Source organism: Electrona antarctica (assembly GCF_951216825.1).
Source record: "Electrona antarctica genome assembly, chromosome: 7".
Classification (NCBI taxonomy): Eukaryota; Metazoa; Chordata; class Actinopteri; order Myctophiformes; family Myctophidae; genus Electrona; species Electrona antarctica.
In genome coordinates, this window is record NC_136812.1 from 679,246 (window position 1) to 823,424 (window position 144,179).

General features: G+C 45.0%; 4 protein-coding genes across 4 annotated transcripts in view; 1 reads left to right on the top strand and 3 right to left on the bottom strand.

Moving 5' to 3' along the window:
- Nucleotides 1-5,735: 5,735 nt before the first annotated feature.
- Nucleotides 5,736-63,659, bottom strand: zbtb37 (zinc finger and BTB domain containing 37). The gene is made up of 12 exons (XM_079507033.1): nt 63,280-63,659; nt 57,717-57,870; nt 55,632-55,762; nt 54,898-54,995; nt 54,062-54,207; nt 49,902-49,994; nt 49,703-49,838; nt 48,972-49,131; nt 37,647-37,740; nt 14,423-14,613; nt 12,165-12,276; nt 5,736-6,956 (listed from the first exon to the last, which is right to left on the bottom strand). Exons 2-12 carry the CDS (start codon nt 57,855-57,857, stop codon nt 6,630-6,632), a joined length of 1,629 nt encoding a protein of 542 aa, XP_079363159.1. The 5' UTR covers nt 57,858-57,870; nt 63,280-63,659; the 3' UTR covers nt 5,736-6,629.
- Nucleotides 63,660-75,761: 12,102 nt separating this feature from the next.
- Nucleotides 75,762-112,005, bottom strand: serpinc1 (serpin peptidase inhibitor, clade C (antithrombin), member 1). Its single transcript, XM_079505306.1, has 10 exons — nt 111,872-112,005; nt 106,244-106,282; nt 102,529-102,685; nt 102,008-102,217; nt 100,441-100,656; nt 89,656-89,793; nt 89,111-89,359; nt 82,108-82,285; nt 79,811-79,875; nt 75,762-77,316 (listed from the first exon to the last, which is right to left on the bottom strand). Exons 3-10 carry the CDS (start codon nt 102,682-102,684, stop codon nt 77,146-77,148), a joined length of 1,383 nt encoding a protein of 460 aa, XP_079361432.1. The 5' UTR covers nt 102,685; nt 106,244-106,282; nt 111,872-112,005; the 3' UTR covers nt 75,762-77,145.
- A 5,745-nt stretch (nt 112,006-117,750) lies between these two features.
- Nucleotides 117,751-120,658, top strand: LOC306927321 (uncharacterized protein; the record flags this gene model as incomplete). The annotated part of the gene is made up of 3 exons (XM_079507034.1): nt 117,751-118,849; nt 119,241-120,317; nt 120,576-120,658. 3 exons carry the CDS (start codon nt 117,751-117,753, stop codon nt 120,656-120,658), a joined length of 2,259 nt encoding a protein of 752 aa, XP_079363160.1.
- An 18,707-nt stretch (nt 120,659-139,365) lies between these two features.
- The window catches only part of LOC306927322 (neurturin-like), a gene marked incomplete at both ends in the record, with an annotated part of 14,174 nt that continues 9,360 nt past the window's right edge, over nt 139,366-144,179 (bottom strand). The window contains 2 exons of the mRNA XM_079507035.1: nt 139,366-139,540; nt 141,767-142,004. Coding sequence (XP_079363161.1) covers nt 139,366-139,540; nt 141,767-142,004 — 413 coding nt within the window. The remainder of the gene's footprint in view (nt 139,541-141,766; nt 142,005-144,179) is intronic.

Here is a 144,179-nt window from a genome sequence, read left to right on the forward strand (position 1 = left end):
AGGTCCGTTATGTATTCTGACTGCCACGGACCGACATCATACTGACACCGGTACCGGACCGATGCCACGGACCGACATCATACTGACACCGGTACCGGACCGATGCCACGGACCGACATCATACTGACACCGGTACCGGACCGATGCCACGGACCGACATCATACTGACACCGGTACCGGACCGATGCCACGGACCGACATCATACTGACACCGGTACCGGACCGATGCCACGGACCGACATCATACTGACACCGGTACCGGACCGATGCCACGGACCGACATCATACTGACACCGGTACCGGAGCGATGCCACGGACCGACATCATACTGACACCGGTACCGGACCGATGCCACGGACCGACATCATACTGACACCGGTACCGGACCGATGCCACGGACCGACATCATACTGACACCGGTACCGGACCGATGCCACGGACCGACATCATACTGACACCGGTACCGGACCGATGCCACGGACCGACATCATACTGACACCGGTACCGGACCGATGCCACGGACCGACATCATACTGACACCGGTACCGGACCGATGCCACGGACCGACATCATACTGACACCGGTACCGGACCGATGCCACGGACCGACATCATACTGACACCGATACCGGACCGATGCCACGGACCGACATCATACTGACACCGATACCGGACCGATGCCACGGACCGACATCATACTGACACCGATACCGGACCGATGCCACGGACCGACATCATACTGACACCGGTACCGGACCGATGCCACGGACCGACATCATACTGACACCGATACCGGACCGATGCCACGGACCGACATCATACTGACACCGGTACCGGACCGATGCCACGGACCGACATCATACTGACACCGATACCGGACCGATGCCACGGACCGACATCATACTGACACCGGTACCGGACCGATGCCACGGACCGACATCATACTGACACCGATACCGGACCGATGCCACGGACCGACATCATACCGACACCGGTACCGGACCGATGCCACGGACCGACATCATACTGACACCGGTACCGGACCGATGCCACGGACCGACATCATACTGACACCGGTACCGGACCGATGCCACGGACCGACATCATACTGACACCGATACCGGACCGATGCCACGGACCGACATCATACTGACACCGGTACTGGACCGATGCCACGGACCGACATCATACTGACACCGGTACCGGACCGATGCCACGGACCGACACCGGTACCGGACTGACTTTATAGGCATTTTTTGTTGTCGTTGGATAAGATTTTGACCACAATTCCATGCTGTGTTGATGATTAGGAGAGATAACATGATGTTGGTACCATTAGGAGAGATAACAGGCAAACGTTGATCAACATAACAATTCTTCTACATTCTCTAATTGTTTAGACTTCTGGTACATTAAGTAATGCAGATGTTTAACAGTAGAATGAAACCACACGATCTCAAGAGAAAGGAAAGCTGGGGGAAAGCTTCCGATGGAAATAGCAGGGGAAAAAAATAAAACGAAAAAGACACAAGCACAGATAGAGCCCTGAGGAACTCCTCGTTCGGGGCTTAAAGGGTTAAGGAGCCGCTGAGGTGGGCGTGGCACGCTTAACGAGCAGACAGACGGAAGCTGGCTGCTGATTGGCTGTCTGATTGTTCACAGATTGTCTCGAGGCAAAGATAACAATAAGATAGATTTATATTATATATTAATAATAATAATAAGGATACTGCATTGTTTGGTTTGTGAGGTTGTTGTCGGAGTATGTGTGGTTCTTTCTTTCTTTCTTTCAGTAAAACATTCTCAGTTCAGACGCGTCGCGTTGTTCTGAAGCTCGCTCGGCATTGTCGCCGTTTAGCGCCATTTTACGCCTTTAACCCATCTGCTGCCCCGTTTCCATCTAGACCGCCGGATAATCAGCAAAGACCTCCGAACATCACACGCTTTATCCAAACCACGGAGAGCTCCCAGGGAGAGAGGGAGAGGGGTAGAGGGGGGGAGGGAGAGCTCCCAGGGAGAGGGGTAGAGGGGGGAGGGAGAGCTCCCAGGGAGAGAGGGAGAGGGGTAGAGGGGGGGAGGGAGAGCTCCCAGGGAGAGGGGTAGAGGGGGGAGGGAGAGCTCCCAGGGAGAGAGGGAGAGGGGGGGAGGGAGAGCTCCCAGGGAGAGGGGTAGAGGGGGGAGGGAGAGCTCCCAGGGAGAGGGGTAGAGGGGGGGAGGGAGAGCTCCCAGGGAGAGAGGGAGAGGGGGGGAGGGAGAGCTCCCAGGGAGAAGGGAGAGGGGGGAGGGAGAGCTCCGTAGATTAGGAGTTATTCAGCTTTTAGTCAGCCTGTATAACGGGAGGTGGACGTGGGCGATGTTGCGCAATCCGGTCTAGGATCGCTAAAGAAGGAAAGGCCAACCCCCCCCCCCAAAAAAAATAATAGAAATCAAATAGAAATAAAGCTTATCAGACGGAACATTATGCCAGAAACAGTTGCCGGTTGTATTCCAAGTGGTGGAACCTTCCGTCAGAAGCAGTACATTTGTTAAGAGGAGTCTGTATGGTGTGAAACACGACGCGGACCGCGTAGACTCGAGGTTGAAGAACACGAGACGAACGGCGTCAGAAGTGGACTCCACTCGAGCGACGTCCGTCTGGCGGTTCGGCCACATTCGAGACGGAGAGAAGGTAAATACGAGCCGCCTACTCGACACCGCGGGAGTCGGACGTCCAAAACATAACGACACGTCGGGAGTGAGAATGCAGACGTTGTTTTAGTTACCTGTAGAACATTAAGAGTTTTCATCAGTTTTAAGAGTTTAAACATTTGTTGTCATCAGTTTATCAGTTTTAAAAACCTGTGTTTTTTTCCATCAGTCCTTTTCGTGTGGTTTTGAAGGTAGGTGTGGTTTTTTAAATCACTGTTTGTTTGTTTGCATTGATTGTGTAGCTTTGATGTGAGGAGGAACTCCCTAGGAGCCCCCTAAGGGCCCTAAGGAGCCCCCTAAGGGTCCTAGGAGCCCCCTAAGGGCCCTAAGGAGCCCCCTAAGGGCCCTAAGGAGACCCCTAAGGAACCCCCTAAGGGCCCTAAGGAGTCCCCTAAGGGCCCTAAGGAGCCCCCTAAGGAGACCCCTAGGAGCCCCCTAAGAGCCCTAAGGAGCCCCCTAAGGGTCCTAGGAGCCCCCTAAGGAGACCCCTAGGAGCCCCCTAAGAGCCCTAAGGAGACCCATAAGGGCCCTAAGGAGTCCCCTAAGGGCCCTAAGGAGACCCCTAAGGGTCCTAGGAGCCCCCTAAGGGCCCTAAGGAGCCCCCTAAGGGCCCTAAGGAGACCCCTAAGGAACCCCCTAAGGGCCCTAAGGAGTCCCCTAAGGGCCCTAAGGAACCCCCTAAGGGCCCTAAGGAGTCCCCTAAGGGCCCTAAGGAGACCCCTAGGAGCCCCCTAAGAGCCCTAAGGAGCCCCCTAAGGGTCCTAGGAGCCCCCTAAGGAGACCCCTAGGAGCCCCCTAAGAGTCCTAGGAGCCCCCTAAGGAGACCCCTAGGAGCCCCCTAAGAGCCCTAAGGAGCCCCCTAAGGGTCCTAGGAGCCCCCTAAGGGCCCTAAGGAGACCCCTAGGAGCCCCCTAAGAGCCCTAAGGAGCCCCCTAAGGGCCCTAAGGAGCCCCCTAAGGGTCCAAGGAGCCCCCTAAGGGCCCTAAGGAGACCCCTAAGGGCCCTAAGGAGCCCCCTAAGGGTCCTAGGAGCCCCCTAAGGGCCCTAAGGAGACCCCTAAGGGCCCTAAGGAGACCCCTAAGGGCCCTAAGGAGACCCCTAAGGAGCCCCCTAAGAGCCCTAAGGAGCCCCCTAAGAGCCCTAAGGAGACCCCTAAGGGCCCTAAGGAGACCCCTAAGGAGCCCCCTAAGAGCCCTAAGGAGCCCCCTAAGAGCCCTAAGGAGCCCCCTAAGGAGACCCCTAGGAGCCCCCTAAGAGCCCTAAGGAGCCCCCTAAGGGCCCTAAGGAGACCCCTAAGGGCCCCTAGGAGCCCCCTAAGGAGACCCCTAAGGGCCCTAAGGAGACCCCTAAGGGCCCTAAGGAGCCCCCTAAGAGCCCTAAGGAGCCCCCTAAGGAGACCCCTAGGAGCCCCCTAAGGGCCCTAAGGAGACCCCTAAGGGCCCTAAGGAGTCCCCTAAGGGCCCTAAGGAGACCAAAGGTCCTAAAAGGTACTATAAGGTCCTATAAGGTCCCATAAGGTCCTATAGGGTCAAGGTCCTATAAGGTCCTATAAGGTCCTATAAGGTCCTATAAGGTCAAGGTCCTATAAGGTCCTATAAGGTCCTATAAGGTCAAGGTCATATAAGGTCCTATAAGGTCCTATAAGGTCCTATAGGGTCCTATAAGGTCCTATAAGGTCAAGGTCCTATAAGGTCCTATAAGGTCCTATAAGGTCAAGGTCCTATAAGGTCCTATAAGGTCCTATAAGGTCCTATAGGGTCAAGGTCCTATAGGGTCCTATAAGGTCCTATAAGGTCCTATAAGGTCAAGGTCCTATAAGGTCCTATAGGGTCCTATAAGGTCCTATAAGGTCAAGGTCCTATAAGGTCCTATAAGGTCCTATAGGGTCCTATAAGGTCCTATAAGGTCCTATAAGGTCCTATAAGGTCCTATAAGGTCAAGGTCCTATAAGGTCCTATAAGGTCCTATAAGGTCCTATAGGGTCAAGGTCCTATAAGGTCCTATAAGGTCCTATAGGGTCAAGGTCCTATAAGGTCCTATAAGGTCAAGGTCCAATAAGGTCCTATAAGGTCCTATAAGGTCCTATAGGGTCCTATAAGGTCCTATAAGGTCCTATAAGGTCCTATAGGGTCAAGGTCCTATAAGGTCCTATAAGGTCCTATAGGGTCCTATAATGTCCTATAAGGTCCTATAGGGTCCTATAAGGTCCTATAAGGTCCTATAAGGTCAAGGTCCAATAAGGTCCTATAGGGTCCTATAAGGTCCTATAGGGTCCTATAAGGTCCTATAAGGTCAAGGTCCTATAAGGTCCTATAGGGTCCTATAAGGTCCTATAAGGTCCTATAAGGTCAAGGTCCTATAGGGTCCTATAAGGTCCTATAGGGTCCTATAAGGTCCTATAAGGTCCCATAAGGTCCTATAAGGTCCTATAAGGTCAAGGTCCTATAGGGTCCTATAAGGTCCTATAAGGTCCTATAAGGTCCTATAAGGTCCTATAAGGTCCTATAACAGGGTTCCCCAATTAATTTTCCTCAAGGGCCATATTTTGACTAGGGTACCAGGCTGTGGGCCGAGTCCGCACGCGTGAGGTCGAGGTCTTGCCCTGAAAATGAATTTTCAGGGCAGGACCCCATTTGAAAAGGATGCCCAGTTTGACATGCATAGGCTACTGACCCCCATTTAATGCCATTTATATCTGGGACCCCCCCCCCCAAAAAAAAAAAAATGTTTATTTTTTATAATTTTTTTGAAATTCTTCCGCGGGCCGCCAGGGGGCGCTCCGCGGGCCGCAAATGGCCCGCGGGCCGCCTATTGGGGAACCCTGTCCTATAAGGTCCTATAAGGTCAAGGTCCTATAAGGTCCTATAAGGTCAAGGCCCTATAGGGTCAAGGTCATATAAGGTCCTATAAGGTCCTATAAGGTCCTATAAGGTCAAGGCCCTAAAGGGTCAAGGTCCCGTAGGGCCGACTTCAGTCAGGCCTCTATAGAAGTCAACTCACTCGCGGCTAGTGCTGAAGTCACGCGTACATGTCGGTGAAGGTCCTTGACGTGAATCACGTCGTGGGGAACGGACGGAGGTATCTTGTGTGTTTCTTTGTGTTTCTGATGTGAACCTGTGGTTTATTTGTGTAGTCGAGGTTTGTAATATAGTTTGTATTTGTGTAGCAGAGGTTTGTAATATAGTTTGTATTTGTGTAGCAGAGGTTTGTAGTACAGTTTGTATAGTTAGTATTTGGAAGTCGGCTTGTTGTGTCTCTTCCAAACTCCCGCCTGTTTTCTCGGCTTCGCGGCCGACAAAAAATGAAACTGGGATGAATGAATGTCGAGGAAATACCGCTGGAGTGCCCAAGTCGGGACATTCAGTGGCACCGAAGAGCCGACTCTAGGACGGTTAAATGGACCAATCGGTGTGGTCCGTTAGAAGGAGACCTCCCTCTGCTCTCCTCCAGGACTTACACAGTGTTGATTTTGTCGACTAATACTATAACGAAGACTAAAATACTAAGGAAGTAGTGACTAGTGGACGAGAGGTCCAGAATGAGTCACGGATTTACGAAGAAAATAGCAGATCTACAATCTCACAACGCGTCGTAGCGTAAAGTATCTAAAATCAGCCGTTTACGACGGCATCAAGGCAACGAGGCCCGACTAAATCAACTGCAGATTTAGTCGACTAAATCTCATGATATTTAGTGGACTTAAAACTACACCAAAACGTGATTAAAACTAAAGGAAAGCTACTCAGGAGGAGAGATTATGACTAAAACTAAATGAAAGCTACAAAGGAGGAGAGATTAAAACTAGAGATTATGACTAAAACTAGAGATTATGACTAAAACTAGAGATTATGACTAAAAAACTAAAATCGAAATTTGTGCAAAATCAACACTGGAAGGAGGTCAGCCGCGGGAGGGGGGGGGGGTCACGGGGAGGTCGCGGGGTCAGTCGGGTCCGGTCGTGGAGATGCCCGAGGCTTGGGGCGTGTCCCCTCCACCTCCTCCTCCCCCTCCTCTAGGCTCCGCCTCTTCCTCCTCCCGGCTGGGGGGTGACCCCGCCTCCTCCTGGCTCTGATTGGCTCCCCCTCCCCCCCCTGCCCCTCCCCCTCCCCCCCCAGCGGAGGAGGACAAGGAGGAGGTGGTGGTGGTGGTCTCCGGGGAGGCTGCGCTGGTGGCGCTGTGAGGAGTCTGCTGCCGCTCACAGCGCTCCTGCTGGTGGGGAGGCGCGCTGCAGCCCGGGTGGTTCTTCCTGAAGTGCTGGTTGAGGATGGCCTGCGGACAGAGGGGGGAGGGGCCAAACAGTTCTGTTAAGTCTTTGGTCAATAGGTTGAGGGGGAGGGAACAAACAGTTCTGTTAAGTCATTGGTCAATAGGTTGAGGGGGAGGGGCCAAACAGTTATGTTAGGTCATTGGTCAATAGGTTGAGGGGGATGGGCCAAAACGTTCTGTTAAGTAATTGGTCTATAGAGGGTATGCGCGTGACATCATCATCAAACCAGGAAGTTATGCAGGAACACCTACTGAGTGGCAAAAAACTACATTCTGGCCTTGACAGCCCATACATCCACACAGAATGTGTCCACTCGATGTGCCATTCACTTTAAGCATGCGCATACTCTCTATAGGTTGAGGGGAGGGGCCAAACAGTTATGTTAAGTCATTGGTCAATAGGTTGAGGGGGAGGGACCAAGCATTTCTGTTACATCATTGGTCAATAGGTTGAGGGGGAGGGGCCAAGCATTCTGTTACATCATTGGTCAATAGGTTGAGGGGGAGGGGCCAATAATTTCTGTTACATCATTGGTCAATAGGTTGAGGGGGAGGGGCCAATCATTTCTGTTACATTATTGGTCAATAGGTTGAGGGGGAGGGGCCAATCATTTGTTACATCATTGGTCAATATGTTGAGGGGGAGGGGCCAAACCGTTCTGTTAAGTCATTGGTCAATAGGTTGAGGGGGAGGGGCCAAACAGTTTGGTTAAGTCATTGGTCAATAGGTTGAGGGGGAGGGGTCAAGCATTTCTGTTACATCATTGGTCAATAGGTTGAGGGGGAGGGGCCAAGCATTTATGTTAACACAGCGAACGCTAATCGCGTATCCGTACGTTATTAATTAATCAAACGTCCGGTGCTAACCACGTATCCATACGTTTTATCACTTTTTTATAGCATACTTTCATTCATCTTTTTACCCACCCGGACAATGAAGAACCATCCCCCTGTCATTGCTGCTTAGTCCCGCTCACGTGATCAGAAAAAAAGAACAAAAAAACAAAAACCCCTCCCCTCCTGAAAACAGGAGGGCGGGCCGCTTTACGTGTAGAAGCCAGTGTAAAATGGACGCGCCCATGCCGATCTAGTCGGTGTGTGAAAATAATCAAATTTCACCTAACCTCGCCTCACCAGGCTTTCCCCCACCTCGGACATTTCACCCAACACTATAATACTCGATTCCCCCCTCCCCTCCTGTTTCTCCAGGAGGAGGATCTTGCGAGATGGGGGCTCTGTCTCTCGGAAAAAAACATGATGAACGGAACGCTGCCTAAACACATATGCACCGGATCGGCATTGCATAACGTCTGCAACACACATGGACAGATGCATGTTTCCTTCTTCATACTGTAGCGACCAAACGATCCCGAGCCTACAATACTACGAACTAACCACAGTATCGAGGGGCCGCCACGACAACAGACAGTGTTCCGTTGGTGGATCACGTATCGCCATGCAGAGCCGTCATAATCGGAGATCGCTCGGACGTGTGATTGTAACGCTTTTTTATTCATTATAATTGTAGTGATAAGACCGCAATGAACGCGTCGGGGAGGTAATCGACCCAGGTGTAATGTATAACGAACTTTTCCGCGTCCTAAACCGTGGTGTTGTGATCTGTGGAAGTAATTTTTTCCTTGTCGTCGACATCACAGCCGGGTGAAGCTTTTTTTTTTCTCCATCGCCCCCATGCTGCATGCCCAGGCATGTTCCCCTATACTAGCTTGAAAAAGAAAATCAGCTGATGATGACAACGCGTCTCACCGTTATACTATAGTTCTGAACCGAACGGTGGAATGGGACTTTTTATAGCCGTACGGATCAAGACTTTTGCTGCCCAATGTGCCCATGACCCCCCCCCCCCCCCCCCCCCCCAATGTTACTGCGATCAAGACAATGAAAGCAGTGAGATAGATCAGGCGAGGCGAGGCAATCATCATCATCCTCATCTAAAGAAAGCAGAGTTATGAAGGTTTATAGTCAGACATTGACAGGCAGATATAACAATAAACACAATAAATATGCTATACATCCTATACACCGAATGAAAGCCCTGAATGTGTACTTTTACGAGGAAAAGAGTAAACATTGATCCCATGTACAGTTTGTCAAAAATTGGTTACTGGATGCACATTGCGCCCACCAGATATAACTGCAGAGAAGACATGGACCCGAACTCAAGATTCACAAAATAAGGCCTATTGCGACATATAAATACTATATACCGTATGAAACAGAAGACTCTCTGCTTTCATAACTTCTACTGTAGTAATAATAAAAATCACACCCATGTGAAGTGAGTGGTGCAACTCTGTCCCATATTCTGTTCTCTGCTTATTCAATACAGCTCGCTATATACGGACTGAGGCAGAAAGTCATGTAAACCTTTTATTTACAGTTTGGTCTGTAAACTTCTACTGCAATAATAAAAATCACACCCCTGTGAAGTGAGCGGTGCAACTGTTCTCTACAGTTGTGCAGTGCAACTGTAGAGAACAGTCCGTATATAGCGAGTTGTAGTGAATAAGTACAGAACAGTTGCACCGCTCACTTCACAGGGGTGTGATTTTTATTATTACAGTAGAGGTTTACAGACCAAACTGTAAATAAAAGGTTTACATGACTTTCTGCCTCAGTCCGTATATAGCGAGCTGTATTGAATAAGCAGAGAACAGAATATGGGACAGAGTTGCACCACTCACTTCACATGGGTGTGATTTTTATTATTACTACAGTAGAAGTTTTTTTCTTATGAAAGCAGAGAGTCTTCTGTTTCATACGGTATATAGTATTTATATGTCGCTATAGGCCTTATTTTGTGAATATTGAGGAGCTCACGTCCATGTCTTCTCTGAAGTTATCTGGTGGGCACAAGCTGCATTCAATAACCAATTACTGTCCAACTGTAGATGGGATCAATGTGTACTGTTTTCCTCGTAAAAGTACACATTCAGGGCTTTCATTCGGTGTATAGGATGTATAGGATATTTATTGGGTTCAATTTTATATCTGCCTGTCAATGTCTCTGACTTTAAACCATCCATAACTCTGCTCGCTGTTCAAGATAACCACTTCCAGGCAAATGCAGGTGTTGCAAAAAGGTCAATATCTCCAGAATGGAACATGGTAAAATCAAAATGTATTTTTAAAATTGAAGTGGACAAGTTCAGCTTTCTTTTGACGCATGCGTGTGATTCTCGCTATAAGAGAACATTTTGCTGTGGGCCCCCGAACAAGGCCTTTGTGCAATGTTAAACAGTAGCAACATCAAAATAGGCCTGGGGAGATTCTGTAGCAATCAAAGTGTTAAGTCATTGGTCAATAGGTCGAGGGGGAGGGGCCAAACAGTTCTGTTACATCATTGGTCAATAGGTTGAGGGGGAGGGGCCAATCATTTATGTTAAGTCATTGGTCAATAGGTTGAGGGGGAGGGGCCAAACAGTTCTGTTAAGTCATTGGTCAATAGGTTGAGGGGGAGGGGCCAAGTAGTTCTGTTAAATCATTGGTCAACAGGTTGAGGGGGAGGGGCCAAACAGTTCTGTTAAGTCATTGGTCAACAGGTTGAGGGGGAGGGGCCAATAAGTTCTGTTAAATCATTGGTCAACAGGTTGAGGGGGAGGGGCCAATGAGTTCTGTTACATCATTGGTCAATAGGTTTAGGGGGAGGGGCCAAACAGTTCTGTTTCTATGTCAGTGGTGCTTCAGGTCAAGGACCCCAAGAATGATCTGTAATAATGGGGGTCCGCCGACCCCCATCTGGAGGTCCATATATGGAGCTGGCCTGTTCTGACATCATTCTGATGTCTGCATAGACTCCATATTTGGGCATAGACTCTATATTTGGGCATAGACTCCATATTTGGGCATAGACTCCATATTTGGGCATGCCTAACAAAGAACTCCATATATGGACATAAAAGGGACACAGACATATCAGATAATAGCTGGGTGGAAAATTCATTTCCAACTTGCATCGTTCCAAGTAGACCAGTGCCCCACGGGCACCACTGTAGGGGCCCCCCACTGTAGAGGCCCCACCACTGTAGAGGCCCCCCACCACTGTAGAGGCCCCACCAGTGTAGAGGCCCCACCACTGTAGAGGCCCCACCACTGTAGGGGCCCCCCACTGTAGAGGCCCCACCACTGTAGGGGCCCACCACTGTAGAGGCCCCCCACCACTGTAGAGGCTCCACCAGTGTAGAGGCCCCACCACTGTAGAGGCCCCACCACTGTAGAGGCCCCACCACTGTAGGGGCCCCACCACTGTAGAGGCCCCCCCACCACTGTAGCGGCCCCACCACTGTAGAGGCTCCACCACTGTAGAGGCCCCACCACTGTAGAGGCCCCACCACTGTAGAGGCCCCACCACTGTAGAGGCCCCCCCACTGTAGAGGCCCCACCACAGTAGAGGCCCCACCACTGTAGAGGCCCCCCCACTGTAGAGGCCCCACCACTGTAGAGGCCCCACCACAGTAGAGGCCCCACCACTGTAAGGGCCCCACCACAGTAGAGGCCCCACCACTGTAGAGGCCCCACCACAGTAGAGGCCCCACCACTGTAGAGGCCCCACCACTGTAGAGGCCCCACCACTGTAGAGGCCCCACCACTGTAGAGGCCCCACCACTGTAGAGGCCCCACCACTGTAGAGGCCCCACCACTGTAGGGGCCCCACCACTGTAGAGGCCCCACCACTGTAGGGGCCCCACCACTGTAGAGGCCCCACCACTGTAGAGGCCCCACCACTGTAGAGGCCCCACCACTGTAGAGGCCCCACCACAGTAGAGGCCCCACCACTGTAGAGGCCCCACCACTGTAGAGGCCCCACCACTGTAGAGGCCCCCCACCACTGTAGAGGCCCCACCACTGTAGAGGCCCCACCACTGTAGAGGCCCCACCACTGTAGAGGCCCCACCACTGTAGAGGCCCCACCACTGCACGGGCCCCCCACTGTAGAGGCCCCACCACTGTAGGGGCCCCACCACAGTAGAGGCCCCACCACTGTAGAGGCCCCACCACTGTAGGGGCCACACCACTGTAGAGGCCCCACCACTGTAGAGGCCCCACCACTGTAGAGGCCCCCCAGTGTAGAGGCCCCACCACTGTAGAGGCCCCACCACTGTAGAGGCCCCACCACTGTAGAGGCCCCACCACTGTAGGGGCCCCACCACTGTAGAGGCCCCACCACTGTAGAGGCTCCACTGTAGTTACCTGGAAGGGGAAGCTCTTCCCACACATGTGGCAGTGGAAGGGCTTGTTCCCGGTGTGTTTGCGGATGTGGTATTCCAGCTGGTCTTTGCGGGTGTATTTCTTGCCACAGATCCTGCAGACAGAGATGGAACGATAAGAGAAAAACAAGATAATGATATTTATCACAATGGTTTTTTTGGGGGAAAAACTAAATGATTTCTATTCACTGTATGACTGTTGGACTAAAATAACACATTCTCATTTCTATTCACTGTAGGACTGTTGGACTAAAATAACACATTCTCATTTCTATTCACTGTAGGACTGTTGGACTAAAATAACACATTTTCATTTCTATTCACTGTAGGACTGTTGGACTAAAATAACACATTTTCATTTATATTCACTGTAGGACTGTTGGACTAAAATAACACATTTTCATTTCTATTTGACTAAAATAACACATTTTCATTTCTATTCACTGTATGACTATTGGACTAAAATAACACATTTTCATTTCTATTTGACTAAAATAACACGTTTTCATTTCTATTCACTGTAGGACTGTTGGACTAAAATAACACATTTTCATTTCTATTTGACTAAAATAACACATTTTCATTTCTATTCACTGTAGGACTGTTGGACTAAAATAACACATTTTCATTTCTATTTGACTAAAATAACACATTTTCATTTCTATTCACTGTAGGACTGTCCAGGACTGACAGACGAAGGGCGTGATGCCCATGTGTAGCCTCATGTGTCTGTTAGGCGGTAGGGGTTAGGGTACAGGGGTTAGGGTACAGGGGTTAGGCTGTTAGGGTTAGGCTGTAGGGGTTAGGGTACAGGGGTTAGGCTGTAGGGGTTAGGGTTACCTGCAGACGAAGGGCGTGATGCCCATGTGTAGCCCGATGTGTCTGTTAGGCTGTAGGGGTTAGGGTACAGGGGTTAGGCTGTAGGGGTTAGGGTTAGGGTACAGGGGTTAGGGTACAGGGGTTAGGGTTACCTGCAGACGAAGGGTGTGATGCCCATGTGTAGCCCGATGTGTCTGTTAGGCTGTAGGGGTTAGGGTACAGGGGTTAGGCTGTATGGGTTAGGGGTTAGGGTACAGGGGTTAGGCTGTAGGGGTTAGGGTACAGGGGTTAGGCTGTAGGGGTTAGGGTTAGGGTACAGGGGTTAGGGTTACCTGCAGACGAAGGGTGTGATGCCCATGTGTAGCCCGATGTGTCTGTTAGGCTGTAGGGGTTAGGGTACAGGGGTTAGGGTTACCTGCAGACGAAGGGTGTGATGCCCATGTGTAGCCTCATGTGTCTGTTAGGCTGTAGGGGTTAGGGTACAGGGGTTAGGCTGTATGGGTTAGGGGTTAGGGTACAGGGGTTAGGCTGTAGGGGTTAGGGTACAGGGGTTAGGCTGTAGGGGTTAGGGTTAGGGTACAGGGGTTAGGGTTACCTGCAGACGAAGGGTAAAAAATGGTAAAATGGTGCATTTATATAGCGCCTTTATCCAAGGCGCTTTACAGAGATTGTGCATTACATTCACCCATCCACACACACATTCATACACCGATGGCAGCGGAAACCATGCAAGGCACCAACTAGCACATCGGGAGCAATTAGGGGTTCAGTGTCTTGCTCAAGGACACTTCGACAGTAACTCTGGGGGAGCCCGGGTTCGAACTGGCAACCTTGCGGTTACCATCCAGGCACTCTACCCCTGAGCCACCGCCGCCCGGTGTGATGCCCATGTGTAGCCTCATGTGTCTGTTAGGCTGTAGGGGTTAGGGTACAGGGGTTAGAGTTACCTGCAGACGAAGGGCGTGATGCCCATGTGTAGCCTCATGTGTCTGTTAGGCTGTAGGGGTTAGGGTACAGGGGTTAGGGTACAGGGGTTAGGGTTAGGGTACAGGGGTTAGGGTTAGGGTACAGGGGTTAGGGTTACCTGCAGACGAAGGGCGTGATGCCCATGTGTAGCCTCATGTGTCTGTTAGGCTGTAGGGGTTAGGGTACAGGGGTTAGGGTACAGGGGTTAGGGTTAGGGTACAGGGGTTAGGGTTACCTGCAGACGAAGGGCGTGATGCCCATGTGTAGCCTCATGTGTCTGTTAGGCTGTAGGGGTTAGGGAACAGGGGTTAGGGTACAGGGGTTAGGGTACAGGGGTTAGGGTTACCTGCAGACGAAGGGCGTGATGCCCATGTGTAGCCTCATGTGTCTGTTAGGCTGTAGGGGTTAGGGTACAGGGGTTAGGGGTTAGGGTACAGGGGTTAGGGTTAGGGTTACCTGCAGACGAAGGGCGTGATGCCCATGTGTAGCCTCATGTGTCGGTCCAGGCTGCCCTTCTGGTTGAAGGACTTGCAGCAGTAGATGCAGGTCAGACGAGGGTTGTACCTGAACCACCGACTGTCCCCTCCCACCTGCTCCCTCAGGTACTCCTCGTACCCGCCAACTTCCAGAGGCATAGGCTCCTCCCCCTGGCCGAAAAAAAAGGAAGCAAGACGGAAAGACGTCCGTTTAGTTTAAACACACAGACTGCCACCGACAAGATATGTTGTCATTTTCGTATCGTTTTGTAGCACAACCTCAGTGTCGAGAACGTTCCAGAACATACTGGTCAGCGTTAGTCATACATGTGATCGTTTCTGACCGAGGATAAGTCATTGAAATGTTCTTATTTTGTTTTTTTCATGTCATATGAAAGCAGGGAATCATAGCTTCAAATTGACATATTGGTTGTTCAGTTTGACCCACCAGTTTTGGAGAGATATGGCTTAACATTTTATTTATTTTTTAATTTAGGCTCTTAATCCAGAGCGATTTATGTTTATGTTTATTTATTTGATATGGACATAACAATTGCATTGCTCATTGCACAGTTGTACAAATTGTAGATGCATCATTTACAGTGTGTTAGCACATGTGCTAATTTTCACCACTTGTCCACAGGAGACAATTCTAAAAAATACAATGACACTATAGTTTAAAAAACACCAAATCAAATACAACAAAATATACATTCTAATAATATTTACAGCAAAATTACAGTAACCATTACATAATTTCAAATACACAAGTAAACATAATCACTCTAGTAACTCATGTAAGCTATACATGTGAACACAGTTGATTTGATTTCAACCATAGTTTGAGTCCTCTGTAGAACACGTTACCGTCCGTCTCTAGTTTTTACAGTAAGCAAGGACAAAAAAACATGGTAATACTGTTACATCAAAAAAAGTAGTCATCATGAATCCTACGTCAGCTTAAGTGGAAAATCTATCAAAGGAAACTATATGTATACATATGTATACACTATAGAGTACTTTTTCTACATAAAATGCTATTTAAGTTACACAAGTTGAGCCTTTGCATACGCCTGTAAGGTCGTCGAGGCTAGGGCAAGTGCTACGGGCTAAAATGGAGTCTGAAGAGGTGGGTTTTCAGACTACGGCGGAAGATTAGGAGTGAGTCTGTAGTTCTGACTGCAATGGGAAGTTCATTCCATAGTTTAGATTGGGATTGAGTCTGTAGTTCTGACTGTAATGGGAAGTTCATTCCATAGTTTAGATTTGGAGTGAGTCTGTAGTTCTGACTGCATTGGGAAGTTAATTCCATAGTTTAGATTGGGAGTGAGTCTGTAGTTCTGACTGAAATGGGAAGTTCATTCCATAGTTTAGATTGGGAGTGAGTCTGCACTTCTGACTGCAATGAGAAGTTCATTCCATAGTTTAGATTGGGAGTGAGTCTGTAGTTCTGACTGCAATGGGAAGTTAATTCCATAGTTTAGATTGGGAGTGAGTCTGTCGTTCTGACTGCAATGGGAAGTTCATTCCATAGTTTAGATTTGGAGTGAGTCTGTAGTTCTGACTGCAATGGGAAGTTCATTCCATAGTTTAGATTGGGAGTGAGTCTGTAGTTCTGACTGCAATGGGAAGTTCATTCCATAGTTTAGATTGGGAGTGAGTCTGTAGTTCTGACTGCAATGGGAAGTTCATTCCATAGTTTAGATTGTGAGTGAGTCTGTAGTTCTGACTGCAATGGGAAGTTCATTCCATAGTTTAGATTGGGAGTGAGTCTGTAGTTCTGACTGCAATGGGAAGTTCATTCCATAGTTTAGATTGGGAGTGTCTGTAGTTCTGACTGAAATGGGAAGTTCATTCCATAGTTTAGATTGGGAGTGAGTCTGTAGTTCTGACTGCAATGGGAAGTTCATTCCATAGTTTAGATTGGGAGTGAGTCTGTAGTTCTGACTGCAATGGGAAGTTCATTCCATAGTTTAGATTGGGAGTGAGTCTGTAGTTCTGACTGCAATGGGAAGTTCATTCCATAGTTTAGATTGGGAGTGAGTCTGTAGTTCTGACTGTAATGGGAAGTTCATTCCATAGTTTAGATTGGGAGTGAGTCTGTAGTTCTGACTGCAATGAGAAGTTCATTCCATAGTTTAGATTGGGAGTGAGTCTGTAGTTCTGACTGCAATAGGAAGTTCATTCCATAGTTTAGATTGGGAGTGAGTCTGTAGTTCTGACTGCAATGGGAAGTTAATTTCATAGTTTAGATTGGGAGTGAGTCTGCACTTCTGACTGCAATGGGAAGTTCATTCCATAGTTTAGATTGGGAGTGAGTCTGTAGTTCTGACTGCAATGGGAAGTTCATTCCATAGTTTAGATTGGGAGGGAGTCTGTAGTTCTGACTGTAATGGGAAGTTCATTCCATAGTTTAGATTGGGAGTGAGTCTGTAGTTCTGACTGTAATGGGAAGTTCATTCCATAGTTTAGATTGGGAGTGAGTCTGTAGTTCTGACTGCAATGGGAAGTTCATTCCATAGTTTAGATTGGGAGTGAGGCTGTAATTCTGACTGCAATGGGAAGTTCATTCCATAGTTTAGATTGGGAGTGAGTCTGTAGTTCTGACTGCAATGGGAAGTTCATTCCATAGTTTAGATTGGGAGTGAGTCTGTAGTTCTGACTGTAATGGGAAGTTCATTCCATAGTTTAGATTGGGAGTGAGGCTGTAGTTCTGACTGCAATGGGAAGTTCATTCCATAGTTTAGATTGGGAGTGAGGCTGTAGTTCTGACTGCAATGGGAAGTTCATTCCATAGTTTAGATTGGGAGAGAGGCAGTAGTTCTGACTGCAATGGGAAGTTCATTCCATAGTTTAGATTTGGAGTGAGTCTGTAGTTCTGACTGCATTGGGAAGTTAATTCCATAGTTTAGATTGGGAGTGAGTCTGTAGTTCTGACTGAAATGGGAAGTTCATTCCATAGTTTAGATTGGGAGTGAGTCTGCACTTCTGACTGCAATGAGAAGTTCATTCCATAGTTTAGATTGGGAGTGAGTCTGTAGTTCTGACTGCAATGGGAAGTTCATTCCATAGTTTAGATTGGGAGTGAGTCTGTCGTTCTGACTGCAATGGGAAGTTCATTCCATAGTTTAGATTTTGAGTGAGTCTGTAGTTCTGACTGCAATGGGAAGTTCATTCCATAGTTTAGATTGGGAGTGAGTCTGTAGTTCTGACTGCAATGGGAAGTTCATTCCATAGTTTAGATTGGGATTGAGTCTGTAGTTCTGACTGTAATGGGAAGTTCATTCCATAGTTTAGATTGGGAGTGAGTCTGTAGTTCTGACTGCAATGAGAAGTTCATTCCATAGTTTAGATTGGGAGTGAGTCTGTAGTTCTGACTGCAATGGGAAGTTCATTCCATAGTTTAGATTGGGAGTGAGTCTGTAGTTCTGACTGCAATGGGAAGTTAATTTCATAGTTTAGATTGGGAGTGAGTCTGCACTTCTGACTGCAATGGGAAGTTCATTCCATAGTTTAGATTGGGAGTGAGTCTGTAGTTCTGACTGCAATGGGAAGTTCATTCCATAGTTTAGATTGGGAGTGAGTCTGTAGTTCTGACTGTAATGGGAAGTTCATTCCATAGTTTAGATTGGGAGTGAGGCTGTAGTTCTGACTGCAATGGGAAGTTCATTCCATAGTTTAGATTGGGAGTGAGTCTGTAGTTCTGACTGCAATGGGAAGTTCATTCCATAGTTTAGATTGGGAGTGAGGCTGTAGTTCTGACTGCAATGGGAAGTTCATTCCATAGTTTAGATTGGGAGTGAGTCTGTAGTTCCGACTGCAATGGGAAGTTCATTCCATAGTTTAGATTGGGAGTGAGTCTGTAGTTCTGACTGTAATGGGAAGTTCATTCCATAGTTTAGATTGGGAGTGAGGCTGTAGTTATGACTGCAATGGGAAGTTCATTCCATAGTTTAGATTGGGAGTGAGGCTGTAGTTATGACTGCAATGGGAAGTTCATTCCATAGTTTAGATTGGGAGTGAGGCTGTAGTTCTGACTGCAATGGGAAGTTCATTCCATAGTTTAGATTTGGAGTGAGTCTGTAGTTCTGACTGCATTGGGAAGTTCATTCCATAGTTTAGATTTGGAGTGAGTCTGTAGTTCTGACTGCAATGGGAAGTTCATTCCATAGTTTAGATTGGGAGTGAGTCTGTAGTTCTGACTGCAATGGGAAGTTCATTCCATAGTTTAGATTGGGAGTGAGTCTGTAGTTCTGACTGCAATGGGAAGTTCATTCCATAGTTTAGATTGGGAGTGAGTCTGTAGTTCTGACTGCAATGGGAAGTTCATTCCATAGTTTAGATTGTGAGTGAGTCTGTAGTTCTGACTGCAATGGGAAGTTCATTCCATAGTTTATATTGGGAGTGAGTCTGTAGTTCTGACTGCAATGGGAAGTTCATTCCATAGTTTAGATTGGGAGTGTCTGTAGTTCTGACTGAAATGGGAAGTTCATTCCATAGTTTAGATTGGGAGTGAGTCTGTAGTTCTGACTGCAATGGGAAGTTCATTCCATAGTTTAGATTGGGAGTGAGTCTGTAGTTCTGACTGCAATGGGAAGTTCATTCCATAGTTTAGATTGGGAGTGAGTCTGTAGTTCTGACTGTAATGGGAAGTTCATTCCATAGTTTAGATTGGGAGTGAGTCTGTAGTTCTGACTGCAATGAGAAGTTCATTCCATAGTTTAGATTGGGAGTGAGTCTGTAGTTCTGACTGCAATAGGAAGTTCATTCCATAGTTTAGATTGGGAGTGAGTCTGTAGTTCTGACTGCAATGGGAAGTTAATTTCATAGTTTAGATTGGGAGTGAGTCTGCACTTCTGACTGCAATGGGAAGTTCATTCCATAGTTTAGATTGGGAGTGAGTCTGTAGTTCTGACTGCAATGGGAAGTTCATTCCATAGTTTAGATTGGGAGTGAGTCTGTAGTTCTGACTGTAATGGGAAATTCATTCCATAGTTTAGATTGGGAGTGAGTCTGTAGTTCTGACTGTAATGGGAAGTTCATTCCATAGTTTAGATTGGGAGTGAGTCTGTAGTTCTGACTGCAATGGGAAGTTCATTCCATAGTTTAGATTGGGAGTGAGTCTGTAGTTCTGACTGCAATGGGAAGTTAATTCCATAGTTTAGATTGGGAGTGAGTCTGCACTTCTGACTGCAATGGGAAGTTCATTCCATAGTTTAGATTGGGAGTGAGTCTGCAGTTCTGACTGCAATGGGAAGTTCATTCCATAGTTTAGATTGGGAGTGAGTCTGTAGTTCTGACTGCAATGGGAAGTTCATTCCATAGTTTAGATTTGGAGTGAGTCTGTAGTTCTGACTGCAATGGGAAGTTCATTCCATAGTTTAGATTGGGAGTGAGTCTGTAGTTCTGACTGCAATGGGAAGTTCATTCCATAGTTTAGATTGGGAGTGAGTCTGTAGTTCTGACTGCAATGGGAAGTTCATTCCATAGTTTAGATTGGGAGTGAGTCTGTAGTTCTGACTGCAATGGGAAGTTCATTCCATAGTTTAGATTGGGAGTGAGGCTGTAGTTCTGACTGCAATGGGAAGTTCATTCCATAGTTTAGATTGGGAGTGAGTCTGTAGTTCTGACTGCAATGGGAAGTTCATTCCATAGTTTAGATTGGGAGTGAGTCTGTAGTTCTGACTGTAATGGGAAGTTCATTCCATAGTTTAGATTGGGAGTGAGGCTGTAGTTCTGACTGCAATGGGAAGTTCATTCCATAGTTTAGATTGGGAGTGAGTCTGTAGTTCTGACTGTAATGGGAAGTTCATTCCATAGTTTAGATTGGGAGTGAGGCTGTAGTTCTGACTGCAATGGGAAGTTCATTACATAGTTTAGATTGGGAGTGAGTCTGTAGTTCTGACTGCAATGGGAAGTTCATTCCATAGTTTAGATTGGGAGTGAGGCTGTAGTTCTGACTGCAATGGGAAGTTCATTCCATAGTTTAGATTGGGAGTGAGTCTGTAGTTCCGACTGCAATGGGAAGTTCATTCCATAGTTTAGATTGGGAGTGAGTCTGTAGTTCCGACTGTAATGGGAAGTTCATTCCATAGTTTAGATTGGGAGTGAGGCTGTAGTTCCGACTGCAATGGGAAGTTCATTCCATAGTTTAGATTGGGAGTGAGGCTGTAGTTATGACTGCAATGGGAAGTTCATTCCATAGTTTAGATTGGGAGTGAGGCTGTAGTTCTGACTGCAATGGGAAGTTCATTCCATAGTTTAGATTTGGAGTGAGTCTGTAGTTCTGACTGCATTGGGAAGTTAATTCCATAGTTTAGATTGGGAGTGAGTCTGTAGTTCTGACTGAAATGGGAAGTTCATTCCATAGTTTAGATTGGGAGTGAGTCTGCACTTCTGACTGCAATGAGAAGTTCATTCCATAGTTTAGATTGGGAGTGAGTCTGTAGTTCTGACTGCAATGGGAAGTTAATTCCATAGTTTAGATTGTGAGTGAGTCTGTAGTTCTGACTGCAATGGGAAGTTCATTCCATAGTTTATATTGGGAGTGAGTCTGTAGTTCTGACTGCAATGGGAAGTTCATTCCATAGTTTAGATTGGGAGTGAGTCTGTAGTTCTGACTGCAATGGGAAGTTCATTCCATAGTTTAGATTGGGAGTGAGTCTGTAGTTCTGACTGCAATGGGAAGTTCATTCCATAGTTTAGATTGGGAGTGAGTCTGTAGTTCTGACTGTAATGGGAAGTTCATTCCATAGTTTAGATTGGGAGTGAGTCTGTAGTTCTGACTGCAATGAGAAGTTCATTCCATAGTTTAGATTGGGAGTGAGTCTGTAGTTCTGACTGCAATAGGAAGTTCATTCCATAGTTTAGATTGGGAGTGAGTCTGTAGTTCTGACTGCAATGGGAAGTTAATTTCATAGTTTAGATTGGGAGTGAGTCTGCACTTCTGACTGCAATGGGAAGTTCATTCCATAGTTTAGATTGGGAGTGAGTCTGTAGTTCTGACTGCAATGGGAAGTTCATTCCATAGTTTAGATTGGGAGTGAGTCTGTAGTTCTGACTGTAATGGGAAGTTCATTCCATAGTTTAGATTGGGAGTGAGTCTGTAGTTCTGACTGTAATGGGAAGTTCATTCCATAGTTTAGATTGGGAGTGAGTATGTAGTTCTGACTGCAATGGGAAGTTCATTCCATAGTTTAGATTGGGAGTGAGTCTGTAGTTCTGACTGCAATGGGAAGTTCATTCCATAGTTTAGATTGGGAGTGAGTCTGCACTTCTGACTGCAATGGGAAGTTCATTCCATAGTTTAGATTGGGAGTGAGTCTGCAGTTCTGACTGCAATGGGAAGTTCATTCCATAGTTTAGATTGGGAGTGAGTCTGTAGTTCTGACTGCAATGGGAAGTTTATTCCATAGTTTAGATTTGGAGTGAGTCTGTAGTTCTGACTGCAATGGGAAGTTCATTCCATAGTTTAGATTGGGAGTGAGTCTGTAGTTCTGACTGCAATGGGAAGTTCATTCCATAGTTTAGATTGGGAGTGAGTCTGTAGTTCTGACTGCAATGGGAAGTTCATTCCATAGTTTAGATTGGGAGTGAGTCTGTAGTTCTGACTGCAATGGGAAGTTTATTCCATAGTTTAGATTTGGAGTGAGTCTGTAGTTCTGACTGCAATGGGAAGTTCATTCCATAGTTTAGATTGGGAGTGAGTCTGTAGTTCTGACTGCAATGGGAAGTTCATTCCATAGTTTAGATTGGGAGTGAGTCTGTAGTTCTGACTGCAATGGGAAGTTCATTCCATAGTTTAGATTGGGAGTGAGTCTGTAGTTCTGACTGCAATGGGAAGTTCATTCCATAGTTTAGATTGGGAGTGAGGCTGTAGTTCTGACTGCAATGGGAAGTTCATTCCATAGTTTAGATTGGGAGTGAGTCTGTAGTTCTGACTGCAATGGGAAGTTCATTCCATAGTTTAGATTGGGAGTGAGTCTGTAGTTCTGACTGTAATGGGAAGTTCATTCCATAGTTTAGATTGGGAGTGAGGCTGTAGTTCTGACTGCAATGGGAAGTTCATTCCATAGTTTAGATTGGGAGTGAGGCTGTAGTTCTGACTGCAATGGGAAGTTCATTCCATAGTTTAGATTGGGAGTGAGGCTGTAGTTCTGACTGCAATGGGAAGTTCATTCCATAGTTTAGATTTGGAGTGAGTCTGTAGTTCTGACTGCATTGGGAAGTTAATTCCATAGTTTAGATTGGGAGTGAGTCTGTAGTTCTGACTGAAATGGGAAGTTCATTCCATAGTTTAGATTGGGAGTGAGTCTGCACTTCTGACTGCAATGGGAAGTTCATTCCATAGTTTAGATTGGGAGTGAGTCTGTAGTTCTGACTGCAATGGGAAGTTCATTCCATAGTTTAGATTGGGAGTGAGTCTGTCGTTCTGACTGCAATGGGAAGTTCATTCCATAGTTTAGATTTTGAGTGAGTCTGTAGTTCTGACTGCAATGGGAAGTTCATTCCATAGTTTAGATTGGGAGTGAGTCTGTAGTTCTGACTGCAATGGGAAGTTCATTCCATAGTTTAGATAGGGAGTGAGTCTGTAGTTCTGACTGCAATGGGAAGTTCATTCCATAGTTTAGATTGTGAGTGAGTCTGTAGTTCTGACTGCAATGGGAAGTTCATTCCATAGTTTATATTGGGAGTGAGTCTGTAGTTCTGACTGCAATGGGAAGTTCATTCCATAGTTTATATTGGGAGTGAGTCTGTAGTTCTGACTGAAATGGGAAGTTCATTCCATAGTTTAGATTGGGAGTGAGTCTGTAGTTCTGACTGCAATGGGAAGTTCATTCCATAGTTTAGATTGTGAGTGAGTCTGTAGTTCTGACTGCAATGGGAAGTTCATTCCATAGTTTATATTGGGAGTGAGTCTGTAGTTCTGACTGCAATGGGAAGTTCATTCCATAGTTTAGATTGGGAGTGAGTCTGTAGTTCTGACTGAAATGGGAAGTTCATTCCATAGTTTAGATTGGGAGTGAGTCTGTAGTTCTGACTGCAATGGGAAGTTCATTCCATAGTTTAGATTGGGAGTGAGTCTGTAGTTCTGACTGCAATGGGAAGTTCATTCCATAGTTTAGATTGGGAGTGAGTCTGTAGTTCTGACTGCAATGGGAAGTTCATTCCATAGTTTAGATTGGGAGTGAGTCTGTAGTTCTGACTGTAATGGGAAGTTCATTCCATAGTTTAGATTGGGAGTGAGTCTGTAGTTCTGACTGAAATGGGAAGTTCATTCCATAGTTTAGATTGGGAGTGAGTCTGTAGTTCTGACTGCAATGGGAAGTTCATTCCATAGTTTAGATTGGGAGTGAGTCTGTAGTTCTGACTGCAATGGGAAGTTCATTCCATAGTTTAGATTGGGAGTGAGTCTGTAGTTCTGACTGCAATGGGAAGTTCATTCCATAGTTTAGATTGGGAGTGAGTCTGTAGTTCTGACTGCAATGGGAAGTTCATTCCATAGTTTAGATTGGGAGTGAGTCTGTAGTTCTGACTGCAATGGGAAGTTCATTCCATAGTTTAGATTGGGAGTGAGTCTGTAGTTCTGACTGCAATGGGAAGTTCATTCCATAGTTTAGATTGGGAGTGAGTCTGTAGTTCTGACTGTAATGGGAAGTTCATTCCATAGTTTAGATTGGGAGTGAGTCTGTAGTTCTGACTGCAATGAGAAGTTCATTCCATAGTTTAGATTGGGAGTGAGTCTGTAGTTCTGACTGCAATAGGAAGTTCATTCCATAGTTTAGATTGGGAGTGAGTCTGTGTAGTTCTGACTGCAATGGGAAGTTCATTTCATAGTTTAGATTGGGAGTGAGTCTGCACTTCTGACTGCAATGGGAAGTTCATTCCATAGTTTAGATTGGGAGTGAGTCTGTAGTTCTGACTGCAATGGGAAGTTCATTCCATAGTTTAGATTGGGAGTGAGTCTGTAGTTCTGACTGTAATGGGAAGTTCATTCCATAGTTTAGATTGGGAGTGAGTCTGTAGTTCTGACTGTAATGGGAAGTTCATTCCATAGTTTAGATTGGGAGTGAGTCTGTAGTTCTGACTGCAATGGGAAGTTCATTCCATAGTTTAGATTGGGAGTGAGTCTGTAGTTCTGACTGCAATGGGAAGTTCATTCCATAGTTTAGATTGGGAGTGAGTCTGCACTTCTGACTGCAATGGGAAGTTCATTCCATAGTTTAGATTGGGAGTGAGTCTGCAGTTCTGACTGCAATGGGAAGTTCATTCCATAGTTTAGATTGGGAGTGAGTCTGTAGTTCTGACTGCAATGGGAAGTTCATTCCATAGTTTAGATTGGGAGTGAGTCTGTAGTTCTGACTGCAATGGGAAGTTCATTCCATAGTTTAGATTGGGAGTGAGTCTGTAGTTCTGACTGCAATGGGAAGTTCATTCCATAGTTTAGATTGGGAGTGAGTCTGTAGTTCTGACTGAAATGGGAAGTTCATTCCATAGTTTAGATTGGGAGTGAGTCTGTAGTTCTGACTGCAATGGGAAGTTCATTCCATAGTTTAGATTGGGAGTGAGTCTGTAGTTCTGACTGCAATGGGAAGTTCATTCCATAGTTTAGATTGGGAGTGAGTCTGTAGTTCTGACTGCAATGGGAAGTTCATTCCATAGTTTAGATTGGGAGTGAGTCTGTAGTTCTGACTGCAATGGGAAGTTCATTCCATAGTTTAGATTGGGAGTGAGTCTGTAGTTCTGACTGCAATGGGAAGTTCATTCCATAGTTTAGATTGGGAGTGAGTCTGTAGTTCTGACTGCAATGGGAAGTTCATTCCATAGTTTAGATTGGGAGTGAGTCTGTAGTTCTGACTGCAATGGGTAGTTCATTCCATAGTTTAGATTGGGAGTGAGTCTGTAGTTCTGACTGCAATGGGAAGTTCATTCCATAGTTTAGATTGGGAGTGAGTCTGTAGTTCTGACTGCAATGAGAAGTTCATTCCATAGTTTAGATTGGGAGTGAGTCTGTAGTTCTGACTGCAATGGGAAGTTAATTTCATAGTTTAGATTGGGAGTGAGTCTGCACTTCTGACTGCAATGGGAAGTTCATTCCATAGTTTAGATTGGGAGTGAGTCTGTAGTTCTGACTGCAATGGGAAGTTCATTCCATAGTTTAGATTGGGAGTGAGTCTGTAGTTCTGACTGTAATGGGAAGTTCATTCCATAGTTTAGATTGGGAGTGAGGCTGTAGTTCTGACTGCAATGGGAAGTTCATTCCATAGTTTAGATTGGGAGTGAAGCTGTAGTTCTGACTGCAATGGGAAGTTCATTCCATAGTTTAGATTGGGAGTGAGTCTGCACTTCTGACTGCAATGGGAAGTTCATTCCATAGTTTAGATTGGGAGTGAGTCTGTAGTTCTGACTGAAATGGGAAGTTCATTCCATAGTTTAGATTGGGAGTGAGTCTGTAGTTCTGACTGCAATGGGAAGCTCATTCCATAGTTTAGATTTGGAGTGAGTCTGTAGTTCTGACTGCAATGGGAAGTTCATTCCATAGTTTAGATTGGGAGTGAGTCTGTAGTTCTGACTGCAATGGGAAGTTCATTCCATAGTTTAGATTGGGAGTGAGTCTGTAGTTCTGACTGCAATGGGAAGTTCATTCCATAGTTTAAATTGGGAGTGAGTCTGTAGTTCTGACTGCAATGGGAAGTTCATTCCATAGTTTAGATTGGGAGTGAGTCTGTAGTTCTGACTGAAATGGGAAGTTCATTCCATAGTTTAGATTGGGAGTGAGTCTGTAGTTCTGACTGCAATGGGAAGTTCATTCCATAGTTTAGATTGGGAGTGAGTCTGTAGTTCTGACTGCAATGGGAAGTTCATTCCATAGTTTAGATTGGGAGTGAGTCTGTAGTTCTGACTGCAATGGGAAGTTCATTCCATAGTTTAGATTGGGAGTGAGTCTGTAGTTCTGACTGCAATGGGAAGTTCATTCCATAGTTTAGATTGGGAGTGAGTCTGTAGTTCTGACTGAAATGGGAAGTTCATTCCATAGTTTAGATTGGGAGTGAGTCTGTAGTTCTGACTGCAATGGGAAGTTCATTCCATAGTTTAGATTTGGAGTGAGTCTGTAGTTCTGACTGCAATGGGAAGTTCATTCCATAGTTTAGATTGGGAGTGAGTCTGTAGTTCTGACTGCAATGGGAAGTTCATTCCATAGTTTAGATTGGGAGTGAGTCTGTAGTTCTGACTGCAATTGGAAGTTCATTCCATAGTTTAGATTGGGAGTGAGTCTGTAGTTCTGACTGCAATGGGAAGTTCATTCCATAGTTTATATTGGGAGTGAGTCTGTAGTTCTGACTGCAATGGGAAGTTCATTCCATAGTTTATATTGGGAGTGAGTCTGTAGTTCTGACTGCAATGGGAAGTTCATTCCATAGTTTAGATTGGGAGTGAGTCTGTAGTTCTGACTGAAATGGGAAGTTCATTCCATAGTTTAGATTGGGAGTGAGTCTGTAGTTCTGACTGCAATGGGAAGTTCATTCCATAGTTTAGATTGGGAGTGAGTCTGTAGTTCTGACTGCAATGGGAAGTTCATTCCATAGTTTAGATTGGGAGTGAGTCTGTAGTTCTGACTGCAATGGGAAGTTCATTCCATAGTTTAGATTGGGAGTGAGTCTGTAGTTCTGACTGCAATGGGAAGTTCATTCCATAGTTTAGATTGGGAGTGAGTCTGTAGTTCTGACTGCAATGGGAAGTTCATTCCATAGTTTAGATTGGGAGTGAGTCTGTAGTTCTGACTGCAATTGGAAGTTCATTCCATAGTTTAGATTGGGAGTGAGTCTGTAGTTCTGACTGCAATGGGAAGTTCATTCCATAGTTTATATTGGGAGTGAGTCTGTAGTTCTGACTGCAATGGGAAGTTCATTCCATAGTTTATATTGGGAGTGAGTCTGTAGTTCTGACTGCAATGGGAAGTTCATTCCATAGTTTAGATTGGGAGTGAGTCTGTAGTTCTGACTGAAATGGGAAGTTCATTCCATAGTTTAGATTGGGAGTGAGTCTGTAGTTCTGACTGCAATGGGAAGTTCATTCCATAGTTTAGATTGGGAGTGAGTCTGTAGTTCTGACTGCAATGGGAAGTTCATTCCATAGTTTAGATTGGGAGTGAGTCTGTAGTTCTGACTGCAATGGGAAGTTCATTCCATAGTTTAGATTGGGAGTGAGTCTGTAGTTCTGACTGCAATGGGAAGTTCATTCCATAGTTTAGATTGGGAGTGAGTCTGTAGTTCTGACTGAAATGGGAAGTTCATTCCATAGTTTAGATTGGGAGTGAGTCTGTAGTTCTGACTGCAATGGGAAGTTCATTCCATAGTTTAGATTTGGAGTGAGTCTGTAGTTCTGACTGCAATGGGAAGTTCATTCCATAGTTTAGATTGGGAGTGAGTCTGTAGTTCTGACTGCAATGGGAAGTTCATTCCATAGTTTAGATTGGGAGTGAGTCTGTAGTTCTGACTGCAATTGGAAGTTCATTCCATAGTTTAGATTGGGAGTGAGTCTGTAGTTCTGACTGCAATGGGAAGTTCATTCCATAGTTTATATTGGGAGTGAGTCTGTAGTTCTGACTGCAATGGGAAGTTCATTCCATAGTTTATATTGGGAGTGAGTCTGTAGTTCTGACTGCAATGGGAAGTTCATTCCATAGTTTATATTGGGAGTGAGTCTGTAGTTCTGACTGCAATGGGAAGTTCATTCCATAGTTTAGATTGGGAGTGAGTCTGTAGTTCTGACTGAAATGGGAAGTTCATTCCATAGTTTAGATTGGGAGTGAGTCTGTAGTTCTGACTGCAATGGGAAGTTCATTCCATAGTTTAGATTGGGAGTGAGTCTGTAGTTCTGACTGCAATGGGAAGTTCATTCCATAGTTTAGATTGGGAGTGAGTCTGTAGTTCTGACTGCAATGGGAAGTTCATTCCATAGTTTAGATTGGGAGTGAGTCTGTAGTTCTGACTGCAATGGGAAGTTCATTCCATAGTTTAGATTGGGAGTGAGTCTGTAGTTCTGACTGCAATGGGAAGTTCATTCCATAGTTTAGATTGGGAGTGAGTCTGTAGTTCTGACTGCAATGGGAAGTTCATTCCATAGTTTAGATTGCTTTGAAGGCCAGCATCATAGTTTTGTACTCTGTGCGGGCAGCGACCGGGAGCCAATGGAGGGAGAGGAGAAGGGGAGAGACACGTGATAATTTTGGCTGGTTGAAGACCAAGCGAGCGGCGGCATTGTGGATCAATTGCAGAGTAAGTGTGCATGCCGGTAGGCCAGTAACTTATGGTTTATAGAGTAATGTCTTGCAGAGAAACAGAGTTGAGAAAACAGGCTTGAAAAGGTTCACTTCTGTGGACTCTAACATTACACCTAGCTACATGTTTAAGCATTTATTTCATATTTACATGTCTTCTGTGGTCTCTAACATTACACCTAGCTACATGTTTAAGCATTTATTTCATATTTACATGTCTTCTGTGGTCTCTAACATTACACCTAGCTACATGTTTATGCATTTATTTCATATTTACATATTTCATATGTCGATTTCAGCTCTGACAATTATTTCAGACATGCTCTAGTATGTGAAGAGTCTGCCTGTGATATTAACTCATTTTGGATACAAAAACTAAAAATATTTTTTTCTCCTGAACAGTTAGTTAGTGTATCAAAAAGAGTCACAAATGGAGATCAGCGCCAGTTAGAATGACCTCAGGATGACCTCAGGATGACCTCAGGATGATCCCATAAACAGAGTTCAGTTAGAATGACCTCAGGATGACCCCATAAACAGAGTTCACCAGTTAGAATGACCTCAGGATGACCCCATAAACAGAGTTCACCAGTTAGAATGACCTCAGGATGACCTCATAAACAGAGTCCAGTTAGAATGACCTCAGGATGACCCCATAAACAGAGTCCAGTTAGGATGACCTCAGGATGACCCCATAAACAGAGTCCAGTTATAATGACCTCAGGATGACCCCATAAACAGAGTCCAGTTAGAATGACCTCAGGATGACCCCATAAACAGAGTCCAGTTAGGATGACCTCAGGATGACCTCATAAACAGAGTTCACCAGTTAGAATGACCTCAGGATGACCTCATAAACAGAGTCCAGTTAGAATGACCTCAGGATGACCCCATAAACAGAGTCCAGTTAGAATGACCTCAGGATGACCCCATAAACAGAGTCCAGTTAGAATGACCTCAGGATGACCCCATAAACAGAGGCCAGTTAGAATGACCTCAGGATGATCCCATAAACAGAGTCCAGTTAGAATGACCTCAGGATGACCCCATAAACAGAGTCCAGTTAGGATGACCTCAGGATGACCCCATAAACAGAGTCCAGTTAGAATGACCTCAGGATGACCCCATAAACAGAGTTCACCAGTTAGAATGACCTCAGGATGACCCCATAAACAGAGTCCAGTTAGAATGACCTCAGGATGACCTCATAAACAGACTTCACCAGTTAGAATGACCTCAGGATGACCTCATAAACAGAGTCCAGTTAGAATGACCTCAGGATGACCCCATAAACAGAGTCCAGTTAGAATGACCTCAGGATGACCCCATAAACAGAGTTCACCAGTTAGAATGACCTCAGGATGACCCCATAAACAGAGTTCACCAGTTAGAATGACCTCAGGATGACCCCATAAACAGAGTTCACCAGTTAGAATGACCTCAGGATGACCCCATAAACAGAGTTCACCAGTTAGAATGACCTCAGGATGACCCCATAAACAGAGTTCACCAGTTAGAATGACCTCAGGATGACCCCATAAACAGAGTCCAGTTAGGATGACCTCAGTGGAGCAGATTACTGAAACGATCGTTCACTTGATCATACAAGCACCAAATTTGGCACACAAGTGCTTCAGAACCTACTCTCTCAGAAAAGTACGTTGTCCACTTGAAAAAACAAAATGGCCACCATTTTTCAAGATGGCCGCCTTTCAAAATGGTTTTAAACAGTGTTTGAACTATAGTTTGATTGAATAATCTTATTGTGATGGCCTATACATCAAAATGTATGTTTCTGAGTATGAGAAATCCAATTCAAAATGATTGAATATTATGATGATACAATGGGAATTAAACGAAAAGCTGGGGCAAATTAAGTCAATATTCCATAAGAATCTTTCACTTGGTGGTACAAGTACCAAATTTGGCACACATGATGTCCAGGATGTATTTCTATGAAAAGCACCTTATCCAGCTGAAAATCCAAGATGGCTGCCAGTATTCAAGATGGCCGCCTCGCCAAATGCAAGAAAACAAAACAACAAAAAGGTTTTCGAAGTAGAATTCAAATGTGTTAATGATCCAAACATCAAAATGAAAGTATTCTGACTGTAAGAACTTAATGCTGTTGGAATTGAATTCCAATATGGCCGCCAGTTTGCAAGATGCAGTTATTACGTGACTCAAAATTAGCGTTTTCGGAAGCTGTATATGATCATAGATATTGTTGAAGGGCAACATCATTCGTTGATCATGCATTGAAATGCTGTGATCAAGCTCTATAATTTTGTATAAAGAGTGATGTCAAAGCACAACCAGGACACACTGGTGACATCACTGCTGTGAGACTCTGCATGGGGTTCAGTGTCGGCTTGTAGCATAGCTGTAGTTGTGGTTTACTAACTGTTGTAGTGTACTCACTGTAGTTTGTTGTATACTTTAGTGTCCTAAATGCTAATTAGCCCCTGTATATATCCCCACTAGAAGTTTAGTTAGTTGTAGTATTGTAGTTCGATAGCCGCGCCTGAATTGACAAGATGTGCCAGTGTGGGAGAGCTGAGACAAGGGGCTTCAGTTACCTGGATGGTGTACAGATCGCACAGGACTTAAATGGCACTGGATGAACGGTCGGGCTAGGTGTAGGGCACCAGATGCTTGAACCTAGATCAAGGTTCAAGGTTGGACTTTATTGTTACATCTTATGTACAGGTATATAAGAGTAAAACTTATTTTTAATTGGCTTCCTTACAGACAATGCAGCGGCATAGATATAATAGCATAATATTCAAACAACAAAAAACACAGGAAGCACAGCAAAAAAAGGGATAGAATAAAGAGTGCTAGAAAAATAGTAACATATGTACATGTTTCCCTGTAGTAGCAAAGTTAGGTAAACTCGCCCTGGTTCTTATCAGTTCGTTCATGTATCTGATTGTTTGGGGAAAGAAGCTTATTTGCAGTCTATTTCCAGTGGCTTCGAGACTGCGAAAAGGTTTTCCATGTGGCAGCATCTCAAACAGCCTGCGGTTGGGATGGCTTGGGTCCCTCATAATTCCACGACGAGCTTTGCTGACACAACGATCGTCATACAGGGCTTCGATGGGGGGGAGATCACATCCGCTGCACTGCACTCTTTGAATTTTTGCGTGTCCTTCACCAGGATCATTCTGAATTTCAGCTGCTCTCTTAGTGGAACGCTGGAGTTTCAGTTGCTAAACATTTGCCCGACAATTTTGGTGATACTTTGTACTGTTTTGCCTCAATGTATCCTCACTGCCACCTCCATCATCCAATCTGGATGAGTCTAACATGATGGGCAACAGGTGTATTGCCTGAAATACGGGGAGACTTCAACTCCTCTTTCGTATCTGTTTGACACTTCCTCCAATCAGTTTTAGTAGCGGAACATCTTGTGTTATACGGTTAAAGGCAGAGGGCTATATCCTTTTACCACCCAAACGTACAAAACATCAAAGCACATTGAAATATGGGATGCATCTAGGTTCAAGCATCTGGTGTCCTACACCTAGCCCGACCATTCATCCAGTGCAAGTCCTGTGCGATCTGTACACCATCCAGGTAACTGAATCCCTGTTACCCTTGTCTCAGCTCTCCCACGCTGACACATCCTGTCAATTCAGGTGCGGCTATCAACTACAATGCTACAACTAACTAAACTTCTATTTGAGATATACAGTATACAGGGGCTTATTAGATAGCATTTAGGACACTAAAGTATACTACAAACTACAGTGAGTACACGACTACAACAGTTAGTAAACCACAAATACAGCTACGTTACAAGCCGACACTGAACCCCATGCGGAGTCTCACAGCAGTGATGTCACCAGTGTGTCCTGGTTGTGCTTTGACATCACTCTTATATACAAAATTACAAACCAATAGAGCTTGATCACAGCATTTCAATGAATGGTGATGTTGCCCTTCAACAATATCTGTGATCAGACAGCTTCCGAAAACGCAATTTTTGAGTTGCGTAATAGCCCCCATCTTGAAAACCGGCGGCCATATTGGAATTAAATTGACACCATCAGAATACATTCATTTTGAAATGTGTGGATCACACATTTCTGTTCACTAAAGTTCTACTTATTAATTTGACGAGGTGGCCATCTTGAAAACTGGTCGGCCATCTTGGATTCTCAGCTGGAAAACATAATTTTCCTAGAAAGTACATCCTGGACATCAATTGTGCCAAATCTGGTGCTTGTACCACCACATGAAGGATTATTATGGAATATGGACTTAATCATGCACTTTATCATTTAATTCCCATTGTATCATCATAATATTCAATAATTTTGATGTTCTAAATGCAGAATTGGATTTATCATACTCAGAAACATATATTTTGATGTATATGCCATCAAAATAGGATTTTATAGCTCAATATAACTCAAACACTGTTTAAAACCACCTCGAATGGCGGCCATCTTGAAAAAGTGGTGTCCATTTTGTTTTTTCAAGTGGACAACGTACTTTTCTGAGAGAGTAGGTTCCGAAGCACTTGTGTGCCAATTTTGGTGCTTGTATGATCAAGTGAACGATTCTTATGATATATTGACTTAATCTGCTCCACTGGATGACCCCATAAACAGAGTCCAGTTAGAATGACCTCAGGATGACCCCATAAACAGAGTCCAGTTAGGATGACCTCAGGATGACCCCATAAACAGAGTTCACCAGTTAGAATGACCTCAGGATGACCCCATAAACAGAGTTCACCAGTTAGAATGACCTCAGGATGACCCCATAAACAGAGTTCACCAAATAAGGACATGAATGACATCATAAAAACACTGCTGCCGTGGCGACGATGACATCACCGTTACGACACCAGCCTAAAACAACATAAAAGGCGAAGGAAAGAATCCTCGGGTTGTTTTAGGAACGAGACACAGAGCTTCAGGACAGGAAGCTGAGCCCTGCTATCAGCTTCAGATCACCGATACCAGACATTCCCTGTGACCCCTGTGACCTTACGATACCAGACATTCCCTGTGACCCCTATGACCTATCAACGATACCAGACATTCCCTGTGACCCCTGTGACCTTACAGCGATACCAGACATTCCCTGTGACCCCTGTGACCTTACAGCGATACCAGACATTCCCTGTGACCCCTGTGACCTTACAACGATACCAGACATTCCCTGTGACCCCTGTGACCTTACAACGATACCAGACATTCCCTGTGACCCCTGTGACCTTACAGCGATACCAGACATTCCCTGTGACCCCTGTGACCTTACAACGATACCAGACATTCCCTGTGACCCCTGTGACCTTACAGCGATACCAGACATTCCCTGTGACCCCTGTGACCTTACAGCGATAGACATTCCCTTTGACCCGTGACTTTACAAGAGGCATCTCGGCTTCGTCCCCTACACGGACGACCATCTCAGTGGGTCGACCTGACCCCCACAGGGTCGACCTGACCCCCACAGGGTCACAACCAGTCGATATCCTTTCTTTCTTTCAGGTATTTTAACGCTCGGACGATAAAACAGAATGTTTAGCTGGTCGCGGCATCTGGACGGAGGAGGTCCGGCCAGAGCCCACCACGCGGCCGTGGCGGCGGGAGGCCGGGTGTACTCGTTCGGCGGGTGGTCCGGGAAGACCCCCGACCGCCACACCCAGATGGACGTGCACGCCTTCGACGCGGCGGCCGGCGCTCAGCGCTGGGTCTTGTTTCCCCTGGCCACGACGAAGGACGGCGGAGGAGGAAGACGAAAACGTCCCGCGGAGGTCCCCGGCGTGCTCTACGGACACACGGCAGCGCTGGTCCAACACGTGGTCTACATCTGGGGAGGGATTCCTCAAGGCGACGCCCTCTACGCCTTCGACGTCGACGCCCACGCGTGGCACAAAGTGCCGCAGGTTTCTGGGAACGTTCCCGAGGGCAGGATGAACCACTCGGCATGTGTGTCGGGCAAGGCCATGTATATCTACGGAGGATGGACCCGGAACACCGGATGCACCAACGCCATCTACAGGTTGGACACAACCACCACGGTCTGGGCTTTAATTTACCCCAGAGGAACTCCACCTCCTGCTACGTCGCACCATTCCGCCACCATCATCGGGACACAGATGTTTGTGTTTGGGGGCTACCGGATGGGTCAGTGCTACAACACCGTCAGAGTGTTCGACACCCAGACCAAGCAATGGCTGGACACGCCTTTTGCACAGCGTCCACCAGAAGAACGCTGGCGTCATTCAGCCTTCACCTACAATGGAGAGCTGTACATATTCGGTGGCTACAACTGGAGCCGGTACTTGAATGATTTGTGGAGATTCAGCCCAGAGACCTTCTCCTGGAAGAAGGTCGAGCCCAAGGGGAAAGGCCCCTATTTGACAACTTCCATGGGCTGTTGCATGCTGGGAGATCGTGTCATGTTCTTTGGAGGACTCAAAGCAACATGGGAGATTCTGGAGCAGCCCACCGATGACCTGTACTTCCTGGACCTGGTCCAAACAAGTCCTAGTCTGAAGACGTTATGCAAGCGGGCGGTTGTTCAGTACGATCTGGAGCAGTCTGAACTCCCACACAACGTCAGGTGGGAACTGGCAGCCATGACTACCAACAGCCAATAGGAACTGGCAGCCATGACTACCAACAGCCAATAGGAACTGGCAGCCATGAATAGCAACAGCCAATAGGAACTGGCAGCCATGACTACCAACAGCCAATAGGAACTGGCAGCCATGACTACCAACAGCCAATAGGAACTGGCAGCCATGACTACCAACAGCCAATAGGAACTGGCAGCCATGACTAGCAACAGCCAATATCAACTGGCAGCCTTGACTACCAACAGCCAATAGGAACTGGCAGCCATGACTACCAACAGCCAATAGGAACTGGCAGCCATGACTACCAACAGCCAATAGGAACTGGCAGCCATGACTACCAACAGCCAATAGGAACTGGCAGCCATGACTACCAACAGCCAATAGGAACTGGCAGCAATGACTACCAACAGCCAATAGGAACTGGCAGCCATGACTAGCAGAAACAGAGTCTGATCATTATTTTATTCATTTGGATCCTGCATGTTCCACTGGAGTAGAAGATACTCTTCCTGGAGTTCACAACAAACATAACAATACATATAAAAGAACAAACAAACAAAACAAAACAAAAACATTCAAGACAATAAAAGTTCAGAAAGTTAGAAAAAAGATTCACACCTGTGTGAAGTGAGGGGCGCTAATATATTAAAGTCTAACTCATGTTGATCAGGTGATGTAATGGTGATGTAAGACAAACGGTGCAAACACAAACATTAAACAAACCATTAACAATAAAGAGACAATATGACGTAATGAGGGACATTATGACGTAAATGTTCCCTTCATTGTCAATGGCGTTTACAAAACAAACATTGAACTAGTTTATAGGAGGGGCTATGGGAGGGGCTAGCACCCCTCAAAAACAAATACAACTAAGCATGACAGTCCATTAAATGTTCATACTATTTATACTAAATACTAGTGTTTATACCTGAGCTGGGCTGGCGCGTTCATCCATTATAATAACTATAGTGTTTATACCTGTGAGCTGGGCTGGCGCGTTCATCCATTATAATAATACTAGTGTTTATACCTGTGAGCTGGGCTGGCGCGTTCATCCATTATAATACTAGTGTTTATACCTGAGCTGGGCTGGCGCGTTCATCCATTATAATAACTATAGTGTTTATACCTGTGAGCTGGGCTGGCGCGTTCATCCATTATAATAATACTAGTGTTTATACCTGTGAGCTGGGCTGGCGCGTTCATCCATTATAATAACTATAGTGTTTATACCTGTGAGCTGGGCTGGCGCGTTCATCCATTATAATAATACTAGTGTTTATACCTGAGCTGGGCTGGCGCGTTCATCCATTATAATAATACTAGTGTTTATACCTGTGAGCTGGGCTGGCGCGTTCATCCATTATAATAATACTAGTGTTTATACCTGAGCTGGGCTGGCGCGTTCATCCATTAGAATAACTAAATACTAGTGTTTATACCTGAGCTGGGCTGGCGCGTTCATCCATTATAATAACTAGTGTTTATACCTGTGAGCTGGGCTGGCGCGTTCATCCATTATAATAACTATAGTGTTTATACCTGTGAGCTGGGCTGGCGCGTTCATCCATTATAATAACTAGTGTTTATACCTGTGAGCTGGGCTGGCGCGTTCATCCATTATAATAATACTAGTGTTTATACCTGTGAGCTGGGCTGGCGCGTTCATCCATTATAATAACTAGTGTTTATACCTGTGAGCTGGGCTGGCGCGTTCATCCATTATAATAATACTAGTGTTTATACCTGTGAGCTGGGCTGGCGCGTTCATCCATTATAATAATACTAGTGTTTATACCTGTGAGCTGGGCTGGCGCGTTCATCCATTATAATACTAGTGTTTATACCTGTGAGCTGGGCTGGCGCGTTCATCCATTATAATAACTAGTGTTTATACCTGTGAGCTGGGCTGGCGCGTTCATCCATTATAATAATACTAGTGTTTATACCTGTGAGCTGGGCTGGCGCGTTCATCCATTATAATAACTAGTGTTTATACCTGTGAGCTGGGCTGGCGCGTTCATCCATTATAATAACTAGCCCTTACCCGTTGTGTTGTGGCTGCGGGGGGTACCGCACCCTGGGTGCGTTTTCGCATTTTTAATTCACTAATACATTCATTATTAATTTATAATAATATAATATAAAAAGGGCTTCGTTAAGACCTCCATATTATTATGGTCAATGCCTGTGTGAAAAGTGGGAGTGATTGGTGCAGGCAGTGAGGAGATACAGCAGTGTTTCTGACACACACAGACATTGTCAGAATTATAGTATGATTATAGTATAATAATAATAATAATACTACAGTGTTTATACCTGTGAGCTGGGCTTGCGGTGTTCATCCATTCTGCCTGGAGACTCACTCTTAGCTCTGTGTCTGTCTGGGAGCACCACCACACTGCCTGTTGGACTGCACACACACACGCATGCACGCACGCACGCACCCGCACACAGTAAAAATCGTTTCAGGAGTCAAACCATGGCATTTCTGCGTCCTCTGCTCAGCGACATTCTAAACCCTACAACATGTCTAAAATCATGAAACCTACTGTGATTTTCAAACTATTTCATGTCAAGGACCCCCAGAGCCGACCCCCATCTGAAAATATGTAGATATGTAAATATGTTTGTAGAATTACAGTACATTTCAAGTACAACTCAATACAACAACTGTTAACTGTGAGTGGACGACACCATAAAGCATTACACTTGTTTACAATAGGGCCCACCATTTTAAATTCATCGAAACATTTAGACGTACGAATATACACAATCAAAACAGGAAATCATCATAGGAGGTAAAAATGGAAAAAAACATATACAGTGATGGGGAAAAGCGGTGGGGGGGGGGGAGATCAGCTATCAGTAAATCAGCTAAAGTTTAAAATAAGGTAAAAGTTAAAAGCGACACCGACATACCCGTTTTTTACTGAATTCTATTGATAATGTGTTTATTAACCCCCCCCCCCCCCCCCCCCAAAAAAAAAATCAGACCCGTCTGAAGTGAGTGGTGCTGTACTGTACTGGTTCTCCTCCCTGTGACTCCAGTCCACACAGTGACTCCAGTCCAGTCCACAGTGACTCCAGCCCAGTCCACAGTGACTCCAGTCCAGTCCACACAGTGACTCCAGCCCAGTCCACACAGTGACTCCAGCCCAGTCCACAGTGACTCCAGTCCAGTCCACACAGTGACTCCAGCCCAGTCCACACAGTGACTCCAGTCCAGTCCACACAGTGACTCCAGTCCAGTCCACACAGTGACTCCAGTCCAGTCCACACAGTGACTCCAGTCCAGTCCACACAGTGACTCCAGTCCAGTCCACACAGTGACTCCAGTCCAGTCCACACAGTGACTCCAGTCCAGTCCTCACAGTGACTCCAGTCCAGTCCTTCACACAGTGACTCCAGTCCAGTCCACACAGTGACTCCAGTCCAGTCCACACAGTGACTCCACAGTGACTCCAGTCCACACAGTGACTCCAGTCCAGTCCACACAGTGACTCCAGTCCAGTCCTCACAGTGACTCCAGTCCAGTCCTTCACACAGTGACTCCAGTCCAGGCCACACAGTGACTCCAGTCCAGGCCACACAGTGACGCACATTTCCACTAGGCCGAGGACGACATGCCACTATTGATTTCCCAAATCAGCCTCACGGTGGCGCTATAACAGGCCATTTCCTGTTTTACCTATAACTGCATCGATCTGTATATAACTTATGTATGCGCACTCTAGAGTTCTCATCGGGCCTGAAAATTAAGGCCCGGCCCTACCCTACCCTAACTTGGTCGGCCAGAGGCCCGGCCCGACCCTAAAAATTACCATAATGTCAGGCCCGAAAACCCCTATAAAAAAAACCACTATATGGCCGCGGCGCCGTGGATTATTGAGACGACCGTGTCAGAGAACGCACTAATAGTCTAGTCGCCGAAATAAAGGATTTATGTAACTCACGTTAATTGGCTGATAATGTTCCATTTCCAACATTCTAATGGTTTCCAGCAAATTTCCAGGGGTGAGTAAACATCTTCTGAATCAAAGTAGCAGCGATCCTCTGAAGTGACGCAGTTAATTATGTCCAATAGGCTACTGTCCCGTTAACACTAGCGCGTCGGAGCGGTCAGGCTGACCGATTTTGAAATTTTGAAGTGGATTTTCTTTGCCCATGAAGTCCTGAGAAAGTTCCCCTTGCATGACTTTTTCTAAATGTTCGATTCAAACCATCTCTGTTTTTTTTTTCATCTGAAACGTTTTGGAAATATGATTTTAGACATAATTCTACTAAAATGTCTGCTCTTTTGCGGTCCGTGGGACCGCTCTTAGAGCCCTCACCCTTTCTCCCCCACAAGCCGTGCTGTTCACACCTTCCTCCCGGCTGGAGACGGGCATTGTTCAAGCTAATGTGTCATTTGCATTCCAACCTACATGTGGAAGTCCACATGTAGGCAAACTTACATTACAAACTTACATAAACTAAATGTTGTTTTAGATGTTATATTTCTTATATGCGGTTTGCAGAAATAACGATGTCTGACTTTATTTCTCGAAACGGAAAAAGAAATATGTTGACTATACACACCATCTTTAGCATAATTATGTTGGAATAATAAAGTTTATAGCATTGTGACTATGTCGCGCATATTCATTTCATATATCAGCGCATCAAAAATATTTTTACTTTATTTTTCGGAGGGCACGCTAAACGAACAGTGTAAAAATGACATGAATCAATGACATGAATCATTCCAACGCGATAGACCTCCTTCCCTATAATGTATCCCCTCTATATAAAAATGACAATATATAACGCTAATGTCGTATTTATTTTATTGTCTCAATACAAAGATGGACAGTGTAATTGCTGCGCAAGGGTAATTAATTATAGTGACATGTGAGCGCTATATTGAATATATAGCGCTCAGATCGTCACTATAATTATAGTTTCTGAAATGAAAAAGAAAATATGGTGTGTTGTACAGAAACTAGCTATAGCTAGCGCTATATTGAATATATAGCGCTCACATCGTCACTATAATTATAGTTTGGTAAACTGAAATGAAAAAGAAAATAACTTTTCTGCACGCGACCAGTGGAACTGATTTCCACGCATCACGGCTCTCTTTTTTCTCTCTCCCTCCCTCTCTCGTGGAGAGGGAGAAAATATCCAAGTAACTGACGGTGAGGTATGCGGAAGTGCATTTTAGATAACGCTGTAGCACTATTTGTGGCGGTGATGCGTCACATGACTTGATCTATCCTATGGTGTATATATAAACCGTGCTGCTGCTACGGATCTCTCTGCTGGCACAATAAATCAAATATATATAAATGACATCGATCATAGGCGGCGGCTAGGCCAGGCTTAGCCTTCCCAACAATTATGCTGGGTATTTTTAAAATATATATAGGCTAATATGTGGCTAGCCGGCCGCTCCCAAACTCCCAACTCCTTTGTCTGTAGCCTAAACTTTTCTGATTTGCACGCACGCACGCACAGCTGTCGCGCATATTCATTTCATATATCAGCGCATCAAAAATATGGTGAAATATGGTGTGTTGACTGACTGGCGTATTGTTTCCACCTATCTATTGAGCATAGCTAAATAAATACATGTTGAAAAATAACTTTGAGTTGTCCTGTCGAGTTGAAACGCTGCCTTGAATTAGTTGGAATGTGACATTTAGAAGACAATGGCAAGTCGTCAACCCCCCGCCACGGGGGGAGAGGTGTGAAGAGATGCAGGGAGAGAGTGGCCAATGGAATTGCACGAAAAACACCGGTCAGCCTGACCGTTAGCCGTCATAGTAGTAGTGATTTTAATTCAGACATGCTAGTGTTAACAAAGTGCAACTTTTTCATCATTCACCGTTGTGCAACAGTCCCGAACAGAGCTATACAATATTATGACAATTGTCAACTTGGCTATAATCTACTACTGTAGGTTACTGTATAGTTTACATTAATCATTTCCTCTCAAACCCACATACCAGCGTAATGTGCGTTGCCTAACCAAAAGAACAGACATACAAACCATCAACATGCCGCTCGATGGCGTGTCGAGTCTGTCGACAGCTTGCAGATCTTTTATTTTGGGCAGTGGGCACACAACGAGGCGCGCTGCGCTACGATGGGGAAATTAAATAACTGTAGGCCTACAGCGCGCTGCGATGATTTGTAAACCAAATAGCTGTAGCCTACAGTGTGACTGTAACATTGCTTGGTCATCATGTAACTATATTACGTGTATGCAGGCGCTTTCATATAGTTATATGGAGCATTTACCGTGGTGACGTTGATTAGGTAGCCTAATTTAGCTTATTCACCCAGCTGGGTTCAACGAGACAGTCGTTAAGCCCCGACGTTTCCAAAACGAGCTATTGCGGATGAATCGATGGTCTTATAAAACATTTAAGCATATGGCAAGTTAACTTAAGTTATATAGTTGATGCTGAGCAGTAAGCAGCTCATTTGGTTGGCAAACCAGAGGCCAGACAGCGGTAGCAAGTTCAACAACGACCGTTCTATTGTCACTTTGGTGCGCTGCTGCTGTTCATCGCCTCCTCCTCCTTCAGTCACATATAGTAGCCTATAATAGCCTAAACTGTAAAAGTTAATCGCCAACATTCACCAGCTCAGCCCTCTTCATATTAAATAAATACATTACACAAACAACAGAATTGTTATTTTTGTTATAATAAAATTATATAAAAATAAAGAAAAAAAATCACGGAAAATCACAGAGCCCGAGGCTCGGCCCGGCCCGACTAATTATCGTGCATTTTGGGCCCGGCCCTACCCGAAAATGTCGGGCCGGGTCGGGCCGGGCCGGGTTCGGGCAGAGATTGAGAACTCTAGCGCACTCCCTAGAGGCCATGGAAAAACATTTTCCCTGCATCCCTCCACATCTGCCGGTTATAGCGCCACCATGAGGCTGATTTCTGCAAAACACATTGTTTATGTTAGTCGCACAGATTTCATCCAAATCTCACACAAATCGGTACACATGATCTCTGTAGTCATGTGATCAAGACGAGCCTGTTGGATTTCTCAGATTCTACACTGATTAGCTAAGATTGCCTTCCAAAGTTTTCAGGAGTAGCCCGTTTTCTGATGATGTCCTGCTCATCCAGAATTCTATCCTCAGAGATGCTATGAGTGATCTGGATCTGGATTTCCTCAAAAAAATGAAGAAAATTGTTGCAAAAAACAAAACAAAAAAACATCCTCCTAAACATTTTGCCAAACATCACACACCTCCTGGTGGAGAGTGGAGACCTGTGCCCGGAAGGGCACTTTTTCTAGTTCTGGTTAGTTCTCTCACTGGTTCTGGTTAGTTCTCTCACTGGTTCTGGTTAGTTCTCTCACTGGTTCTGGTTAGTTCTCTCACTGGTTCTGGTTAGTTCTCTCACTGGTTCTGGTTAGTTCTCTCACTGGTTCTGGTTAGTTCTCTCACTGGTTCTGGTTAGTTCTCTCACTGGTGCTGGTTAGTTCTCTCACTGGTTCTGGTTAGTTCTCTCACTGGTTCTGGTTAGTTCTCTCACTGGTTCTGGTTAGTTCTCTCACTGGTTCTGGTTAGTTCTCTCACTGGTTCTGGTTAGTTCTCTCACTGGTTCTGGTTAGTTCTCTCACTGGTTCTGGTTAGTTCTCTCACTGGTTCTGGTTAGTTCTCTCACTGGTTCTGGTTAGTTCTCTCACTGGTTCTGGTTAGTTCTCTCACTGGTTCTGGTTAGTTCTCTCACTGGTTCTGGTTAGTTCTCTCACTGGTTCTGGTTAGTTCTCTCACTGGTTCTGGTTAGTTCTCTCACTGGTTCTGGTTAGTTCTCTCACTGGTGCTGGTTAGTTCTCTCACTGGTTCTGGTTAGTTCTCTCACTGGTTCTGGTTAGTTCTCTCACTGGTTCTGGTTAGTTCTCTCACTGGTTCTGGTTAGTTCTCTCACTGGTTCTGGTTAGTTCTCTCACTGGTTCTGGTTAGTTCTCTCACTGGTTCTGGTTAGTTCTCTCAGCTCTCACTGGTTCTGGTTAGTTCTCTCACTGGTTCTGGTTAGTTCTCTCACTGGTGCTGGTTAGTTCTCTCACTGGTTCTGGTTAGTTCTCTCACTGGTTCTGGTTAGTTCTCTCACTGGTTCTGGTTAGTTCTCTCACTGGTTCTGGTTAGTTCTCTCACTGGTTCTGGTTAGTTCTCTCAGCTCTCACTGGTTCTGGTTAGTTCTCTCACTGGTTCTGGTTAGTTCTCTCACTGGTGCTGGTTAGTTCTCTCACTGGTTCTGGTTAGTTCTCTCACTGGTTCTGGTTAGTTCTCTCACTGGTGCTGGTTAGTTCTCTCACTGGTGCTGGTTAGTTCTCACTTGTTTGTTTTGAGGACTAGGTTTATTTTCAATTCAATTCAATTCAATAGCCTTTATCGTCTCCGAGGAGAAATTTGTCTTGGGCACCAAGAGACAGCGTTATACATTACATACATACACAGTTCCTAGTACAAAAATAATGGTGATCTGTACCGTCTACCAGACGGCATCAACTCATATTCCTTATGGAGGATGTGGTTCGGGTCTCGGGTGATTTTGAGGCCCTGCTTCCTCACTGTACTCTCAAATATCTCTTGAAGAGAACATGGGGGCTGCATGCCTATGATTTCCCCAGCCCTCTTGACTAGGTTTTGAAGTTGACAGACCATGTGGTGATGCCATAACGGATAACAGATTCTATGTTTGCCCTGTAGAACAGTAACATGATGTTAGTTGCCACACCATGGACCCTGAGCCTGTAGAACAGTAACATGATGTTAGTTGCCACACCATGGACCCTGAGCCTGTAGAACAGTAACATGATGTTAGTTGCCACACCATGGACCCTGAGCCTGTAGAACAGTAACATGATGTTAGTTGCCACACCATGGACCCTGAGCCTTCTCAGAAAGTGCATGCGCTGGTTAATTCGGGAACAGACTTGGAGTCAACTTGGTTGGCCCTAACTGAGAATCAAAATAAATACCCAAGTACTTGGGCTGTGATCCCCCACAGACCTTGGATCGAAGATGATCTCCTTTGTTTTTGTAACATTTAAAATAAGGTTTTGCTCCTCACAACACCTTACAGCCCCTGCTATCTCTTGTTTATATAAGTCGATGTTAGAGGATTTTTTTCAATAAGCTAAGGATTACTGTGTCGTCCGAAAACCTTATGATATAATCATTTGGATGCTGATTTTTTTTTTCTCAGCTGCTGTTGCTAGTCATGGCTGCTAGTTCCCACCTGATGTTGTGTGGGAGTCCAAACTGCTCCAGACCGTACTGAATAACTGCTAGCTTACATAATGCCTTGAGGCTAGGACTGAAGTCTAAGACATGCAGGTCACCTGGTCTGTTCTCTGCTCCAAAGAGGATGATACGATCTCCCAGCATGCAACAGCACATCTTAAACATCCCATGTGGGTGTTTCCCATTGGGCTCAACCTTCTTCCAGGAGAAGGTCTCTGGACTAAATCTCCACACATCATTGAAGTACTGGTTCCATTTGTAGCCACCAAATATGTACAGCTCTCCATTGTAGGTAAAGGCTGAATGATTCCTGCGTTCTTCTGGTAGAGGCTGTGCAGAAGGTGTGTCCAGCCAGTGGTTGGTCTCTGTGTCAAACACTCTGATGGTGTTGTAGTACCGACCCCTCCAATGATCCCACGTCCAGCCCCCAAATACAAACATCTTTGTCCCGATGATGGTGACAGAGTGACGTTCTGTAGCAGGAGGTGGAGTTCCTCTGGTGTTAATTAAAGACCAGACCATTGTGCTGGTGTCCAACTTGTAGATGTCATCAGTCCATTCAGTCAGATGGACCCATCCTCCATGAATAAACATGACCTTCCCCAAGACACAGGCTGAGTGGTCCATCCTCCCCTTTGGAACAGTCCCAGAAACCTGTGGTTTGAACCATCTGTGGGCGTCGACATCAAATCCATAAAACACTTTGCAGTAAGGATATCCTCCCCAGAGGTAGACAGTATATTCTATCAGCACAGCTGTGTGGCCCCTACGCCTGGAGGGAATCTCAAGGTGACGTTTTCCTGTTCCATGCGTCTCTGGGGTCACCTTCCTCCAGCATAAAGACACTGTATTGAAGACTTGTACTTCAATGGGATATCTTCTCCTCTGGTTTCTGTCTCCTCCAAAGCAGTAGATCTCGTGTCCGACCACCACAGCAGCCTGGCTAATAAGCCAGACCGAATCAGCCGTTGGCAAAAAAAAATTGCCTTCCGGCGGATTACGGCCTGGAGAGGCTCAATTGTACGCCCATTTCCTACACCAGATAACTGGTGTGGCCAATCGGGACACGGTATGCAATATGGGCGGGCTTTGGTACAGTGACGTTCAATGCTTGAGACCTTTGACTGACAGTAGCTCTGACCAATTGCGTCAAAGAGAAAATGTTTGAACTCGCCCCCCGGGAAACAAGATCCATACACAGCATCTCCAGACTCAAATAGACAGTGTGATTTGAGTCTGGCTTATTAGCCAGGCTACTTCCTATGTTCCTTCCAGATGTACGTCCAGTGAAACATTTCACACAGCAGCTCCACCGTCAATGACTGTTGAAAACTAGTTTACAGATGAACTTGTTAGGATGAAGGCAGCTCAGTTTCCTAGTTGCAAGTCGCCAACTGATGTTTAGTGTGTCAGACAAGTCTTTATAAAGAACAATTACACGGTTGTGATGTCATGGTGTGATTACGTCATGCTGCAGTGGAGCGAGATGTCTAGATCCCATAACAAGCTTATCGAGTACCCGGTATCAATAAGCTTTGGGTTTATCGAGTGCACGGTATCGATAAGCTTTGGGTTTATCGAGTGCACGGTATCGATAAGCTTTGGGTTTATCGAGTGCACGGTATCGATAAGCTTTGGGTTTATCGAGTGCACGGTATCGATAAGCTTTGGGTTTATCGAGTGCACGGTATCGATAAGCTTTGGGCTTATCGGGTACCCGGTATCAATAAGCTTTGGGTTTATCGAGTGCATGGTATCGATAAGCTTTGGGTTTATCAAGTGCACGGTATCGATAAGCTTTGGGCTTATCGGGTACCCGGAATCGATAAACTTTGGGCTTATCGAGTACCCGGTATCGATAAGCTTTGGGCTTATAGAGTACCCGGAATCGATAAACTTTGGGCTTATCGAGTACCCGGTATCGATAAGCTTTGGACTCATCGAGTACCCGGTATCGATAAGCGTTGGGCTTATCGAGTACCCGGTATCGATAAGCTTTGGACTCATCAAGTACCGGGTATCGATAAGCTTTGGGCTTATCGAGTACCCGGTATCGATAAGCTTTGGACTCATCGAGTACCCGGTATCGATAAGCGTTGGGCTTATCGAGTACCCGGTATCGATAAGCTTTGGACTCATCAAGTACCGGGTATCGATAAGCTTTGGGCTTATCGAGTACCCGGTATCAATAAGCTTAGTTAATCGGGCCGTTTTATTGGCTGTTTTTGTTACTCCGAGAGGGTTACCATGCATGGAAACAAATCAACGCCCGCCCGGCCGACCGCCCGGTTCAGAACTACTAATGTTGGTTCTACCAGGGAGTGAACACATCCCTCTCCTCATTAAATACTAATGTTGGTTCTACCAGGGAGTGAACACAGCCCTCTCCTCATTAAATACTAATGTTGGTTCTACCAGGGAGTGAACACAGCCCTCTCCTCATTAAATACTAATGTTGGTTCTAATAGGGAGTGTGTGAGCTCAGCTGTACTTTTCACCCTTTATACTGACATCTGTCTGAATGTCTTCACACTGACAGCTGTCTGAATGTCTTCACACTGACAGCTGTCTGAATGTCTTCACACTGACAGCTGTCTGAATGTCTTCACACTGACATCTGTCTGAATGTCTTCACACTGACAGCTGTCTGAATGTCTTCACACTGACAGCTGTCTGAATGTCTTCACACTGACAGCTGTCTGAATGTCTTCACACTGACAGCTGTCTGAATGTCTTCACACTGACATCTGTCTGAATGTCTTCACACTGACAGCTGTCTGAATGTCTTCACACTGACAGCTGTCTGAATGACTTCACACTGACAGCTGTCTGAATGTCTTCACACTGACAGCTGTCTGAATGACTTCACACTGACATATGTCTGAATGTCTTCACACTGACATATGTCTGAATGTCTTCACACTGACATCTGTCTGAATGTCTTCACACTGACATCTGTCTGAATGTCTTCACACGGACAGCTGTCTGAATGTCTTCCCACTGACATCTGTCTGAATGTCTTCACACTGACATGTCTGAATGTCTTCACACTGATACACCAGACCAATACATTCTATAAAGTACTCAGATGATACAACTTTAATTTCTCTCCTATAGTTCTAGTGATCCTGGACTGATTTCTCTCCTATAGTTCTAGTGATCCTGGACTGATTTCTCTCCTATAGTTCCAGTGATCCTGGACTGATTTCTCTCCTATAGTTCTAGTGATCCTGGACTGATTTCTCTCCTATAGTTCTAGTGATCCTGGACTGATTTCTCTCCTATAGTCCCAGTGATCCTGGACTGATTTCTCTCCTATAGTTCTAGTGATCCTGGACTGATTTCTCTCCTATAGTTCTAGTGATCCTGGACTGATTTCCCTCCTATAGTTCCAGTGATCCTGGACTGATTTCTCTCCTATAGTTCCAGTGATCCTGGACTGATTTCTCTCCTATAGTTCTAGTGATCCTGGACTGATTTCTCTCCTATAGTTCCAGTGATCCTGGACTGATTTATCTCCTATAGTTCCAGTGATCCTGGACTGATTTCTCTCCTATAGTTCTAGTGATCCTGGACTGATTTCTCTCCTATAGTTCCAGTGATCCTGGACTGATTTCTCTCCTATAGTTCCAGTGATCCTGGACTGATTTCTCTCCTATAGTTCCAGTGATCCTGGACTGATTTCTCTCCTATAGTTCTAGTGATCCTGGACTGATTTCTCTCCTATAGTTCCAGTGATCCTGGACTGATTTCTCTCCTATAGTTCCAGTGATCCTGGACTGATTTCTCTCCTATAGTTCTAGTGATCCTGGACTGATTTCTCTCCTATAGTTCCAGTGATCCTGGACTGATTTCTCTCCTATAGTTCTAGTGATCCTGGACTGATTTCTCTCCTATAGTTCCAGTGATCCTGGACTGATTTCTCTCCTATAGTTCCAGTGATCCTGGACTGATTTCTCTCCTATAGTTCTAGTGATCCTGGACTGATTTCTCTCCTATAGTTCTAGTGATCCTGGACTGATTTCTCTCCTATAGTTCTAGTGATCCTGGACTGATTTCTCTCCTATAGTTCCAGTGATCCTGGACTGATTTCTCTCCTATAGTTCCAGTGATCCTGGACTGATTTATCTCCTATAGTTCCAGTGATCCTGGACTGATTTCTCTCCTATAGTTCCAGTGATCCTGGACTGCACCAACACAGAGTAAATAAGGTGGTTGATTGGAGTGATAACGCTCTCATCATTAACACAAAAGTGATAATCTCCAAAACTGGTGGGTCAAACTGAACAACCAATATGTCAATTTGAAGCTGTGATTCCCTGCTTTCACGTGACATGAAAAAACGAAAAATCCAATGGCAGTCCCCCAGTCACATATGGTCCTACCTGTCTGTGTCATGGAAGCTGCTGGTTGGCTGAGGTGCTTTATTGGCTCCCACAGAGCTCCGCCCCCCCGACGTGTCAATCATCACGGCTGGCCCCTCCTCCTCTTCCTCCTCGGCCACGCCCCCTCCTCTGCCTTCGTCCTGAGTGTCTGATCTTCCTCCTGATGACGATGATTAATTATGATTTTAACACATTTTAAAAAATAGCAGATCTACAAGCTCGTAACGCGGCACCGAGTGCCGTGCTATGAGCTTGTAGATCTGCTATTTTTTCAATAGCTAAAGTATAACATAATGCTTACAACACCAAAAGGGGTTCCCGCCCAGAATGGGTTAATTACTTAGAGCGTGCAAGTACTGTAATCTGCTGGGTAAGTCGGTGGTGTCCGTCGGCCAATCGGGGACCACCATTCTTGATGACGTAACTAAGGTACGTTTGGGGATCGGCTGGGTATGTGCGTGCGTGTGTGCGTGCGTGCGTGCGTACTTGTTGTATTAGACATTAGTTAGTAGCAGTACTAGTTGTTGTAATAGACATTAGTTAGTATCAGTACTAGTTGTTGTAATATACATTAGTTAGTAGCAGTACTAGTTGTTGTAATAGACATTAGTTAGTAGCAGTACTAGTTGTAATAGACATTAGAACCAGTACTGATAAGAACCAGTCTCAAAAAAGAACCGTCTCGATAAGAACCGTCTCGATAAGAACCGAGCTCCATCCCTAATTCTCACCCATCCATTCGTCCTCAGTCTTGATGTGAACGGTGGTATCCAACATGGCCGCCGTCTCGGTGCTATCCAACATGGCCGCCGTCTCCACGTACCACTGCCCCGCCCGGTTGATCCTGAGGATGGGAGCCACACCCCCCTGGGGGGCCACGCCCCCATAGGCCCCGCCTCCTCCCACTCCTCCTCCTCCCGCCGAGCCCACCACCTCCTCCTCCTCGTCCTCTGGACTACGACTCCCAGCATCCTCCCTGGTAGCCCCGCCTCCTCTGGCCGTGAGCCCGCCTCCTCTGGGACGCTGCAAACGGTTACGTTTAAGTTAGTTACAGTACATTTATTCTTCTTCATCGTCTTTATTCAAACTCGGAAATACAATTGCCCTCATTTTCAATGTAGCTGAGGATACAATACAGCACAATACAGCACAATGTAGCCGAGGATACAATACAGCACAATGTAGCTGAGGATACAATACAGCACAATGTAGCTGAGGATACAATACAGCACAATGTAGCTGAGGATACAATACAGCACAATGTAGCTGAGGATACAATACAGCACAATGTAGCTGAGGATACAATACAGCACAATGTAGCCGAGGATACAATACAGCACAATGTAGCTGAGGATACAATACAGCACAATACAGCACAATGTAGCCGAGGATACAATACAGCACAATGTAGCCGAGGATACAATACAGCACAATGTAGCTGAGGATACAATACAGCACAATACAGCACAATGTAGCCGAGGATACAATACAGCACAATGTAGCTGAGGATACAATACAGCACAATGTAGCTGAGGATACAATACAGCACAATGTAGCCGAGGATACAATACAGCACAATGTAGCTGAGGATACAATACAGCACAATACAGCACAATGTAGCCGAGGATACAATACAGCACAATGTAGCTGAGGATACAATACAGCACAATACAGCACAATGTAGCCGAGGATACAATACAGCACAATGTAGCCGAGGATACAATACAGCACAATACAGCACAATGTAGCTGAGGATACAATACAGCACAATACAGCACAATGTAGCTGAGGATACAATACAGCACAATACAGCACAATGTAGCTGAGGATACAATACAGCACAATGTAGCTGAGGATACAATACAGCACAATACAGCACAATGTAGCCGAGGATACAATACAGCACAATGTAGCCGAGGATACAATACAGCACAATGTAGCTGAGGATACAATACAGCACAATGTAGCCGAGGATACAATACAGCACAATGTAGCTGAGGATACAATACAGCACAATGTAGCTGAGGATACAATACAGCACAATACAGCACAATGTAGCTGAGGATACAATACAGCACAATGTAGCCGAGGATACAATACAGCACAATACAGCACAATACAGCACAATGTAGCTGAGGATACAATACAGCACAATGTAGCCGAGGATACAATACAGCACAATACAATGTAGCTGAGGATACAATACAGCACAATACAATGTAGCCGAGGATACAATACAGCACAATACAATGTAGCCGAGGATACAATACAGCACAATACAATGTAGCCGAGGATACAATACAGCACAATACAATGTAGCCGAGGATACAATACAGCACAATACAATGTAGCCGAGGATACAATACAGCACAATACAATGTAGCCGAGGATACAATACAGCACAATGTAGCTGAGGATACAATACAGCACAATACAATGTAGCCGAGGATACAATACAGCACAATACAATGTAGCCGAGGATACAATACAGCACAATACAATGTAGCTGAGGATACAATACAGCACAATACAATGTAGCCGAGGATACAATACAGCACAATACAATGTAGCCGAGGATACAATACAGCACAATACAATGTAGCTGAGGATACAATACAGCACAATACAATGTAGCCGAGGATACAATACAGCACAATGTAGCCGAGGATACAATACAGCACAATACAATGTAGCCGAGGATACAATACAGCACAATGTAGCCGAGGATACAATACAGCACAATACAATGTAGCCGAGGATACAATACAGCACAATGTAGCCGAGGATACAATACAGCACAATACAAATCAATGTAGCCGAGGATACAATACAGCACAATGTAGCCGAGGATACAATACAGCACAATACAATGTAGCTGAGGATACAATACAGCACAATACAATGTAGCCGAGGATACAATACAGCACAATACAAATCAATGTAGCCGAGGATACAATACAGCACAATACAATGTAGCTGAGGATACAATACAGCACAATACAAATCAATGTAGCCGAGGATACAATACAGCACAATACAAATCAATGTAGCCGAGGATACAATACAGCACAATACAAATCAATGTAGCCGAGGATACAATACAGCACAATGTAGCCGAGGATACAATACAGCACAATACAATGTAGCTGAGGATACAATACAGCACAATACAATGTAGCCGAGGATACAATACAGCACAATACAATGTAGCCGAGGATACAATACAGCACAATACAATGTAGCTGAGGATACAATACAGCACAATACAATGTAGCTGAGGATACAATACAGCACAATACAAATCAATGTAGCCGAGGATACAATACAGCACAATACAATGTAGCCGAGGATACAATACAGCACAATACAAATCAATGTAGCCGAGGATACAATACAGCACAATACAATGTAGCCGAGGATACAATACAGCACAATGTAGCCGAGGATACAATACAGCACAATACAATGTAGCTGAGGATACAATACAGCACAATACAATGTAGCCGAGGATACAATACAGCACAATACAATGTAGCTGAGGATACAATACAGCACAATACAATGTAGCTGAGGATACAATACAGCACAATACAATGTAGCTGAGGATACAATACAGCACAATACAGCACAATGTAGCCGAGGATACAATACAGCACAATGTAGCCGAGGATACAATACAGCACAATGTAGCAGAGGATACAATACAGCACAATGTAGCAGAGGATACAATACAGCACAATGTAGCAGAGGATACAATACAGCACAATGTAGCAGAGGATACAATACAGCACAATGTAGCTGAGGATACAATACAGCACAATGTAGCTGAGGATACAATACAGCACAATGTAGCTGAGGATACAATACAGCACAATACAAATCAATGTAGCCGAGGATACAATACAGCACAATGTAGCCGAGGATACAATACAGCACAATACAGCACAATGTAGCAGAGGATACAATACAGCACAATGTAGCCGAGGATACAATACAGCACAATACAAATCTAAATTCCATTATACAAACAGGGTAAGTTACAAAGGACCTCCAGCATTTATTGATAAATTGTGATATAATTCACGCCAGCATTTTTCCTTGTTCAGCTCTTATTTTGAAAAGCCACATTTCCAGACTTCCAGTATTGATCGTATTGATCGTATTAGACTCTAATACGATAAACACATTTTAGCCCTACACTCTAATAATAATGAATGCCACAGACGAAAATCCACACTATTATTACATAATGTATAAATGATAGATAAGGGTTCAGGACAACGAGGCCTTTTCGTGGAGGGGTCAGAATGACATTTGGACTTGTGGTACTCATTATTAGAGTGTAGGGCTAAAATGTGTTTATGTCTCTGATGTAATCTATGATGTCACGGACACTGGGCTCACTTCCTTCCTGGACTACATGTTGTCTCAGTAAGACAGCCCCTCCCCCCCTATCCACAAGGAGGAGCAGTGCACCAAAGCATTATGGGGATTGTAGTCCAGGAAGGAAGTGAGCCCAGTGTCCATGACATCACGGATACTTTGAAATACTAAAATATCTACAAACTCATTTTATTACCAACATAAAAACCTTAGGAACGTGTTTCTTGTCTCCCAAACATCATTAACACAAGATCTCGTTGCAAAAGGGGTGAAGTGGCATTTTAAGCAGAGCAGCCAATCAAACAAAACAATCAAAACAAACAAATGAAATATAATAAAAGTGACTCAATTGAAAAAGGAGCATTCACTGTTAAAATATGTTCTGGAACATTCCTTTGAACTGACCGAAATATGACACCAGGGAGCTCAGTTTAAAGTTTTGAAGTTAATTCCAGGATGTTGGGCTGCTGACAGAGAAAGCTGCATCGCCCAGCTCTGTCTGAGCCTGAGGAACCTTGAGCTTTAAGAAATCACTATAGCGGGTCACTCCCATTAGAACTACACTCCCATAAGAACTACACTACCCATGATGCATCACTCCCATAAGAACTACACTCTCATAAGAACTACACTCCCATAAGAACTACACTCCCATAAGAACTACACTACCCATGATGCATCACTCCCATAAGAACTACAATACCCACCTCTGAGTGCTGTGGACTGATGACACGTCTGGCCACGCCTCCTCTGACCCCGGAGCCCCGCCTCCCCGCCGTCGTAGCCGTGGCAACCACGCTGTCATCAGTGATGTCATCGTCCACATCTGATAGGCTGATCTTCAGGTGGATTCCTGAACGCGCACACGCACACACACACACACACACACACACACACACACACACACACACACACACACACACACACACACACACACACACACACACACACACACACACACACACACACACACAATTGAATTGAATTGACCTGTGAATTGACCTGTGAATTATGTGAATTGACCTGTGAATTGACCTGTGAATTGACCTGTGAATTGACCTGTGAATTCACAGGTCAATTCACCTGTGAATTGACCTGTGCGTTCGTTCTACAAACTGTGAGATAAAAAAACCTTCCAGGATCTGTGTGCAGCGGTGTGTGTGTATATATAGATAGATAGATAGATAGATAGATAGATAGATAGATAGATAGATAGATAGATAGATAGATAGATAGATAGATAGATAGATAGATAGATAGATAGATAATAATAGTTGTATTGTTGTTATCTACCTTCCAGGATCTGCGTGCAGCGGTGTATATATTATAATAGTATTGTATTGTATTGTATTAGTAGTAGTAGTATTGTATTAGTTTATAATAGTTGTATTGTTGTTATCTACCTTCCAGGATCTGTGTGCAGCGGTCTATATATTATAATAGTATTGTATTAGTAGTAGTATTGTATTGTATTAGTAGTATTGTATTGTATTAGCAGTATTGTATTGTATTAGTTTATAATAGTTGTATTGTTGTTATCTACCTTCCAGGATCTGCGTGCAGCGGTCGATGATGTGCTGCATCTGCAGGAAGCTGGCCGCCGTCAGGTAGCTGATGATGTCACACAGCTGGAGGCGGAGCCTAGAGAGGGAGGGGGATGGGCTTATCGTTATGATGTCATCAATTCCGCGTTTAAGGTTCCATTATGTAAACAAACACAATGTAAAGAAACCATGGTAATAATAACAACCTAAGGTTACGTATGTAACCATGGTAATAATAGCAGAAAGGTTACGTATGTAACCATGGTAATAATAGCGTACCTCCCAGTGTAGCAGAAAGGTTACATATGTAACCACAGTGATAATAGCCTACCTCCCGGTGTAGCAGGAAGGTTACGTACCACAGTAATAATAGCATAAAGGTTACGTACGTAACCACAGTAAAAATAGCATTAAGGTTACAGGTGTAACCATGGTAATATTAACCTACCTCCCGGTGTAGCAGAGGGACAGCAGCTGTTCGAAGACACCGGGGTTATGTATGTAACCATGGTAATGTTAACCTACCTCCCGGTGTAGCAGAAAGGTTATGTATGTAACCACAGTAATATTAACCTACCTCCCGGTGTAGCAGAACGGTTATGTATGTAACCACAGTAATATTAACCTACCTCCCGGTGTAGCAGAACGGTTATGTATGTAACCACAGTAATATTAACCTACCTCCCGGTGTAGCAGAACGGTTATGTATGTAACCACAGTAATATTAACCTACCTCCCGGTGTAGCAGAAGGACAGGAGCTGCTCGAACACGCCGGGGTTTCGGATGACGGACAGAGACACCGTGGACATCTGAGACAACGACATGTGGTCCCTGAAGTACGGAGAGGACGCCGCTAGCACCACCTGGTGGAGGGAGGTAGTATTATTATTATTATTATTATTATTATGAAGTACGGAGAGGACACAGCTAGCACCACCTGGTGGAGGGAGGTAGTATTATTGATATTATTATTATTATTATGAAGTACGGAGAGGACACAGCTAGCACCACCTGGTGGAGGGAGGTAGTATTATTGTTATTATGAAGTACTGAGAGGACACAGCTAGCACCACCTGGTGGAGGGAGGTAGTATTATTGTTATTATAATGTACTGAGAGGACACAGCTAGCACCACCTGGTGGAGGGAGGTAGTATTATTGTTATTATAAAGTACTGAGAGGACACAGCTAGCACCACCTGGTGGAGGGAGGTAGTATTATTGTTATTATGAAGTACTGAGAGGACACAGCTAGGGCTGTCACCATTACAAATTTAAGTTGGCGAATAATTGTCACAAAAATAACGATTAACGATTTAATTTTGTTTTTGGGGCGTTGAACATTGAACAACATCTATTATACAATTGAGAAGTTGTCCCGGAGAAGTGTCCGCAACACGGGACCCAAGTCAACAGCTACGTCATGACAACACCGCCATCCTACACACTACACTCACACGAGAGTGACGTCACAGACTTACCCTCCGCGTCGTTCCACAGCTATCTCCTCATGTCGCGCTGCACGCCGACACTCAACACCACCCGCGGAACAACGGTCATTGCACTGCCACCAAACCCGCCTCCCTGTATCGCAACGCGGGGGGATTTTAACTGACAAGTGAGAGTGAGAGAGAGTGTGTGTGTGTGTGTGTGTGTGTGTGTGTGTGTGTGTGTGTGTGTGTGTGTGTGTGTGTGTGTGTGTGTGTGTGTGTGCGCGCGTGCGTGCGTGCGTGCGTGCGTGCGTGCGGAGGGGGGAATTTTGGATCGCATCGCGATAAGTCAGTGAGTGTGTGTGTGTGCGTGCATGCGCGCAGTACACATACTATTTACCCAGCGTGTGCGTGTGTCTACGATGTGTAGCCATCCGTTACATGTGACACAGCTGAAACATGAAGTGGAGTCAAATCCCGCAATTTCCTTCATCCCATATTGAGCTGCAACGCAACTCTGGGATGAGCCGCCCGAAGGGTGGCGAAATTCTAGTATTAATACAAATCATGTTTGCGATTGAAGGGCCTTCAGGGCTTCATAAACAGCTAACGAACGGTTCAATGGTTCATCACTGATGGAGCTCACCCCGCCCGCTCACCTCCGCCCCACCCCCTACTGGTGCTGCGGCCATCTTGGAAACTAAACACAATATAAACAATGGGAGAGGGGTGGGGCAGAGAAAGGCCCTTATTGTTCCATTCCTTTGATCTGCCACACGACATCTATTCTGACCCCACATGTGCACCTGTTATGTGCACCCCTGATTGTTATTCATTCATTATAAATGATAAATGATGAGTCATTAACACCTTAAGTGTCCAAGTCAGAGTTCTCCATCCAAGTTCAAGGTCACGGTCAAGTGCCCAACACGGAGATTAATAAACAAGACGGAGATTAATGAAAACAAAACCATTCGCATCGCTCTAGAGCCTTGGAGCGCTTGTTACCCGATCCGATGACGTGTCAAAAAGTGACACGTCATCGAAAATCTCCCCTGCCTGTTTAGCTGACGAAAACAAAAATCTTAAAAAGGTCATAACTCCCGATCTAAATCATCCCGTCTAATTCTGGAAAAAAAATCCTGTGTTAGACGGCGCTCAGCGGTCCAGTCGCTAGTCGCGATAGATTTATTATTACCTCCCGTTGTTGTCGATCGACTCGATCGTGGTGTGGCTATTGTTAGCTGCTACACAGACATGCACACCAGCTTCCGGTGCGCCGGTAAAAGTGGTCCGTGCGCTACAAATGATGGGCACCCTGGATGAAATGGATTAAATAGTTCCGGGCTTCTAAGGTGTTAATATGCATGCTCATTAACATATGGTTACCTTGTGAGCCCTGAAGCTGTGACCTTCGACCTGCACGATGATGTCACAGAGCCGACCCTGAACCCTCAGAGAGTTGAGATGAGTCAGCACTGAGTTCCTGAAGTCTGGAACGTCCAACTGGATGGAGTTGACCCCATCCATCGTATATAGAGATCTGTGAAATGTATAACACAATATGACATGAGTCAACACCATACATCCAATCAGAAACGTCCTATCTGATTGACAGCCCATACATCCAATCAGAAAAGTCCTATCTGATTGACAGCCCATACATCCAATCAGAAAAGTCCTATATCTGATTGACAGCCCATACATCCAATCAGAAAAGTCCTATATCTGATTGACAGCCCATACATCCAATCAGAAAAGTCCTATCTGATTGACAGCCCATACATCCAATCAGAAAAGTCCTATCTGATTGACAGCCCATACATCCAATCAGAAAAGTTGTATTTGATTGACAGCCCATACATCCAATCAGAAAAGTTGTATTTGATTGACAGCACCGGCGTAGGGTCCATTGGGGCCGTGGCCCAGTCTGTTTAGAGCTAGTCTAACTTTGAAAAGACGGGAGCGAAAAACACAAGAAAAACAACAAGAGATAGCTAACAATGGCAGCCCTTCACCCCCAGGCTGTGACCCTTCACCCTTCACCCCCAGGCTGTGACCCTTCACCCTTCACCCCCAGGCTGTGACCCTTCACCCTTCACCCCCAGGCTGTGACCCTTCACCCCCAGGCTGTGACCCTTCACCCCCAGGCTGTGACCCTTCACCCTTCACCCCCAGGCTGTGACCCTTCACCCTTCACCCCCAAGCTGTGACCCTTCACCCCCAGGCTGTGACCCTTCACCCTTCACCCCCAGGCTGTGACCCTTCACCCTTCACCCCCAGGCTGTGCATGCAAATTACTGTTAGTAGCGAACCACGGCAAGCTGCCTTTGTTTTAAATGGTCCCCACTCCCCAGCAATGAAATGGTCCCCACCCCCCAGCAATTAAATGGTCCCCACTGGGGACCATTTCATTGCTGGGGAGTGGGGACCATTTAATTGCTGGGGACCATTTAATTGCTGGGGAGTGGGGATGCTGGGGGGTGGGGACTCCCCACCCCCCAGCATCCCCACTCCCCAGCAATTAAATGGTCCCCGCAATGAAATGGTCCCCACTCCTCAGCAATTAAATGGTCCCCACTCCCCAGCAATTAAATGGTCCCTACTCCCCAGCAATTAAATGGTCCCCACTCCCCAGCAATTAAATGGTCCCCACTCCACAGCAATTAAATGGTCCCCACTCCCCAGCAATTAAATGGTCCCCGCAATTAAATGGTCCCCACTCCCCAGCAATTAAATGGTCCCCACTCCCCAGCAATTAAATGGTCCCCACTCCCCAGCAATTAAATGGTCCCCACTCCCAGGCAATTAAATGGTCCCCACTCCCCAGCAATTAAATGGTCCCCACTCCCCAGCAATTAAATGGTCCCTACTCCCCAGCAATTAAATGGTCCCCACCCCCCAGCAATTAAATGTTCCCACTCCCCAGCAATGAAATGGTCCCTACTCCCCAGCAATTAAATGGTCCCCACCCCCCAGCAATTAAATGGTCCCCACTCCCCAGCAATGAAATGGTCCCTTCTCCCCAGCAATTAAATGGTCCCCACCCCCCAGCAATTAAATGTTCCCACTCCCCAGCAATGAAATGGTCCCTACTCCCCAGCAATTAAATGGTCCCCACTCCCCAGCAATTAAATGGTCCCCACTCCCCAGCAATCGGCAAAACTGTTCACACCTATGCCGGAGTTGCGCTGACAGTGACAGTCCATACATCCAATCAGAAAAGTCCTATCTGATTGACAGTCCATACATCCAATCAGAAAAGTCCTATCTGATTGACAGCCCATACATCCAATCAGAAAAGTCCTATCTGATTGACAGCCCATACATCCAATCAGAAAAGTCCTATATCTGATTGACAGCCCATACATCCAATCAGAAAAGTCCTATATCTGATTGACAGCCCATACATCCAATCAGAAAAGTCCTATCTGATTGACAGCCCATACATCCAATCAGAAAAGTCCTATCTGATTGACAGCCCATACATCCAATCAGAAAAGTCCTATATCTGATTGACAGCCCATACATCCAATCAGAAAAGTCCTATCTGATTGACAGCCCATACAGTACATCCAATCAGAAAAGTCCTATATCTGATTGACAGCCCATTAGAGTTCTCATCGGGCCTGAAAATTAAGGCCCGGCCCTACCCTACCCTAACTTGGTCGGCCCGAGGCCCGGCCCGACCCTAACAATTACCATAATGTCAGGCCCGAAAACCCGAAAAAGCCCGAGTGAAAAAAAAGAGAAAAAAAAAAAAATGCCACTATATGGCCGCGGCGCCGTGGATTATTGAGACGACCGTGTCAGAGAACGCACTAATAGTCTAGTCGCCGAAATAAAGGATTTATGTAACTCACGTTAATTGGCTGATAATGTTCCATTTTCAACATTCTAATGGTTTCCAGCAATTTCCAGGGGTGAGTAAACATCTTCTGAATCAAAGTAGCAGCGATCCTCTGAAGCGACGCAGTTAATTATGTCCAATAGGCTACTGGCAATATTATGACAATTGTCAACTTGGCTATAATCTACTAGGTTACTGTATAGTTTACATTAATCATTGCCTCTCAAACCCACATACCACGCGTAATGTGCGTTGCCTAACCAAAAGAACAGACATACAAACCATCAACATGCCGCTCGATGGCGTGTCGAGTCTGTCGACAGCTTGCAGATCTTTTATTTTGGGCAGTGGGCACACAACGAGGCGCGCTGCGCTACGATGGGGAAATTAAATAGCTGTAGGCTACAGCGCGCTGCGATACGATTTGTAAACCAAATAGCTGTAGCCTACAGTGTGACTGTAACATTGCTTGGTCATCATGTAACTATATTACGTGCAGGCGCTTTCATAGTTATATGGAGCATTTACCGTTGATTAGGTAGCCTAATTTAGCTTATCCACCCAGCTGAGTTCAACGAGACAGCAGTGTCTCGTTAAGCCCCGACGTTTCCAAAACGAGCTATTGCGGATAAATCAATGGTCGTATAAAACATTTAAGCATATGGCAAGTTGACTTAAGTTATATAGTTGATGCTGAGCAGTAAGCAGCTCATTTGGTTGGCAAACCAGAGGCCAGCCAGCGGTAGCAAGTTTAACAACCACCGTTCTATTCTGTCACTTTGGTGCGCTGCTGCCTGCTGCTGATCATCGCCTCCTCCTCCTTTAGTCACATATAGTATAATAGCCTTAACTGTAAAAGTTAATCGCCAACATTCACCAGCTCAGCCCTCTTCATATTAAATAAATACATTACACAAACAACAGAATTGTTATTTTTGTTATAATAAAATTATATAAAAAAAATCACGGAAAATCACAGAGCCCGAGGCTCGGCCCGGCCCGACTAATTATCGTGCATTTTGGGCCCGGCCCTACCCGAAAATGTCGGGCCGGGTCGGGCCGGGCCGGGTTCGGGCAGAGATTGAGAACTCTACAGCCCATACATCCAATCAGAAAAGTCCTATCTGATTGACAGCCCATACATCCAATCAGAAAAGTTGTATTTGATTGACAGCCCATACATCCAATCAGAAAAGTTGTATTTGATTGACAGCACCGGCGTAGGGTCCATTGGGGCCGTGGCCCAGTCTGTTTAGAGCTAGTCTAACTTTGAAAAGACGGGAGCGAAAAACACAAGAAAAACAACAAAAGATAGCTAACAATGGCAGCCCTTCACCCCCAGGCTGTGACCCTTCACCCCCAGGCTGTGACCCTTCACCCTTCACCCCCAGGCTGTGACCCTTCACCCTTCACCCCCAGGCTGTGACCCTTCACCCTTCACCCCCAGGCTGTGACCCTTCACCCCCAGGCTGTGACCCTTCACCCTTCACCCCCAGGCTGTGACCCTTCACCCTTCACCCCCAGGCTGTGACCCTTCACCCTTCACCCCCAGGCTGTGACCCTTCACCCTTCACCCCCAGGCTGTGACCCTTCACCCTTCACCCCCAGGCTGTGACCCTTCACCCTTCACCCCCAGGCTGTGACCCTTCACCCCCAAGCTGTGACCCTTCACCCCCAGGCTGTGACCCTTCACCCTTCACCCCCAGGCTCTGACCCTTCACCCTTCACCCCCAGGCTGTGCATGCAAATTACTGTTAGTAGCGAACCACGGCAAGCTGCCTTTGTTTTAAATGGTCCCCACTCCCCAGCAATGAAATGGTCCCCACCCCCCAGCAATTAAATGGTCCCCACTCCCCAGCAATGAAATGGTCCCCACCCCCCAGCAATTAAATGGTCCCCACTCCCCAGCAATGAAATGGTCCCCACTCCCCAGCAATGAAATGGTCCCCACTCCCCAGCAATGAAATGGTCCCCACTCCCCAGCAATTAAATGGTCCCCACTCCCAGGCAATTAAATGGTCCCCACTCCCCAGCAATTAAATGGTCCCCACTCCCCAGCAATTAAATGGTCCCTACTCCCCAGCAATTAAATGGTCCCCACCCCCCAGCAATTAAATGTTCCCACTCCCCAGCAATGAAATGGTCCCTACTCCCCAGCAATTAAATGGTCCCCACCCCCCAGCAATTAAATGGTCCCCACTCCCCAGCAATTAAATGGTCCCCACTCCCCAGCAATTAAATGGTCCCCACTCCCCAGCAATCGGCAAAACTGTTCACACCTATGCCGGAGTTGCGCTGACAGTGACAGTCCATACATCCAATCAGAAAAGTCCTATCTGATTGACAGTCCATACATCCAATCAGAAAAGTCCTATCTGATTGACAGCCCATACATCCAATCAGAAAAGTCCTATCTGATTGACAGCCCATACATCCAATCAGAAAAGTCCTATCTGATTGACAGCCCATACATCCAATCAGAAAAGTCCTATCCGAAGGGTAGGCACAATAAGCTTAGGCTTCAGCCTAACCTACACCTTTTTTGTCAATGTTTCTTTTGCTGAAACAATGCAGGCACTGTATTATAATATTATACTGTATTAACCCATTCTGGACGGGAACCCCTTTTGGTGTTTTAACTAAGCATTATGTTATACTTTAGCTATTGAAAAATAGCAGATCTACAAGCTCGTAGCGCGCCACTGCAATTTTTGAAAGATCGTAAAAATGCGGCACAAATCTTTGAATATATATTCTTTCAGAAGACTATTTTTTAATTTCGATGTCAGGCCTGTACTGTAAATACACTGTATTAATGTATTAATCTGTTTTCCCTTTTTTAAATGAGCAAAAGAAATAAACTGAATTGAACAGCATGTGGTGGTAAAAGTGGTGAAGTGGTCCTTTAATAGTTAATAAAGTCAAAGTAATGTTTACATTTAATAAACAAAAAAAAGTTAAAGAGTTGTTTTTATAAGTTATAACTGTCTGTCTGGTCCAGCCCTGCAGTTCATATTTAATACAGTTAGGCTACAGTTAATAGTTAATAAAGTTACAGTAATGTTTATAAATGTATATATATTTTAATAAACATGACTGTACCTGTGTGGTCCAGGTCTGCAGTTCCAACAGCAGGTCAGATGAGTTCACATTCAGAGGCGTCGGATTCCCACAGATCTATAAATCATCTGCATGCTGCTAGCATGCTGTCTGCTGCTTCCATCAGATCTATAAATCAGATCTATAAATCATCAGCATGATGCTAGCATGCTGTCTGCTGCTTCCATCAGTGTGCTGTCATGATGCTAGGCTAGCTGTGCTGCATGCTGTTTATCAATCTAATAACTGATATATAAAACACTGTACCACTGCAGACAGACAGACAGACAGACAGACAGACAGACAGACAGCTGTCAGTCTCTTAAAACAATCTTAACATTAATATAATGTTATCTAAAGATCAAAGCAGCAATAAGACAACATCAAACATCAAAGCAGCGCAGCTCCCTTTGATGTTGTAGACAGTGCCGGCACCGGCTGCAGGTCCGAGAGACGCCTCGCGCTGTGTGTGTGTGTGTGTGTGTGTGTGTGTTAACTCACTGTAAACACACTCAGCATACAGGAAGGAAGCTGGACTGACACTGCACCCAGGGTGGCCAGGTTGGCTCTCTGACCGAGAGGGAAACAAGCAACCAGGGCTGTGAAAAACGGTACGGTATTCACAGTGTGTAGAATGGGTACATGTGATGATCAGTGTGTAGAATGGGTACATGTGATGGTCAGTGTGTAGAACGGGTACATGTGATGGTCAGTGTGTAGAACGGGTACATGTGATGGTCAGACCTAAAGTATTTCAGGTCAACACAAGAACCGATACGAGGATAAAACCATGAAGAAGCACCGAGACTTGTTGTTTACGTCAGGGACCACCCAGACTGGTGATAGACTTGTTGTTTACGTCAGGGACCACCCAGACTGGTGATAATAGACTTGTTGTTTACGTCAGGGACCACCCAGACTGGTGATAATAGACTTGTTGTTTACGTCAGGGACCACCCAGACTGGTGATAATAGACTTGTTGTTTACGTCAGGGACCACCCAGACTGGTGATAATAGACTTGTTGTTTACGTCAGGGACCACCCAGACTGGTGATAATTGCAGATTTTACGGGGGCCAGTTTCCGTCCGTATAGGTGCCCTTTGAGAGCAGTTTTGAAGGAGTCAAGGGATTTGCATGTCTTAATGACGGTTGGTAGGGCGTTCCACATTTTGGTGGCATAGGAGCGAAAATAATGTAGTCCCTTGTTGACATCCAGACAGTGTATTACTCGTTTTAAACTTAATCATCAACATTAAAATAATGTATCTGAAAACATCATAGGTTAGAAATAAGCCACTGCTCGTCTCTCTGTGACTCGTAAACTAACAAACTCAACGCACACCACACACACGTAGCGGAGCTACATCCCATACCCTGAAGGGATGTGACGCTCTGATTGGTTAAAAAACACAGCGTTCCGTTTCAAAATAAAATCCCCCCAAAAAGCCATTGCACCTCGTCTTTCAACTTAAAAGTGGTTTCAACAACTGATCTATTACAGGAAGAAAAAAAAGACCAAAGTCGCTTATAAGAAGCCGACATGGCAACATTGATAGGAAGGGCCGGTGGATCTGGGAGGAAGGAGGCGCAGGGCATTGTGGGACATGTAGTTCTTTAGGAGCCTGTGATCATAGCATCACATACAGAGAGGCATTGTGGGACGTGCAGTTCTTTAGGAGCCTGCGATCATAGCATCACATACAGAGAGGCATTGTGGGACATGCAGTTTTTTAGGAGCCTGCGATCATAGCATCACATACAGAGAGGCATTGTGGGACATGCAGTTCTTTAGGAGCCTGCGATCATAGCATCACATACAGAGAGGCATTAGTTAACTGGTGGAGGGAGATAGGTTCAAACTGGTTCAGAATTGACAGGTGGGTGGGGCCTTGGGGAGAGGTGGGAGGAGAAGAGGGGGGTATACTTGCTCTGACATTAGCAACCTTATTTACAAAAAATGTGAGGAATTCATTGCAGTCACTGACAGAAAAAACAGATGACCTTGGGGTTGCGTTTACTGGAAGAGATAAGTTTGGCAAAATATGCGGTTCTCACCTTAACCTTGGAATTGAAATCAACTAAAAGAGATTTGAGATTGATGCGGTGGACCTTTCCACCGGCGCTCTGCACTTCTGCAAATGCGTCTGAGACTGATGTCCTCATTTAGCCATGGGGCTATGGGGCCATGGGGGGGCTATGGGGGGGCCATGGGGGGGCTATGGGGCTATGGGGCCATGGGGCTTTGTTCACAGTGGATGTCCTCATTTAGCCATGGGGCTTTGTTCACAGTGTCATCATTTAGCCATGGGGCTTTGTTCACAGTGCGTATCATTTAGCCATGGGGCTTTGTTCACAGTTCATTTAGCCATGGGGCTTTGTTCACAGTGCGGATGTCCTCATTTAGCCATGGGGCTTTGTTCACAGTGCGGATGTCCTCATTTAGCCATGGGGCTTTGTTCACAGTGCGGATGTCCTCATTTAGCCATGGGGCTTTGTTCACAGTGCGGATGTCCTCATTTAGCCATGGGGCTTTGTTCACAGTGCGGATGTCCTCATTTAGCCATGGGGCTTTGTTCACAGTGCGGATGTCCTCATTTAGCCATGGGGCTTTGTTCACAGTGCGGATGTCCTCATTTAGCCATGGGGCTTTGTTCACAGTGCGGATGTCCTCATTTAGCCATGGGGCTTTGTTCACAGTGCGGATGTCCTCATTTAGCCATGGGGCTTTGTTCACAGTGCGTACAGTGATGTCCTCATTTAGCCATGGGGCTTTGTTCACAGTGCGTACAGTGATGTCCTCATTTAGCCATGGGGCTTTGTTCACAGTGCGTACAGTGATGTCCTCATTTAGCCATGGGGCTTTGTTCACAGTGCGTCTGAGACTGCGGATGTCCTCATTTAGCCATGGGGCTTTGTTCACAGTGCGTACAGTGCAAGATTTAAAAGGGGCGACAGCATCTAAAATATCAGAACAGTGCAGGTTAAAAGAGTTTACTAAAGCATCAATATCTGTGACGATAGTAGGTGGGGGTACTGCACTGCTCTCAAAGGTAGCAGAAAACCTTTCAGCTGAGAGACCATTTATCAGACGTGATCGCTTTACCCGCGTACCAGCCACACAATCAGGATTAAAATAAATATTAAAAACAAGGGATTTGTGATCTGTCCTGACCATGTCCTCCGCTACAATGCTGCCCACTTCCAAACCGAAACTAAAAACAAGATCTAAAGTGTTTCCCTTGTTGTGTGTAGGACCTGTCACATGTTGAATAAGATTAAAATATTCAGTAATATTGAGAAAGTTAAGTGCGGCCTGATCAGTGCTCTTGTTGTGAAAATTAAAATCTCCCAGCAAAAGGAATCTCTCCAACTTAATAATAGAGGTTAAAAGGTTACTACAATCGGATAAAAAAGTACTGCTAAACCCAGGAGGCCGATAAATTAAAATACAATAAAAAGGGTTTGTGCGGCCTACTTTGGTAATAGGCCTATCTCACAGCCCGTTTTTCACGCCCACTTCCGGTAAATAGTGGTGACTTTAACATGGGCATTTACACGTTTTTTTCTCTGGAGAATCTAAGTACATTTTCTAATGTAAAAATGTGACAGACCAATATTATTATGAAGCAAACAATATGGTAAATCAGCTCGAACAGATAGAACAAACCTTACCTTGAGAAAACAAAAGTTGTAGACTTCTTAAATTACCTCTGTTAACATGAAGCGTCTATGGAGTGACGTCACGCTATCACCACTAACCCCGAAAGGGGGCGTATTAAGGGGGGCGGGGAAATTCTGTGAGATAGGCTTATTAAAACTTCAAAAGAGCTATAGGTGCCAGTGCTCACCTTAAAGAGCTATAGGTGCCAGTGCTCACCTTAAAGAGCTATAGGTGCCAGTGAGCTATAGGTATATATAAAGAGCTATAGGTATATATAAAGAGCTATAGGTGCCAGTGAGCTATAGGTATATATAAAGAGCTATAGGTATATATAAAGAGCTATAGGTGCCAGTGAGCTATAGGTATATATAAAGAGCTATAGGTATATATAAAGAGCTATAGGTATATATAAAGAGCTATAGGTATATATAAAGAGCTATAGGTGCCAGTGAGCTATAGGTATATATAAAGAGCTATAGGTATATATAAAGAGCTATAGGTATATATAAAGAGCTATAGGTATATATAAAGAGCTATAGGTATATATAAAGAGCTATAGGTGCCAGTGAGCTATAGGTATATATAAAGAGCTATAGGTATATATAAAGAGCTATAGGTATATATAAAGAGCTATAGGTATATATAAAGAGCTATAGGTATATATAAAGAGCTATAGGTGCCAGTGAGCTATAGGTATATATAAAGAGCTATAGGTATATATAAAGAGCTATAGGTATATATAAAGAGCTATAGGTATATATAAAGAGCTATAGGTATATATAAAGAGCTATAGGTGCCAGTGAGCTATAGGTATATATAAAGAGCTATAGGTATATATAAAGAGCTATAGGTGCCAGTGAGCTATAGGTATATATAAAGAGCTATAGGTATATATAAAGAGCTATAGGTGCCAGTGCTCACCTTCCGAGAAAACGGTCACTGCAGATGAATGCCAAGCCGCCTCCGACATTTGACCCGGCTGGCCTAGAGGAGCAGGTGAATGAACAGTTAATTTGACCCGGCTGGCCTAGAGGAGCAGGTGAATGAACAGTTGACCCGGCTGGCCTAGAGGAGCAGGTGAATGAACAGTTCATTTGACCCGGCTGGCCTAGAGGAGCAGGTGAATGAACAGTTGACCCGGCTGGCCTAGAGGAGCAGGTGAATGAACAGTTCATTTGACCCGGCTGGCCTAGAGGAGCAGGTGAATGAACAGTTCATTTGACCCGGCTGGCCTAGAGGAGCAGGTGAATGAACAGTTGACCCGGCTGGCCTAGAGGAGCAGGTGAATGAACAGTTAATTTGACCCGGCTGGCCTAGAGGAGCAGGTGAATGAACAGTTCATTTGACCCGGCTGGCCTAGAGGAGCAGGTGAATGAACAGTTGACCCGGCTGGCCTAGAGGAGCAGGTGAATGAACAGTTCATTTGACCCGGCTGGCCTAGAGGAGCAGGTGAATGAACAGTTCATTTGACCCGGCTGGTTTAGAGGAGCAGGTGAATGAACAGTTGACCCGGCTGGCCTAGAGGAGCAGGTGAATGAACAGTTCATTTGACCCGGCTGGTTTAGAGGAGCAGGTGAATGAACAGTTGACCCGGCTGGCCTAGAGGAGCAGGTGAATGAACAGTTCATTTGACCCGGCTGGCCTAGAGGAGCAGGTGAATGAACAGTTGACCCGGCTGGCCTAGAGGAGCAGGTGAATGAACAGTTAATTTGACCCGGCTGGCCTAGAGGAGCAGGTGAATGAACAGTTGACCCGGCTGGCCTAGAGGAGCAGGTGAATGAACAGTTCATTTGACCCGGCTGGCCTAGAGGAGCAGGTGAATGAACAGTTCATTTGACCCGGCTGGCCTAGAGGAGCAGGTGAATGAACAGTTCATTTGACCCGGCTGGCCTAGAGGAGCAGGTGAATGAACAGTTGACCCGGCTGGCCTAGAGGAGCAGGTGAATGAACAGTTAATTTGACCCGGCTGGCCTAGAGGAGCAGGTGAATGAACAGTTCATTTGACCCGGCTGGCCTAGAGGAGCAGGTGAATGAACAGTTGACCCGGCTGGCCTAGAGGAGCAGGTGAATGAACAGTTCATTTGACCCGGCTGGCCTAGAGGAGCAGGTGAATGAACAGTTCATTTGACCCGGCTGGTTTAGAGGAGCAGGTGAATGAACAGTTGACCCGGCTGGCCTAGAGGAGCAGGTGAATGAACAGTTCATTTGACCCGGCTGGCCTAGAGGAGCAGGTGAATGAACAGTTGACCCGGCTGGCCTAGAGGAGCAGGTGAATGAACAGTTAATTTGACCCGGCTGGCCTAGAGGAGCAGGTGAATGAACAGTTGACCCGGCTGGCCTAGAGGAGCAGGTGAATGAACAGTTCATTTGACCCGGCTGGCCTAGAGGAGCAGGTGAATGAACAGTTCATTTGACCCGGCTGGCCTAGAGGAGCAGGTGAATGAACAGTTCATTTGACCCGGCTGGCCTAGAGGAGCAGGTGAATGAACTGTTCATTTGACCCGGCTGGCCTAGAGGAGCAGGTGAATGAACAGTTAATTTGACCCGGCTGGCCTAGAGGAGCAGGTGAATGAACAGTTGACCCGGCTGGCCTAGAGGAGCAGGTGAATGAACAGTTCATTTGACCCGGCTGGCCTAGAGGAGCAGGTGAATGAACAGTTGACCCGGCTGGCCTAGAGGAGCAGGTGAATGAACAGTTCATTTGACCCGGCTGGCCTAGAGGAGCAGGTGAATGAACAGTTCATTTGACCCGGCTGGCCTAGAGGAGCAGGTGAATGAACAGTTGACCCGGCTGGCCTAGAGGAGCAGGTGAATGAACAGTTAATTTGACCCGGCTGGCCTAGAGGAGCAGGTGAATGAACAGTTCATTTGACCCGGCTGGCCTAGAGGAGCAGGTGAATGAACAGTTGACCCGGCTGGCCTAGAGGAGCAGGTGAATGAACAGTTCATTTGACCCGGCTGGCCTAGAGGAGCAGGTGAATGAACAGTTCATTTGACCCGGCTGGTTTAGAGGAGCAGGTGAATGAACAGTTGACCCGGCTGGCCTAGAGGAGCAGGTGAATGAACAGTTCATTTGACCCGGCTGGTTTAGAGGAGCAGGTGAATGAACAGTTGACCCGGCTGGCCTAGAGGAGCAGGTGAATGAACAGTTCATTTGACCCGGCTGGCCTAGAGGAGCAGGTGAATGAACAGTTGACCCGGCTGGCCTAGAGGAGCAGGTGAATGAACAGTTAATTTGACCCGGCTGGCCTAGAGGAGCAGGTGAATGAACAGTTGACCCGGCTGGCCTAGAGGAGCAGGTGAATGAACAGTTCATTTGACCCGGCTGGCCTAGAGGAGCAGGTGAATGAACAGTTCATTTGACCCGGCTGGCCTAGAGGAGCAGGTGAATGAACAGTTCATTTGACCCGGCTGGCCTAGAGGAGCAGGTGAATGAACAGTTGACCCGGCTGGCCTAGAGGAGCAGGTGAATGAACAGTTAATTTGACCCGGCTGGCCTAGAGGAGCAGGTGAATGAACAGTTCATTTGACCCGGCTGGCCTAGAGGAGCAGGTGAATGAACAGTTGACCCGGCTGGCCTAGAGGAGCAGGTGAATGAACAGTTCATTTGACCCGGCTGGCCTAGAGGAGCAGGTGAATGAACAGTTCATTTGACCCGGCTGGTTTAGAGGAGCAGGTGAATGAACAGTTGACCCGGCTGGCCTAGAGGAGCAGGTGAATGAACAGTTCATTTGACCCGGCTGGCCTAGAGGAGCAGGTGAATGAACAGTTGACCCGGCTGGCCTAGAGGAGCAGGTGAATGAACAGTTAATTTGACCCGGCTGGCCTAGAGGAGCAGGTGAATGAACAGTTGACCCGGCTGGCCTAGAGGAGCAGGTGAATGAACAGTTCATTTGACCCGGCTGGCCTAGAGGAGCAGGTGAATGAACAGTTCATTTGACCCGGCTGGCCTAGAGGAGCAGGTGAATGAACAGTTCATTTGACCCGGCTGGCCTAGAGGAGCAGGTGAATGAACTGTTCATTTGACCCGGCTGGCCTAGAGGAGCAGGTGAATGAACAGTTAATTTGACCCGGCTGGCCTAGAGGAGCAGGTGAATGAACAGTTCATTTGACCCGGCTGGCCTAGAGGAGCAGGTGAATGAACAGTTCATTTGACCCGGCTGGCCTAGAGGAGCAGGTGAATGAACAGTTCATTTGACCCGGCTGGCCTAGAGGAGCAGGTGAATGAACAGTTCGGTGGACAATAAGTGCCATATATTCCTCTGCCCTCTGCCACGTCTCTGTGATGCAAAATATGTCCACGTTATTGTTTGTAAAGTAGTCATTTAAAAGGAAGGATGTTTCAGTAATGGAGCGGGCATTTAATAAAGCCATTTTGATGGTCGTGGGTCCCACAGGGGGTGGGGGTGAGTGTAACTGGTGAGATGTAAGTGAGATAATGTTGCATAGGTTTGCTCCTCTATTGCATAATGGAGGTGTAGTTATAGCAGGTGCTCTAACTTTAATGAGAACTGGAATAGGCATTGAGTAAACTAGATGACTGGGTGTAGTATTAAAGTGGCGTCATACGGTTGAGATGTGCAGAGAGATGCTATCAGCTAAGATTTGAATACCAGTGCGGTTGATGTGAACTAGGTCCCGGTACAGTGATGGGGTTGAGGTGAACTAGCTCCCGGTACAGTGAGGGGGTTGAGGTGAACTAGGTCCCGGTACAGTGATGGGGTTGAGGTGAACTAGCTCCCGGTACAGTGATGGGGTTGAGGTGAACTAGCTCCCGGTACAGTGATGGGGTTGAGGTGAACTAGGTCCCGGTACAGTGATGGGGTTGAGGTGAACTAGGTCCCGGTACAGTGATGGGGTTGAGGTGAACTAGCTCCCGGTACAGTGATGGGGTTGAGGTGAACTAGGTCCCGGTACAGTGATGGGGTTGAGGTGAACTAGGTCCCGGTACAGTGATGGGGTTGAGGTGAACTAGGTCCCGGTACAGTGATGGGGTTGAGGTGAACTAGGTCCCGGTACAGTGATGGGTTTGAGGTGAACTAGGTCCCGGTACAGTGATGGGGTTGAGGTGAACTAGGTCCCGGTACAGTGATGGGGTTGAGGTGAACTAGGTCCCGGTACAGTGATGGGGTTGAGGTGAACTAGGTCCCGGTACAGTGATGGGGTTGAGGTGAACTAGGTCCCGGTACAGTGATGGGGTTGAGGTGAACTAGGTCCCGGTACAGTGATGGGGTTGAGGTGAACTAGGTCCCGGTACAGTGATGGGGTTGAGGTGAACTAGGTCCCGGTACAGTGATGGGGTTGAGGTGAACTAGGTCCCGGTACAGTGATGGGGTTGAGGTGAACTAGGTCCCGGTACAGTGATGGGGTTGAGGTGAACTAGGTCCCGGTACAGTGATGGGGTTGAGGTGAACTAGGTCCCGGTACAGTGATGGGGTTGAGGTGAACTAGGTCCCGGTACAGTGATGGGGTTGAGGTGAACTAGGTCCCGGTACAGTGATGGGGTTGAGGTGAACTAGGTCCCGGTACAGTGATGGGGTTGAGGTGAACTAGGTCCCGGTACAGTGATGGGGTTGAGGTGAACTAGGTCCTGGTACAGTGATGGGGTTGAGGTGAACTAGCTCCCGGTACAGTGATGGGGTTGAGGTGAACTAGGTCCCGGTACAGTGATGGGGTTGAGGTGAACTAGGTCCTGGTACAGTGATGGGGTTGAGGTGAACTAGCTCCCGGTACAGTGATGGGGTTGAGGTGAACTAGGTCCTGGTACAGTGATGGGGTTGAGGTGAACTAGGTCCCGGTACAGTGATGGGGTTGAGGTGAACTAGGTCCCGGTACAGTGATGGGGTTGAGGTGAACTAGGTCCTGGTACAGTGATGGGGTTGAGGTTAACTAGGTCCCGGTACAGTGATGGGGTTGAGGTGAACTAGGTCCTGGTACAGTGATGGGGTTGAGGTGAACTAGGTCCTGGTACAGTGATGGGGTTGAGGTGAACTAGGTCCCGGTACAGTGATGGGGTTGAGGTGAACTAGGCCCCGGTACAGTGATGGGGTTGAGGTGAACTAGGTCCTGGTACAGTGATGGGGTTGAGGTTAACTAGGTCCCGGTACAGTGATGGGGTTGAGGTGAACTAGGTCCTGGTACAGTGATGGGGTTGAGGTTAACTAGGTCCTGGTACAGTGATGGGGTTGAGGTTAACTAGGTCCCGGTACAGTGATGGGGTTGAGGTTAACTAGGTCCCGGTACAGTGATGGGGTTGAGGTGAACTAGGTCCCGGTACAGTGATGGGGTTGAGGTGAACTAGGTCCCGGTACAGTGATGGGGTTGAGGTGAACTAGCTCCCGGTACAGTGATGGGGTTGAGGTGAACTAGGTCCCGGTACAGTGATGGGGTTGAGGTGAACTAGGTCCCGGTACAGTGATGGGGTTGAGGTGAACTAGGTCCCGGTACAGTGATGGGGTTGAGGTGAACTAGGTCCCGGTACAGTGATGGGGTTGAGGTTAACTAGCTCCCAGTACAGTGATGGGGTTGAGGTGAACTAGGTCCCGGTACAGTGATGGGGTTGAGGTGAACTAGGTCCCGGTACAGTGATGGGGTTGAGGTGAACTAGGTCCCGGTACAGTGATGGGGTTGAGGTGAACTAGGTCCCGGTACAGTGATGGGGTTGAGGTGAACTAGGTCCCGGTACAGTGATGGGGTTGAGGTTAACTAGGTCCCGGTACAGTGATGGGGTTGAGGTGAACTAGGTCCCGGTACAGTGATGGGGTTGAGGTGAACTAGGTCCCGGTACAGTGATGGGGTTGAGGTGAACTAGGTCCCGGTACAGTGATGGGGTTGAGGTTAACTAGCTCCCAGTACAGTGATGGGTTTGAGGTGAACTAGGTCCCGGTACAGTGATGGGGTAGCCGTGGCCGCAGGCTGAACAAAAATTGCGCAGCCAATTATCAGCGCAGTAAATGCGGCTGAAATGTTCTGGGCCTTTCATGAGGGTGGGGATTAATCCTAAAAATATAATGGATTTATTCATATTTATGAGAGCATCTGCTAATGCCTCATAATCTATCTGTATCTTGAGTGCTTGCCTCTGCCTGATGTCGTTTGTGACAACATTTATAATGACTATGTGAGCAGAGGGGTGGCGTTGAAGAATGTCCGGAATGTGGGTGATCAAGTCAATAATCTTAGCACCAGAGAAAGAGTAAGTGGCACAGTTAGGGGTCGATACTCCACAGTTAGGGGTCGATACTCCACAGTTAGGGGTCGATACTCCACAGTTAGGGGTCGATACTCCACAGTTAGGGGTCGATACTCCACAGTCTTGTGTGGAGTGACGGACACAGCTGGATCTGATGAGTGGGGGGGAGGGGGGAGGGGGGAGGGGGCGAGTGCACTCGACCAGCAGCAGTGGTCGCGTTACCCCGCGCAGGATGTATGACCGATAGAGAAACAGCATTCATGGTGGTACTGGGTGGGGAACGACGGGGACGTTTACCTTCCCGACCGCCGTTGTGTGTAGGTTTGGGAGTCGAGGTGAGAGAACGGGTCGAGGTGTCCGAGGAGGAATCCGGGAGGTTGCGTTTCGCTGGACGTGACATCAAGCCTGTGCGCTGAGGATTCGCCGTAGTCGATAGCTCCTGCAGCGGTGTAAAGGCGTTGGAGCACGTGAACCACTCAGCCATGCTGTGAGCCTCTGACCCCGACGGGTCGAAGAGGGGAAACGCCTGCCTCCGGTGCTTTCCCTTGACCACCGAGGACCAGGAGTCAGCGCATACGGGCCCCGGCTTTCGCTTTCCGGTCCCCGAGGCACTGCCTCCCAGCACAGCGGCAGCCGCGGCGGGCGCACGGGGCACAGCGCCGGGTCCCAGAGCCTCCATTGACCTCAGGCGGCCCTGTAGGAGCGATTGTCGCAGTGGAAGATCCTTCATCAGGCTCGATATGGAGCGGAGCTCGTTCCTGATGGCACCTAAATCCTCCGTCCTAGGAGGCATCACCATGGATTGTGGAGACAGTGCGATGGGTCCAGAAAACTCTGGAGGAATGAACCACTCAGTCTTGGAGTAAAAAGTACCACAACTAGACGCAGTGAGTAGTAATCCAATAAAAGACGGGTAGGAGAGAGTACAAGTTAGCGTCTAGGCTGAAGACGAGCCACAGCTAACTAGCCATTTAGCTGGTGTCTGGCTGAAAACAAACCGCAGCCAGCTAGCAGGCGCAAATGCTTAAATATAAAGTAATCGACAGTGCTGATTGCTGAAAACGCACAAGTGGTACCACAAAATAAGTAACCAGCTTAGGATCCTGGAGTTTGACAACACACGATATAAGCGGTTGAAGATGGATGGATGGATGGAATATAAACTAACAACCGCTTATCCGTGGTCGGGTCACAGGGGCAACATCTCTACCAGAGAGCTCCAGACATCGACCGCCGGCGCTGGCACAAAAGGAAATTGAGGCGGCCGAGAGATCCGTCTGGGAGACAAGAAGGTCCTCAGTTCAACTCCCCCCGCCCCACACCTCCCGCCTACGTGCCGAAGTGTCCCTGAGCAAGGCACTTAACCCTCACACTGCCTGTCCATCCTCCCTGCCGAGTGGTCGACTCATCAAGATGCTGGATGGAGCAGGAACTGAATTACCCCCCGCCAGGCACACACACACACACACACACACACACATGCATGCACGCACGCACGCACGCACGCACGGGTGCACACACACACATGTGCACGTGCACACACACCCAGCTGATGTAGACGTTCCGCGATTCATTAAAGAAATAAATCCACTAACAATTCATATTTTTCACCTCAATCAGACACTTTTATTATTATGTATTGGTTCAAACACTTTCAAAGGGTCACTTTACTCAAAGTATTTCAATTGTCTTCAGAGAGAAATGTACGTTTCAGTTAATAGTTCAAAAATCATCTAAATTGTTGTAGCATTGTATTGTATACTTCCATAACAACTGTTACACCTATACTGTTGTTAATTTATACTGATGCTAATACTGTTGTTACTTTGCCTGCAGAGATTTGTACTCGTAACGAAGTACAGAGTACCTCTACGGTTAGCGGCGATGCTGCAGGTTAGCGGTTAGCACTACAGGCTAGCGTCCAGTGACAGCTGGCTGTTGATGGTAGGGTTAGGGGTCAGGTTAGCGGTTAGCACTACAGGCTAGCGTCCAGTGACAGCTGGCTGTTGATGGTAGGGTTAGGGGTCAGGTTAGCTGTTAGCGGTTAGCACTACAGGCTAGCGTCCAGTGAACAGCAGGCTGTTGATGACATAGACATATAAAGGCCAGATGGCTCAAGGCGGAGTCTCGGACGTAGTTCACCCGGCGGCCATCTTGCCTCGGGGCTACAGTACAGTATGTTCTATGGCAGCTCAAACAAACACTCATAACTCGCTCAAATCTTGACGGATTTACAAACGGGTTGGTTTATTACAAACGTTAGCAACGTGGCTATGATTCAGGACGCTTATGTGCTTAATGTTGTTTTTTTATATTAACGTCATATAATATAAAAGCATATAATTATGCGGACGTCTCTGACGTTTATAACAAACCAAATAGATTGAACATTGAGTACGTTATGGTTATTTAAAAAGTACATGCCCCATAGACACAATGTTATGCTGCCCTGAGGTAAGATGGCCGCCACGTAGCGACGTCGCTCTCCATTGACCAGCAGCTCGGGTGAGCCATCTAGCTTTCTTATATAGGCCTATCTATGGTTGATGGTAGGGTTAGGGTTAGGGGTCAGGTTAGCGGTTAGCGGTGGTGCTAGGCTACATGCTAACAGGTTAGCGGTGTTGCTAGCCTACAGGCTAACAGGTTAGCGGTGGTGCTAGGCTACAGGCTAACAGGTTAGCGGTGGTGCTAGGCTACAGGGCTAACAGGTTAGCGGTGGTGCTAGGCTACAGGCTAACAGGTTAGCGGTGGTACTAGGCTACAGGCTAACAGGTTAGGGGTGGTGCTAGCCTACAGACTAACAGGTTAGCGGTGGTACTAGGCTACAGGCTAACAGGTTAGCGGTGGTACTAGGCTACAGGCTAACAGGTTAGCGGTGGTGCTAGCCTACAGACTAACAGGTTAGCGGTGGTACTAGGCTACAGGCTAACAGGTTAGCGGTGGTACTAGGCTAACAGGTTAGCGGTGGTACTAGGCTACAGGCTAACAGGTTAGCGGTGGTGCTAGGCTACAGGCTAACAGGGGTCGGCCACCCGTCCAGTGAACAGGAGGCTGTTGATGGTAGCCTCTCTGATGAGGATGAGGAAGGGCCGGTTGGCCACAAACAGCTCTCTGTTCAGGTTGATGGAACGACCCACCGCTACGACCGCCGTGGCTGCTGCCGCCTCACTGCCTTCCTCGTTCACCTGCACGCACACAGGCGCACACACGCACGCACACGGACGCACACAGGTACGCACACACACACGCACACGGACGCACACAGGCGCACACACGCACGCACACGCACACGGACGCACACAGGTACGCACACACACACACACACGCACACGGACGCACACAGGTACGCACACACACACACACGCACACGGACGCACACAGGCACAGGCACGCACACGGACGCACACAGGCACGCACACGCACGCACACGGACGCACACAGGCACACACACACACGGACGCACACGGACGCACACAGGCATGCACGCACACACACAGGCACGCCCACAGACACGCACATACGCACACAGGCACGCACACACACACACAGGCACACACGCACAGGCAAAGACATGCACGCACGCACACCCAGGCACATACACACACGCACACCAAAAGGTGCCGTATGCCAATAAAAAAATGGAAATGTTAGAACTTTTTTTTCTAACACGGGGAGAACATGTGAGGGTACCTACCCTAGGGGACACTGGGAGAACATGTGAGGGTACCTACCCTAGGGGACACGGGGAGAACATGTGAGGGTACCTACCCTAAGGGACACGGGGAGAACATGTGAGGGTACCTACCCTAGGGGACACGGGGAGAACATGTGAGGGTACCTACCCTAGGGGACACGGGGAGAACATGTGAGGGTACCTACCCTAAGGGACACAGGGAGAACATGTGAGGGTACCTACCCTAGGGGACACGGGGAGAACATGTGAGGGTACCTACCCTAAGGGACACCGGGAGAACATGTGAGGGTACCTACCCTAGGGGACACGGGGAGAACATGTGAGGGTACCTACCCTAAGGGACACAGGGAGAACATGTGAGGGTACCTACCCTAAGGGACACAGGGAGAACATGTGAGGGTACCTACCCTAGGTCAGTGTTTCCCAACCTTTTTTGTCCCAGGGCACACTTTTCATAGCCTAAAGATCTCAGGGCACACCTAGATATACGGTGTATAGGCCTATCTATATACATATACATACATATGTGTATGTATGTGTGTGTAAATATATAAATATATATATATATATATATATATATATATATATATATATATATATATATATATATATATATATATATATATACACAGTGTTGGGAAAGTTCATTTATTTTAGACTTTATTGAATAAAAAAACCTTGGGGGATTAATAAAGTGACAACTTTTACAATATCTCCATTACCATTATCCAAATTAATTCCTTATTATATATTTTTTTTAAATACATTTTGGAGAAGAAAATAGCTCATATGCAATGTGAAATGCCACCTAATTCTTAATCCTTTTCCTTGTCTTTATTATGGGCCAACTTGTGAAAGCTGCATGCTTTTATTGTGAAGGGTCTCAGTTCTCACAGCCTGCATATTTCCACGTGCTGAAAATAGCTGATCGACAAGCTCACAACACGTTGCGTCCGCAACGCGTTGTGAGCTTGTAAATCAGCCATTTTCAGCATAGAACACGTGTACGGCGAAGAATAAATCAGGCATCACTGCGCTTCTGTGGAGGATTTTGTTCGCCGAAAGAGGCGATCATGTATGGACACTTGGACAGCTATTTTTCGTGGCACATTATGTTTAATCACAACAACGTCACGTTTACTTTACCTCCTCAGTGTTTGGGTCGGGACATGTAGGACTGTATGTGTCTGCTGTCTACGTGCGCTCTAGTCTTACTGGAGGGGCGAAATGTAGCGTCTTCTGGATGCATCTCTTTAGCATTAACATTTCAATGGCCGAGGGTCGTTAGAGTCTATTGTTCCGTAGTTGTTGTTATCGCACGTCTAATGGTTAGACGTGTGACAACAACAATGATTGCTTTCGGGGGAGGGTTAGTGTTATTTTCGGTCAAATCAGGCGGCACACCTGGACACATGGGGACACGGGGAGAACATGTGAGGGTACCTACACTAGGGGACACGGGGAGAACCTGCAAACTTCACACAGAAAGGCCCTTTCGCCAATCCCGCCTCGGGTATGGGCACTGATGACGCGGAGGAGAGGACACGCCGCCAACTCCCACACCGTCCCGAGCGGGAATCGAACCCAGGACCTTCTAGCTGTGAGACGACAGCACTACCAACTGTGCCACCGTGCCCCTTTTTCTGATTTTCTTTAATTTTTGTATTATTCCTACTTTTTGATACCAAAAAAAAACATTACTATTACACAACCTCTTACTCCATTTTAACCCTCTTATTACAGTATATTAACAGTATACTTTAATACAGTATATTAACAATATACTGTACTTAAACACAGTATATTAATATTATACTTTAACACAGTATATTAATATTATACTTTAACAGTATATTAATAGTATACTTTAACACAGTATATTAATAGTATACTGTACTTAAACACAGTATATTAATAGTATACTTTAATACAGTATATTAATAGTAAACTTAAACACAGTATAATAACAGTATACTTAAACACACCTCCAGGAAAGCCTTGTGGAAAGCCTCTGAGATGTGAAGTTCATTCCCATCGTCCTCCAGCATCCCTGAAACACACAGGTCAGAGGTCAAAGCCAGCAAGACAGTCAGTGATTGGATCGTTCCAAACACACAGGTCAGAGGTCACAGATTAAATCATAGACCAGATTATGCCCAAATATGGGGTCTCTGATGTCATACTTGTGTGACCTCACCGGTATGACAAGACCAATCACAGCCAGTATGATAAAAAGCACTGCAGCCTCAGAGAGAGCTCAGTTTGAATCAACTTCTCCAAGACTCAACTCTTCACCACAGTTCTCTAAAATACTTATCTTCAAGACTGTTATCTTCAAGACTCTTTCCACCAAGACTCAAAGAGCTCTAGAATTTAAAAGCGTACTTCTTTGGCTCTCCTTTTCTTTCTTTTCCTATCTCCTGTTTCTGTAGCGTGAGGCAGCTTGATGTACAAGTACACCCCCTGGACATGACGCTAGTATGTTCAGCAATACAGCACAGCAAAGCATACTGCACCTCCGGTGGCCTTATGCCGTCCCGTAGACTGACCAAGTTACAGGGTTAGGGTTAACCCTAACCCTTACGCCGTCCCGTAGACTGACCAAGTTACATTGAAAGTCCTGGAATTAAGTACAGTTTCACAGACAAGAGGTGAGAATATAGGTGTGTCAATTACAATTACAATTTACAATTTACAATTTAGCAGACGCTCTTAATCCAGAGCGATTTACATTAAGCAATAACAAAAGCATGGCATACATCACATATATAAAAAGTAGTTATCATGAATCATGCCTAGACTAAGAACGTAACAGTGGAGTATCTATGTAAACTATACATACTATGCTATATAATATATTATACATGTGTACTATAAAGTGCTATGACTACATAAAGTGCAATTCTAGAGCTGTCTACGTAACAAGCTATAAGTCTGTTTAAAATACTATCTAAGTCTACATAATGTGCTATCTAAGGGGCTAGGCTAGGGCAAGTGCTACGGGCCATGGTGGAGTCTGAAGAGGTGGGTTTTCAGACTACGGCGGAAGATTGGGAGTGAGGCTGCAGTTCTGACTGTGATGGGAAGTGCATTCCATAGTCCAGCGGCCTCATACAGCCTCATATCGTTGATCCCGCCTCCAGCGACCTCATACAGCCTCATATCGTTGATCCCGCCTCCAGCGACCTCATACAGCCTCATATCGTTGATCCCGCCTCCAGCGACCTCATACAGCCTCATATCGTTGATCCCGCCTCCAGCGACCTCATACAGCCTCATATCGTTGATCCCGCCTCCAGCGGCCTCATACAGCCTCATATCGTTGATCCCGCCTCCAGCGACCTCATACAGCCTCATATCGTTGATCCCGCCTCCAGCGACCTCATACAGCCTCATATCGTTGATCCCGCCTCCAGCGACCTCATACAGCCTCATATCGCTCCGGTCTGATTTGGTCCGCAGTACATTGTCTCTACCCGAGAGACACCAGACTCTCCCTTCTGGTAGAATACAAATGTTGTCCAGCAGGGGGAGTGGTTCTACCGGGCTAACATTAAATGCCATTTAATGACAATGAAGGAACATTTATGTCACATGTAGACGAGCAAATCGGTTAACCAATCACATGAAGTCAGTTGTTCATGAGATGATGTATGATGATGATAAGAGTGCCCCTCATTTCACACGGGTGTGATTTTTTTTGTATCATTTTCTGTCTGTGTGAAGTTAGTCTAGAGGTCAGGGGTCAAACAGGTCAGTTACCTGGCAGCCTAGCGGTCTGGGGGTCAAACAGGTCAGTTACCTGGTAGCCTAGCAGCCTGGGGGTCAAACAGGTCAGTCAGGCCCATGGGTAGTTACCTGGCAGCCTAGCGGTCTGGGGGTCAAACAGGTCAGTTACCTGGTAGCCTAGCAGCCTGGGGGTCAAACAGGTCAGTCAGGCCCATGGGTAGTTACCTGGCAGCCTAGCGGTCTGGGGGTCAAACAGGTCAGTTACCTGGCAGCCTAGCGGTCTGGGGGTCAAACAGGTCAGTCAGGCCCATGGGTAGTTACCTGGCAGCCTAGCGGTCTGGGGGTCAAACAGGTCAGTTACCTGGCAGCCTAGCAGCCTGGGGGTCAAACAGGTCAGTCAGGCCCATGGGTAGTTACCTGGCAGCCTAGCGGTCTGGGGGTCAAACAGGTCAGTTACCTGGTAGCCTAGCAGCCTGGGGGTCAAACAGGTCAGTCAGGCCCATGGGTAGTTACCTGGCAGCCTAGCGGTCTGGGGGTCAAACAGGTCAGTTACCTGGCAGCCTAGCGGTCTGGGGGTCAAACAGGTCAGTCAGGCCCATGCTCTGCAGCTTGTCCTTCAGGCTGAAGTTGTCTTCGATGCGGAAGCGAGGAATCTGCACCGACACCGTGACCTCTGACCTCATGCCGTCCAGCCATCCGGTCAGCCTGGGGAGGTCCAGACCATTCTCTACCTTAAGATAAGATAAGATAAATATAAAACCATCCGGTCAGCCTGGGGAGGTCCAGACCATTCTCTACCTTAAGATAAGATAAGATAAATATAAAACCATCCGGTCAACATGTGGACATCCAGACCATTCTCTACCTTAAGATAAGATAAATATAAAACCATCCGGTCAGCCTGGGGAGGTCCAGACCCTTCTCTACCTTAAGATAAGATAAGATAAATATAAAACCATCCGGTCAGCCTGGGGAGGTCCAGACCCTTCTCTACCTTAAGATAAGATAAGATAAATATAAAACCATCCGGTCAGCCTGGGGAGGTCCAGACCCTTCTCTACCTTAAGATAAGATAAGATAAATATAAAACCATCCGGTCAGCCTGGGGAGGTCCAGACCCTTCTCTACCTTAAGATAAGATAAGATAAATATAAAACCATCCGGTCAGCCTGGGGAGGTCCAGACCCTTCTCTACCTTAAGATAAGATAAATATAAAACCATCCGGTCAGCCTGGGGAGGTCCAGACCCTTCTCTACCTTAAGATAAGATAAGATAAATATAAAACCATCCGGTCAGCCTGGGGAGGTCCAGACCCTTCTCTACCTTAAGATAAGATAAGATAAATATAAAACCATCCGGTCAGCCTGGGGAGGTCCAGACCCTTCTGTACCTTAAGATAAGTTCAATATAAAACCATCCGGTCAGCCTGGGGAGGTCCAGACACTTATCTACCTTAAGATAAGATAAGATAAATATAAAACCATCCGGTCAGCCTGGGGAGGTCCAGACCCTTCTCTACCTTAAGATAAGATAAGATAAATATAAAACCATCCGGTCAGCCTGGGGAGGTCCAGACCCTTCTGTACCTTAAGATAAGTTAAATACAAAACCATCCGGTCAGCCTGGGGAGGTCCAGACCCTTCTCTACCTTAAGATAAGATAAGATAAATATAAAACCATCCGGTCAGCCTGGGGAGGTCCAGACCCTTCTCTACCTTAAGATAAGATAAGATAAATATAAAACCATCCGGTCAGCCTGGGGAGGTCCAGACCCTTCTGTACCTTAAGATAAGTTCAATATAAAACCATCCGGTCAGCCTGGGGAGGTCCAGACACTTATCTACCTTAAGATAAGATAAGATAAATATAAAACCATCCGGTCAGCCTGGGGAGGTCCAGACCCTTCTCTACCTGAAGATAAGATAAGATAAATATAAAACCATCCGGTCAGCCTGGGGAGGTCCAGACCCTTCTCTACCTTAAGATAAGATAAGATAAATATAAAACCATCCGGTCAGCCTGGGGAGGTCCAGACCCATCTCTACCTTAAGATAAGATAAGATAAATATAAAACCATCCGGTCAGCCTGGGGAGGTCCAGACCATTCTCTACCTTAAGATAAGATAAGATAAATATAAAACCATCCGGTCAGCCTGGGGAGGTCCAGACCCTTCTCTACCTTAAGATAAGATAAGATAAATATAAAACCATCCGGTCAGCCTGGGGAGGTCCAGACCCTTCTGTACCTTAAGATAAGATAAGATAAATATAAAACCATCCGGTCAGCCTGGGGAGGTCCAGACCATTCTCTACCTTAAGATAAGATAAGATAAATATAAAACCATCCGGTCAGCCTGGGGAGGTCCAGACCCTTCTCTACCTGAAGATAAGATAAGATAAATATAAAACCATCCGGTCAGCCTGGGGAGGTCCAGACCCTTCTGTACCTTAAGATAAGATAAGATAAATATAAAACCATCCGGTCAGCCTGGGGAGGTCCAGACCCTTCTGTACCTTAAGATAAGTTCAATATAAAACCATCCGGTCAGCCTGGGGAGGTCCAGACCCTTCTCTACCTTAAGATAAGATAAGATAAATATAAAACCATCCGGTCAGCCTGGGGAGGTCCAGACCATTCTCTACCTTAAGATAAGATAAGATAAATATAAAACCATCCGGTCAGCCTGGGGAGGTCCAGACCCTTCTGTACCTTAAGATAAGTTCAATATAAAACCATCCGGTCAGCCTGGGGAGGTCCAGACACTTATCTACCTTAAGATAAGATAAGATAAATATAAAACCATCCGGTCAGCCTGGGGAGGTCCAGACCCTTCTCTACCTGAAGATAAGATAAGATAAATATAAAACCATCCGGTCAGCCTGGGGAGGTCCAGACCCTTCTGTACCTTAAGATAAGTTAAATACAAAACCATCCGGTCAGCCTGGGGAGGTCCAGACCCATCTCTACCTTAAGATAAGATAAGATAAATATAAAACCATCCGGTCAGCCTGGGGAGGTCCAGACCATTATCTACCTTAAGATAAGATAAGATAAATATAAAACCATCCGGTCAGCCTGGGGAGGTCCAGACCATTCTCTACCTTAAGATAAGATAAGATAAATATAAAACCATCCGGTCAGCCTGGGGAGGTCCAGACCCTTCTCTACCTTAAGATAAGATAAGATAAATATAAAACCATCCGGTCAGCCTGGGGAGGTCCAGACCCTTCTCTACCTTAAGATAAGATAAGATAAATATAAAACCATCCGGTCAGCCTGGGGAGGTCCAGACCATTCTCTACCTTAAGATAAGATAAGATAAATATAAAACCATCCGGTCAGCCTGGGGAGGTCCAGACCCTTCTCTACCTGAAGATAAGATAAGATAAATATAAAACCATCCGGTCAGCCTGGGGAGGTCCAGACCCTTCTCTACCTTAAGATAAGATAAATATAAAACCATCCGGTCAGCCTGGGGAGGTCCAGACCCTTCTCTACCTTAAGATAAGATAAGATAAATATAAAACCATCCGGTCAACATGTGGACATCCAGACCCTTCTCTACCTTAAGATAAGTTAAATATAAAACCATCCGGTCAGCCTGGGGAGGTCCAGACCCTTCTCTACCTTAAGATAAGATAAGATAAATATAAAACCATCCGGTCAGCCTGGGGAGGTCCAGACCTTTCTCTACCTTAAGATAAGATAAGATAAATATAAAACCATCCGGTCAACATGTGGACATCCAGACCTTTCTCTACCTTAAGATAAGATAAGATAGATATAAAACCATCCGGTCAACATGTGGACATCCAGACCTTTCTCTACCTTAAGATAAGATAAGATAAATATAAAACCATCCGGTCAACATGTGGACATCCAGACCTTTCTCTACCTTAAGATAAGATAAGATAAATATAAAACCATCCGGTCAACATGTGGACATCCAGACCTTTCTCTACCTTAACCCTTAGAAGATGAAAGACGCCAATTGGCGTCTTCATCAGAATTCCGTAAATGATCAATGACGCCAATTGGCGTCTTCACAGTTTTTGATGAATCTAAACATATTAATATGCTCCGAAGCGCTGTTTAAATTCCTGAGCTTATATTCCAACTACATTACCCAGAAAACCCGTGTCACGTGACACACGTGTACGTGTTGCCATTGGAAGCTGGTCCCACCCCCTGTAAACAGTGGGGGCAGAGGGAGTCTTCATAGTTATCATTGTTTTGCCTGTTTGCCGTCTCGCCCGAGCGATTTTCTAGCAGAAAAAGTTGAAAGCAGTACTATTTATTTGAGCGAGTTTTGTGGTAGTAGTATTGATCCATACGCGTCCCAGTCGCCTTCTCCAGGCGGAGTAGCCCTGGTCCAGTGCTTACAGCGAGACTTGCTGCTCCCTCCCTCCTTTTTTCATTGTCTCCCCATCGTCGTCCGATGAGCTATACCGGGAAACCATTGAAGAAGACGATCAACCCGGAATGTTTTGAGGTAATCTTATTGTAGAAAATGCCCTTCTATAGTGATCAGAAATCATAAGATGATCGCTACAAATAGATGCTTGGATAATTACTACTACTAGTCAGATCATGACGCCAGAATGACTCACCACGATGGCCCCCAGCCATTAGCCAGCACCGAAGGTGCTGGCTAATGGTGTTGGTCGGTGCATTGGTGCTGGCTAAGGGCTGGAGGGGGGGTTGGTGTCGATCGGTTGATTGGTGCAGTACAAATGTATCGTAGCAGGCATGCACGCATGGCAGTACAAGTATTTTATATTGTAGCGTGCCTTATAGGCGATCTGATCTTTAGAGTAATGTTCGCTCCTTTTATTTACTGTCTACAAAGACGGAGAACAAACATGCATCGTTTACTGAAGCAACGCGTGGTTATGATGACGTTGCTACAAGGATCGGAGGGGGGACGGGGAGTGAAGCTAACAGTAGCGTATTATATAAGATCTGTATGACGTTTCATTGACGTCTGAGCTTGCATGATAATTGCATTCATTGTATATTGTATACAATCATGATTGTACATTGTTTAGTGTGTCTCCGTGTGATGATGATGATGACGATGATGTCAGATAGCCTACGTCCCCCCCCCCCCCAACTGGCTATTGGCCGGGCTGACTACAGCTAAATGTTTATTTTTTATATATTTAGAACTGGCATCAGATGAGGAGGATGATGATGATGATGATGATGAAGACGAAGAGTCAAGACTGCGATGGAGTTCTCCGACACTGAACCGGATGCATTCATTCATTTCAGTTGTTGTTTTTTTAAAATTTAGCCTACACACACACACACCGTCAAGAACAACTGGAATGCAGTGGTTTGGGGACACTGGGGAGTTTGGGGACAACTGTTTTGTATGTAGGCCTATTTATTTTCTGTAATATTTATTATAATTGTATTATGTTAGTCATAAAAAATAAAAGACAAGCTTTTACAATGAGTTAGACCTGTCATGGCTATTTTGTTCACTAGTCTGAGGTTTATGGTTTGACTAAGCGAGTTTCAACTGTGATTTACTCTGTAACGGTAGATGGTAAGAACCCAATTTTTTTGTTATAATACAGTATACATTCAAGTCTATATTTTGATACATATCATGGGCACAAAGTCATATCAAAACAATGTCCTTGGATGAGTTTTTTATCAAAACTGTTTCTTCACAACAGGTTTTTGAGATACATGCATGAATAGACACGGTACTGGTAAGACTATGTAAACATGGTATATATCAAAATGTGCGTTAGAATGTCTAATTTTACCCCAAAAAAGAATTGAGTTTATATGATGTTCCATTTCAGAGCTAGGGGGACTTTTAGCTGGATAGGTCAGATTGATCATGACTGACCATGCTATTTATAGATGGCAAAATATCTACAGTGGTACATGTGAGAAACTTTTTATTTTATTTTAATTGAACTAGACAACTCACCCTTTAAAATGAGATATTGCATGGCTATGTACGCCCAGCAGAAAAAAAGTTATTTAGAAAATAAAACTTCAACCGGTCATAACTTTTTTTGTTGTCCTAGAAACACTACCCAGTGTAAATGCAGGCTCTTTTAAATGGCTTCCAACACCACAACTAAACATTTTATCAACTCAGTTCATTTTTTTCCTGGAAGCAGACAAGCCAAGCTTTCTCTGAAGGTCTTTCGTTGTCACACATTCACAGCAGAGAATTTTCAATAAATCATTCAAAAACGCCATTCTGCCATAGAGAAGTCTAAAAACTATATAGAAATCCATGAAACTCTCAAAGAGTTAAGATAAGATAAGATAAATATAAAACCATCAGGTCAACATGTGGACATCCAGACCTTTCTCTACCTTAAGATAAGATAAGATAAATATAAAACCATCCGGTCAACATGTGGACATCCAGACCTTTCTCTACCTTAAGATAAGATAAGATAAATATAAAACCATCCGGTCAACATGTGGACATCCAGACCTTTCTCTACCTGTTGAGACATTAACCATTACATATATCATTACATATTAAATATTAAATATATCATTACAAATATAACATTAAATATATCATTAAACATGTGGAGGTCCAGACCAAAGGTCCAGACCTTTCTCTACCTGTTACATATTAAATATATCATACAATATTAAACATTAAATATATCAATACATATTAAATATATCATTACATATTAAATATATCATTAAATATGTCATAAACTATTAAATATATCATTAAACATAAAAAAATAAACATTAAATGTCGTCCAGCCATCCTGACAGTTTGTGGAGGCCCAGACCCCACTCTATCTGTGGGCGTGTCTTTACCTGTGAAAGGGGCGTGTCTGTAGAAGGTGGGTGTGGTTACCTGCAAAAGGGGCATGTCTGTATAAGGTGGGTGTGGTTACCTATGAAAGGGGCGTGTATTTAGAATGTGGGTGTGGTTACCTGTGAAAGGGGCATGTCTGTAGAAGGTGGGTGTGGTTACCTGTGAAAGGGGCGTGTCTGTATAAGGTGGGTGTGGTTACCTTTGAAAGGGGTGTGTCTTTAGAAGGTGGGTGTGGTTACCTGTGCAATGGGCGTGTCTTTAGAATGTGGGTGTGGTTACCTGTGAAAGGGGCATGTCTGTAGAAGGTGGGTGTGGTTACCTGTGAAAGGGGCGTGTCTGTATAATGTGGGTGTGGTTACCTGTGAAAGGGGTGTGTCTGTAAAAGGTGGGTGTGGTTAACTGTGAAAGGGGCGTGTCTGTATAATGTGGGTGTGGTTACCTGTGAAAGGGGCGTGCCTGTATAATGTGGGTGTGGTTACCTGTAAAAGGGGTGTGTCTGTAAAAGGTGGGTGTGGTTAACTGTGAAAGGGGCGTGTCTGTATAAGGTGGGTGTGGTTACCTTTTAAAGGGGTGTGTCTTTAGAAGGTGGGTGTGGTTACCTGTGCAATGGGCGTGTCTTTAGAAGGTGGGTGTGGTTACCTGTGAAAGGGGCGTGTCCTCTCCAGACAGGATGATCACCATGGGGTGTGGTTACCTGTGAAAGGGGCGTGTCTTTAGAAGGTGGGTGTGGTTACCTGTGAAAGGGGCGTGTCCTCTCCAGGCAGGATGATCACCATGGTGATGTCCTCTCCGCGGTACGGCAGCTCCAGCAGCTGCACACCGTCGTCCAGGTAATGAGCGTAGCGGAACTTCCCTTCCTGGTACATCATGTGGACGGGACAGTCTCCGCCCCTTCCTCCTGAAGCTCCTCCCCCTCCTCCTCCTCCCAGGTAGAACTCTGACTTGAAGACGTTGTCCTTGTCAAACTTACTCTTCCACTGGCCCTGGAGACAGACAGACAGACAGACAGACAGACAGACAGACAGACAGACAGACAGACAGACAGACAGACAGACAGACAGACAGACAGACAGACAGACAGACAGACAGACAGACAGACAGACAGACATGCTAATGTAGACTGTTGACCAGGACAACATGCATGCTAACATGCTAATACCTTGAAGTAGATGGTGTTGACCAGGACTACATGCATGCTAACATGCTAACATGCTAATACCTTGAAGTAGATGGTGTTGACCAGGACTACATGCATGCTAACATGCTAACATGCTAATACCTTGAAGTAGATGGTGTTGACCAGGACCAGCACGGTGTTGGAGTCTAGCGCCCCCTCTGGCAGAGTGTTCTGGATGCGTGCCTCCGTCTGGTTGGAGATCCACTCATTGATGGTGAGCCGCGCCTGCTCTGGGTTCCCCTGGTGGACACAGTGGGAATTACACCATGTTTAAACTCCATCTGCTCTGGGTCCCCCTGGTGGACACAGAGGGAATTACACCATGTTTAACCTCCATCTGTTTTGGGTCCCCCTGGTGGACACAGAGGGAATTACACCATGTTTAACCTCGATCTGCTCTGGGTCCCCCTGGTGGACACAGAGGGAATTACACCATGTTTAACCTCGATTTGCTCTGGGTCCCCCTGGTGGACACAGGGGGAATTACACCATATTTAACCTTCCTGCTCTGGGTCCCCCTAGTGGATACAGGGGGAATTACACCATATTTAACCTTCCTGCTCTCTGGGTCCCCCTAGTGGGAACAGTGGGAATTACACCATAGTTTCAAAAATACTTTTTGATCTATAAATGTACCACGTCTTTGTCTGTCTGTACGTCTGTAATCCAACATGTATCGTTCCAAGTAGGCCAGTAGTTCCCAACAGGCACCACTCTAGTATACAGTATATCTACAGGTAAGACGCGCAAATGCGGGAAGCAAACGCAGCTCGTTAAACTTTTTTAAGGTTTTTTTTCTCTTTTTAATTTTCTTAAGTTAAGTTTTTTGTGAGTGTGTGTGTGTGTGTGTGTGTGTGTGTGTGTGTGTGTGTGTGTGTGTGTGTGTGTGTGTGTGTGTGTGTGTGTGTGTGTGTTTTGTGTGTGATACAGCTGCACCCTCTGGTGGCGGGCCGGTGGTGTTACAGCATGACCGGGGGACCCCTGGGGTCCTTGAGGGAATTCCAGGGGGTCCCCAGCTAAATGATAGTTAGGAACCAAATGGACGCTTATGGGTCCATTTGGTTCCATTTGTACATTCTCAGAGTTAAATTAACATTGATATTATAAAATAAATTGGGGGTCCCAGAGATAGAAATGCCATTAAACGGGGGTCCGTAGACTAAAGCATGTCAAACTGGGGGTCCTTGACATGAAAAGGTTTGAGAACCACTGGTTTATATTAGATATTATTCTATTATTAGACGCTCTGGGTAATTCATTACGTCTGACGCCCAAGATGGAGACTGATCCAAAAGACGGACAATAAGGGCCTTTCTCGGCCCCACCCCTCTCCCATTGTTTATATTGTGTTTAGGATCCAAGATGGCCGCAGCACCAGGAGGGGGTGGGATCTTAGAGTATATATGAATAGAGACGGCACCAGAGTTCTCCTCCCATCCACTTGCTTTAAGTTGCTCAAAAGCGCATGAGGCAATTTCACTCCTCCTTCCGGGTAGGAACAGAGTGCATTCTGGGATTGATTGGGGCAAACTCATGAACGCGCTGCCGTTGACTATCATTGCACTGAAACAGCGTTCACGTGTCATCATGAACGTGCGCAATGATAGTAGCCTGATTGTCAGAATCTGAGAGCCTGTGCGCTCAGTCGAGTGGGTGGGGTCTATGGGCTGGAAACCAGGCTACAATGATAGTCAACGGACCAGCATGTTCATGAGTTAGGCCCAGCGCTGCAATACCAAATCCGGCACTTGCCTTGTGTCTGACACCTGACTTGTGTCTGAACACAGCTTTGATGGATGTGTTCTGCTCCCCCCCCCCCCCCCCCCCCATCAAACAAAATGTTTGGTCAAACCATATGGGCTTCCATTGGAAATGCATTGGAGCGGCCATTAAACACAGACACAAGACAGGTGTCTTGAATGTGTGAATGCAGCCCTAAGGGCATATGTCGAGAAAGGCCATTATTACTTGTTTGATATCAGCGCACCACTACAGTCTAGGAGCGTTTTATCGCGGCCCCCATCGCGGTCCCGTCGCGGTCCCCATCGTGGTCCCGTCGCGGTCCCCATCGCGGTCCCGTCGCGGTCCCCATCGTGGTCCCGTCGCGGTCCCGTCGCAGTCCCCATCGTGGTCCCGTCGCGGTCCCGTCGCGGTCCCCATCGTGGTCCCGTCGCGGTCCCCATCGCGGTCCCTTCGCGGTCCCCATCGCGGTCCCGTCGCGGTCCTGTCGTGGTCCCCATCGCGGTCCCGTCGTGGTCCCCATCGCGGTCCTGTCGCTAGTCGCGTTAGAAGTAATCATGCCGGCCTGTGCCATGGCTCAGTGGTCCAGGCACCTTGGCTGGTATTCCAGTCTGGCAGTGTGCCGCGGGTTCGACTCCCGATCCCGACGGCCTTTACTCCAAATGACCCCCCCATCTCTCTCCCCATTTCCTGTCAGCCTACTGTCTGTCCCTCCATAAAAAATATAAAATAAAGGCGAAAGCCACAAGAAAACATTAAGAAAAAAAATAAGTAATCATGGTCAGCAATTCTCCGGCGGGTGTTTTGGTTTAGATGCTACAGTATGCTATCTGGTTTAGATGCTACAGTATGCTATCTGGTTTAGATGCTACAGTATGCTATCTGGTTTAGATGCTACAGTATGCTATCTGGTTTAGATGCTACAGTATGCTATCTGGTTTAGATGCTACAGTATGCTATCTGGTTTAGATGCTACAGTATGCTATCTGGTTTAGATGCTACAGTATGCTAGCTGCACAATCAAGATGGAGTCACTGTGTCAACTTGAAATGGGCTCTGAAGCTGCAAATCGCTGGGCACACCGATGTACTGGTTCCAACTGACCAAATCGCTGGGCACACCGATGTACTGGTTCCAACTGACCAAATCGCTGGGCACACCGATGTACTGGTTCCAACTGACCAAATCGCTGGGCACACCGATGTACTGGTTCCAACTGACCAAATCGCTGGGCACACCGATGTACTGGTTCCAACTGACCAAATCGCTGGGCACACCGATGTACTGGTTCCAACTGACCATGGGCCCTCAAAGTGTTAAAGGGACCTTTCTACTTTGTTTTTCTCCTTTTGTTTTGCAGTAGTGTCGTGTTATTTCTGCATTTTTTTCGGGGTCTGTTCCTAGTCATGGCTGCCAGTTCCCACTTGAGGTTGTGTGGGAGTCCAGACTGCTCCAGACCGTAATGAATAACTGCTAGCTTACATAATGTCTTGAGGCTAGGACTGACGTCTAAGACATACAGGTCACCTGGTCTGTTGTCTGCTCCAAAGAGGATGATACGATCTCCCAGCATGCAACAGCACATCCTAGACGTCAGGGACGGGCCTTTCCTCTTGGGCTCAACCTTCTTCCAGGAGAAGGTCTCTGGACTGAAGTTCCACAGATCATTGAAGGTCTGGTCATAGTAACCACCGAAAATGTACAGCTCTCCATTGTAGGTAAAGGCTGAATGACCGGAGCGTCCTTCTGGTAGAAGCTGTGGAGAAGGTGTGTCCAGCCAGACGTTGGTCTCTGTGTCAAACACTCTGATGGTGTTGTAGAAGTGTTTTTTCCCACATCCCCCAAAAACAAACATCTTTGTCCCGATGATGGTGGCAGAGTGACATTGTGTAGCAGGAGGTGGAGTTCCTCTGGTGTTAATTAAAGTCCAGACCATTGTGGTGGTGTCCAACTTGTAGATGTCATTAGTGTATCTAGTCAGGGTGCGTCCAGTCTTGGTCCATCCTCCATGAATAAACATGACCTTCCCCAAGGCACAGGCTGAGTGGTAACTCCTCCCCTCTGGAACAGTCCCAGAAACCTGCGGTTTGAACCATCTGTGGGCGTCGACATCAAATGCATAAAGCACATTGCAGTAAGGATAACCTCCCCAAAGATAGACGATATATTCTATCAGAACAGCTGTGTGGCCGTAGCACCTGGAGGGAACCTCAAGGTGAGGTTCTCCTCTTCCAGAGGTCACTGGGGTCAACTTCCTCCAGAGTAAAGTCAGTGTGTTGAAGACCTGCACATCAATCTGATCCTCGTTGTTCTCGTCAGAGTTCCTTCCAAAGCAGTACAGCTGGTGTCTCACCGCTACAGCAGCACCATCTTCCTTTGGTGATCCTTTCTGATGCAACGTCCAGGACAACATCTTTAACACCACAGTTAATGGTGGATTGAAGTAAACGTGTTGGTTTCCTGCTCTGTGGAAGAATGAAGAGCTCGAGAGCAAAAGAAAAGGAGAGCCAAAGAAGTATGCTTCTAGATTCTAGAGCTCTTTGAGTCTTGGTGGGAAGAGTCTTGAAGATAACAGTCTTGAAGATAACAGTCTTGTACAGATCTGTGGTGAAGAGTTGAGTGTTGGAGAAATTGATTCAATCTGAACTCTCTCTGAGGGTGCAGTGCTTTTTTATCATACAGGTGAGGCCACAATGACGACATGACATCAGGGAGCCCATATTTGGGCTATCTTACCTACTGGGAGTCCATATATGGATATAGCAGAATGTATGTATGTGTGCCTTTATTTGACCAGGAAAACTAGTTTCGGGGTCACGGTGGCGCAGTCAGTAGCGCTGTCTCCTCACAGCTAGAAGGTCCTGGATCCATTCAGTTTGTCTCCTCTAGAAGGTCCTGGTTCCATTCAGTCTGTCTCCTCTAGGAGGTCCTGGTTCCATTTAGTCTGTCTCCTCTAGGAGGTCCTGGTTCCATTCAGTCTGTCTCCTCACAGCTAGAAGGTCCTGGTTCCATTCAGTCTGTCTCCTCTAGGAGGTCCTGGTTCCATTCAGTCTGTTTCCTCTAGGAGGTCCTGGTTCCATTCAGTCTGTCTCCTCTAGGAGGTCCTGGTTCCATTCAGTCTGTCTCCTATAGGAGGTCCTGGTTCCATTCAGTCTGTCTCCTCACAGCTAGAAGGTCCTGGTTCCATTCAGTCTGTCTCCTCTAGAAGGTCCTGGTTCCATTCAGTCTGTCTCCTCTAGAAGGTCCTGGTTCCATTCAGTCTGTCTCCTCTAGGAGGTCCTGGTTCCATTCAGTCTGTCTCCTCTAGGAGGTCCTGGTTCCATTCAGTCTGTCTCCTCTAGGAGGTCCTGGTTCCATTCAGTCTGTCTCCTCTAGAAGGTCCTGGTTCCATTCAGTCTGTCTCCTATAGGAGGTCCTGGTTCCATTCAGTCTGTCTCCTCTAGAAGGTCCTGGTTCCATTCAGTCTGTCTCCTCTAGAAGGTCCTGGTTCCATTCAGTCTGTCTCCTCTAGGAGGTCCTGGTTCCATTCAGTCTGTCTCCTCTAGAAGGTCCTGGTTCCATTCAGTCTGTCTCCTATAGGAGGTCCTGGTTCCATTCAGTCTGTCTCCTCTAGGAGGTCCTGGTTCCATCCAGTCTGTCTCCTCTAGGAGGTCCTGGTTCCATTCAGTCTGTCTCCTCTAGAAGGTCCTGGTTCCATCCAGTCTGTCTCCTCTAGAAGGTCCTGGTTCCATTCAGTCTGTCTCCTCTAGGAGGTCCTGGTTCCATTCAGTCTGTCTCCTCTAGAAGGTCCTGGTTCCATTCAGTCTGTCTCCTATAGGAGGTCCTGGTTCCATTCAGTCTGTCTCCTCTAGGAGGTCCTGGTTCCATTCAGTCTGTCTCCTCTAGGAGGTCCTGGTTCCATTCAGTCTGTCTCCTCTAGAAGGTCCTGGTTCCATTCAGTCTGTCTCCTCTAGGAGGTCCTGGTTCCATTCAGTCTGTCTCCTCTAGAAGGTCCTGGTTCCATTCAGTCTGTCTCCTCTAGGAGGTCCTGGTTCCATTCAGTCTGTCTCCTCTAGGAGGTCCTGGTTCCATTCAGTCTGTCTCCTCTAGAAGGTCCTGGTTCCATTCAGTCTGTCTCCTATAGGAGGTCCTGGTTCCATTCAGTCTGTCTCCTCTAGAAGGTCCTGGTTCCATTCAGTCTGTCTCCTCTAGAATGTCCTGGTTCCATTCAGTCTGTCTCCTCTAGGAGGTCCTGGTTCCATTCAGTCTGTCTCCTATAGGAGGTCCTGGTTCCATTCAGTCTGTCTCCTCTAGAAGGTCCTGGTTCCATTCAGTCTGTCTCCTCTAGAAGGTCCTGGTTCCATTCAGTCTGTCTCCTCTAGAAGGTCCTGGTTCCATTCAGTCTGTCTCCTCTAGGAGGTCCTGGTTCCATTCAGTCTGTCTCCTCTAGGAGGTCCTGGTTCCATTCAGTCTGTCTCCTCTAGAAGGTCCTGGTTCCATTCAGTCTGTCTCCTCTAGAAGGTCCTGGTTCCATTCAGTCTGTCTCCTCACAGCTTTGTGGCTGCTGGGGGTGTGTTCTCTCCTCCACATCATCAGTGTCCCAAACCCTAACCCTATGGGTGGGGTTAGTGAAAGTGCCTTTCTGGGTCAGAGTTGACATGTTCTCCCGTGTCCCCTGGGCTATGGGACAGTGTCCCCTGGGCTATGGGACAGTGTCCCCTGGGCTATGGGACAGTGTCCCCTGGGCTATGGGTCAGAGTTGACATCTTCTCCTGTGTCCCCTGGGCTATGGAACAGTGTCCCCTGGGCTATGGGTCAGAGTTGACATGTTCTCCTGTGTCCCCTGGGCTATGGGACAGTGTCCCCTGGGCTATGGGACAGTGTCCCCTGGGCTATGGGACAGTGTCCCCTGGGCTATGGGTCAGAGTTCACATGTTCTCCCCGTGTCCCCTGAGCTATGGGTCAGAGTTGACATGTTCTCCTGTGTCCCCTGGGCTATGGGACAGTGTCCCCTGGGCTATGGGGGCGGCTGTGGCTCAGGAGGTAGAGCAGGTCGTCCAATGATCCATGGGTCGGTGGTTCGAATCCCGGCTCCTCCTGTCTACATGTCGAAGTGTCCTTGGGCAAGACACTGAACCCCAAATTGCTCCCGATGTGCTGGTTGGTACCTTGCATGGCTTCCGCTGCAATCGGTGTATGAATGTGTGTGTGAATGGGTGAATGTAATGCACAATCTATGTAAAGCGCCTTGGATAAAGGCGCTATATAAATGCACCATTTACCATTTACCATTTACTATGGGACAGTGTCCCCTGGGCTATGGGACAGTGTCCCCTGGGCTATGGGTCAGAGTTCACATGTTCTCCCCGTGTCCCCTGAGCTATGGGTCAGAGTTGACATGTTATCCCGTGTCCCCTGGGCTATGGGACAGTGTCCCCTGGGCTATGGGTCAGGTAGGTCAGGCTCCCTGGGTCGGTTCCACGTTTTAAATCTCTACTTAAAACTATTTTTTTATCTAATTTCACCCCATTGTTTTTTTTTTCTCACAGATTTCTTTCTGCTTCTATAACTATAACTATATAACTTTAACTTCTATAACTATTTAGGGTTAGGGTTAGATTTATTTCTGCTTTAGCTTCTATAACTATTTATAACTAGTTAACTTTAGCTTCTATAACTATTCTGTACGTTTGTTTGTATCTGAATTATTGTTTTGCATTGTTTTTTAATATCCTTGTATTGTCGCTGTTTCTTTAATATCCTTGTATTGTTGCTGTTTCTTTAATATCCTTGTATTGTTGCTGTTTCTTTAATATCCTTGTATTGTTGCTGTTTCTTTAATATCCTGGTATTGTTGCTGTTTCTTTAATATCCTTGTATTGTTGCTGTTTCTTTAATATCCTTGTATTGTTGCTGTTTCTTTAATATCCTTGTATTGTTGCTGTTTCTTTAATATCCTGGTATTGTTGCTGTTTCTTTAATATCCTGGTATTGTTGCTGTTTCTTTAATATCCTGGTATTGTTGCTGTTTCTTTAATATCCTGGTATTGTTGCTGTTTCTTTAATATCCTGGTATTGTTGCTGTTTCTTTAATATCCTGGTATTGTTGCTGTTTCTTTAATATCCTTGTATTGTTGCTGTTTCTTTAATATCCTGGTATTGTTGCTGTTTCTTTAATATCCTTGTATTGTTGCTGTTTCTTTAATATCCTTGTATTGTTGCTGTTTCTTTAATATCCTTGTATTGTTGCTGTTTCTTTAATATCCTTGTATTGTTGCTGTTTCTTTAATATCCTTGTATTGTTGCTGTTTCTTTAATATCCTGGTATTGTTGCTGTTTCTTTAATATCCTTGTATTGTTGCTGTTTCTTTAATATCCTGGTATTGTTGCTGTTTCTTTAATATCCTTGTATTGTTGCTGTTTCTTTAATATCCTTGTATTGTTGCTGTTTCTTTAATATCCTTGTATTGTTGCTGTTTCTTTAATATCCTTGTATTGTTGCTGTTTCTTTAATATCCTTGTATTGTTGCTGTTTCTTTAATATCCTTGTATTGTTGCTGTTTCTTTAATATCCTGGTATTGTTGCTGTTTCTTTAATATCCTTGTATTGTTGCTGTTTCTTTAATATCCTTGTATTGTTGCTGTTTCTTTAATATCCTTGTATTGTTGCTGTTTCTTTAATATCCTGGTATTGTTGCTGTTTCTTTAATATCCTTGTATTGTTGCTGTTTCTTTAATATCCTTGTATTGTTGCTGTTTCTTTAATATCCTTGTATTGTTGCTGTTTCTTTAATATCCTTGTATTGTTGCTGTTTTGAAAGGTATATAAATAAAGCTTTATTATTATTATCATTAGTGAGTACAAATGGACCCCTAAGGGTCCATTTGGTTCCTAACTATCATTTAGCTGGGGACCCCCTGGAACTCCCTCAAGGACCCCTGGGGGTCCCCGGACCACACTTTGGGAACCACTGGGTTAATGAACATACCTTAAAGTCCATAGATCAATACCTTAAAGTCCATAGATCAGTTACCTTAAAGTCCATAGATCAGTTACCTTAAAGTCCATAGATCAATACATTAAAGTCCATAGATCAGTTACCTTAAAGTCCATAGATCAATACCTTAAAGTCCATAGATCAGTTACCTTAAAGTCCATAGATCAGTTACCTTAAAGTCCATAGATCAGTTACCTTAAAGTCCATAGATCAGTTACCTTAAAGTCCATAGATCAATACCTTAAAGTCCATAGATCAGTTACCTTAAAGTCCATAGATCAGTTACCTTAAAGTCCATAGATCAGTTACCTTAAAGTCCATAGATCAATACCTTAAAGTCCATAGATCAGTTACCTTAAAGTCCATAGATCAGTTACCTTAAAGTCCATAGATCAATACCTTAAAGTCCATAGATCAATACCTTAAAGTCCATAGATCAATACCTTAAAGTCCATAGATCAATACCTTAAAGTCCATAGATCAGTTACCTTAAAGTCCATAGATCAGTTACCTTAAAGTCCATAGATCAGTTACCTTAAAGTCCATAGATCAATACCTTAAAGTCCATAGATCAGTTACCTTAAAGTCCATAGATCAGTTACCTTAAAGTCCATAGATCAGTTACCTTAAAGTCCATAGATCAGTTACCTTAAAGTCCATAGATCAGTTACCTTAAAGTCCATAGATCAGTTACCTTAAAGTCCATAGATCAATACCTTAAAGTTCATAGATCAGTTACCTTAAAGTCCATAGATCAGTTACCTTAAAGTCCATAGATCAATACCTTAAAGTCCATAGATCAATACCTTAAAGTCCATAGATCAGTTACCTTAAAGTCCATAGATCAGTTACCTTAAAGTCCATAGATCAATACCTTACAGTCCATAGATCAGTTACCTTAAAGTCCATAGATCAATACCTTAAAGTCCATAGATCAGTTACCTTAAAGTCCATAGATCAGTTACCTTAAAGTCCATAGATCAGTTACCTTAAAGTCCATAGATCAATACATTAAAGTCCATAGATCAGTTACCTTAAAGTCCATAGATCAATACCTTAAAGTCCATAGATCAATACCTTACAGTCCATAGATCAGTTACCTTAAAGTCCATAGATCAATACCTTACAGTCCATAGATCAATACCTTAAAGTCCATAGATCAATACCTTAAAGTCCATAGATCAGTTACCTTAAAGTCCATAGATCAATACCTTAAAGTCCATAGATCAATACCTTAAAGTCCATAGATCAATACATTAAAGTCCATAGATCAGTTACCTTAAAGTCCATAGATCAGTTACCTTAAAGTCCATAGATCAGTTACCTTAAAGTCCATAGATCAATACCTTACAGTCCATAGATCAGTTACCTTAAAGTCCATAGATCAGTTACCTTAAAGTCCATAGATCAATACATTAAAGTCCATAGATCAGTTACCTTAAAGTCCATAGATCAGTTACCTTAAAGTCCATAGATCAATACCTTAAAGTCCATAGATCAATACCTTAAAGTCCATAGATCAGTTACCTTAAAGTCCATAGATCAATACATTAAAGTCCATAGATCAGTTACCTTAAAGTCCATAGATCAATACATTAAAGTCCATAGATCAGTTACCTTAAAGTCCATAGATCAATACCTTACAGTCCATAGATCAGTTACCTTAAAGTCCATAGATCAATACCTTAAAGTCCATAGATCAGTTACCTTAAAGTCCATAGATCAATACCTTACAGTCCATAGATCAGTTACCTTAAAGTCCATAGATCAATACCTTACAGTCCATAGATCAGTTACCTTAAAGTCCATAGATCAATACATTAAAGTCCATAGATCAGTTACCTTAAAGTCCATAGATCAATACCTTAAAGTCCATAGATCAGTTACCTTAAAGTCCATAGATCAGTTACCTTAAAGTCCATAGATCAGTTACCCTAAAGTACATAGATCAATACCTTAAAGTCCATAGATCAATACCTTAAAGTCCATAGATCAGTTACCTTAAAGTCCAGAGGCAGTAGTCTGGCTCCGTAGACAGTCTGGCTGATGTTCTGGTATGTCTGGTTGAACATACCTTAAAGTCCATAGATCAATACCTTAAAGTCCAGAGGCAGCAGTCTGGCTCCGTAGACAGTCTGGCTGATGTTCTGGTAGGTCTGGTTGAACATACCTTAAAGTCCAGAGGCAGCAGTCTGGCTCCATAGACAGTCTGGCTGATGTTCTGGTATGTCTGGTTGAAGGCCAGACTCTTCTCTCCAAACAGCCGGTTGGCAGAGACCAGCTCCGTGCTCTGGTCCTTCTTCCGGTAAAGACGACAGTTGAGCTTAGCGAAGAAGAAGTGGACCTGGTCCGAAGTCTTCTCCTTGATGGAGTCGAACTCAAACACCTGTCAGAACAAAACACAATGTTTTAGTGGACCTGGTCCGAGGTCTTCTCCTTGATGGAGTCAGAACAGAACACAATGTTTTAGTGGACCTGGTCCGACGTCTTCTCCTTGATGGAGTCAGAACAGAACACAATGTTTTAGTGGACCTGGTCCGACGTCTTCTCCTTGATGGAGTCGAACTCAAACACCAGAACAGAACACAATGTTTTAGTGGACCTGGTCCGACGTCTTCTCCTTGATGGAGTCAGAACAGAACACAATGTTTTAGTGGACCTGGTCCGAGGTCTTCTCCTTGATGGAGTCAGAACAGAACACAATGTTTTAGTGGACCTGGTCCGACGTCTTCTCCTTGATGGAGTCGAACTCAAACACCTGCCAGAACAGAACACACTGTTTTAGTCCACTAAATATCATACGATTTTTATTTGTCGACTAAATCTACAGTTGATTTAGTCGAACAAAATGTGTTTTGGCGGGCCTTCATGCCGTCGTAATGGCTGATTTTAACACTTGCTGAAAATAGCAGATCTACAAGCTTGTAGATCTGCTATTTTCAACATGCAACCAAGTGTAAAATGACTTATACTGGATCTCTTGTCCACTAGTCCCTTCCTAACATTTTCGTTTAGTTTTCATTTGTTGAGGAAATCGACAGTATATTTATCATAGTTTTTGTCGTCATAGCTTAGTTTTCATTTAGTTTCCATTTTGTGAACATCGACTGAGAGGTTGTCAGTCGATTGAGACCCGTTCCGATCGATTAGTCGACTATTCGACTAATCGAGGTCAGCACTAGTCTGTATTGATTCTATAGTAATGTCCATCAGTCTGTATTGATAATATAATACTGTCCATCAGCGTCTGTTGCGCAACAACGAAACTGGAAGTCAATGGCGCGTCAGCATAATAATAAACCATAGATATTTTAAAAAATAGATGCCTCATTGGCTGCTGCAGTTCGTTGCAGCAACCTCATTGGCTGCTGCAGTTCGTTGCAGCAACCTCATTGGCTGCTGCAGTTCGTTGCAGCAACCTCATTGGCTGCTGCAGTTCGTTGCAGCAACCTCATTGGCTGCTGCAGTTCGTTGGAGCGATGTGTGTTGACGGGAGGGCGGAATAATTTGCCACTTCAGTGATGCTTACGGAACTCGACTACGTCTCGTTCCTGACCACATCACTGTCACATAATCACGTTAAACCACACCCTCTCATTAAACCACACCCTCTCGTGTAATATTGCTTAAATATATTACTTTCATGATCTGCTCCAGAGTGTTGTCGCAGGTCTTAATGTAATGAAGTAATATAATTATCATAATGTAATAAAGTAATATGATTAGTAATATATTACTTTCATGATCTGCTCCAGAGTGTTGTCGCACGCTCCCAGCTTGGTCATGGCGAAGGCGGTGGAGACGCTGAGTGGAGACATGAAGATATTGCTGTGGCTCCCCCTGGTGGACGCCAGCTGGCGGTACAGAGCCAGAGCGAAGCGGCTGTTGGCTTTGGAGAGCTCCCAGACGCGCGGGTTGGTGGAGGCCGGGATCTGCTCTGCTGCCCCCTAGTGGACAATACATGACATTACACTGTGTTCTGCTGCCACCTAGTGGAGAATACATGACATTACACAGTGTTCTGCTGCCCCCTAGTGGACATAAACCAGTGGCTTGGTAGGCCCCTCCGCCTCACCTCGGTAGGACCCTCTCCCTCACCTGGGTAGGCCCCTCCCCCTCGTTAAGGCCTCACCTCGGTAGGCCTCTCCCCCTCACCTGGGTAGGCCACTCCCCCTCGGTAAGGCCTCACCTGGGTAGGCCCCTCCCCCTCACCTTGGTAGGCTCCTCCCCCTCACCTTGGTAGGCCCCTCCCCCTCACCTCGGTAGGCTCCTCCCCCTCATCCTCAGGGCTGCGGTAGATGCATCGCGGCTCCAGTGACAGGTCTTTGGGCTTCGCCACGCAGATATCTGTCTGGACGCCACGGGCGGACGGACAGACGGACAGCACAGCCAGCAGCAACACACAGCACAGCATCCTGACAGACAGACAGACAGACAGACAGACAGACAGACAGACAGACAGACAGACAGACAGACAGACAGACAGACAGACAGACAGACAGACAGACAGACAGACAGACAGGGTTTAGCAACACAGATGACCGACAGACAGACGGAACAAACAAATGGAACTGAATGGACCCCAACAGTTCCATGTGTACACTCTCAGAGTTAAATGAACACTCTCAGAGTTAAATGAACACTCTCAGAGTTAAATGAACACTCTCAGAGTTAAATGAACACTCTCAGAGTTAAATGAACACTCTCAGATTAACACTCTCAGAGTTAAATTAACACTCTCAGAGTTAAATGAACACTCTCAGAGTTAAATGAACACTCTCAGAGTTAAATGAACACTCTCAGAGTTAAATGAACACTCTCAGAGTTAAATGAACACTCTCAGAGTTAAATGAACACTCTCAGATTAACACTCTCAGAGTTAAATTAACACTCTCAGAGTTAAATGAACACTCTCAGAGTTAAATGAACACTCTCAGATTAACACTCTCAGAGTTAAATGAACACTCTCAGAGTTAAATGAACACTCTCAGATTAACACTCTCAGAGTTAAATGAACACTCTCAGATTAACACTCTCAGAGTTAAATGAACACTCTCAGAGTTAAATGAACACTCTCAGATTAACACTCTCAGAGTTAAATGAACACTCTCAGATTAACACTCTCAGAGTTAAATGAACACTCTCAGATTAACACTCTCAGAGTTAAATGAACACTCTCAGAGTTAAATGAACACTCTCAGATTAACACTCTCAGAGTTAAATGAACACTCTCAGATTAACACTCTCAGAGTTAAATGAACACTCTCAGAGTTAAATGAACACTCTCAGAGTTAAATGAACACTCTCAGAGTTAAATGAACACTCTCAGAGTTAAATGAACACTCTCAGATTAACACTCTCAGAGTTAAATTAACACTCTCAGAGTTAAATGAACACTCTCAGATTAACACTCTCAGAGTTAAATGAACACTCTCAGATTAACACTCTCAGAGTTAAATGAACACTCTCAGAGTTAAATGAACACTCTCAGATTAACACTCTCAGAGTTAAATGAACACTCTCAGATTAACACTCTCAGAGTTAAATGAACACTCTCAGAGTTAAATGAACACTCTCAGAGTTAAATGAACACTCTCAGAGTTAAATGAACACTCTCAGAGTTAAATGAACACTCTCAGATTAACACTCTCAGAGTTAAATTAACACTCTCAGAGTTAAATGAACACTCTCAGAGTTAAATGAACACTCTCAGAGTTAAATTAACACTCTCAGAGTTAAATGAACACTCTCAGATTAACACTCTCAGAGTTAAATGAACACTCTCAGAGTTAAATGAACACTCTCAGATTAACACTCTCAGAGTTAAATGAACACTCTCAGAGTTAAATGAACACTCTCAGATTAACACTCTCAGAGTTAAATGAACACTCTCAGAGTTAAATTAACACTCTCAGAGTTAAATTAACATGATTTATTCTTTCAGAGCGAACGTTTTATAATAAAATAGGTTTTATAATAGAATAGGTTTTATAATAGAATAGGTTGTATAATAGAATAGGTTTTATAATAGAATAGGTTGTATAATAGAATAGGTTGTATAATAGAATAGGTTGTATAATAGAATAGGTTTTATAATAGAATAGGTTGTATAATAGAATAGGTTGTATAATAAAATAGGTTTTATAATAAAATAGGTTTTATAATAAAATAGGTTTTATAATAGAATAGGTTTTATAATAGAATAGGTTTTATAATAAAATAGGTTGTATAATAAAATAGGTTTTATAATAAAATAGGTTTTATAATAAAATAGGTTGTATAATAGAATAGGTTGTATAATAGAATAGGTTGTATAATAAAATAGGTTTTATAATAAAATAGGTTTTATAATAAAATAGGTTTTATAATAGAATAGGTTGTATAATAGAATAGGTTTTATAATAGAATAGGTTGTATAATAGAATAGGTTTTATAATAGAATAGGTTGTATAATAGAATAGGTTTTATAATAGAATAGGTTGTATAATAGAATAGGTTTTATAATAGAATAGGTTGTATAATAGAATAGGTTTTATAATAGAATAGGTTGTATAATAGAATAGGTTTTATAATAGAATAGGTTTTATAATAGAAGAAACTAATACTATAATAGTTTAATTATATAGATATTCCACTGTTATGTCCTTAGCTTACGCATGTTTCATGATAAATGCTTTTTATGTATGTGATGTATTCCCATGCTTTTTGTTCTTGCTGGATTAAGAGCGTCTGCTAAATGCCTAAATTGTAAATTGTAATACATCTCAAAGTGTTTGAAGTTTTAACCCATTCAGGACGGGAACCCTTTTGGTGTTTAAAGCATTATGTTATACTTTAGCTGTTGAAAAATAGCAGCGGATATTTTTTTAAATATCTATATTGAGACAACATGTAGTCCAACAGTGTCCATGACATCACGGACACTTTAAATATCTATGGTCATACTGAGACAACATGTAGTCCAGGAAAGAAGTGAGCCCAGTGTCCATGACATCACGGACACTTTGAAATACTAAAATATCTACAAACATTTTTGTAATAAAACAAACGTTTTATTACCAACCTAAAAACCCCAGGGAAGTGTTTCTTGTCTCCCAAACATCATTACCTCATTCAGGCCTGATGTCCAAATCTAAAAATATTCTTCTAAATCATGAACATTTTCTGAAAAACCTCATGTTTCTATGTCAGTGGAGCTCAATATTTCATGTCAAGAACCCCAATAATTATCTGTAATTGGCCGCCGACCCCCATCTGAAAATATGTTTTCCAGGAACCCCTCAGATACAAAGATTCGAGTTAAAAATGTTCGCAAGTTATATTCAAAGGTTTGCGCCCCACATTTTCACGATTTTTCAAAAATAGCGTTCCGCCGCCATCGGTGTGTGCATGTGTGTGTGAATGGGTGGATCAGCAAGTCCAATCACATTAAAACATATAATAGTTATTAATAAAGTAATTAAATATAACAGCATTACAGACCTGTCGGTAGCCTGATCAGCACATGTAGTGAAGTCACAGTGAAAGATATAATTATTATAATTAATAAAGTCTAATTATGTTATACTTTAGCTATTGAAAAATAGCAGACCTATACAAGCTCGTAGCGCGGCACTCGGTGCTGCGCTACGAGGTTGTAGGTCTGCTATTTTTTGAAGAATCGTGAAAATGTGCCGCAAATCTTTGAATATATATATTCTTTCACAGCGAACGTTTTTAACTCAAATCTTTGCTACCAGGGGGTTCCTGGAACAACATGTTTTCAGATGGGGGTCGGCGGCCAAATACAGATAATTCTGGGGGTGCTTGACGTGAAAAAGGTTGAGCACCACTGATATAGAAACATGAGGGTTTTTCAGAAAAACTGTCAGGATTTAGAAGACATAATTTGTAGAATCGTAACTCAGGTCTAAATGGGTTAATAATAAACAGATATATAATTAATAATAAATACAGTATAAAAGAAGACAGACCTGTCGGTTGATCAGTAGATGGTTGAAGTGGTGAAGTCACTGTAACAGTAGAGAGAGAGAGAGAGAGAGAGAGAGAGAGAGAGAGACGGTGAGAGAGAGAGAGAGAGAGAGAGAGAGAGAGAGAGAGAGACGGTGAGACAAACAACAGGTCAGTGAGGTCAGCGTTCTGTAAACCTCACCACAACCTTTGAAACATTGATTTAACTAAACACACAAAACACTGTCCTGTGTGTGTGTGTGTGTGTGTGTGTGTGTGTGTGTGTGTGTGTGTGTGTGTGTGTGTGTGTGTGTGTGTGTGTGTGTGTGACGGGGAGCCAATGGAGGGAGCGGAGAAGGGGGGAGCTGGTATGTGAGAATTTTGGATAGTTGAAGACCAAGCGAGCTGCGGCATTTTGAGAGGCGTAATAAGTGCGCATGGCGGTAGGCCTGCTGCACAATGTCTTGTCATTTCCATTTCCCTCATAGTAAATAGTTCATATTACTGCCCTCAGTAAATAGTTCATATTACTTACTACTACACACACCTCAGAGGCGTTATACGTACATTGCAGCGCGCGTTCCATAATCTGCAGTTGATTTCTTCCCCCCCCCAATAGTAAATGTAAGCAGTCGGTTTGAGGCCGGGCGTCACTTCCTCCTTGAGTCTCAAACCCTCAAAAACCTCAAAACCTCAAAACTTCAAACCCTCAAACCCTCCACCGCGCGTCAAACAAAACAACACACACAAGGCCTGGACATGAATATAAACACACACACAAGGCCTGGACATGAGGAATATGTAAGTCGCTCTGGATTAAGAGCGTCTGCTAAATGCCTAAATTGTAAATTGTAATTGTAAACACACACACAAGGCCTGGACATGAGGAATATAAACACACACACAAGGCCTGGACATGAGGAATATAAACACACACACAAGGCCTGGACATGAGGAATATAAACACACACACAAGGCCTGGACATGAGGAATATAAACACACACACAAGGCCTGGACATGAGGAATATAAACACACACACAAGGCCTGGACATGAGGAATATAAACACACACACACAAGGCCTGGACATGAGGAATATAAACACACACACAAGGCCTGGACATGAGGAATATAAACACACACATAAGGCCTGGACATGAGGAATATAAACACACACACAAGGCCTGGACATGAGGAATATAAACACACACACAAGGCCTGGACATGAATATAAACACACACGCAAGGCCTGGACATGAGGAATATAAACACACACACAAGGCCTGGACATGAGGAATATAAACACACACACAAGGCCTGGACATGAGGAATATAAACACACACACAAGGCCTGGACATGAATATAAACACACACACAAGGCCTGGACATGAGGAATATAAACACACACACAAGGCCTGGACATGAGGAATATAAACACACACACAAGGCCTGGACATGAATATAAACACACACACAAGGCCTGGACATGAATATAAACACACACACAAGGCCTGGACATGAGGAATATAAACACACACACAAGGCCTGGACATGAATATAAACACACACACAAGGCCTGGACATGAGGAATATAAACACACACACAAGGCCTGGACATGAATATAAACACAAGACTTCATAATTACCTGCTCTGTAACGTATAAGAAACAAAAGTGTGTTCTTACATCCTCCATTTCAGCACTGGGCACCAGATTCACAACGATGTTTACGCAAATATTCTACTGTTGTGTTGTATCCTATGCATATTCTACTGTTGTGTTGTATCCTATACATATTATACTGTTGTGTTGTATCCTATACATATTATACTGTTGTGTTGTATCCTATACATATTCTACTGTTGCGTTGTATACATATTCTACTGTTGTGTTGTATCCTATACATATTCTACTGTTGCGTTGTATCCTATACATATTCTACTGTTGTGTTGTAGGCCTATACGTATTCTACTGTTGCGTTGGAACTATCCCATTGAGACAAAGCGGGGTGCTATGGGCTATACAGTTCCACACATTGGAACTATCCCATTGAGACAAAGCGGGGTGCTACGGGCTATAGTTCCACACATTGGAACTATCCCATTGAGACAAAGCGGGGTGCTATGGGCTATACAGTTCCACACATTGGAACTATCCCATTGAGACAAAGCGGGGTGCTACGGGCTATAGTTCCACACATTGGAACTATCCCATTGAGACAAAGCGGGGTGCTACGGGCTATAGTTCCACACATTGGAAGTTTTGGAACTATCCCATTGAGTCAAAGCGGGGTGCTACGGGCTATAGTTCCACACATTGGAACTATCCCATTGAGACAAAGCGGGGTGCTACGGGCTATAGTTCCACACATTGGAACTATCCCATTGAGTCAAAGCGGGGTGCTACGGGCTATAGTTCCACACATTGGAACTATCCCATTGAGACAAAGCGGGGTGCTACGGGCTATAGTTCCACACATTGGAACTATCCTATTGAGACAAAGTGGGGTGCTACGGGCTATAGTTCCACACATTGGAACTATCCCATTGAGACAAAGCGGGGTGCTACAGGCTATAGTTCCACACATTGGAACTATCACATTGAGACAAAGCGGGGTGCTACGGGCTATAGTTCCACACATTGGAACTATCCCATTGAGACAAAGTGGGGTGCTACGGGCTATAGTTCCACACATTGGAAGTTTTGGAACTATCCCATTGAGACAAAGCGGGGTGCTACGGGCTATAGTTCCACACATTGGAACTATCCCATTGAGACAAAGCGGGGTGCTACGGGCTATAGTTCCACACATTGGAACTATCACATTGAGACAAAGCGGGGTGCTACGGGCTACAGTTCCACACATTGGAACTATCCCATTGAGACAAAGCGGGGTGCTACGGGCTATAGTTCCACACATTGGAACTATCCCATTGAGACAAAGCGGGGTGCTACGGGCTATAGTTCCACACATTGGAACTATCCCATTGAGACAAAGCGGGGTGCTACGGGCTATAGTTCCACACATTGGAACTATCCCATTGAGACAAAGCAGGGTGCTACGGGCTATAGTTCCACACATTGGAACTATCCCATTGAGACAAAGCGGGGTGCTACGGGCTATAGTTCCACACATTGGAACTATCCCATTGAGACAAAGCGGGGTGCTACGGGCTATAGTTCCACACATTGGAACTATCCCATTGAGACAAAGCGGGGTGCTACGGGCTATAGTTCCACACATTGGAACTATCCTATTGAGACAAAGTGGGGTGCTACGGGCTATAGTTCCACACATTGGAACTATCCCATTGAGACAAAGCGGGGTGCTACAGGCTATAGTTCCACACATTGGAACTATCACATTGAGACAAAGCGGGGTGCTACGGGCTATAGTTCCACACATTGGAACTATCCCATTGAGACAAAGTGGGGTGCTACGGGCTATAGTTCCACACATTGGAAGTTTTGGAACTATCCCATTGAGACAAAGCGGGGTGCTACGGGCTATAGTTCCACACATTGGAACTATCCCATTGAGACAAAGCGGGGTGCTACGGGCTATAGTTCCACACATTGGAACTATCACATTGAGACAAAGCGGGGTGCTACGGGCTATAGTTCCACACATTGGAACTATCCCATTGAGACAAAGCGGGGTGCTACGGGCTATAGTTCCACACATTGGAACTATCCCATTGAGACAAAGCGGGGTGCTACGGGCTATAGTTCCACACATTGGAACTATCCCATTGAGACAAAGCGGGGTGCTACGGGCTATAGTTCCACACATTGGAACTATCCCATTGAGACAAAGCGGGGTGCTACGGGCTATAGTTCCACACATTGGAACTATCCCATTGAGACAAAGCGGGGTGCTACGGGCTATAGTTCCACACATTGGAACTATCCCATTGAGACAAAGCGGGGTGCTACGGGCTATAGTTCCACACATTGGAACTATCCCATTGAGACAGAATGAGCACTTCCGCATTCCATTGTTACAATGGGAGTCAACGCTAGTGTCGCCACTCTCTTACTAAATTATATTAATATCTGAATTCTGATATATTATTGATTTCAGCTGTTCATCAGCTGTTCATAAAGTTCATAAAGTTAACATAAGTATAACTAAATGCATTTCCAATTAAAAAATCACACCCGTGTGAAGTGAGGGGTGCTCTTATCATCTTACAACATCGAGCGAATCCCTTGACTCCTTCAAAACCGTTCTCAAAGGGCACCTATACGGACGGCTGCAATTACGGCCCCCGTAAAAATCTGAACCCGCCCACCCCTTTTCCCCTCACTGTATATGTTTTCTTTTCCCTTTTTACCTCCTTTATGATGATGATTTCCTTCTATAGACAGGTTTAATGTTTGTCTTTAGTTCAATGTTTGTTTTGTAAATGGCGTTTAATGTTTGTGTTGGAACCGTTTGTTTTATATCACCATTACATCAACATGAGTTAGACTATAATATATTAGCGCCCCTCACTTCACACAGGTGTGATTTTGGCTATATAGAAGTGTCTATATGTCTCTAAATGTGTCGTCCACTCACAGTTAACAGTCTTTGTATTGAGTTGTGCTTGAAATGTACTGTAATTCTGCAAAATGTTAATAAATACTTCAATCAATCAATATTCACAAGCTACAGCTAGTGTAAGAATTTAATAACAAAGGAAGAAAGAAAGAAAGAAAGAAAGAAAGAAAGAAAGAAAGGAGCTGTGCACGCCTTCACCAGCAGGTGGCAGTAAACTTTGACCTGACGCACGTTACGTCACTGTTGACCCGGAAGTAGATCCGTTGCATCGCATTGTTGAGTCACAGAGAGCAGTGTTGCCATGTCTGCTTGTTATAAGCGACCTTAGGGCTTGTTTTCTGTAAAGTTGCTTGTAAATATAATTGGTAGTTCAATAGTTGCGGTTTATTTGGTCTTGTTTCTAAAGTCTAGAGTTTGTTTATTTGGTCTTGTTTCTAAAGTGTAGTTTATTTGGTCTTGTTTCTAAAGTGTAGTTTATTTGGTCTTGTTTATAAAGTGTAGTTGTTTATTTGGTCTTGTTTCTAAAGTGTAGTTGTTTATTTGGTCTTGTTTCTAAAGTGTAGTTGTTTATTTGGTCTTGTTTCTAAAGTGTAGCTGTTTATTTGGTCTTGTTTATAAATTGTAGTTGTTTATTTGATCTTGTTTATAAAGTGTAGTTGTTTATTTGGTCTTGTTTATAAAGTGTAGTTGTTGATTTGGTCTTGTTTATAAAGTGTAGTTGTTTATTTGGGCTTGTTTTCTTATCCTAATGTTGTTTAAACCAGTGATTCGCATTATGTTCATATCGGCCTCTAGCCGCAATTTGCAACTCTAGATTTTTGTATAATGGGATGAATGAAGTGTCTATTTGTACGTCTCTAAATGTTTTGATGATTTGAACATGGTGGACCCTGTTGGAAACAAGTGTAATGCTTAATTGGGTCGTCCACTCACAGTTAACAGCCTTTGTATTGAGTTTGTGCTTGAAATGTACTGTAATTCTGCAAACTGTTAATAAATTCTTCAATCAATTCAATCAAATCTAGAGTTGCAATACCCTCCATTGACTCCCCACTCATCCAATTTGCGTTTGCGATCTGCTTGTATTAACCGACGTTAAACTCACCAACATTGCAGCTGTAGGGGAAGCTCATAAAAATCCACCGTAGACATGTTGTTATGAGATACTTTCTGTCAAGACATTCTGTGCAGGTGATTATTTAGTGTTGGAGTTTGGAAGCGCTCGTTTTTTTTAACGGGTCGTGCTGCTGCCTCCTGCATTATGTGCAAATAGGTGGTACTTAGGACCGTTCAGTAATTTACGACGAGCGCTTCCAAACTCCAGCACTTAGAAAAATAATCACCTGCACAGAATGTCTTGACAGAAAGTATCTCATAACAACATGTCTACGGTGGATTTTCATGAAACAAAAGCTTGGCAGATTGAAAGAGGATAATTCAAGCTTCCCCTACAGCTGCAATGTTGGTGAGTTTAACGTCAGTTAATACAAGCAGATCGCAAACGCAAATTGGATGAGTGGGGAGTCAATGGAGGGTATTGCAACTAATTGAATGTAGGCTAATAGTATTTGTCACAACTATAAAGGAAACATAGCCCCGGCCAGTCCAGCCAGAGCTTCTCTTTGGGGCTTGTTTTCATGGACCCGGTTGCTTGTTTCTCTCACACAACGTGGCAACCCTGACAGAGCGTATAGGTTTATGTGTTGAAGTGATTCCAGGAGGAATTAAAAGATTTATTTCATTTAATGTTCCATAAAAGCAACACATTAAAGCAGTTTAAACCTGAACGGAACGCAGTGGAACACCAACAGGTCAGTATAATAATACCACTGTCTGGAGAGGAGGGGGTTAAATGATTACACATTGTATTATTCTGTCTGTGGAGAAACGATAGGATAGGATAATAAATAATAATAACAATAACAATAGGATAATAAATAATAATAACAATAGGATAGGATAATAAATAATAATAACAATAACAATAGGATAATAAATAATAATAACAATAGGATAGGATAGAATAATAAATAATAATAATAATAACAATAGGATAGGATAATAAATAATAATAACAATAGGATAGGATAGGATAATAAATAATAATAATAATAACAATAGGATAGGATAATAAATAATAATAATAACAATAGGATAGGATAATAAATAATAATAACAATAACAATAGGATAGGATAATAAATAATAATAATAATAACAATAGGATAGGATAATAAATAATAATAACAATAGGATAATAACTAATAATAACAATAACAATAGGATAGGATAATAAATAATAATAATAATAACAATAGGATAGGATAATAAATAATAATAATAATAACAATAGGATAGGATAATAAATAATAATAATAATAACAATAGGATAGGATAATAAATAATAATAATAATAACAATAGGATAGGATAATAAATAATAATAACAATAACAATAGGATAGGATAATAAATAATAATAACAATAGGATAGGATAATAAATAATAATAACAATAACAATAGGATAGGATAATAAATAATAATAATAATAACAATAGGATAGGATAATAAATAATAATAACAATAACAATAGGATAGGATAATAAATAATAATAATAATAACAATAGGATAGGATAATAAATAATAATAACAATAACAATAGGATAGGATAATAAATAATAATAACAATAACAATAGGATAGGATAATAAATAATAATAACAATAGGATAGGATAATAAATAATAATAACAATAACAATAGGATAGGATAATAAATAATAATAACAATAACAATAGGATAGGATAATAAATAATAATAATAATAACAATAGGATAGGATAATAAATAATAATAATAATAACAATAGGATAGGATAATAAATAATAATAACAATAGGATAGGATAATAAATAATAATAACAATAGGATAGGATAATAAATAATAATAATAATAACAATAGGATAGGATAATAAAAACAACACGCCATTTGAAAACGTGTCAAATATAGACCTTCATTTAATATGGTTTTAATCTGTCTGTCTGCCTGCCTGCCTGTCTGTCTGTCTGTCTGTCTGTCTGTCTGTCTGCCTGCCTGCCTGCCTGCCTGTCTGTCTCTCTGCCTGCCTGTCTGTCTGTCTGCCTGCCTGCCTGCCTGCCTGCCTGCCTGCCTGCCTGCCTGCCTGCCTGCCTGTCTGCCTGCCTGCCTGCCTGCCTGTCTGCCTGCCTGCCTGCCTGCCTGTCTGTCTGTCTGTCTGTCTGCAGAAGGCATGCAGTGGAGGATTAATAAACAATATCATTTGCATAATGGTCACAACAAATTCAAGATTTTCTTAAATAAATAAATCTAAACTAGTGTAAATAGCAGTAGCTATGTGGTAGGCAGCAGTCCTGTGCACCTTTTGAGCCTAAAAGCCAAAACAGAAATGTAATGTTTTATTCATAATGTCCCAAAAACAGAAATGTAATGTTTAATTCATAGTGTTCGACAGAAACACAATTCAATCGTTTAATCGTAATTATTTGAGTGACAATGAATAGCCACTGAAATGTCATAATGGTGTTATGGAGCTTGTGGATTGGCTACTTGTCCTGCACACTGCTATTGTTTCAAAGTCTCAAAACGGGCCAAATATAATCCATGCTTTAATGTTATGAAGTGAACAAATGGCTTTGTGTTGCATTGATTGATTGAAATATTTATTAACAGTTTGCAGAATTACAGTACATTTCAAGCACAGCTCAATACAAAGACTGTTAACTGTGAGTGGATGACACCATAAAGCATTACACTTGTATACAAGAGGGTCCACCATGTTCAATTCATCAAAACATTTAGAGACATATAGACACTTCTAAGAACAGGAAATCAGTAACAAGGGGGAAACGGGCCTGGGCCGTGGCTCAGCGGTCCATCCTGTGGCTCAGAGGTCCATCCTGGGGAAGAAGGGGGAAACGACATTATACAGTCATTACAGTGAGGGGATGGGGATTCAGATGCAGATGATGTGGAGGAGGTCGGGTTAGTAAACATTAGCTCTGCAGGCTATATGTAAATCAGTGGTCCCCAAACTTTTTCATGTCAAGGACCCCCAAATTGACACTAATTAGCCCCGCGGACCCCCATTTGAAAATACATGCCAGGGACCCCCATAAGAGAAGATTTTTACGGCTCTAGCAGTGATTCTCAACCTGTTTAATTTCAAGGATCCCCAGTTTGACATGCATTAGTCTACGGACCCCCATTTAATGACATTTCTATCTCTGGGACCCACAATTTATATTGTAAAATCAATGCTAATTTAACTCTGAGAGTCTACAAATGGACCCTAACGGGTCCATTTGGTTCCATTTGTACACTCTCTGAGTTACAGACCCATAAGGGTCCATTTGGTTCCAAATTATCATTTAGCTGGGTCCCCCCTGAATAATCTCGGCATCATTGTAAATTCTCTCTGAGAATTTAGATAAAGGTTGAATGAATGAATGAATGAATTAACGTGCAGGCTCGGTTGGATCCTCTCAAAACTTGCTCTCAATTATTTGGCAGTCAGGGAAGTCAGGCGTGGAACATGAGCTGATGGAACTGGTGGTGGTTATGAGGACGATTCTACAAATGCCTTCTAAATCCTGACAGTTTTCTGAAAAAGCCATGTTTCTATCTATGTGTCAGTCATTCTCAAACATTTTCATGTCAAGGACCCCCAAGATTATCTGTATTTGGCCGCCGACCCCCATCTGAAAATGTTGTTCCAGGGATCCCCCCCCCCCCCCCTCCCAGAAGCAAAGATTTGAGTTAAAACCGTTCACTGTGAAAGAATAAATATTCAAAGATTTGCACTACATTTGCTAAAGTATAACATAACACTGGTGGTGATGATTTTAAACCTAAACACATTCAAACTAATTAAATAACTGACTGAAGCCAACTTAACAAATTACACACAGGTAACAATCAGTATTTACTGAACCCATTCAGGGCGGGAACCCCTTCTGGTGTGTTTTAAGCATTATGTTATACTTTAGCTATTGGAAAATAGCAGATCTACAAGCGTGAGTGCCGTGCTACGAGCTTGTAGATCTGCTATTTTTGAAAAATCGTGAAAATGTGGCAAATCTTTGAATATATATTCTTTCAGAGCGAACGTTTTTAACTAAGATCTTTGCTTGATCTGGTGGGGGTCCCTGGAAGTCAGGGACGAATAGTTTTCATAATCCTCATGGGGGCCGAGTGCCGCGCTACGAGCTTGTAGGTCTGCTATTTCCTACCTGGCAGGTTAAGTACCCAGATTAGCATTTCAATGCCTGATCTGCATGTGTACACGCAACGCGGCCCACCCCCCACCACCCCCCGTCCCGGATAGTGAGCAAAACAGACGTTAAGGTGTCAGACTTGGATGGTTAGAGGGGCGCGATTACATACAAAGTCAATGCAAGACGAGAATTGCGCGAACAGGCGCGACCTGATGCGGCACAAACGGGACGAACCGAGGCGAATATATATTCAGGTCCAATTCCTCATGGGGGCCGAGATCCCTGGTCCAATTCCTCATGGGGGCCCTGGCCCCCCGGCCCCCACAGACTCTACGTCACTGCCTGGAACAACATATTTTCAGATGGGGGTCCCTGGAACAACATATTTTCAGATGGGGGTCCCTGGAACAACATATTTTCAGATGGGGGTCCCTGGAACAACATATTTTCAGATGGGGGTCCCTGGAACAACATATTTTCAGATGGGGGGTCCGCGGCTAAATACAGATAATCCTGGGGGTCCTTGACATGAAAGAAGTTGAGCAGCACTGACAGAAACATGTGAAAACTGTCAGGATTCAGAAGCATATTTTTTAGAATCGGCCTGGGGTCTAAATGGGTCAAAGGAACAGGAATAACCAACACAGGAACCAAACTACTGAGAGCCTTTTGAAGGACCTTCTGCAATCTGTGCAGGTGTGTTGAACTCTCAGGGATTCAACAAACCCACATTCGGCACAAACAAGGGACTACATTCTTTCCGCTCCTATGCCACCAAAATGTGGAACGCCCTACCAACAGTCATTAAGACATGCGAATCCCTTGACTCCTTCAAAACCGCTCTCAATTCGAAACTGGCCCCCGTAAAAGTCTGAGTCCCCACCCCCTTTTCTTCCCCTCACTGTATATATAGGCTATATATTTTTTTTCTTCTTCCCTTTTTACCTCCTTTTATGATGATTTCCTGTTTATTTTTTATTTTTATATAAGTGTATATTTGTTTTGTACGTCTCTAAATGTCCTGATGAATTAAAAATGGTGGACCCTGATGTAAACAAGTGTAGCCAAGCTATGTAGGACTATTTGACATACAAGTTGATGGTACGGCATTTTTTTATTGCACAGCCCCAGAAAGTAAAAAACAAAACAAAAAAACGTTACATTGAATGCTAATCAGAAATGTACCGGCCGTGGCTCAGCGGTCCAGGCACCTTGGCCGGTAGCCCAAGTCTGGCAGTGTGCCGCGGGTTCGACTCCCGATCCCGACGGCCTTTACTGCATGTCACTCCCCCACTCTCTCCCCCATTTCCTGTCAGCCTACTGTCTGTCCCTCTATAAAAAACTATAAAATAAAGGCGAAAGTCGCATTTTTTTTAAAAACAAAACAAAAAAAACAGTACTATATGTAATTTGGCCCCCTGTTGAAGACCCTGCTGTATGGTTAGGCCTGTTGAAGACCACTGCTGTATGGCAAAATGTAAAGTTCCAAACACTGAATTGTTTCTCTTCATATTTTTGCCTAGACTTCCTGCACCTCCCTGAGTGTTTCCACCTGAAGAGGAGAGGAGAGGAGCTCCAGTCTGGTCCAGGAGGAACCTCCACCTCCACACACTAAAGAGGAACAGGAGGAACCTCCACCTCCACACACTAAAGAGGAACAGGAGGAGCTACCTCGAAGACCAGAGGAGACCGGTGGGTCAACGCTGAACATCTCTAGAATCGAAACGTGACGGCGATGATGAAAATGGAGCCTCTAGCCGACGGCACCTCGATGGAACGCATGGAGCCTCTAGCCGACGGCACCTCGATGGAACGCATGGAAGGTCAATCGGACGTGGAGGACAGCGACACTTCACAACCCACTAGCGACGAGCAGCTCCTCTCTTCACCCGGCTCTGAATCTGGAAGTGAAGACGTGAAAACACAAGCTGACGGAGAGGACTCTGGAAGTGAAGACATGAAAACACAAGATGAAGAGGACTGTGGAACACAGTCTGAACCACAGACCAGCCACGAGGAGCGGCTCCTCTCTTCACACGGCTCTGAATCTGGAACCGAGGACAGCGACGAGTGGGAGGAGACCCGGGACGGACGGTCTGCTCTGAACACGCTGAAATCACACCAGACGCTCCGTGTGGAAGGAAAGAGAATGTCACTGAGGAGCAACACGTCGCAGGGCAGGAAGTCGGCCCAACAGACGCCGTCCACGGGTCACACAGAAGTTGAAGTGGAAGTGGAAGACACGGAGATGGAGCAGTTCGGTTGCACCGTCTGCGGTAAAACGTTTGACCAGGTCAGGAGTCTGAGGAGGCACGAGATGATTCACAACAAGACCAAGCCCTTTCACTGTGCGGTCTGCGGCAAAGGCTGCGCCCAGACGAGCGAGCTGAAGACGCACATGCGGATTCACACCGGGGAAAAACCCTTCAGTTGCTCGTTCTGCGAACGGAGATTCAACCGAAAGGATCAGCTGACCGTGCACCTGAGGAATCACACGGGGGAAAAACCCTACGGTTGTACAGTTTGTGAACAAAGTTTCACTCGGAATGGACAGCTGAAGATGCACATGCGGACCCACACGGGGGAGAAGCCCTTTACCTGTGCTGTTTGTGGAAAAGGCTGCTGTCAAATGAGTGATCTGAAAAATCACACAAGGACCCATACAGGGGAAAAACCCTTCAGTTGTACAATTTGTCAGCAGAAATTCAGTCGAAATGATCAGCTGAAGATTCACATGAGGACTCATACGGGGGAAAAACCCTTTGTTTGTACCGGCTGCGGAAAAACCTTCAGCCACAGTGGACATCTGAAGACACACATGAGGAAACATACAGGTACAGTCTGTGGTAAAAGCTTTAATGTGTGTGTGTGTGTGTGTGTGTGTGTGCGCGCGCGCGTGCGTGCGTGCATTTACAAGGACCACTATGACCATTTGGTATAACAGATCAATATGCCACCTCTGCGTTTACTTAAAAGCAACAATACCGAAATGATATTCAGATACATGTTGCTATATAAGAATTCAGCTATAGTGTAGGTTTATAGGGCGCTAGCCCCTCCTATATTCAGCTATAGTGTAGGTTTTCATCCTACAGAAAGATTAAATTCCCATTGACAATGAATGGACGAGGTACGATAATAAGAGCGCCCCTCACTTCACACGGGTGTGATTTTATTTTTTAAATTTTCAAACATGTAATGAATGTTCTCCTTTTCTGTCTTCAGACTCCCTGCACCTGCCTGTGTGTAACGAGGGTTCCTCTGAGCAGCAGGACGGGGACTCCAGCCTGGTCCAGGGGGTCCCGGGGGAACCCCAGGGGGTCCAGGGGGAACCTCGGCAGATTAAAGAGGAACAGGGGGAGCTACGCAGAAGACCAGAGGAGGCCGGTGGCTCAGCAGTGGAGTTGGTAGTGGTCAAAAGTGAATTTGACGAAGACAGCGATGGCATTGAAGAGACGGAGCCTCAAGCCGGCACCTCGACCGAACACATGAGTGGACAAGCCGATGTGGAGAAACCCTTTAGTTGTAATGTCTGTGGGAAAAGTTTTGGTCAAATGTATGGTCTCAAAAGACACAAGATGACCCACACGAGGGACAAGCCCTTTAATTGTACCGTTTGTGGCATAGGCTGTTTTCAAATTCGTGATCTGGAAAATCACATGAGAACTCACACGGGAGAAAAACCTTTTAGTTGTACAGTTTGTGAACAAAGATTCAATCGGAATGATCAACTGAAGATGCACATGAGGAATCATACTGGGGAAAAACCTTTTAGTTGTGCACTTTGTGAAAAAAGTTTCAGTCAAAATGGCCTACTGAAGACGCACATGTGGATCCATACGGGGGAACGACCCTTCAGTTGCACAGTTTGTGGTAAAAGCTTTAATCGTAAGAAAATTCTCAAGACGCACATGAGTACTCATACAGGGGAAAGACCCCATCTATGTCCGGTGTGTGGCAAAGGCTTTTGTGAAAACAATGTACTGAAGGCACACCTGAGAACGCATACAGGGGAAAAACCCTTTAGTTGTACACTTTGTGAAAAACGATTCTGTCGAAATGGGGAACTGAAGGTGCACATGAGGACTCACACGGGTGAAAAACCCTGTATTTGCAATATCTGTGGGAAAAGCTTTATTCACAGTGGAAGTCTGAAGATGCACATGATGACGCATACAGGGGAAAAACCATTTAGTTGCAAAATATGTGGCAAAGGCTGTTTACACATAGACAACTTGAAAAGACACATGAGGACTCATACAGGGGAAAAACCCTTTACTTGCAAGGTGTGCGGCAAAGGCTGTTTGCACTTGGGCAATCTGAAAAGACACATGACAACTCATACGGGAGAGAAGCCCTTTAGTTGCACCGTTTGCCAGCAAACATTCAACCGGAATGATCAACTCAAAAGACACGCAAGGACTCACACGGGGGAAAAGCCCTTTAGTTGCACCGTTTGTGGCCAAAGGTTCAGCCGAAACGGCCATTTGAGCAAACACACCAGGATTCACACGGAAGGAAGTTCCTTACATTGTGGTCTGTCGTCTTCGTCCTCGTCAGACTCCACCATGAACGAACTCCAAGATGAACAAGTCCACTCGTTGTCCACTGGAGACAGTGTTCCACCAGAGGACGACAGTTAGAATGTCCACGTGTCTCCACTGGAGACAGTGTTCCACCAGAGGACGACAGTTACAATGTCCACGTGTCTCCACTGGAGACAGTGTTCCACCAGAGGACGACAGTTAAAATGTCCACGTGTCTCCACTGGAGACAGTGTTCCACCAGAGGACGACAGTTACAATGTCCACGTGTCTCCACTGGAGACAGTGTTCCACCAGAGGACGACAGTTACAATGTCCACGTGTCTCCACTGGAGACAGTGTTCCACCAGAGGACGACAGTTAAAATGTCCACGTGTCTCCACTGGAGACAGTGTTCCACCAGAGGACGACAGTTACAATGTCCACGTGTCTCGACTGGAGACAGTGTTCCACCAGAGGACGACAGTTACAATGTCCACGTGTCTCCACTGGAGACAGTGTTCCACCAGAGGACGACAGTTAAAACGCTCCACAGTGAACCAGAAGAATCAAAAGCCTTGCTGGACACTGATTCAGGGACGTGCACACATAGACATCAACGGGGGCTTCAGCCCCTGCCCTTTTACCTTTTACGCAGTATTTTGCGTTGAACAAATTTGTTTAGAAATCCATGTCGTTACACCTGCATCTCCACTAGCTAAAGAGTGCTTGGTTGCACCTCGAAAACACCAGATCTACAAGCTCTCAACGCGTCGCGTCGCGTGTAGATCTGCTATTATCGCTAATTTTGTCCAAAGTGCCCTCTTACGGGCTTTCAGCCCCTGCCCCTCTAACACTCTCTGCACTGTTTGACCAAAACTTAAAACACTGTTGTAGAAGTAAATAACTAGTAGAAAGGTCGTCAGATTAGAGGAAAAACAAGAGAAACCTGTATAAAAGGATAAGGTGTAATGTCACATATGGCATGTGGAGCATTCATAGGATAAGGTGTAATGTCACATATGGCATGTGGAGCATTCATAGGATAAGGTGTAATGTCACATATGGCATGTGGAGCATTCATAGGATAAGGTGTAATGTCACATATGGCATGTGGAGCATTCATAGGATAAGGTGTAATGTCACATATGGCATGTGGAGCATTCATAGGATAAGGTGTAATGTCACATATGGCATGTGGAGCATTCATAGGATAAGGTGTAATGTCACATATGGCATGTGGAGCATTCATAGGATAAGGTGTAATGTCACATATGGCATGTGGAGCATTCATAGGATAAGGTGTAATGTCACATATGGCATGTGGAGCATTCATAGGATAAGGTGTAATGTCACATATGGCATGTGGAGCATTCATAGGATAAGGTGTAATGTCACATATGGCATGTGGAGCATTCATAGGATAAGGTGTAATGTCACATATGGCATGTGGAGCATTCATAGGATAAGGTGTAATGTCACATATGGCATGTGGAACATTCATAGGGTGAGGAAAGTCCAAATAATAAAATGAGACAAGATGACATTTAGCATTAGATCTAAATAGCAGCAGATTTAGCATCAATCCCGTTCAGACAGAAACACAGTAGAATGTTGTTGCCTTCGGGTAGAAGCCTCATAAGTCACTTTTTTTTTTAAAATTTCAATACAAATTTAAAAACAATCTAAATAGCCGATCTACACGGTTTGAGCTTGTAGGCCATTCATTTATGAGGGGGTGGGGTGGGGTGGAATATGGGGATGTGAGTTCTAGGATTTTTGCAACCAAAGGTCGCCGTTAACTATAGAATTGTGCGTTTTTCGTCACTCAAAATCCCCATACATGGGGAAAACCCCCATATATGGAGCCCAAGTATTGTGACATCACGTGACGTCATCAGGGATGGAGATCCCTGATGTCATAGTAAATGTGACCTGCTGTTGCAATTATGCCCATATATGGAGATCCCTGATGTCATCAATATTAGTATATTATTATTATTACATTCCATATGTTGATCCTTCCCAATCCATCCTTCCTCTTCCATGTCTCCCTGTTGACTGATACCTGTCCATTTAAACTCTAGACGGGCCTGTTGACTGATACCTGTCCATTTAAACTCTAGACGGGCCTGTTGACTGATACCTGTCCATTTAAACTCTAGACGGGCCTGTTGACTGATACCTGACCATTTAAACTCTAGACGGGCCTGTTGACTGATACCTGTCCATTTAAACTCTAGACGGGCCTGTTGACTGATACCTGTCCATTTAAACTCTAGACGGGCCTGTTGACTGATACCTGTCCATTTAAACTCTAGACGGGCCTGTTGACTGATACCTGTCCATTTAAACTCTAGACGGGCCTGTTGACTGATACCTGTCCATTTAAACTCTAGACGGGCCTGTTGACTGATACCTGTCCATTTAAACTCTAGACGGGCCTGTTGACTGATACCTGACCATTTAAACTCTAGACGGGCCTGTTGACTGATACCTGTCCATTTAAACTCTAGACGGGCCTGTTGACTGATACCTGTCCATTTAAACTCTAGACGGGCCTGTTGACTGATACCTGTCCATTTAAACTCTAGACGGGCCTGTTGACTGATACCTGTCCATTTAAACTCTAGACAAAGTTATTAGTGCAGCCGCGAAAACTAGAGTTCTCAACAGGCTCGGAAATCTGCCCTACCTGGGCCCTCATCAAACCCTGTACACTCAGGATACTGCCCCCGCTGCCACCCTTAGATCTCCATATATGGAGCTGACCTGTTCTAACATTCCATAATTGATCTGACCTCATCAAACCCTGTACACTCAAGACACACTCCATATATGGCCAGTGCACGCTTCTCGCCCTCAGGTGTCTTTCTGGTATATAGATGAGCTGTTTGTTGAAAAGCCCTCTATAAAATAGAGCTCAAATCTAAATCTACAAAGTAACCTAATTGGAACTAAAGGTTTCAAGTAATTGTAGTGTAGTAAAAATACATTACCTCTAAATAAAAGCATAACAAATACTCAAGCATTTATTTCACTTGAGCAAATGTACTTAGTTAATAGTTATGGTCACTTAGAAGGAGTTGATTCGGTGGGTACAGCAGTGGAGTGGTACTGGGTACAGTACAGTACAGTACAGTACAGTACAGTACAGTACAGTACAGTACAGTGCAGTGCAGTGCAGTGCAGTGCAGTGCAGTGCAGTGCAGTGCAGTACAGTACAGTGCAGTGCAGTGCAGTGCAGTGCAGTGCAGTGCAGTGCAGTACAGTGCAGTGCAGTGCAGTGCAGTGCAGTGCAGTGCAGTGCAGTGCAGTGCAGTGCAGTGCAGTACAGTGCAGTGCAGTGCAGTGCAGTGCAGTGCAGTACAGTGCAGTACAGTGCAGTACAGTACAGTGCAGTGCAGTGCAGTGGTAGCTAAATGTCAATCACTCAAATGAGCTACGGCTTTGGCTTACAGTACTTGCATGAGCCTGGGATTCTCTGTCTCTCTGTCCCTCTGTCTCTCTCTCTGTCTCTCTGTCTCTCTCTCTGTCTCTCTGTCTCTCTCTCTGTCTCTCTCTCTGTCCCTCTGTCTCTCTCTCTGTCCCTCTGTCTCTCTGTCTCTCTCTCTGTCCCTCTGTCTCTCTCTGTCCCTCTGTCTCTCTCTCTGTCCCTCTGTCTCTCTCTCTGTCTCTCTGTCTCTCTCTCTGTCTCTCTGTCTCTCTCTCTGTCTCTCTGTCTCTCTCTCTGTCTCTCTCTCTGTCTCTCTCTCTGTCTCTCTGTCTCTCTCTCTGTCCCTCTGTCTCTCTCTCTGTCCCTCTGTCTCTCTCTCTCTGTCTCTCTCTCTGTCTCTCTCTCTCTCCTGTCTGTAAGATTTCTATAGAATAATATTTCAATATTTATCTCATTTGTTTTGTATTTTAAGTGTATCAAACTAAATCATTTCTTCATCCACAATCCAAATGTGATCTCATGTAATGTTTTTAAATCAATTTGAATGGCACATTCTATTATTACATTGTATTGAATTTTAAATAAATTCAATTGTTTAGCATATTTCCTGTGATTTCTAATGCAAATTTTGATTTAGTTCAGTCAGTTATTTTTAATTAATTTTCATTCAGTCTTAGTCATATTTTAGTCATCTGAAATGTTTTAGTTTTAAGTCTAGTTTTAGTCGACTGAATAAATATACAGTTGATTTTATCGACACAAATATTTTGGCGTCTTGATGGTAATACTTGGCTGATTTGTGAGCTTGTAGATCTGTTGTCTTCAGCATGCATCCAAGTCTTGGATGCATGCTGAAGACAACAGATCTACAGGCTCACCACGCTTCACAGAGTGATGCATTGTGAGCTTGTAGATCTGGTATTTCCAGAGCTCAACACCCGAGCCCAAACATAAAACGTTTTTATTTGGTGACAAAATTGTCAATAAATTTAGTTTTACGTTTGCTTAATTTTGTATTTGTTTATATTTATTTTGTCAGTAAAAGAAGGTAGTCGTCATAGTTTTAAGTCGACTAAATGATCACTGGTAAATAATGATCACTCATAAATGATTTGACGGAGTCGTGGCTGACTGGGGTAATGCAATACTCACATTGTCCACCAGGGGGAGACATAGACAGTGGAATGAAAAACAGTCACCCTGAGAAGTTAAACATTTCAGCTGTACCCAATGTACAGTACAGCTGTCAATCAAACACAATGTACAGTACAGCTGTCAATCAAACACAATGTACAGTACAGCTGTCAATCAAACACCATGTACAGTGCAGCTGTCAATCAAACACAATGTACAGTACAGCTGTCAATCAAACACAATGTACAGTAAAGCTGTCAATCAAACACCATGTACAGTACAGCTGTCAATCAAACACCATGTACAGTACAGCTGTCAATCAAACACCATATACAGTACAGCTGTCAATCAAACACCATGTACAGTACAGCTGTCAATCAAACACCATGTACAGTACAGCTGTCAATCAAACACCATGTACAGTACAGCTGTCCAGCCAAACACAACATGTATTACTGCTTACCAACCAACCAGATTACTGCTTCTTCAGTAGGCTAAGAGAGAACCAACCAACCAACCAACCAGATTACTGCTTCTTCAGTAGGCTGTCAGAATTAACCAACCAGATTACTGCTTCTTCAGTAGGCTGTCAGAGAACCAACCAACCAGATTACTGCTTCTTCAGTAGGCTGTCAGAGAACCAACCAACCAGATTACTGCTTCTTCAGTAGGCTGTCAGAGCCAACCAACCAGATGCTTACATAAATAACAATGGTCCACCTTAGAGAACAATGTTTAATATGAAATACCAATAAATAAAATAAATACAATAATAAATACAACAGCTTAATGTACAACAGGTTTACATAGCTCTGGTCCAGTATACCCAGGGAGCAAACCACCTTTTTTTTAGGAAACCTGCATTTGCCATGACCTCAAAGGTTGTCCACCAGAAATAATATCTATGACCCCGTAGGATCACAACCTATATGGACAACCCGGTCAATTTTTTGCTGGAAATCCAATATGGCCGCCCCAATATTAGCCCCTATGGGGGGTGAATAGGGCAACATTTTAAACTGAGGGATATTTCCACGGAACTTCACAGGATGATCAATGATATAAATAGTTTCCATGAAATCCAATATGGCCGCCACAATATGGCCACCATAATATTAGCACCCAGAAAATAGGTTTGGCTCTAACTTCTGAACGAGATGAGCTAGAAACGCAAACTTGGTGTCTATTTCATGGTTTCTGACCATGATAGACTCAATGGAATACCGATTTTTATTATTGGGTGTGTCTGGACCCTTATTGTGCATATTTACAAGATGGTGGCTACCCGGAATAGTGCTTTACCATGATTTCTACCATGATTGTTGACTGTTTTGGCAAACTCAAGCAATATTAATCCATTGGCTAAGATTCATTGTACAGAAGGGACATATGTTCTTGAGCTTGCATATTGTCAAAATGGCTGCAAACGTGAAAAAGAAAAGAGACATTACTTTTCCTGTCAGATCCTATTATACCCAGGGGGCAAAACACCCCTTTTTTGGATACCTGCATTTGCCATAACATAAAATTTTGTCCACCAGAAATAATATCTATGACCCAATAGAATCACAACCTATATGGACACACCGCTATGACCCAATAGAATCACAACCTATATGGACACACCGCTATGACCCAATAGAATCACAACCTATATGAACACACCGCTATGACCCAATAGAATCACAACCTATATGGACACACCGCTATGACCCAATAGAATCACAACCTATATGGACACACCGCTATGACCCAATAGAATCACAACCTATATGGACACACCGCTATGACCCAATAGAATCACAACCTATATGGACACACCGCTATGACCCAATAGAATCACAACCTATATGGACACACCGCTATTTCTTTTTGCTGGAAATCCAATATGGCCGCCACAATATTAGCCCCCATTAGCCTATACAGTATATAGGGGTGAATAGGGCACGTTTTTTAACTGAGAGATATTTCCATGAAACTTTACAGGTTGATCAATGATATGAATACAAACATTTTTTGCATTGCAAGTTTCCATGACATCCAATATGGCCGCCACAATACTAGCACCCAGAAAATAGGTTTGGCTCTAAATTCTGAACCAAGTGAGCTAGAAATACAAACTCATGGTTTCTGACCACGAGACTTAAATGTGATATAGCCTATATTTCAAAGTATTTAAATATTTTAGTCATCATTTCCCTCTATTAGTCACTATATTATTGTGCTGGGGTGTTTCTTTGCAGAAAGACATCCCTCTGATTTTTTGGTTTTGTTCTACTGTTTACAGTATGTTGGCATTTCCTCCGTTTATGTTGACATTCATGCCTGGCAGGGACGTGCATCGCCAAGCCGGACATCCCTTCCTTCACTTTATGGATGGTCTTTCAGTGATGGGAATGCAGTCCCCTGTCCATCTACAGAGCCAGCCTGGCCTATGTCAATGAACAAGGCAATATCATGTAGCTGTATCAAAGGCTACCAGAAATTCTGTTCATGTGCCAGGGACTGGAGACAAGATGCAGCAGGAGCTTCACTCCATTCCTGACTGGGAATGGCTCAGATACATCACCATGTGCACCATGTGCACTTTTCTTGCCGCTGGTGAATGGCAAAGATCATGTCACAGGTACCTCTGCCTGCGCGGAAACCACATTGGGATCTAGGGACAACATTCTTAGCTACATGGCTGATGAGCCGGTTGAGGATGATTCTCATTAAGATCTTTCCTGCGATGTTTAGGAGGGATATACCGCAATGGTTATCACAGGATGCCCTGTCCCCTTTCCTCTTGTTAAAGGACCACTTCACCACTTTTCAACATCTCTTCATATAATTGGTCCTCACTAATGTTCATGATAAAACACCATAATTTTTTCCTACTCAGTCTGTGTCTCATAGGAGGGCTTTGGGCAGTTCGGACACCCGTCCACCAGTGACATCACCATTAGGCAGATTTTCTTTTAAACAAGATTTGTTTTAAAATATATTTAGATTTGTATTATCGTGAGAACGATGGCTTCAACTTTTGCATTGCAACTTTTCAGGAAAATAAAGCCTGCCGTTTCTATTAGCTTGGATTCACCATCGATGATGTCACTGGTGGACGGGTTTCTGAACTGCCCACAGCCCTCCTATGAGACACAGACTGAGTAGAAAAAAATGGTGGTATTTTATCATGAACATTAGTTAGGACCAATTATAGGAAGAGAAGTTGAAAATTGGTGAAGTGGTCCTTTAACATGCACTATGGATACGTCCTTGAAGTCTTGAGGGAGATCACCCATCTTCCAGATTACCTGGTACAGGGACATTAGCTTTTCTACTAGTGCCATGCCTCCATTCTTGTAGATGTCTGCGGGCAACCCATCACATCCTGGTGCCTTTCCAGTGCTGCTGCTTCTGGCTGCAAGCCTTATCATCAAGATGTTGTTTGTGGGCTTCATGGAGTCTGTTGATGAGGATGTTGATCTCGTGCAGTGCTTCCGTAATGTTTTCTTCTAGCGCAGTAGCAATTTGTGAATAGCAATGTTTTACATGCAGCCTGTTTGCATCCATCATTACTCCTCTACTTCTCATAGATTCTTTCCACCTGGCCTTAGAACCAGGCAGGGCAACACAACAAAGGTGAATATGAAGACCGTATAGGCAACCTCTTCACTCCCATCCACAGACTGCACTTTGTCCTGTTATTCGCATTCGATTCTTTGTGAATTTTGATTGCCCTAAAGCTGAAGTTGATTTTGGCAAGTTGATTTTATGTGAAATCATTCCTACAACTCTATATAGGATCTGACAGGAAATCTAATGTCTCTTTTCTTTTTCACGTTTGCAGCCATATTGACAATATGCAAGCTCAAGAATATATGTCCCTTCTGGGCCAATGGATTAATATTGCTTGTGTTTGCCAAAACAGTCAACAATCATGGTAGAAATCATGGTAAAGCACAATTTCGGGTAGCCACCATCTTGTAAATATGCACAATAAGGGTCCACTCCAGACACACCCAATAATAAAAATAGGTATTCCATTGAGTCTCTCATGGTCAGAAAACATGAAATAGACACTGAGTTTACGTTTCTAGTTCATCTGGTTCAGAAGTTAGAGCCAAACGTATTTTCTGGGTGCTAATATTGTGGCGGCCATATTGTGGCGGCCATATTACATTTCGTGGAAACTTGCAATACAAAAAATGTTCGTATATATATCATTGATCAACCTGAGAAGTTTCGTGGAAATATCCCTCAGTTTAAAATGTTGCCCTATTCACCCCCCATTATAACTAATAGGGGCTAATATTGGGGCGGCCATATTGGATTTCCAGCAACAAATTGACCGGGTTGTCCATATAGGTTGTGATCCTACGGGGTCATAGATATTATTTCTGGTGGACAACCTTTGAGGTCAACCCTCTTCGCTCCCTGGGTAGTACCAGTAGAGTACTATACTACTATCACTGCGCAAAAAGCATGGAATACAGATGTGTATATTACAGGAAACTGTCCAACAAATTCCGGTAAACTCCCAAATTGTACCATCACACCTGTATATTACCGTATATTAACTGTATATGCCTGCTGAGGTTTACGGGCAAAATACAGTGCCCAGCCCGTTAACTCCTCTTTTCACGCTGTGTGCTATATGTGCATATCGTCAATACTGGTATATAGTCCTAGCTCTGGCCCAGTACCAGTAAACTACTAGTACTACTAGTACTACTACCAGTATACTCCTAGCTCTGGTCCAGTACCAGTAAACTACTAGTACTACTACCAGTATACTCCTAGTATACTCCTAGCTCTGGCCCAGTACCAGTAAACTACTAGTACTACTAGTACTACTACCAGTATACTCCTAGTATACTCCTAGCTCTGGCCCAGTACCAGGAAACTACTAGTACTACTACCAGTATACTCCTAGTATACTCCTAGCTCTGGTCCAGTACCAGTAAACTACTAGTACTACTACCAGTGTACTCCTAGTATACTCCTAGCTCTGGCCCAGTACCAGTAAACTACTAGTACTACTACCAGTATACTCCTAGTATACTCCTAGCTCTGGCCCAGTACCAGTAAACTACTAGTACTACTACCAGTATACTCCTAGTATACTCCTAGCTCTGGCCCAGTACCAGTAAACTACTAGTACTACTAGTACTACTACCAGTATACTCCTAGTATACTCCTAGCTCTGGCCCAGTACCAGTAAACTACTAGTACTACTACCAGTATACTCCTAGTATACTCCTAGCTCTGGCCCAGTACCAGTAAACTACTAGTACTACTAGTACTACTACCAGTATACTCCTAGTATACTCCTAGCTCTGGCCCAGTACCAGTAAACTACTAGTACTACTAGTACTACTACCAGTATACTCCTAGTATACTCCTAGCTCTGGCCCAGTACCAGTAAACTAATAGTACTACTAGTACTAATACCAGTATACTCCTAGTATACTCCTAGCTCTGGCCCAGTACCAGTAAACTAATAGTACTACTAGTACTACTACCAGTATACTCCTAGTATACTCCTAGCTCTGGCCCAGTACCAGTAAACTACTAGTACTACTAGTACTACTACCAGTATACTCCTAGTTTACTCCTAGCTCTGGCCCAGTACCAGTAAACTACTAGTACTACTAGTACTACTACCAGTATACTCCTAGTATACTCCTAGCTCTGGCCCAGTACCAGTAAACTACTAGTACTACTAGTACTACTACCAGTATACTCCTAGCTCTGGCCCAGTACCAGTAAACTACTAGTACTACTAGTACTACTACCAATACTCCTAGTATACTCCTAGCTCTGGCCCAGTACCAGTAAACTACTAGTACTACTAGTGCTACTACCAGTATACTCCTAGTATACTCCTAGCTCTGGTCCAGTACCAGTAAACTACTAGTACTACTAGTACTACTACCACCAGTATACTCCTAGTATACTCCTAGCTCTGGTCCAGTACCAGTACACTACTAGTACTACTAGTACTACTACCAGTATACTCCTAGTATACTCCTAGCTCTGGCCCAGTACCAGTAAACTACCAGTACTACTAGTACTACTACCAGTATACTCCTAGTATACTCCTAGCTCTGGCCCAGTACCAGTAAACTACTAGTACTACTAGTACTACTACCAGTATACTCCTAGTATACTCCTAGCTCTGGCCCAGTTACAGGAATCTACTAGTACTACTAGTACTACTACCAGTATAGTAAGTAGCCTTGCCGAGCCATGAGGCCCATAGGGCAGGAGCCTATCTCCTGTTTCTGTAGCGTGAGGCAGCTTGATGTACAAGTACACCCCCTGGACATGACGCTAGTATGTCGCAGGGACTACTACCAGTATACTCCTAGTATACTCCTAGCTCTGGCCCAGTACCAGTAAACTACTAGTACTAATACCAGTATACTCCTAGTATACTCCTAGCTCTGGCCCAGTACCAGTAAACTACTAGTACTACTAGTACTACTACCAGTATACTCCTAGTATACTCCTAGCTCTGGCCCAGTACCAGTAAACTACTAGTACTACTAGTACTACTACCAGTATACTCCTAGTATACTCCTAGCTCTGGCCCAGTACCAGTAAACTACTAGTACTACTACCAGTACACTCCTAGTATACTCCTAGCTCTGGCCCAGTACCAGTAAACTACTAGTACTACTAGTACTACTACCAGTATACTCCTAGTATACTCCTAGCTCTGGCCCAGTACCAGTAAACTACCAGTACTACTAGTACTACTACCAGTATACTCCTAGTATACTCCTAGCTCTGGCCCAGTACCAGTAAACTACTAGTACTACTGGTACTACTACCAGTATACTCCTAGTATACTCCTAGCTCTGGCCCAGTACCAGTAATCTACTAGTACTACTAGTACTACTACCAGTATACTCCTAGTATACTCCTAGCTCTGGCCCAGTACCAGTAAACTACTAGTACTAATACCAGTATACTCCTAGTATACTCCTAGCTCTGGCCCAGTACCAGTAAACTACTAGTACTACTAGTACTACTACCAGTATACTCCTAGTATACTCCTAGCTCTGGCCCAGTACCAGTAAACTACTAGTACTACTAGTACTACTACCAGTATACTCCTAGTATACTCCTAGCTCTGGCCCAGTACCAGTAAACTACTAGTACTACTAGTACTACTACCAGTATACTCCTAGTATACTCCTAGCTCTGGCCCAGTACCAGTAAACTACTAGTACTACTACCAGTACACTCCTAGTATACTCCTAGCTCTGGCCCAGTACCAGTAAACTACTAGTACTACTAGTACTACTACCAGTATACTCCTAGTATACTCCTAGCTCTGGCCCAGTACCAGTAAACTACTAGTACTACTAGTACTACTACCAGTATACTCCTAGTATACTCCTAGCTCTGGCCCAGTACCAGTAAACTACTAGTACTACTAGTACTACTACCAGTATACTCCTAGTATACTCCTAGCTCTGGCCCAGTACCAGTAAACTACTAGTACTACTAGTACTACTACCAGTATACTCCTAGTATACTCCTAGCTCTGGCCCAGTACCAGTAAACTAATAGTACTACTAGTACTAATACCAGTATACTCCTAGTATACTCCTAGCTCTGGCCCAGTACCAGTAAACTAATAGTACTACTAGTACTACTACCAGTATACTCCTAGTATACTCCTAGCTCTGGACCAGTACCAGTAAACTACTAGTACTACTAGTACTACTACCAGTATACTCCTAGTATACTCCTAGCTCTGGCCCAGTACCAGTAAACTACTAGTACTACTAGTACTACTACCAGTATACTCCTAGTATACTCCTAGCTCTGGCCCAGTACCAGTAAACTACTAGTACTACTAGTACTACTACCAGTATACTCCTAGTATACTCCTAGCTATGGCCCAGTACCAGTAAACTACTAGTACTACTTGTACTACTACCAGTATACTCCTAGTATACTCCTAGCTCTGGTCCAGTACCAGTAAACTACTAGTACTACTAGTACTACTACCAGTATACTCCTAGTATACTCCTAGCTCTGGCCCAGTACCAGTAAACTACTAGTACTACTAGTACTACTACCAATACTCCTAGTATACTCCTAGCTCTGGCCCAGTACCAGTAAACTACTAGTACTACTAGTGCTACTACCAGTATACTCCTAGCTCTGGTCCAGTACCAGTAAACTACTAGTACTACTAGTACTACTACCACCAGTATACTCCTAGTATACTCCTAGCTCTGGTCCAGTACCAGTACACTACTAGTACTACTAGTACTACTACCAGTATACTCCTAGTATACTCCTAGCTCTGGCCCAGTACCAGTAAACTACCAGTACTACTAGTACTACTACCAGTATACTCCTAGTATACTCCTAGCTCTGGCCCAGTACCAGTAAACTACTAGTACTACTAGTACTACTACCAGTATACTCCTAGTATACTCCTAGCTCTGGCCCAGTACCAGTAATCTACTAGTACTACTACCAGTATACTCCTAGTATACTCCTAGCTCTGGCCCAGTACCAGTAAACTACTAGTACTAATACCAGTATACTCCTAGTATACTCCTAGCTCTGGCCCAGTACCAGTAAACTACTAGTACTACTAGTACTACTACCAGTATACTCCTAGTATACTCCTAGCTCTGGCCCAGTACCAGTAAACTACTAGTACTACTAGTACTACTACCAGTATACTCCTAGTATACTCCTAGCTCTGGCCCAGTACCAGTAAACTACTAGTACTACTAGTACTACTACCAGTATACTCCTAGTATACTCCTAGCTATGGCCCAGTACCAGTAAACTACTAGTACTACTACCAGTATACTCCTAGTATACTCCTAGCTCTGGCCCAGTACCAGTAAACTACTAGTACTACTAGTACTACTACCAGTATACTCCTAGTATACTGGTAGTATAGTCCTAGCTCTGGCCCAGTACCAGTAAACTACTAGTACTACTAGTACTACTACCAGTATACTCCTAGTATACTCCTAGCTCTGGCCCAGTACCAGTAAACTACTAGTACTACTAGTACTACTACCAGTATACTCCTAGTATACTCCTAGCTCTGGCCCAGTACCAGTAAACTACTAGTACTACTAGTACTACTACCAGTATACTCCTAGTATACTCCTAGCTCTGGCCCAGTACCAGTAAACTACTAGTACTACTACCAGTATACTCCTAGTATACTCCTAGCTCTGGCCCAGTACCAGTAAACTACTAGTACTACTAGTACTACTACCAGTATACTCCTAGTATACTCCTAGCTCTGGTCCAGTACCAGTAAACTACTAGTACTACTAGTACTACTACCAGTATACTCCTAGTATACTCCTAGCTCTGGCCCAGTACCAGTAAACTACTAGTACTACTACCAGTATACTCCTAGTATATTCCTATCTCTGGTCCAGTACCAGTAAACTACTAGTACTACTACCAGTATACTCCTAGTATACTCCTAGCTCTGGCCCAGTACCAGTAAACTACTAGTACTACTAGTACTACTACCAGTATACTCCTAGTATACTGGTAGTATAGTCCTAGCTCTGGCCCAGTACCAGTAAACTACTAGTACTACTAGTACTACTACCAGTATACTCCTAGTATACTCCTAGCTCTGGCCCAGTACCAGTAAACTACTAGTACTACTAGTACTACTACCAGTATACTCCTAGTATACTCCTAGCTCTGGCCCAGTACCAGTAAACTACTAGTACTACTAGTACTACTACCAGTATACTCCTAGTATACTCCTAGCTCTGGCCCAGTACCAGTAAACTACTAGTACTACTACCAGTATACTCCTAGTATACTCCTAGCTCTGGCCCAGTACCAGTAAACTACTAGTACTACTAGTACTACTACCAGTATACTCCTAGTATACTCCTAGCTCTGGTCCAGTACCAGTAAACTACTAGTACTACTAGTACTACTACCAGTATACTCCTAGTATACTCCTAGCTCTGGCCCAGTACCAGTAAACTACTAGTACTACTACCAGTATACTCCTAGTATATTCCTATCTCTGGTCCAGTACCAGTAAACTACTAGTACTACTAGTACTACTACCAGTATACTCCTAGTATACTCCTAGCTCTGGTCCAGTGCTCATAGCGAGTCTCTCATTAACGCCACAGTCTCGTGTAGCCAGACAACGACTGTGGCTCAGGAGGTAGAGCGGGTCGTCCAATGGGCTCCATGTAGACAGGAGGAGGCTCCTCCTCCTCCTGTCTACATGTGGAAGTGTCCTTGGGCAAGACACTGAACCCCAAATTGCTCCCAATGTGCTGGTTGGTGCCTCGCATGGCTTCCGCCGCAATGTATATGTGTATGAATGTGTGTGTGAATGTGTGAATGTAATGCATGTAAAGCGCCTTGGATAAAGGTGCTATATAAATGCACCATTTACAACTATTCCACAATCTCCGAATGCTATATATAGTCTGGAACTATAGCCCCCATGAGCTGAGTAAAGGAATGCTATATATAGTCTGGAACTACAGCCCCCATGAGCTGAGTAAAGGAATGCTATATATAGTCTGGAACTACAGCCCCCATGAGCTGAGTAAAGGAATGCTATATATAGTCTGGAACTACAGCCCCCATGAGCTGAGTAAAGGAATGCTATATATAGTCTGGAACTACAGCCCCCATGAGCTGAGTAAAGGAATGCTATATATAGTCTGGAACTACAGCCCCCATGAGCTGAGTAAAGGAATGCTATATATAGTCTGGAACTACAGCCCCCATGAGCTGAGTAAAGGAAGCTGCCATTTCCGTTCACGAAAATATATTTTGAAATATCTTTACATTTTATTTTTGTATTTTCTTTTCTGCTAAGCAACACGCTATATAATGCTTAGATGATTTCTATTTATATTAGAATAAATGTGCGCGACTGTAAAGACGAAACAGAAGTGGCGAGGAGGCTCCACTTCCGCTTTATATTGTACTCGTGACAGACTGTATGATGAAAGTATTTGGAAAATTGCGAGAAGCAACAGTCTGGTAACGCAAGACTACTAACGACTACTAACGACTACTAACGACTACTAACGACTACTAACGACTACTAACGACTACTAACGACTACTAACGCCCTGACAGGAATGCCTCTGCTCACACAGGTATGAATTCCACTGCTGTGCGAGAGGTCCAACTTTATACCGAAAATAAACACAACTACTCCTGCTAATCACCGAAACGAAGCCTGTTTAGTGTTGGTGGAAGTCTATTCTCCAGGCTGGGAAGAGTCTCAGTTCCACAGCTTCTCTCTAAAATGCACTGTTTTTGTCATGAAATAAAATGCATCCGACTGGATCGGCAGCAGCAGCACAACCTGGGAATGCCGTAGTAGAAGCATTTACTCTGTCCGGTACGTTACTTTATTAAAATGGCATTTTATAGAGAAACTGTGGAACGGAGACTCTTCCCATCCTGGAGAATAGACTTAGAGGTCTAGCAGGCTTGGTTCCGCTGAGCAGCTTCCTGGTTTTGTTTATTTCGGTATAGTCTGACCCTCGCAGGACGGCAGTGGGATGTCTTACCTGTGAGCAGCAGACTCACTGTAAGCACTGGACCAGCTGGGCTATGGGATGGACCAGCTGGGCTATGGGATGCTATAAGCACTGGACCAGCTGGGCTATGGGATGGACCAGCTGGGCTATGGGATGGACCAGCTTGGCTATGGGATGCTATAAGCACTGGACCAGCTGGGCTATGGGATGGACCAGCTGGGCTATGGGATGCTATAAGCACTGGACCAGCTGGGCTATGGGATGGACCAGCTGGGCTATGGGATGGACCAGCTGGTCTATGGGATGCATAGCATCTACCGTTCCATCATAACAACAGGTTATAACATTAGTTACATCTTTCTGTGATAATTAATAAGTAATGTAAGCATTACATCATCATCTGTATCACATCCTGTACAGTATAAAGCATTACATCATCATCTGTATCACATCCTGTACAGTATGCAGTGTGCGTGTTTTATGCTATGAAATAACAATCCAATATGGCTAAAAAGACAATTAATCAATCAATCAATCAACCAACCACAGCTCATGTGTGTTGATGTGTTTGTATGCAAATGAGCTGCCAAGAAAACCTCTGTAACAAAATATTTGGTCTAGTCCCTCTGACGAGACCTCTGTAAGTCTTTCGTCTAGACTCTAGTCCTTCAGACGAGACCTCGTAAGTCTTTGGTCTAGACTCTAGTCCTTCAGACGAGACCTCTGTAAGTCTTTGGTCTAGACTCTAGTCCTTCAGACGAGACCTCTGTAAGTCTTTGGTCTAGACTCTAGTCCTTCAGACGAGACCTCCGTAAATCTTTGGTCTAGACTCTAGTCCCTCTGACGAGACCTCTGTAAGTCTTTGGTCTAGACCTAGTCCCTCTGACGAGACCTCTGTAAGTCTTTGGTCTAGACTCTAGTCCTTCAGACGAGACCTCTGTAAGTCTTTGGTCTAGACCAGGGGTGTCAAACTGGTGATCCGTGGGCCGCATGCGGCCCAGGGAGAGGTCCAATGCGGCCCTCGAGATGATTTTCAAAAAGGAAACAACGCTGCTACTCCCCCTCCCCCACCTGCCCTGCTAATGGCCCTGCTGTAGAAGGCTTTGTCTCTGCCCAGGTGCGGAATGTTGTCACTGATGGGCTCGTTAACAGTCTATTCAACTACTAGTTGAGTTGTTGTGGATTACTCTCCTCACACTCTGATACAGCAGGACATGGAGAGGCTAACCATAGTTGTTACAGCTCAGTAGAGTTTAATTTCCCTTACCAAGTGAGGAATATAGTCTACTTACACACGATAGTCAAAGCAAAGAGATGCAAAGTGTCAGATTTCATGATGGCTACATGTCAATTTGCCATTTTTGATATTTTTGATAAAATAATGATTGCATTTTTAACTATTTTCGAGTGGTTTATTGGGTCTTTTCTCCACCTCTCATACCAAACGTCTTGTAGCCTACAACTGTAATACAAATAGTCAATTTATGTCAATAAACAGTCTAGAAAACAAAGCCAAGTGACAACTGTAAGTCAACGCACGTGAGCTGCAACTGGCCGTGGCCCTCATCAAGTCACCTTTCGCGCAATGTGGCCCTTGCCCCAAAATGAGTTTGACACCCCTGGTCTAGACTCTAGTCCTTCAGACGAGACCTCTGTAAGTCTTTGGTCTAGACCTAGTCCCTCTGACGAGACCTCTGTAAGTCTTTGGTCTATACTCTAGTCCTTCAGACGAGACCTCTGTAAGTCTTTGGTCTAGACCTAGTCCCTCTGACGAGACCTCTGTAAGTCTTTGGTCTAGACTCTAGTCCTTCAGACGAGACCTCTGTAAGTCTTTGGTCTAGACCTAGTCCCTCTGACGAGACCTCTGTAAGTCTAGAGAGTCCACCTCTTTGGTCTAGAGAGTCCACCTCTGACGAGACCATTATTGTGGTCTTGTCTTATCCAGCATGGATCAGTCTCTCTGAACAGAAGGCCAGCATGGATCAGTCTCTCTGAACAGAAGGATCAGTCTCTCTGAACAGCCGGATCAGTCTCTCTGAACAGAAGGATCAGTCTCTCTGAACAGAAGGATCAGTCTCTCTGAACAGAAGGATCAGTCTCTCTGAACAGAAGGATCAGTCTCTCTGAACAGAAGAAAGGCTTGAATCGCCTGACAAGACGATGCTTGATTTCTGGACCTCTGCAGAGTCTGGACCTCTGCAGAGTCTGGACCTCTGCAGAGTGTCCAACAGCCCCAGCCAGAGCTACGGACCCCCTGGACCTCTGCAGAGTCTGGACCTCTGCAGAGTCTGGACCTCTGCAGAGTCTGGACCTCTGCAGAGTGTCCAACAGCCCCAGTCAGAGCCGGCTACGGACCCCCCGAATCTCCCACGATTTGTCACACACGTTACCGCAGTGAAATTTGTTCTCCGCATTTGACCCATCTCTTGGAGCGCTGAGCTGCAGCCGTGCCGCGCTTTGGAATCATTTGACATCCCAATCCAACCCTTTGATGCTGAGTGCCAAGCAGGGAGGCATCGGGTCCCATTTTTACAGTCCAATGGAGTTAAGACCCGGCCGGGGAACCCCCGACCTCCCAGTTTCAGGGCGGACACTCTAAGACCACCGTCTGGTAAAGGGGGGGTATACAGTCACCCCACGTAGCTGCAGTGGGCAGCCGACAGTCTGTCCTCTCTAGGGGGATATAGGGTCATCTAGGGGGGGGTATAGGGTCATCTAGGGGGGTACGGTCACCCCACACAGCTGCAGTTGGCAGCCGACAGCGACCTGATGGTGTGCCAGGCCGTCTGGGCGTCCATGAAGCTGACGGTCTCGTAGCGGGTGGGCCGGCAGCACGGGTGGTCGCTCAGCGCGGCGCCACGAGGGTCCGCCCCCAACGACACACTGCTGTTACCCATTAGAGCCCTGGAGAGAGAGAGAGGAGGGGGACGCATGGGTTAGTGTTCTTAGCTTTTTCTTTAGTTTTAATCTCTGCTGTCGGGAGGAAACCTCATAACTCCAAAATGTAAAATTTTCAGGAAATGAAAACCTTATATTTTTAAAACAAATCAATACAGCCTCATCAAAGTTAGTGTTGTAACTTTTTATATTGTCAATTACTTCCATGAGAGGGAGAGAGGTGGTGGAGTTAGCTGCTTTATAGCAGACAGTTTGAGCGGGGGAGAGGTGGTGGAGTTAGCTGCTTTATAGCAGACAGTTTGAGAGGGAGAGAGGTGGTAGAGTTAGCTGCTTTATAGCAGACATTTTGAGGGTCCAATGGAGTTAAGAGGTTTTCTCCAAAGCGTTTTTTACTACTTTCCATTGGTTCAATATTTTCGAAACAACACACAGACATAAAGGGTGTTCAGTAGCATCATAACAACACACAGACGTAAAGGGTGTTCAGTAGCATCATAACAACACACAGACGTAAAGGGTGTTTAGTAGCATCATAACAACACACAGACGTAAAGGGTGATCAATAGCACTGATTTATGCAAAAGAGATCTAAAACCTCAAAAATGGAGTTATGAGGTTTCCTCCCAGGGCCAGGTGGTAGTTCACTGTGACAGGTACCTGAGGGCCAGGTGGTAGTTCACTGTGACAGGTACCTGAGGGCCAGGTGGTAGTTCACTGTGACAGGTACCTGAGGGCCAGGTGGTAGTTCACTGTGACAGGTACCTGAGGGCCAGGTGGTAGTTCACTGTGACAGGTACCTGAGGGCCAGGTCGTAGTTCACTGTGACAGGTACCTGATGGCCAGGTGGTAGTTCACTGTGACAGGTACCTGAGGGCCAGGTGGTAGTTCACTGTGACAGGTACCTGAGGGCCAGGTGGTAGTTCACTGTGACAGGTACCTGAGGGCCAGGTGGTAGTTCACTGTGACAGGTACCTGAGGGCCAGGTGGTAGTTCACTGTGACAGGTACCTGAGGGCCAGGTGGTAGTTCACTGTGACAGGTACCTGAGGGCCAGGTGGTAGTTCACTGTGACACGTACCTGAGGGTTAGGTCGTAGTTCACTGTGACAGGTACCTGAGGGCCAGGTGGTAGTTCACTGTGACACGTACCTGAGGGCCAGGTCGTAGTTCACTGTGACAGGTACCTGAGGGCCAGGTGGTAGTTCACTGTGACAGGTACCTGAGGGTTAGGTGGTAGTTCACTGTGACAGGTACCTGAGGGCCAGGTGGTAGTTCACTGTGACAGGTACCTGAGGGTTAGGTGGTAGTTCACTGTGACAGGTACCTGAGGGCCAGGTGGTAGTTCACTGTGACAGGTACCTGAGGGCCAGGTGGTAGTTCACTGTGACACGTACCTGAGGGCCAGGTGGTAGTTCACTGTGACAGGTACCTGAGGGTTAGGTGGTAGTTCACTGTGACAGGTACCTGAGGGCCAGGTGGTAGTTCACTGTGACAGGTACCTGAGGGCCAGGTGGTAGTTCACTGTGACAGGTACCTGAGGGCCAGGTCGTAGTTCACTGTGACAGGTACCTGAGGGCCAGGTGGTAGTTCACTGTGACAGGTACCTGAGGGCCAGGTCGTAGTTCACTGTGACACGTACCTGAGGGCCAGGTCGTAGTTCACTGTGACAGGTACCTGAGGGCCAGGTGGTAGTTCACTGTGACAGGTACCTGAGGGCCAGGTCGTAGTTCACTGTGACAGGTACCTGAGGGTTAGGTCGTAGTTCACTGTGACAGGTACCTGAGGGTTAGGTCGTAGTTCACTGTGACAGGTACCTGAGGGCCAGGTGGTAGTTCACTGTGACAGGTACCTGAGGGCCAGGTGGTAGTTCACTGTGACAGGTACCTGAGGGCCAGGTGGTAGTTCACTGTGACAGGTACCTGAGGGCCAGGTCATAGTTCACTGTGACAGGTACCTGAGGGCCAGGTCGTAGTTCACTGTGACACGTACCTGAGGGCCAGGTCGTAGTTCACTGTGACAGGTACCTGAGGGTTAGGTCGTAGTTCACTGTGACAGGTACCTGAGGGCCAGGTGGTAGTTCACTGTGACACGTACCTGAGGGCCAGGTCGTAGTTCACTGTGACAGGTACCTGAGGGCCAGGTCGTAGTTCACTGTGACAGGTACCTGAGGGCCAGGTCGTAGTTCACTGTGACAAGTACCTGAGGGCCAGGTGGTAGTTCACTGTGACACGTACCTGAGGGCCAGGTCGTAGTTCGTGCGGGCGCTGTGACACGTCCCCACGCAGTACTTGAAGAGGACGATCTCGTCGGAGTCGTACCCGAGGCCGAGGTCTCGGACGCGGATCTCTTTCCTGTGGAGACGACAGTCTGCTGTGCTCTGAGGCTGTTTGGACCGCCGACGCTGCTGCTTCCTGCTCGCTCTGTAGGGGGCGCCCTCACTCCACCTGCCACGCCGCGCATCCTCCTCCAAGTCTGCAGAAGAGAAGACACGCACGCACGCAACGCACACACGCACGCAACGCACACACACACGCACACACACACGCATTTTCATCTTCATTATTATATTTTCAGTCACTATTTTGGTTGGAGATATACAGTGAAGCGGTTCTGCGGTGTCCCCAACTCTCACAGTGACGTCTTGCGAGGTTTCGTTGGTAACAAGTCTCCACGCTGTTTGAGATGCACCCGGCCGCAGCCTCGCAGACGAGCTGTTTGAGATGCACCCGGCCGCAGCCTCGCAGACGAGCTGTTTGAGATGCACCCGGCCGCAGCCTCGCAGAAGAGCTGTTTGAGATGCACCCGGCCGCAGCCGGACGAGATCAAATACGTTTGTTTACATCCAACGGCATTCCAATAATACGCTTCAGGAGTGGGTGTACAGATTTGGACAAATCAGATCGTTTTTCTACTAGGCATACCTATCGGATCTTCTTTATACACAAACTAGTCAAAACGTTGACATTTTTTTATTAAAAAAAAAACCGCATGAGTTTTCCTGATGTCATAAACGGTCAGAATCAGCTTTTGTTGTGTTCGCTTGTGTGCTAAAAGAGTGACTTTGAGAGCTGTTTCCTGTTACAATGGAAGTCAATGAGAGCTGTTTCCTGTTACAAAGGAAGTCAATGAGAGCTGTTTCCTGTTACAATGGAAGTCAATGAGAGCTGTTTCCTGTTACAATGGAAGTCAATGAGAGCTGTTTCCTGTTACAATGGAAGTCAATGAGAGCTGTTTCCTGTTACAATGGAAGTCAATGAGAGCTGTTTCCTGTTACAAAGGAAGTCAATGAGAGCTGTTTCCTGTTACAATGGAAGTCTATGAGAGCTGTTTCCTGTTACAAAGGAAGTCTATGAGAGCTGTTTCCTGTTACAATGGAAGTCTATGAGAGCTGTTTCCTGTTACAAAGGAAGTCTATGAGAGCTGTTTCCTGTTACAAAGGAAGTCTATGAGAGCTGTTTCCTGTTACAAAGGAAGTCTATGAGAGCTGTTTCCTGTTACAAAGGAAGTCAATGAGAGCTGTTTCCTGTTACAATGGAAGTCAATGAGAGCTGTTTCCTGTTACAATGGAAGTCAATGAGAGCTGTTTCCTGTTACAATGGAAGTCAATGAGAGCTGTTTCCTGTTACAAAGGAAGTCAATGAGAGCTGTTTCCTGTTACAATGGAAGTCAATGAGAGCTGTTTCCTGTTACAAAGGAAGTCAATGAGAGCTGTTTCCTGTTACAATGGAAGTCAATGAGAGCTGTTTCCTGTTACAATGGAAGTCTATGAGAGCTGTTTCCTGTTACAAAGGAAGTCTATGAGAGATGTTTTTATTTCTAATATTTACTATTAAACTGCACAACGGAGAGAAATAATTCATGGAATAGACTAGTTTGATCATAACAAGGTAAGAAAACAAACCCTCGTTCTGAGGTCCACACATGCTACAGAAAAACACTGTTCAACCCATTCTGGGCGGGAACCCCTTTTGGTGTTTTAACTAAGCATTATGTTGTACTTTAGCTATTGAAAAATAGCAGATTTACAAGCTCATAGCGCGCCACTCGAGCTTGTAGGTCTGCTATTTTTGAAAAATCGTAAAAATGCGGCACAAATCTTTCAATATATATTCTTGCAGAGCGAACGTTTTTCTTATTTCGACGTCAGGCCTAAATGGGTTAACCATTTTGACCAGCATTGAAAGCTTGACCAGGATACTTAGTAACCGTCGCTAACGAGGTATTGGCCCAGAACGGGGGTGGGACTTATCCAACGGATTATTCCACATTCATTTTTTTTCCCATAGACGTTTCAGAAAGTATTTATGAAGACCTGTAAGCCTATCAGGACAAAGACAGCTCGGCAGGTGAGGTGTCAACTAGCCTATCAGGACAAAGACAGCTTGGCAGGTGAGGTGTCAACTAGCCTATCAGGACTAAGACAGCTCGGCAGGTGAGGTGTCAACTAGCCTATCAGGAACTAAGACAGCTCGGCAGGTGAGGTGTCAACTAGCCTATCAGGACTAAGACAGCTCGGCAGGTGACAAATCATGCCAATAAACAAAACAATGTGGGCCGAATAAATAATTAGAAAGAAGAAAAAAAGGGCAGGTTACAGGATACAACACTAGATCTGTGTTCATTTGAGGAGGCTGCAGGTCCTGTCCA

Excerpts from the sequence above, each read along its gene's own strand:
- serpinc1 (XM_079505306.1), bottom strand. The coding sequence starts at position 102,684 with ATGCTGTGCTGTGTGTTGCTGCTGGCTGTGCTGTCCGTCTGTCCGTCC. Across the intron at positions 100,657-102,007 it reads CTCTGGAGCAGATCATGAAA|GTGTTTGAGTTCGACTCCAT; the intron begins GTAATATATTAC and ends TTGTTCTGACAG. Across the intron at positions 79,876-82,107 it reads CCAGACCGCTAGGCTGCCAG|GGATGCTGGAGGACGATGGG; the intron begins GTAACTGACCTG and ends TGTGTGTTTCAG.
- zbtb37 (XM_079507033.1), bottom strand. The coding sequence starts at position 57,857 with ATGGATGGGGTCAACTCCATCCAGTTGGACGTTCCAGACTTCAGGAAC. Across the intron at positions 49,839-49,901 it reads AGGACGAGGAGGAGGAGGTG|GGGGGTGTGGCTCCCATCCT; the intron begins GTGGGCTCGGCG and ends GTGGCCCCCCAG. Across the intron at positions 14,614-37,646 it reads ACCGCAAGCCCAGCTCACAG|GGGGAGGAGCCTATGCCTCT; the intron begins GTATAAACACTG and ends TTTTTCGGCCAG.